At 39.9% G+C, this 124,530-nt stretch overlaps 3 protein-coding genes and 2 long non-coding RNA genes across 12 annotated transcripts; 2 read left to right on the forward strand and 3 right to left on the reverse strand.

The window, feature by feature from the left end:
* Positions 1–7,418: 7,418 nt before the first annotated feature.
* PANX2 (pannexin 2) lies at positions 7,419–30,774 on the reverse strand. Of its 2 annotated transcripts, XR_011737049.1 has the most exons (4): positions 30,549–30,774; positions 11,097–12,548; positions 10,065–10,226; positions 9,146–9,228 (listed from the first exon to the last, which is right to left on the reverse strand). XR_011737049.1 is itself a non-coding variant. In XM_065858689.2 (3 exons), the coding sequence occupies exons 1-3, from the start codon at positions 30,772–30,774 to the stop codon at positions 8,867–8,869; spliced, it is 2,040 nt and encodes a 679-aa protein (XP_065714761.1). In that variant the 3' UTR covers positions 7,419–8,866. The 2 variants fall into 2 exon arrangements, 1 of the variants encoding a protein (XP_065714761.1); XM_065858689.2 differs by lacking the exon at positions 10,065–10,226 and having other exon boundaries at positions 7,419–9,228.
* Positions 19,592–30,386, reverse strand: LOC136113541 (uncharacterized). 3 transcript variants are annotated; one of them, XR_010653008.2, is made up of 4 exons: positions 30,242–30,386; positions 23,571–23,653; positions 20,137–20,269; positions 19,592–19,694 (listed from the first exon to the last, which is right to left on the reverse strand). It is a non-coding gene; the product is annotated as an uncharacterized lncRNA (long non-coding RNA). The 3 variants fall into 3 exon arrangements; XR_010653007.2 differs by having other exon boundaries at positions 23,591–23,653; positions 30,242–30,385; XR_011737050.1 differs by lacking the exon at positions 23,571–23,653 and having other exon boundaries at positions 30,242–30,379.
* Positions 30,775–31,278: 504 nt separating the features above from the next.
* On the forward strand, positions 31,279–44,460 carry LOC139826929 (uncharacterized). Of its 2 annotated transcripts, XR_011737052.1 has the most exons (4): positions 31,279–31,373; positions 39,029–39,170; positions 40,768–40,916; positions 42,412–44,460. It is a non-coding gene; the product is annotated as an uncharacterized lncRNA (long non-coding RNA). The 2 variants fall into 2 exon arrangements; XR_011737051.1 differs by lacking the exon at positions 42,412–44,460 and having other exon boundaries at positions 40,768–42,103.
* A 6,163-nt stretch (positions 44,461–50,623) lies between these two features.
* On the reverse strand, positions 50,624–85,853 carry MOV10L1 (Mov10 like RNA helicase 1). 4 transcript variants are annotated; one of them, XM_065846826.2, is made up of 27 exons: positions 85,714–85,853; positions 83,838–84,022; positions 80,487–80,643; positions 79,971–80,083; positions 79,190–79,380; positions 76,645–76,782; positions 75,446–75,687; positions 75,117–75,312; positions 72,957–73,151; positions 72,205–72,319; positions 70,571–70,748; positions 69,814–69,884; positions 69,362–69,453; positions 68,592–68,650; positions 67,963–68,078; positions 66,648–66,744; positions 65,370–65,548; positions 64,717–64,863; positions 63,945–64,066; positions 63,040–63,139; positions 62,436–62,600; positions 60,849–61,022; positions 59,949–60,098; positions 58,315–58,422; positions 55,703–55,837; positions 54,849–54,940; positions 51,346–54,364 (listed from the first exon to the last, which is right to left on the reverse strand). In XM_065846826.2, exons 1-27 carry the CDS (start codon positions 85,799–85,801, stop codon positions 54,355–54,357), a joined length of 3,615 nt encoding a protein of 1,204 aa, XP_065702898.2. In that variant the 5' UTR covers positions 85,802–85,853; the 3' UTR covers positions 51,346–54,354. The 4 variants fall into 4 exon arrangements, with proteins under 4 accessions (XP_071659502.1, XP_071659501.1, XP_065702898.2 ...); XM_071803399.1 differs by lacking the exon at positions 85,714–85,853 and having other exon boundaries at positions 83,831–83,885; XM_071803400.1 differs by lacking the exons at positions 69,362–69,453; positions 69,814–69,884; positions 70,571–70,748; ... (8 more) ...; positions 83,838–84,022; positions 85,714–85,853 and having other exon boundaries at positions 50,625–54,364; positions 67,968–68,078.
* Positions 85,854–89,747: 3,894 nt separating this feature from the next.
* MLC1 (modulator of VRAC current 1) lies at positions 89,748–109,336 on the forward strand. Its single transcript, XM_065849039.2, has 12 exons — positions 89,748–89,883; positions 90,541–90,724; positions 92,834–92,923; positions 94,910–94,963; positions 95,112–95,213; positions 101,717–101,818; positions 102,756–102,827; positions 103,298–103,414; positions 104,306–104,362; positions 105,415–105,537; positions 106,960–107,127; positions 108,757–109,336. Exons 2-12 carry the CDS (start codon positions 90,545–90,547, stop codon positions 108,829–108,831), a joined length of 1,140 nt encoding a protein of 379 aa, XP_065705111.1. The 5' UTR covers positions 89,748–89,883; positions 90,541–90,544; the 3' UTR covers positions 108,832–109,336.
* Positions 109,337–124,530: the final 15,194 nt, after the last annotated feature.

Raw genomic sequence — 124,530 nt, forward strand, 5'->3', positions numbered from 1 at the left:
TTCGTTATAGTAATTTAATGCATGTATCTGCTGTCCTCTCTCTTTCAGTCTTGTACACCCCTTTTTTGTATACGTGTCAGGTGTTTTCATCCCAATGTTTTTGCAGGAGTCAGAGAAAGAGTGCAACTCGGGAAAATATTTCACAACTGTGTTTTTATTTACTTTCTTTTTATCCTGACACGTACTAAATGAGCTCTCAGATCTCTCAGGCTAACCTTAATTAAAATGTTGTGAAAATTATTTAGATTATGGAAAATGTCCCATGCTCATTGTGTCTGAATAAAGCGGTTTATACTAAATTCCATCTGAATGTATCTGGCCTGAAATCAGTGTTGCAGTTACGCTGCTGAAGTCCAGGCTTCAGCTGACCAAGTCTGCTGTGGTGAAGGGCACTCAACAGCTGGGTGGCCTTTCAGTCACAGCCTTTCTGAGGACAAAGACCAAGACATTTGCTGTCTCTTTCTTGCTGAAGATGAGCAAGCCCATCCTGACTGCCCAGCAAGACTCACACTTGGCAAGACAGCGGGAACAGCTCTTGGTCCAAACCAAGTGATCGCAAGTGGTCCAGGCTAATGTAGAGGAGGGTTAGTTCCATTTCATTTATAAAGCTTTTGTCTTTGAACTCTCTAATTAAAAGGATTGAATCTATCAACACAAGGGCAGACACACATTAACATTTCAGAAGGCAATTAAGGGAGCTATCAAGAGGAAGGTATTTAAACAGTAACATTTGGAGGTAAGGTATCATTGGAACAATGGTTCTGCTAAATATGAAGACTTATTTCTCCAGGAGTAAGAGATAATTAGACGTGCACATACACACTACCTAGTGCACAGAGAAAGTTGATTAGCTGATTGCCAGCCTGTTAACAGAATCAATGTTATCTTATTCATACATTTGCTGCTTGATTAACATTTGGGGGAAGAAAATGGAAATGATATCATAAAATCCTCAGTTTGCATTCAGGTATAGCAACTTTAAGCCATAAAATCTGTATGTATCAGCCATCCACGCTAAACAAGTCTTGTCAGTGCTCCTCAGGAGCCAAATGATTTGGGGTTTTCTCACTGCTATGAATCTGCAGAGAAAACATCATTACATCTAGCAATTTGTGTAGTCATTTATTACTCTGAATCTGATGGATTGTTCAGCACAATCATAGCTTGTTTGGATGCATTTGGTGTCACTTGTCACATGGTTTTTGGCTTCCTAAGCAAAACCAACAAATTAGCATTTAAAAATTCAACATTTCAATAGAGACATTAGTGTTCCTATCTCTAAGGACTTTCCTAATGGAGTCAGCTCCACAGACCACAAGAAGCTGGTGGGGAAGGCTAGGACATGGATTTAGGCAGTGTTAGGTAACAAGTCTCGCATATGCATCCATCCTACGGTAAAGCAAAGCTTGCTCTTCAGTGAGAACAGGGGTTTTATTTAACATTTAGCATGGGGCAAGAGTACGCGTGTGCGTAGTTGCCACAGAGAAGTAGTTAATATGCTATAAATCCACAGCCTAATTTCACTTCATGGTAGCTGACAGATACCACATTCAATGGGCAAAACTGAATGTCATGATGGCTCCTATGCATAAACTTACCCTCTGGGCAGAATTCACCTTGCACAGGAACTAGTAAATTCCACTGAGTTTGGCTCTTCACATCTGATGAGCAGTGTTAGCACCTGCTGGACCTCCTCATTTTCTTCATTGCTGATAGGGGAACCAATTCCGCAGGCTCTGCTGTGCCTGCTGGGGTGATGTGCTGCAGCCGGGTGGGTGCTCAGGGCAGCAGAGCTGGAGCAAGGTGCTGCAGAGCCCATACAGGAGCTGTAGCTCTATGAGCAACGTGTCGTGAGGATGACTGGGGCAAGGACAATATGGGAGAAGACAATGTAACAGCATCAGCTTTGGCATTTTGGCTGGGAGGAGTAGCAGCGTGGTTTTGGAGAATTTTCCCTGATGAACCTGCCAGCTGTGCACTGGTTCATTTTACAAAGTGGATCTGTTGTGAATGCAGCTCATCTAGGAGAAAACAGTCCTGGGGGCTCCACTTGAGATACAAACCAGCCCCTGATAGAGAAATAAGGGTCCAGACACATGACAGGTGTCACACGCAAGCCTGTCCGGCGCTCCTACAGCTCTGCAACACTGGCTAATGGAGACACAGTCAGTGAAAGCCAGGCACGGCATCTGTAACAATTGGCTTTAGAACAGTTTTTATGTGTGGAGAGTGAAGTGGCAGAGAAAGAGGGCAGAATTTCAGAGGAGAGCTCAGCCGGCAGGGACATTGCAGAGTGTGGACCTTGGGTGAAGGGGAGTGGAGCAGAAATAAATGACTGACCTGCCTGAGAAAGGACAAGCACTGGCTGCGTGGCCTTGGGCTGCGACTGCCTTCCCAGAGGATGACCATCGCCTTTGGCAGCTCTGGGCCCTGACTCACTTTCTGCTCATCGCCTGCGCTCTTGAAGAAGCCAAAGGGTCAAGTGATCTCTGTCGTGCATCGTATAAACAAGGCAGCAGATCCGTGGGCTTTCATTTCGCACCGGGTAATGTTTTGGACAGCAGAAACAAAGAAGCGGGCAACCCTGCTGAAGAGGTGTTGTGATGACTAAAGAGTCGAGGCTGCTCGGTGCTTGCCCAGGATCCCCCCAAGGAGGGGCAGCTCCCAGCCCAGGTTGGCAACGCTGCTGCGCAGGAGCAGCACAAAGGCTGTGGGCTGCCCGGCTTCTTGGCCAGAGCTGCCCTTGTGTTACTGAGCTCTGACAGCAGCTCCCAAGTGTTCCTGCTGCCCAAGCACTAGGCAGTGGCATATAATAAATTAGCAAGTCATCCCATCAGAAGTCTCCTGCCTTGATTTTGCACATGAAACCTGTCATCAAGTATCTTGCAATTTACTTTTAGCCCAAACAAGAAACATTTAAAAAAAACTCTAGTGATTTACAGATCTTAATTCACTACGCTAGTTACAAAACTTAATTATACAACTTAAAACTTGCAGAAATTGGATAATCTCTTATGGATTTTGGTTTCAATGCTTAGGGTAAAAATCAAAAAGCAAATTTCTACTTGCAGTGAAAATGACATTTCTATTTTAATATGTATTTGCTGAGGAAGTCAGTAGAATATAAAATCATAAAGTTTTAATTATAACTGTGTAATGCCCAGGGCCAGAACCTCCAGAGGAGATACTTGGTCTGCTGGGAAGAAGAAGAGGATGCCTGCAGAGAACATTTCATTTGCCAGCACACATCTCCTCCAGTGTTTCCCAGAGATTCAGTGTAACATAAGCCTGAATTTAGATGGTAAATGGGAAAACAAGGAAAATAAATAGCTTATGCTTTATAGCCAAATGTCTCTTTCCAAGACTTTGCTTTTGGATCTGCCCTTGGTTTCTGTCCTGTGGTTACTTTAATAAGTCCTTTTTGCTGAAACAAAAGAACTTATGGCAGAAGACCAGGCCTCCCCAGCCCTTGAGTAGAAACTGATGATTTAAAGCAAATTAGGTAGTTGCAGGCCAAGTCAGCAACTCCTATAAGTAAAGACAGGCGTGCAGAGAAATACTTTGCTGCTGTGGGACGTTCTGACAAATCTGTGGGAAAAGACTTAAGCAGACTTTTGCAAAGATCCTGGAATGTAGAGGGAAAAAATGCATATCTGCATATATATTTTATTGCTGGCTTTTCCCAGGTTGACACTCTCCTTCCACAAATCTTTTCCTTGTTTTCATGTGGTCTGAGGGGAGGTTCCAGGGGAGCAGCCAGGCTGCTGGGGCACCTGGAGTCAAGGGTCTGCACGACAGCAGAGACCTCAGGTGTGCTGAGAGCCGTCCCTTTTACAGCCACCACCTGCCACATACGCTGTCCCAGCTCTCTCAGCTTTCCCTCATAGGAGAGATGCTCCAGGCCCTCCATCATCTCTATGGCCCTTCACTCAATGCCCCTTTTCCAGATGTTAACAATATTCTCTGCTACTGCCTTGGAGTCATTCTCATTATATTTAAAGCCTCTCATAGAAGCTCCTTTGACTCTTCTGCCGCTCTTGTCATCTGAAGCATGTCTTTGCTGTGCTGGGATACCTGGTTCCTCAGGCTCTCAGCTCTGTTGTTTTGGACTATTTCTTCCTTATGTTTAATATTTACCTACTCTCTTTTAGTTTAAAGCCATTACCCCATGCCCTGTCACTACAGGGCCTATTAAAAATTCTGTTTCCATCTTCCTTATAAGCCTCCTTTAAGTGCTGAAAGGCCACAATAAGGTCTCCCTGGAGCCTTCTCTTCTCCAGGCTATTCATTTCTTCTATACTTCTAGTCACTCCTTTACATTGGTTAGGTCGTTCCAGTAACAGGATAAATCTGTCAATGTGAAGTCCGCAGGACTGTACACAGAGGACAAATAGTACAGAGTTTTCTTAGCCCCCATTGTGGCACATCCTTTTTCCAAGTCTGCCCGGACAAACACATCCATCACTTCACAACAGAAGTTCCTGAACTGCTCTCAGAAGCTGTTTTTCTCAGCAACAAAATGCACCCAACTGTCTCCTCTGCTGTGCGCCCCAGGGTCTGGGCACAGGCTTGTTGTCCCAGAGCAAGAACTGCAGTCAACTGCCATGGCTTGATTGACACAGGATAAAAGCTCTGAGAGCAAAACACAGTATAATCTTTTTAGCATGTAATTTTTTTTTTTGTAATTTTCTTTTACAGGCAGACACCTGAGATGGCATGGGGTGGTTTTCTGTCTCATTTCAAGCAAGACATCAGATTTTGCTTGTGAATCATGTATTCCTCTTCCAGGGATTTATTGTATTGCGTGCACTCCCTGGCTGTGCTTTTGGAAAGCTAGGTTGGTGAATGCTATGAGCCCTGAGATTATAAAGCAAAATTATTTCTAGTCAACCAAAAGAGTTAGTAAACTTCTTTGCTCTCAAGCCCAGCAGGAGGACAAACAAGTTCTTTCAGATGAAGCTGGCTCTGACTCCGGGCAAGTTCATTCTGTGGACAAATAGCAAGTCAATAAAGCATTAAGTCAGAAGCATCAATAACCACTGAGGACAACAGGACTGCTGAACAAGCATTTCCATGAATGTGACCTGCAGAGCCCTGAGGTTCTCATTGGTGTGGCAGAGTAATTCATAATTTTTAATGTTTGTACAATATTGCAAAACAGCTAAGAAATGCTTAAAAACTGTTCAGAGAATAGCAAAAGCTGAAAAATTGTTGCTTGTAAATAATGCACACAGAATGTTTTCCCGTTAGTTAGTCTGTTTACAGACGGAATGGAATATTCCTCATTGAAAGCCAGAAAATATTGGAAGGTGTCTGAAAAATAATTGTCCTGTTTAAAACCCCTGGTGTTCTCGGTGGCTTATATTTTAGCAGAATTATTTTAATGGAAAAAAACACCATTGTTTCTTTAAAGCAAAGCATTCCTTGATCAGTATTCCACAATGTTACTTGTAGAATAAAAAAGTGTTTTCAGCTAGGAGAAGAATTCAGAGAGCTTTCTTGCAGCACCCAAATCCATCCTCACTTGCTTACACTGGCAGGTAGGGCAGTATCCTGCCTGTGGCATATTATCAGCTCTAGATTAGATGGCTTAGACACAGCCTAAGTAGCTTTGAGACAAATTGTTTCACTCTCCTGTGTTTCAGTGTCTGCATCCATAAGCTGGGCACAACAATGATGAGCTCCTGAACCCTCTGACTGAAAGGTTAAAGCTGGGGTTTCACTACTTCTATTAATACTCTTCTATGACTGATATGAGAGGAAGAATTTTCCCCTAGGCAGCCCTAGGTCAAGTGTGTTTCAGGCTGCCCTCAGTTTCCCAGCGCAGAGATAAATTCTGTCCCATGTTTTGGTGCCAAAGAGTCATAGGAAGCACTATGCAGAAAAGGTATCCCAAGATCAGGGCCTCACCCACTGTCAATATAAAAATATAAACTACCCAACACACCTAACTCTGCAAGGGACAGAGCATCCCCACCAGCATCAGCAAATCCCAGTGGAGTCAGAGAGATGCATAACATGTTGCTGGGTTGGGTCTAATGCATGATAATAGGAAATGAAGAGAAAATAAATGACTTAGTATTACTTATTTACAAAGCAAAGTAGAGAAGATTAAGATTTCTATGCAACAGAGATATGTTTACATGTATATATAGAATTTGTAGGTATACAGTTGGTATCTATATAAATCTGTGTGTGCATGTGTAGTCAGTACAGCTAAATGTTAGTAACATCAATACTAAAAAGCATTATTGCACTAAAAACGTCCCAACAGAAGCACTTATCCAGCTGGCTGCAAGACAGAAATGGCTGATCTCCTGCTGGGTTTGGACAGCCTAAATACAGCTCGAAAGATGATTTTGACACACTTGTCTCTCCTGTTTTGTTGTCAAACGTACTTTGAATAAGAGCACCCTGAAGAAAGGGGTTTCTGTGCTCGCAATATGTGGTCCTTGTCCTGGTGAAGTAAATGGGAAAGCAGCCTTGGAGAATGTGAGTCATCTTATCTGCCAAGCTGAAACCATTAGGCAAAGACTAGACAGATGGAGATGCTAATGTGAGTCAGACTAAAGAGACATTTAAAAATGAGGCTGTGTCTCATCTTACTCATCTTTGGTTTTCCAGTTTAGGCAAGTTTCTCTCAGTGAGTAGGGCTCTAACATTCTTCTTTCAGTTCAGCAAGGCAGTGTTTGTAGTGGGGCACGTGGCTCACCTCTGAAGTCTCGATGCCTTCAGGTGACTCTGGATGGATGGCAGTTACCATCAGGCTGGGCAGGAACCTTGCTTGCAGTCCTGTCACAAGTGACGCTCCACTCCACGGCTGCAGAGGGGAGGGAATGAGGCCCTGACTACACAGGTGCAGATTTGTTATTTAGAAAGTCGCACCAGTTTATCAGTCACACAGCCAGTGGTACCGAACACCTTGCAGCTTGTCTTTGAGCGGGTTAAAAGAGGGGTGACCAACCTACGGCCCTGGAGCTGCAGGCAGGGTATGAACGGCTCCAACCCCTGCCCATGGCACAGCTGCCCCACGCCTGCTGTGCTGGTGTGGGCTGCGGGGAACGCTGACATCCCAGGGCTGGCAGGGGACGAGGCAGCAGGAGGCGTTGCAGCCAGCGTCTCACAGCTGTCCCAGGCCCCCGCTCTGTGTGCCACACCAGCTTCACAATGCCCCAAGACTCTGGGGTGCAAGCCAGGTCCTCCTCCCACCTGCGGCTCATGTCCCATGGCTTGCTGCCTTTTTGGTATTTGGCTGTTCAGTCCATAAAGTTTGGGCATAACTGAAGTAACGTAGGAGGGAATGGCGGTTTTACATGTCCCGCCTACTGCTTATAATAAAATCCCACTTGCATGTAGCTAAGCTAGGAAGTAGTACACATTAAACTATTCAGAATAATAGGTATTTATTTTCAGTGCTATTTTCATTAAATATTGGTATCATATATCCATGTCTGAGGTAATAAATTAAAAATAAATTCAAGATTTCAGTCCCATATTTGTGCTGCATATTTTTTCTACCATTACACATAATTTTGATGCAAACACACAGTCCATAATTCTGAATGCAGCTAGGAATATTATTTTAACACTTCACTATAATTTTGCTGAGAATGGTTATTGCATGATACACTTTTAATAGATGTTTTAGTTTAGTTATACTAGAGTTTTCTATTAAATCACACATACTGTAGTTATAGGAAGATGGGCATGAAGATGTGCTTTGAGCGAAGGAAGGCAAATATTGAATCGGAGTGACAGCACATACTGCAGGATTATTGTCTGCCCGCGCTAGAGCCCAGATCCAGCAAAGGCATTTCAGTGTGTGCTTAGCTTTAGACATACGAGTCGTTTCAGTGACAGCCATGGCCTTAAGTGTTTGCTGAATCAAGGACTAGCCAAGCCTGCAGACATAAATTCATATTCTTATTTAACTGTGTGTTATTTGAAAACAGTTTTGCTGGTCTCATATTTTGTAAGTTATTTTGTGATGACCTTCGTAAGATTTTTCGTATCAGTGAAGCACCCGTGAAAGTTTCTAACCTGGTTCATAAATACACTATGAAAAAATAAGCAGCTACAATGACTCTCTTCTACACATTTTGTTAAAAGCAACACCTGGTTTGAAAAGTTATTAAAGTAATTTTTTCCATGGTAAAATATATTTAAAAAAATAAACTCTTCATTTCATCATCTTCCATCAAACATATAAGCCTGTTGAAGGGCGGGACATACCTCAGGTATTTTCATTTATAAATGCAAGAGATTGAGCACATCAATCTTTTTGCACTTAAATGCTGGTGGTAGTAAGGCCCTTTCAGCTAAGTCTCCACCAAGCCCAACATTAGTGAGCTAAAGAAACAAACAAACAAAAATTTTGCTTGCATATAACTTTTTCATAATCCTGAATTGAAAAAAATCCTCTCTGCTTAGAAAAAAACTCTTATTTAACTGCTGCCATTAAAAAAGTATACCTCACCTCGATGTTGTTTTAACTTTGATCAGTGATTCTGAATGCAAAGGATTTAAACACTCATTAAAATTACTGTGGCATGCCATCGGACTCTTAAAGTTCATAAATTGTGCTAATCCTAATTTAAATCAGGAAGCTATAGTTTAGAGCTAGAGCTAATGGTTGTCTTCGCATGAAAGGTCTATTCCCACCAGATTTTCTTTACTCTATTTTGCACATGACTGACAGTGCCCATGATGTCACCCTGAAAGACTGTTTGGTGTTATTACCAGAAGCTATAGTTTGTGTGAAAACTCTCCATGCTCATGCGGTGAATTGCATCGTTGTGGGGACCACGGCCCGCACTGCAGTGGTCTGGGCCTGGCCACGGTGGCGCAGCTCTGCAGCCCGGGGTCTTCAGTACTCCACCGAGCTCACGATTGCCATTGGTTCATCAAATGTGGCCAACCTTATCTGCTTTGGGGTAGGGATGGAGAGAATTTCCCCCGTGTCAGGTGGTGAGTGGATACCATTGTCTATTGCATTTGAAACCTCCTCCTCGTGATCCTCGTACAGTGTGTTGATGTGCAGCAACGGGTGGGCTGGGTTGCAGTTCAGTGCAGGTGTCGGCTCGGGCTTGACCTGGTTCAAAGTCATACTGGTGGCAGCAGCAGTGGTGGCTATGTGGTTGTGGTTACATGTGACAAAAGCCCCGGCAGCAGGCACAGTTCTGCATGTCTCGGATGAGTACAGGATCTCGTTTGCAGGATGAGGGGTGTCTAGAAGAAAACCAAAGAGCCAGTTAAAACACAAGTCGTCTCTCACCCTTCCAGTCCATCACACAGCAGTGTCCTGAACCAATAAAAGTCACTGGCAGTTTTGCCACTGATTTCAGTGGGAGCAGGAGTGGACCCAAAAATGAATTCTCTTGGGACGCTTTGAGAAATCCAACAGGACCGTTTCAAAACAACAGGGTGGTAAGCTCAGGGAAACAGGACAAACAACAAATGGGTTTTGTAAATCTTGCTCTTTTTTAGGCATGCTCATGCTTCCTTATGTGAATGGCATTTTCATAAAATGAACAAAGAACAAAAGAAAAGAACCTTTTATTCTCCTCTACAGTCTGGCAGGTGTTTTATATATGTTATGACTTAATGTTTTGACAAACATTATGAATGTTGAAATTCACTGGATGGGATACAAAACGGACTGATATTTTCAATGGGAAAAAATAGTGGTTACACATTGTAAGCCACTTGTCTTTAGAAAGAACTCAGCAATTTGACATTAACTGATGTCTCTTTCCAGAAATTATAAGTGTACCTTACCTGATGGACTGCAATGTAGGTCTAACTCAAAAGCAAAGCTGAAAATTTTTAATGGGAATGGGGAATAACAAAGCCCCAAAACTACAGTAATTATTTTTTGCCCTTAAAATATTCAAGCACTAATTTAGATGAAAGTAATTTAGACCAGAAAACCCCAGTAGTTTTGAGGAGTTGAAATCAGAGCAGGTGACTGGATAAGGAATGCTGTAGAATAGCTCACATGCACAGTGGGGAGTTGGAGGGCTCTAAGGAGCATAAGGATTTGGAAGTGACAGAAACTTTTATACCTCAAATCACTTCTTTGCTGGGCAGTGGGGTGACGGTAGCTGTCAGTCTGTCGAAGCCCAGAGGGAGGTCTTAGCTTGTAATGAGATGAGAGCCGTTGCTTTAAGTATGTACAAATCTTTCTGTAACTTCAACTGCATTGTGCTTCTTTCTTATGTCAGTAGCTTACAAAAATAAACAAGAAGATACCTGTCTGTCTATCAGTTTATCTACTGATCTATCACTTTTCTCAGTGCTCACATGGCTTTCCCCATCTCTCCAGTACCTAACAATTATTGATACAATAAAACACTCCTTTGAGGTAAGAAAGGGACGGGATTTCCAAGACACACACTGGGAACTGAGGCACAGAAAAACCATCTCCTGCAAGGCCACACAGGAGGGGAATGGCAGAAATCCTGAACCCCTAGCCAGCACCTACACTTCAGACCATCCATCCTCTGGTCCACATGAGACAAAGGGCAATTTAAAATGTGTCTTGCATAGGGAACAGTATCAATGATCCCAGTTGTGATTTCCCAGGTCACAAACACACGGCAACCCCTAAGAATTGGTAGTTAATGAGAATTTTTTCTACAGGGAGCTTTAACTGCCATTAGAGCAGTTTTTCACACACTCCTAAGAAGTGGTTGTCACTGGTCCAAGTAATGGCTCGGGAATTTCCATCTGACTTGAAAATTAGGCAGGTTTAAGAAATGCCAGGTGCTGGTAGAGCACAAAGGGTATCATGAATGCCAAACCCTTCTCATTTTCTTGACATTCGTAATTGTGAAAATCTGCTTACATTTGAAAAACTACCTGCACCAACAGCCTGTGGGCTGTTTCATACCGCTCTACCTGTAATAATGCTTATCTTCAATATAACCGATAAAGAGAGACAACCCCTGTTTCTGAGGCCTGCAAGCCCTAAGATTATTAGCTATCCCAAAATCTAGTAAGGTAGGTGAAACAGTTCAGATAAGCTTTTAGTTTTTGAATATCGCTACGCAAATGATGGTCTGTGGACCTGGTATGGGCATTATGGCATACTGTACCTTTGAGAGAGGAGGTAACGTGTACTACGACATTCTCTTCCTGGTTTAAAAATCCACCCTCTTGGCTTTTTGACGTAGGCATCGAGGGGAGGGCTTGAATCTCTGGCTTCGGTTTTTTGCTACTAAGTATGTATGGATGAACATCCAAGGAAAAGTGCCTTGTGTGTTTTTTTTCACTGCTTGTGCTTGGGATGGCGTTTGGCTCAGGTTTATGAGTGGCCGATTGCTGTGACGTTTTTGCAGCAGACTCTAACAAAGGAGCGATAAGGCTGTCTGTTGCTGTTTTTCTCCGCACAGGCTTCGGTTTTTCAGGTTTATGGTTTTCAACCTTCATAATGGCTAACTGTTCCTTGAATGGCTGAGGAAGGGGATTGGTAGTCGGGATCCATTTCATCTTCTTCCTTGGCCTCTTAATGATGAGCTGCTCATTAGCATCGATGTCTGCTGGATCAACACTTGGGTCTATCGTTTGGATCCCTGAGTCACGCATGGTTGGAGTGGCATCGTGATTGGACTGGGCCAACGCCGCAAGCAGCTGGCGTACCACATTGTCGTACATTAGATCGCTTTCATTTGTGATAAAATCCAGGCGGTTCAAGGATTTTATGTGGTCCCGATTCTCATTACAAAACATGGCCAAAATATTGATGTCACAAAACTGGGACTTCTGCCACTGTTTCTTGGTCTTTATTCCAACTTTGTTCAGTTTATCAAATATGAAGTTGGACTTACGAAATATGAAGAGGTGAATTAAGTTGATGAGGATTATCAAGTTCATAAAGCAGAGAAGAACGATATCCACACCAGCAATAATTCGCTGGAGCTGGACGGAGGGCAGTTTGCAGTTCACTCGGATGTGCAATTTGGAGCTGCTCGTTTTGTCTGGAGGCTCTCCTAATGCACACGTGAATTCATTTTGCTTCTGTGTCGCATAGTAGGTAGATAAGTATGTAATTGGTATGATGCTTAAAAAGATGATGAACAAATGTCTCGCAAGATAAAGCTTAGCTAAAAAGTTACTTCGTCCTCTTCTTTCCAGGTATTTCTCAAACAAGTTCTGTTCGGGGCTTTTTTCCTTCTCTGCATTCTCAATTATTTCTCTCTTCTCTCGCTCGGTGATCCCCGGGCCCTTGGACTGAATCTGTTTCTCTATTTTTGGTGCCCGCCCTTCAGCTGCACGGTGGTAGCAGTTATCGATCTCCTGAAGCAAAAAATTAAGCTCTGAAGTCAGTCGGGTGGAGGCCAGAAATTCCCAGCCCAGAGCTGGAATGTACATTATCCCAGCAAAAGCCAGCAGTGCATAAGGTAGGAACTTATGCTCAAACAAGGAGGGCCAGTGGCTGGCATCAACTCCTGGCAAGGCATCTTTTAATTCTGTCCAACAATATCCTCTGGCATACAGGGCTTGATCGCGGGTGAAGTTGTGTGGTGTGTAACAGTATATTGGCTCCTCTGTATAACAGAGAGAAAAGTCACTGCTGTGCATTTAACCTACAAAAGGAGCTCTGGAAAATAAACATTTCAAATGATATCAATTTTATTTTACTGTATCTTTACATGACCATTAAGCTCTCCATGTCTCATAGACAGCCCAGCCTGAACACATCTTCACAAGCCTCCAGGCAAAACTATTTTCCTGGAAGTTTTAGAACGAACCTGAGCTAGAAATGTCAGCAAGAAATATGTATTTTGGTTTAATTATCTCTCTGAGAACAATATGCAAAGCAACTGTTACCTGAACTCTCTAAAGCTAGAAGACCAAATAACCACTATACAGTAGTTGAGGATATTATGCGCAAATGCCGAAAGGCTCATTTAGGTGAAATTTAAGGTTCAACCTAGCCAAATATTCTTCTAAGTATAAAAAAGTTACATGTAGCTGAAGGCAATGTTTTTAATCTTTATTAACAAAGTCTACTCATTGGGATATGGTAGAAAAAATTGAAACTTAAGACACAGAAGCATTCAGTCAGCTGTATCCCACCCAGCTAACACTCTTGAATTTAAGTGTGACTGCCCAGGACAGAATCTGGTGTGCTAACTGTATTTATCACTATGAAAATTTAATTCTACATTTGAAACTGTAACATTGTTTTGTATACAATGTGCAACTAAATGCCATACAGTATTGTGGAAGAAACAAATACTGTGAATCAAGCAAGCAAACAGACAAAGTAATGGAAGAAAAAGTGTAGCAAGGATTACTAAATACACAGACAGCGATGCAAATTTTCCTTTAGGACATGTTTAAGCCACAGGTTGCTGGAGGGTGGAAGGGTTTATCAAAAGAAGTAACACCATACACTTGTCTATTTTAACTGTCCTTCCTACGCATTTACTTTTTGCCACCATCAGAGACAGGATATTGGGCTAAAAGGACTTCTGTCTTCACCCAGTAGATAAGTTATGTTCTTATACAATTATATTTTTCTAGCAATACATGAAAGTAAGATAGAAAAACTTGTGAAAGTTGGAATAATATCAACTGTGCAAAGAACAAAAACCAGTATCAAAACACCCTCTTCAAAGAGGAAGCCCATATTTTCATGTTTTGGCATGTAGAACAAAGGGAATATATTTTACAGGGTTCTGGTATACCTTTAAAAAACTTCCTAAAATGAGACCCATAGGAAGAAGGCATGTTCTCTTGAACTCAGAATCGCTCAAGAACACCAAGCTTGCAGCCTACAATTCAGATCGAGAACAGCTCACTGGAAGAGAGTACTGGTACTGTTCTCTTAATAACGCAAATTATGAAGAGAAAAACCAAAATATTATGTCATTTGATAACAATAAATACAATATTAAAAATTAATAGGCAGGCAAAACTCCCTAACCCTTTTCGTTTAACAGACGACTCCTTACTTGACCACCTATTTCTCATGTGCAAGCAAGTCAAAAGCAGTTACTAGTTCTTTGGTAAAATGGTGAGGTGTAAACCTCTCCTGTGACCCACAGAGATCTACATGCTGAGGACTGCACAAAAATCGTTTGGACTCTTTTCTAAAAATACAACCAATTTAAACAGAGCTACTAAAATAAATGACGCTACCCTAGACAGCATGTAAAGTGAGTAAGTCCTGCAAATTCTTTAAAAATCACTTTTGAAGACAATTTTAAAAGATCTAACTTTAGCTTCAGAGGAGAGCTTAAAGCACTCAAATGTTACACAGCTTCCCATTTAGGCTATTTCTGTGTATTTACAGCCCTGTGTTACATGAAAAATGCTCAGACTCTCTTGTTTTCAGTAATCACATGCCCTCCCAACTCTACCCATGAAGGGATGCATATAAAAAATTGCAACTCTTACTAACAAAGTTTTACTGTATGATTTCCAAGGAGACAAAGTAGATTCCTATGTGAAAATGTTCCCATGGGAAAAAAAAAAGGCAAAGAAGCATAGTGTGTTTCTCATAAGCAGAAATATTTTGAATTAGGTGTCTCTAAGCTCAGTAGAACCTGCCAATATGAAACCTAGTTTCCTGTGACACACACGGGTTCCTTTCTCCTAGGTACCAACACCATGAATATTTGGGAAGACAGCAACAACTACTCATATGAACCATCTGTAAGGATTATTTTTTGATTCATGTATCAGTTACTATGACCAAATAAACTGTGAACAGATCTCTTCGGTTCTCTTCACTGAGACCTGAAAGCTAAGGTAACTTCTGCCAAAATTGTGCATATACAACAACAACCAAATGTATGTTTATTTTACAAAATTAAAAAAGGGAAACAAATCAAAATGTCTTAACATTTACATTTATGTTGGGCAGATCATTTAGAGACTAACTCTGCATGCTGTTCAGTGCCACTACTTCAGTCAAAAAAATCTGAAGAGCTTCACAACTCCAGTTTCAATAGAGGCTACTTCAAAAATGGGGCTGCCTAGGCTGGTAAAGAAAGCAAGTATCAGTTTACGTTTTTTAAACTGCTCCCATTGTCTGGTAAGTCATGAGACATTTCTAATTTATTGGGATAGCTGAGCATGGTGTCCCATTCTTATTTAACATTTTGTTAATTTATTCATGCTAGTCTAATATTTTCTTTGCATCTTTGTTAAGTTGGCAGGACTTTCATTATATGTCAGATAAAACCCAACTCTCAGTGAAGCCAGTGGAGTTTCTTATAACTGACTGAAGTGGGGGCAGTGAGGTTACAATGCAATTTTATTCAAACTGTATCTTCCAATATGATTGAGCCATGCTCATCATCAGTGAATGCTACTAATTTTGGTGAAGTTACTTCACAGGGGAATTCAGCTTAACCTTCTCAGCACAGGACAGTGATTCAAAGCAAAAGGCTATTCCAGCTGTCACCTGGAAGAACTTCTTTCTCTTTATTCACAAGAGGTTGCCAAGCAAGATGGCCATGGATTTGAGCTGGCTTTTGTCAATGCTCCTTCTAAGACGATGGCACCACTTCACCTTGCATTCAGCCTGGCATTTAACACCATGAAGGTGTTTGATCCCATCACAGCAGAGTAACCCCCTGTTTCTCCTCACTGCAATCCGTGTCAATCAGGAATAAATGAAAAAGAAAAGCACCATGTCAATAATTGATCTTGTTTGTTATGAAATATGGCATTAGCTGGGTCTTAACATGCAGATCTGATGAGGATGGGGGAGTAACAAGTTGTTCTCACACACACAGCTCACTGTAGCCATGAGCGCCCTACTTAATGCAGTTTCAAGAAGGCACAACAGATTTATGATTTATTTTATAGTATCCTCCTGATAGGTAAGTAGCACTAAAAACAAGGCTGTAATAGTGTTAAAATCACAGCTGTGACACTAGATCATGTAATATAAAAACATGTACTTGCTTTTAACTTTATATTCATACATACATAAAGTTTCTACTCTTATTCTTATTTCAACCTGAAAAACCTCAAGCAATTTAGCAAGCACTCCAGCCACCACGAAATGCAGCTTTTTCCCAAGACTCTGCAGTTTACTTGCATATGGTGTAACTGTTCAATTGTGTAGGAAAAGACAATAGAGTAAGATGCTGTAAGGAAATTTTTTTAAAAGCTTAGGGGCCATTATTATGGCTGAATGGATTGGTTGTGTTCTCAATATTGTGTAGGTGTAAGCCCAAAAATATAATCCATCCCTCCACTCTCCTTGACAGCTACATTCTTGTATGCCCAGAAGACAGAAACTCTTACCAAAAAGTCAAGAGCAAGGTCTTCATCTCCAAAAGAATTCTTTGCCAGCTCCAAACAATAATGAAAACATGGGTCAGGGTGGACATGCATGCAATATGCATTCGTATCAAAGGCAAGAAAAACAGTAAGATAACTAACCTGCCAATGTTATTGTTGGCTGGAATACTGAACTCAACTTTTTTGCATTAAATGTCATGTGCTTACTGCAAGATTTTTAGTTCTGATGCTCAGAGAAAAATCTCAGTAAGTTTGAAATCTGAATGTCTGACCCGAGTTCCACCTGCACAAATGTGTTAACTGCATACCAGACTACGAAGTTCAACACAATTTCAGATTAAAAAAACACTAGGAATGTTTAAGAAAAAGTCCTGCCTTCAGTAATACTTACCCACATTCCTGGGAAATGTGCCTTTTGAATAATTTTTAAGAGACTAAATAACCCTGTGCCAATGCTGTGCAGAAATAATTACTACATTGGGAAGAAGTCCTTGAAGTCATAAAGTATAATATACTTTATGTTACACCAACTTGAGTATAAAGATGCATACTGGGACGCTTAGCTTCCTTTTTTTCGATGCTATTAGATGACCATAGGAGCACTACATCAGATGTTTTCAACAGTCATACATAAACACATTTTATTCTGCTCACTGTACATGTAAGTAGCTTCTAGAAGTTCACAAATCCAGCCTTATGGATAAGGTATGAGACACATCTCACTATATTTTTTGGGCATGCAAAGAAGATCTAATAATCAATGCAGAATTGTAATATAATTGGTTATGTTACGCCATTTGAAAAATTTAAATACTTGACAGCTAAGTTTTTTCACATGCTTAATTCTGTACCATCTCACCCCATCAGTTTAAGTACTACTTAAATGGAGAAAAATGACTTGCAGGAAGTATTGTGACACTAAGGTCACACTTCAGGGGAACGAAAGAGTGAACATGGTTGTGAGAAGATAGCCAGGGTAGGGAGAGGGACGAAGGGCTCTGCCCAAAAAACTCTTTACAAAGAACCTAAACAGTATGGAAAGGAGTGAAGGCAAAGGAGCCACCAAGTCTGCTGCCTGTTGGTAAAGGCTCCAAGGAATGCCTGCAGGCTTCCTGCTGGCACAGGCTCCCATTCCTGCTGCTCCCAATCCAAGGTCAGACACCTCCTTTCAGTGGTTCCCCAACCTCCACAAACTTCAGCACACATTCAACCACCCTCTTCAAGAGGCCCTGAATTAAACGCTGTCTGTCAGGCTGTAAGTGGCAGGCATGAAAATACGTTAGATAAATAAATCCTGCTTAATTTCACACAGGAAACGTAATACTCTAAGTTCTGAAATTCCTCAAGCAAGAGGCTGGAGTGCTGAGGGAGGGCTAGAACCTCTGTGAAACTCCCCCCTGCAAAAATGAATCTCAGATCTGGAAATGGCGTTACCAGTGGAAAAACTGGAAGGAATCTCGAAAGTTAGCAAGTCCCATGCCCCGCTCAAAGTGGGGTCAAGGTTGATTAGGCCCTTGACATTCTGAAAATCTCCAAAGACAAGGACTACATAAGCTGCCTGTGCAAACTGCTCCCATGGTTGATTGTCCTCAAGGTAATTTGGTGTTTTTGTAGGTCATGTCCAGCAAGAACGGCCGGATTCATGCAGGAGTAATTTTTTTCACTTTTGAGAAATGGTCATTTCCAATAATGAATGCAATGGCCAGTTGCACTAGGAACGCATCAGGTAAAACATGGCTAGGTGGCTACCATTGCAATGCCAGTGGCTAGAGCTCAGGCCCCAGCCCTGCACCTCAACTGAAGGAAGAGATATCAACAGCACAGTTCACCAGGGAGGCTGTGTGTGTGTGTGCGTGCATGTGTGCGTGCAAGCATATGGGTGCATATTTGCCTATCTATAAAATACAAAGCTTGCAAAGAAAAAAGTGAGCTAGCATACGGTAGGCAGAAACGACACTGTCAGGAAGACGCGGTGAGGCTGGCAGATATGTCTCACTCTGCACTACCTTTGCAAAATTTTTACGTGTCTTCCTGGGAGATTGAATTGCATCTAACCCAAACACTCACGTGCCCCTTAAAAATAAAGATAACAATGCCAATCTCTCTGTCTTCAACACTGTAAAAAATTAAGAGCTACTCCTAAAAAGACTTAAGTGACTTCATGCATTGGGCTGTTCCTTTGAATTCAACAGGATTGCTCACAGTGCGTAACATTTGGCATGTGCATCGCTCTTTGAAGAACTGATACTGTAGAGGAGTCAATTTCAAGCTTCTAAAATATTATGAGCAAAAGTTATTTAAATAAATATGGATGACACATCTCTAATGCTTTTGGTTATTAAAAAGAAAATAAAATACTAGTAATGTACAATATATGCCTCTATATAAAGGGGCAAATGACTTCACACCTACTGTATTTCCACTGAAAAAATGTATATTCACTCAAAGCAAAATATAAATCATAATAATAAATTGTGTATGTCTCCTGTGACCTCTAGCTTTTAGAACTTACTCTGGAAAAAGAAAACACACCTCATTAATCTTCCAACTGAATTGCATGATTTTAGCATTCTAGTGCAATAATTCAGTAATGCCAAAGGAACAGCACAATTTTTTAACAGCAGACAGAAAAAAAAATGAAGTATCCCAGCTTTTAGAAGACAGAATTCAAAAAGTAAAGGAGATGAAAATTCTTGTGCTTGCTACACAAAAGTAAATATGCTTGTTGTGCAAAAAATTCTCTGAGGATCGAGAAGTAAACATTAGCCTGACCACCACAGCCCTACAGTGGGCACAGGCAGCAGAGGTGGTGCTCAGGTGCTGCTGGATCTCCCAGCTCCTGGACAAGCACCTAAACCCTGAGGCTGGAGACCTGAGTTAAGCATCAGGTAAGTATGCTGGCAAGTATACTTATTGACTTACATATACTACAGACTCACCCTGGGCCTAGTGCTTCCTGGCAAGTGGCTTTCTGCCCTCTGAAGAGGGCTGCTAAATCATCCTCATGCTCATGTCCAACCTGCTTATGAAGAAAATCTGGCATTCCAGTCAAGTTCTCTAAGCACTCCTTGTACAGTCCTCTCCACTTGACTCTAAGGAGGAATTCAGTGTTTAGGCAGAACCTCTGAATCTCCCTGCCCATCAGTTGCCAGAACACAAGTTTCTAACAGCCATGATAAATGAGAACTCCCTGAATTCAGCAATAAATGCCAGTATTTGAAAAGGGTAGTCCTTATCATACTGCTGTCCTTGCACTGTGTCACATACGTGCAAGCACACGCACATGCATCATTCATCTTGGGTACTAAAAGGATTGCACAAGAAAGCAGGTAGCAAACTGTTTATTTTGAGAAACAGAAATAATTTATTTAGTAGTTTTTCAGCATTTTTTAAATGGAAAAGAAGAAATGTCCTGGATCCTCTTCTCTCTGGAAAAAAAGAACAAAAAACATTCATGTTACTGAAGCTGGAAATGTAGTCTAATGAAGTATAACATTATCTAAACTGTATATGTGTTTTCCATCTCAGTCACACAGTCCACTAGGATTATGTAACTCTCTACTTAAATGTGATTTTAACAAATGGTGGCTAATACTCAATTCACAGCCAAAGAAACAATTCCCTTAATATAACAGCTTTATTTAAACTACCTTATTTAAAGGGTATTTAAAGATTAGAAATTCGTACAGCACGAGGATGGATTCCTGAAATTACTTTGGTGTATCAACTGTAGACATACAGTCCTATTTAACTCACTGAGTTTACTCATATTAATAAGAAAATAAAACATTCATCAAACTAAGCCTTAACTTAGCAAGCTGATTATTAAGAATTATTACTTTTATCAAAACAAAAGGACAATACCTTTACCTTTCTTAGGGAATATTCTTTCCAAATCTGAATATAGGTTCCATGCCCATGAAGTCTTCCTAAGGTACAAATTTCTCCATGCTCAACAAGGTAAGGTATAGCCTTTTTTGCCCACTCTCTGAAACCACTTGTCCTGTTTAAGAAAAAAATCTTGAAAAGAAAGTCCCTAAAGAAATGAGACAGGAAACCACTGCTGCTATTAAGTTTTATGGGCCTATACTCTACAACAATTAGTTGTAATGGGTGAGATGTTGATAAGCAGTTTCAAAGACTGACAGGTAAGGGTTCCCCACAGCAGTGACTGCAATGTAAGGGCAGCAGCAGGTGTCCCTGCATTTACAATCAAGGGTTTTTTTCCTTGCAAGACGCTGCTTGAACTGCATATATTTTGGATCTGCAGAATCAGTAAATTAGTAATGCATTTTTCTACTGTATAGATAAATTTAGAGAACTATATTCTCTGTATGTAATGAACACTGGGTCTTCTAAAATTAGCTGGTATGCTGAAGTTCACTTACCAGCAATCTGAGGCTTAAAGATTTGTAATGCCTGCCCAGGTTATTCAGGAGAGAAGGACAGAATATCTACTCCTGCTTGGCTGATACGTTGGAAGTCTGTTGGAGGTTATTCCAGAAATGTCAACAGTTATGCAGAAGGTGCAGAAACACCTAAATGAAATCCCCATAACTGCTCCTACAGAGGAATGTTTCCTCAACAGTGAGTTACCATCCACTGTGTGATGGCCATGCAGTGTGGTGGTAGTGCCATTGGAAAGAGCTTATTCATAGTGACTGCACTGTTTAACATCACCAGGAGCATTTCTTCCTGTGCTCAAGAGAGCTCTGTGAGCACACAGAAAACACCTGGAAGGAAATTACAATGCTTGTATTTGTACATAGAGATGTGTTTCCGTATTATAATTTTTTTTTTTTTTTGTATTATGTTAAGATTTGAGGGAAAGTTAGATCTGAATTTAAAACGATGTATTCATCAAAATACAGTTAATGAAATTTGGCCATGCAGACAGTCCTAAAAAAGAGATCTGAATAACATTTACTTCTAAATGTAGTGCTTACATGAGGAGGTAAGTTGGATTTTGGTGATGTACAGATCTTCTGCATAGAAGTAATGTGTGAAAAGAAGTGTTTTAATGTTTTCCAAAGATCAAAAAAAAATTTCGGGCAGTTAAAAAATTCCCCTCTAGAGATGGAACCCCAAAGCAACTGCACAAGCACCCAGACACTATGATAATGTGGACTAGAGTAACACTTAAAGTAAACTGCAAGAACATGCAAATGCCAAAGTGAAATGAATTATGAAAATTCAGTGAAACTGATGAAACATAGATAAGGGTGGCCCCTTAAGTCAAGAGTCAAGTGCAAAATACAAACACAAGAAGCAACAGGAACCAGCAAGTCTGTTCTACTGCATTATTGTTATTTAATGACTAGAAATTAAAAAGATGCCTTGTATTAAGTACTTCTTGGCATTAACATAGCATCCAGAAAACTTCATATTAAAAAGAGAAGAAAAATGCCAATAGTTAGCTCATTAGGTAATTATGTTATTTTTATAACATAGTATTTAGAAGGCAGAGATGGGTGGTCTACTGCTTTTTGGAAAACTGATTCCTCCATGAAGTTTGGTAAAGTGTCAGAACTGTTCTGATCTACCACAACAGAGACAGGAGAACCAGCCTCCCAAGGTTCCCAGGGGCTCTGCCAGTTCCACTGTGGAGGTCTGCCCTACTGAACAGGTCATGGATCCCACAGAAGATAAGGCACCTCACCCTCGAAATGCTGAAATAATTACTTCAGCATTATTATCAAAATGCTACAGAAACAGTCACTGAGCGAGCTCTAAGCTGCAAAAAACACATCACGTACCTTAGCACTGGCTGCATCGCCGCTCTGGTAACTGTATGACAGGTATGGTGCCAGCGAAGAAAAGCAAACAAATCCCCAAAGCTTGCTCTTGTAATGAACTGCTGTGTTTCCCAGTTCAAATGCAAGACTATAATACAGGCTTGGGACATAACCCCTGGTGATGGAAATATCTGAACTGATTTCAGTGTTTTTCTAAGAATAAATCCTGTATCATGGGAAACAAACGGAACCTCTACAAGAATCATGCCAGTCTACTGCAAAGTTATTCAGCTTTTGTAATTACACACGTACACCTACTGAAGGTGCCCACTGTCGTAATTTTTAATGCTGACATAACCCAAGGAGCTCAGTGATGATCTGGATTCTTTTTGAAGAGTTTTACAGATCTAAGAAACAGTACAAACTTAGATTTCTTCTAGATCATGGATGCATAATTTCTATCTCATTTATGGAGAAAAAAAGCTTCAAAATACTTCAGGGTAGCTTTGAAAAACAGTCTTGACCCTACTATTATTTATTCACAAGGTTTCCACTTGACTAAGATCAATGAGTTAAGTAGCTCAAACAAAGATATGTTTGACCATCTGTTCAAATTGTTATCTGAAAACATGTACTAAGCTAAATCTCATCCACATTTTAGACCTCTTCACATACATCACACTTGGGAAGATGAAGGATTTAATAGTGCAAACATGGTGATTAAATTTCATATGAAAAAAGGATGATGTGTATGTGTCAATGAAGTTTGAAAAATGGAATTCATGACAGAAAAATATCTGTAGGAACTGCAGTGGAATGATTACATGCAAGGCTCATGCACCACCTCAAGATTACCTTTCTATTTAACATTCAACTGTGTAACTGCAAATCTTTAAATGACCAAAACTCATGGAAAGCCAGTTCACATACCTTGTGTGCACCTTGTGTGTGTGAACTGCCCTTACCCACTGGGAAAAATTCCATCAAGAAGTGCAAACAGCCAGCGGCTGAATTGCACCCAGTCTGTGGTTGCTTGTACTAATTCAGTTCTTTTTAAAAAGACATGACTGGAAAGCACTTAAACACAAGTAGCACTGAGACACTCCTGAAATTCTTTTATCACAGCTAATACCACCTCAGAACCAATTTCCGCACTGGTGTTGTCATGTACATCAAGCAATCTGGCACTGGACTCTTAGCAGCAACAATAATCACTTGGAAAAACATCATCTTCACTTTCTTACTGTATGTAGCTTTAAGTGCAGTTAAAAAGAAAAAATGGAAAAGAAGCTCAAAAGCCATCTAATAGATAAATCATGTAAGTGAGCATGTGTAAGTATGCTGCCCACAACTTGAAAGAGAAATATAAAATAGAAAAGCTGACCAGAAATACAAAATAAACTCTATCTTATCATAAATAAATCTTCAACATATACTGTTTCAAACATACTGTAGGGTGAAATGCATAAAAAGACATTGAATTCACACATATAACTGTACTACACAGTGAAGTAAGCATTGCTTATGCAAAATGATTACAAATCAGAAAACATAAAAACTTGAACTGACCCTTCAGTCATTTCACTTACTGTCTCCTTCCATTACTTCCTCATGAGAATTTTCTATCTGAAGAGGTCTGAGCTATGTAACTGCTAAGAAACATAGAAATACAGTATTTATGAGCAACTCTGGTATTTTGTAGGTTCTGCTTTACAAACCTAGCAAAAAAAAAAAAAAAAAAAGAATGTCAAAGCTTGGCTTTTGACCAAAGTATAAAAATCAGCTGGATGACTGTTTTGCTTTATTTTAATAAAGTATTGGTATTTAACAACTTCGGAGGGAAAAGCAAACATGATTGCAATACATGAGGCACTATACAAGAGGGATATGACTTGGTAATCCTTGTAACCTGCCACATCAGTCCTAAAGCTTTTGGAAGTTTGGAAACCAAAATATTTCAATATCCTGAAGGTAACACATAACAGAAACAGCAACATATTCTCCTTGGGGCCCACCACCTTTTGGTCCAGTATACAGAGAACCTTCCAAAGACGCTACTGATAGCACTGCTACTGAACATAGCACAACACTGAACCAGTGTACTCAAACCACTTAGTAAAAGCATTAAGCAACACAAACAAACTAAGCAGCACATCATGAAAGCCAAGTATCTCCATCTGCTGGACTGTAGAACAGTGTCTTGAAAGTTCACCAAATGCCATGAGATATTTCACTACAAAAGGCTGCCACCCACTGCCAGCAGCATCATTGCCATTCACAGAGGTAAAATACAGCACTTGCCGGTGAGGACCAGTATGAAGTACTCAAGAGCACCCTACTTTTAGCTGTGGTCTGTGTGTACTAGTTCCATGGCAAAAACTGGGAGGGGAAAGGATGAAAAACACATGAAACACCAAACAGACTCAAACTGATAACAAATGTTGCAGTCTAATAACATTCTGCATTCAGTGCATTTTAGAAAGGAAATGAAAATGGAAAGGTGGTCTATTAAAGGACCAATTCCTTTTTATCTGGATGCATACCTCCCCAGATTGACCACGCCTTGATAGGAGATACTGAAACATCACCACTAAAAACAACTGCAGAACATTAACACAGACTGTAGCTGGACTACAACTACATATCTTAAAGCCTTGCCTACTAACTTTTAATTAAAGTTTGGTGGTTTACCATTTTTTCACTAAATATTAATCTAAGGGTAGTCTGCTTCAACATGAAATCACTTTAAATACTTTATTTAAAAATAAGTAGATAAAAAATACAAAGAACACCAAACCCTTTGTTATGGGAAAGGGAACAATCTAGCAGTCTCCAACACAGATAAAATGGAAGGACGAAAGTGACAACCTATACTTACAGGCTTACAATTTGCTTCTCTACCAGCTTTTACGTGGTATAGTCACCCACTCCTGCACCGGGACAGGGCAGTACTACCACATCTGAACTCTCCGTTTATATTGGCTGCTTTTTAGTTCTAGTTTGCCTAGGAATAACTAACTGTTCAAGTTGCTAGCAAATGGAAGTCAGGCTTCTGTATCTTCAGGTATGAGAAAGCAAACCTTTACCATGTCAAATATAAGCAGAGACCTTAGCAAATCACTGCATATACATTTGCATGAGTATTCCAGCAGATGCCCAATAATATTTAGGGTATAATGGGGGTCATGTCCCTGTTCTGACAGAAATTCAAATACATTATTTTTTTTTTTAATTTAAATATGACTACTGATTCTTATCTTTAAAGCAGTAATTTCCAAATGACAACAGAGCAAACCAAAGTAAGTTCCCTTGAGAGTACCAGCTGTGTGCACTGTTATTCTCAACAGGGTTTCCTTCAGCCTGTGCCAGCTTCTGTTGGCACCTTCACCAGGGCTGAGAGCTCCGTGACTCCAGAAAACCAATTACACTTAAATACAGATCCATCCACTGGGCAAAAGAAACACACCTTCAAAACTTTTCCTTTTATCTTCCAAGCAAATATATGCTGGTCCTTAAATAAGGGATGTCCTGGGTTTATATGAAGTCTGTTCTTGGGTGAATTTTAGAAAGAGAAACAATATTCCTTCTTCTCTTGTGGGTGCTTGTGTGGACTTTCTTTGTGTGGGGTAGCTATTGCTCCTAAATGACTTTATGATGAACTTATGCCCAGTAAAAATATGGCACATGGATTTATTTTAATTAACTTTCTAGGGCTGTCCTTTCTGGAATCCCACTGGTTTGCTTGAAAAACATTAAAGGAGAATTGGGAGACTCAGAAATGATAATGTAAGAGGTTATCTGAGTTACTTCTTTTACAAAAGAAAGTTTGGGAAATGCAAAGAAAGGCTGTATGCATTTCTCTGAAGAGGGGCCAGTGCAAGAATTGTATCTTACTTCAGAGTAAAGCCCCGTCCCCGCTGAAATCAATAGTCAAACTCTTACTGACTTCTTTGCAACCTGAATTTAACTCTCAGGGGCACATCCTACTGATGTGTATGTCCCATGCCTTCCCTCTGCAGAGAGCTCAATCTCATCCAAAATGCACTGGCATCTAATAGTGAAATTTAGAAAAAAACAAATTATCTCCAAATAAATTTTGGTTATGTGACAGATCCATTTCTAGGGCAAAGAGATGACAGCCCATTTTTCCACATTGAGTCAGACTGTGAGGACACTAAGTATCCAGGGCTGCACAACAAGGAACATGGCCAGCAGGTCGAGGGAAGTGATTCTACCTCTCTGTCCTCATGAGACCCCACCTGGAGTACTGCATCCAGCTCTGCGGTCCCCAGTATGAGAATTATCTGCTAGTGGGAGTCTAGAGGAGGCCACAAAAATGGTCAAAAGTCTGAAGTACCACTCCTGTGAAGACAGGCTGAGGGAGTCAGGGTTGTTCAGCCTGGAGAAGAGAAAGCTCTGGGGAAACCTTAGAGCTGCCTTCCAGTACATAAAGGGGACTTTTTTATAAAGAGATGGAGAAATACGTTTTACCAGGCCTCATAGTAAGAGGACATGGGGCAATGGCTTTAAACTGAAAGAGGGTAGCTTTAGATTGGACATAAGGAAGAAATTATTTACCATGAGGGTGGTGAGGCGCTGGGACAGGCTGCCCAGAGAAACTGTGGATGTCCCATTCCTCAAAGTGTTCAAGGCCAGGCTGGATGGGGCTGTGAGCAACCTGGTCTAGTGGGAGGTGTCCCTGCTCATGGCAGGGGGGATGGACTAGATGATTTTCAAAGGTCTCTTCCAACCCAAACCATTCTATGATACGCATAACAGAAGAAAAGCCTAGTACCTCATTTAAAGCCTTTTGTAACACACTAAGTTCAACTGGATTGTGATTTATTCAGAAAATCTGCATAACACCTGCTAAACAATTATGTCTTGCCTTTTATGGTACTGAAACTGTAATTTGTAATTTAATTTCTCAGAAGTGATGTAAAGATCAGAACACTCCCATATGAGGACCAACAAATCATTTACATGAATAGCAAATGCATTAACCTAAATAATGACTTTGTCCATGGCACTAAACCAACATAATTAACTAAATAACTTTATCTTCACCCACAGGCAAAATTCAGTATGCAATATATTATACTACAGACATAATGATTTTTAAAGTAGTTAATTATAATATTTTAAATAAATAACACACACTTTCTCAATCTTGTGTTGTGGAGCTGAACTCTGCTCTTGTGTGTGCTCCAGGCTTCCTGGGATGGCGAGGTGCCTTCTGCACAGCCCAGAGCAGGATGGCAACGCTGCTCAGCCCAGCAGCTCTTGCTGCACTTGCACTGGACTGAACAGTTGCTATTGACTAGCTTTAAGCTATGCTTGATCCCACGCACATCACCCAAAGGTAGATGAGAGAGTACACAGGTTTTTATCTTCTCTGTGCACTAATCATGCAGACTCATTCAATCCAGAGCAAAAAGTTTTGTGAGAAGCCACTGCTTTTTGATTGCTACACTTTTATGTCTCTAGTGCACACAGCACTGTTCCAACAGCTTTACCAACACTGATTAAATAAAATGGGATAGAGTCCAGAAAATGGGATTGTTCTCAGTTTATGGGCATGATGGTAGCTTTCCATGGGTCGCACTAGATATCATTAACAGAATTCAGAATGATAAGCATCAGTTTTTATTTCCTATTCTCATGCAGTAACTGATGCATACAAGGGCCCAAAGCAAGGCTGAGAAGCTACTATGATATTCACAGCCAAGGAGGTTGCAGGAGCCTTATTCCATTTTGTCAGCAAAGTTTGCACTTTCATACATATTATTTAAATTGCACACAAGGAGCAGTATCCAAAGGAAGCAAACAGATTTTTTTAAAGATCAATGGCAGTGTATGGGTGAAACATAATACAAACTGCAGAACCAGTAATAAGTGTGTACCCAGCTGGACTATTGTCATTACCATTGTCAGTGTCTCTGTGTATGGGAATATAGCGGAAGATTTGGCAAGGAGATTAGTTAAATGTAAATATGCTCAAGTGACTTGCACCTGTCTGTAGAAAAAGCACATACATCACACTAATTGTTTTACTGACCTTGTGTGCCTGATGAGTTGAACCTCTGTGTTAGATAACACAGGCCTGTGAGAAATTCTGGGCACCTTATCACTATGTCTGAGATTCCTCCTTTGTTGTGAGAAGGAGTGTGAGGCTGTGCCTGCCTGAAGCCTTGAAATACAGGCAAGCTCAGCAGGCCCAGTGATCTTCCAGCAGGGCTGAACTGACCAGCGCCTGCATTCCCGCTTGTGTCACCTCTGCCTGGGAGCTTAGGTGCGACTTTGGAGATCCCCCAGTAGAGAGGTAACTAAAATCTGCAATGCACTCGTGGCCTCTGGCTCTTCTTGTGACGTGCCTGTGTATGTGTACACACTCTGGACAAGCTTGACGTAGTAAAGGAGTCTGACTACACACTGTTTTGGTAACAGAGTAACACCTGATTCATGTCACATTAAAATTAATAGTAGTTTTGTTCTTGAACTTTAGAAGCAGAACTGAATCCACTAATCCTGAGCTCTTCAACTCCACTCCAAAGCCAAAACTATTTAGTTTCATCAGATCCTCACAATGTTTTATACAATCTCCTGTATCTTCACTTTTTTTTCCTTCTCATTTTTCTAACTGCAGACCATATGAACAAACACATGACAGGAAAGTGGTGTCCCACATTTTTCCAAAGACACAGGGGTGTTTTCTGAGTTGCCTTGTAAGCTTTGTCCTGGCAGGACACAATAGGTCCTATATCTCACTGGGTCAAAGGAGCATATATGATCTGTCAGCAGTCACAAAGGATACTACTTTGGGTCCTTCTGAAAAACCAAATTTGGAACACAACCATCAGCCTAGAGAATAGTCTTTCACAGCCATAAACTCAAATGCAGGAATTCAGTAGATCCCCTCTCTTCCACATACTTGTGTGGACCACAGCTCACACTTGCAGAGGGACATCCACTGTATTAATCTGAGTGTCTTAGACTTGAGGCTTCGTCCACAATCTGCAGTCTCAGAGGATTTGTTCATATAGAACAAATTACTGCTGTCTGCACAAGCAGTGAGTCAAAGGACTTTTGCTGGGAAGCTCGCACCATGTAAAGGAACACATGTGAAGGGGCACAACCTTTCCTGTAACCAAGGTTATCTTTAGGCCTGCTGAGGTTCAAACCTGTACATCTCAAACAGTATGAAGGTACACATATAAGTATGCACTCTTGTGAGCTTCTGTAGGATTGTCTTTTTATTAGTTTGCTTCTCTTCAAACCAAACTGAGGAATGGATGCCCAAATGTTTGCATTCTACAGAGGATCACCAAAGGTGACCTTGAATCCTGCCTTTCAGTCACAATGAAGAGATGCCCTGAAACATGGTCTCTCTGAGATACCTTCAGATGACCAGACAAAAAATGAGGCTCTTCTCATTAACTGGGACTGTCTTGCTCTACATAACGGTATTTTTCAAAAACTAAGTTAGTTTGAAAAAGTTTTAACTATACTTCAGAAATATCTCAAGACTCCATTTGCAAGCAGTTATTATTCTAGGTAATTTAACTTTACCTCATAAAAATCCCAAGTATTATGGGTACGCCAGTGCTGGAAGTCAATCCCAAAGCAGTGTGCAAAGCAAGAGCCTGATTCTGGTATGTTTAGACTGACTAAACACAGCCAGTTCCCACCAGCCTCACAAGCTACAGACCGCTAGGTCAGTCCTGTATATTAAAGTGCTAATAATTTCACGTGGATCTTCAGTGTGGAGCTTCAAGGGACCTTAAAAGCGGGCATGCACTGGCAGCTACACTCATCAAGCCTATACTTCAGAAAGTAAAACAATGGTTGCATATGCGCTAATGGCCTGAAAGGTGTCCTAACAGTTTACTGAGTCAGTAATTTTCAAGGCTCATTAACATTTGACCTTCTTAGACTGGAAGGACACTGCCCTGCTGGTGATGGGCAACCAACCCAGGCTTTTAAAACTGTTACTGGTTGTATACGTAGGCCCTTCACTGAAACTCATACCAGTGATTTCCACTATCACAATATGGCAAAGCACAGTGTGTGTGTCCCCATACATTGTCTCAGTCTCCATGAAGGCATCTGCCTCTCCCTAGCTGTAGACACCTGAATTAACATCAGGACAAACGCCTGGAAGTCAGTCAGGGTCCAGCTCAGGACCTGTCCAGGATGCACCTCAAGGAGCATAAAGCCGCACCCTGTGTCGCCCACGGTACCTCTCAGCTGCTGCGGGGCAGCGCGGCCTTCCCCGCGCCACCGCTGCCTGCCGGCCAGCGCCCCGGGGCTGCGCGTCGAGCGGGGGCAGCAGAGTCCCCGCCCCACCGCCGGGAAAGGCGCTTCCCCGCCCGCCAGGCGAGCGGCAGCGGCCGCCCCTCAGCGCTGGTGGCCGTTGGGGAGCGGCCGCTGCGCGACGCGGCTGCCCCCGCCCGCCCAGGCGGGAAGGTGAGGGGCGGTGGCCGCCCCGTCAGCGCCAGCGGCCCCGCCCGCCCGCCCCGCCCGCTGCGGGCATCCCGCCGCCCTTACCAGCGAAGTTCTTGGTGAAGACGAGGGTGACGAGGAGGATGGGGATGAGGACAGTGCCGATGGTGACCACGCGGTCGAAGGGCAGCTCCAGCTTCAGCTGGAGGAGCAGAGCCGCCAGCGCGCCCGCCTTGTCATCCTGCTGCCCCGGCAGGATGAGCTCCTTCAGCTTCTCGCCCGCCAGCAGCGCGGTGGCCATGTCGGGGTGGTTATCGATGATGTGTTGCATAAGCGGCGGCGGCGGGCGGCCTCACGCCGCCGGGCCTCCCCGGGGACGGGCGGCGCGCTGCGGCGGGCTGGCTGCGGGCGGCGCCCGCCGGGCCTGCGGGGACAACACCGACAGTGGTCACAGCGGGGCCGCGGCCGCGCTCCTCCGCCGCAGCGGCACCATGTTTGGACCGGCGGGACGCTGACCCTGCGGGCCCTGCCGCTACCCCCGGCCTCCCGCCGGGCCCTGCGCGCAGCTCCTCCGCCGACAGCCCCGCAGGGGCATCACCCGCCCGCCCCCCGCAGCCCTGGGGAAAGCGGGGCAAACGCGCCGGAATAACGATGCAGCCGGGCAACCGCAACCCCAGCGGCAGCTGTGCGGCGGCAGGCAGCCTCCCCCTCCCAGAGCCGTGCAGAGAAGTGTCACGAGAGACGGGCGACGAGAGCTGCCCGCTGACAGCTCTGCAATTAAACGCTGCCTCCGCTTTGCAGTTCATGCGGTACAATAGCGGTGAAGCAGCCATGCAACGAGACAGAGCGGAGCTGCCTCTCTGACAGTGCTGCAGACAAGGAAGAGGGCATTTACCTGGCAACTTCGGTTCCCTCCGTTCCCAGGGGATGGTGAGCAAAACCGATGAATTGTAAATAACAGCGGGAGCCGCAAATAAACTTACACTGGACCTTTCTGCCGGAAAAAGGTCCCTGCACCTCCACACGTAATAAAATCGCTCCGCAGTCGGAGCGGGAGGCGAATGATGTGCCGATGCTTGTTATTGCAGCGGGTAGTTGGCGCTTGCATGGAAACGCCCGCCTGCACCGAGTAGCAGTAACCTGCAAAGCAATTCAAGAAGGGGCTTGCAGCAGCCGTGCGGAGGAGGCGAGAGCAGCGCCGGGACGCGCGGCCAGCGCGCAGCTGCCCGTTCAGGCTTTGGGGCGCACCGCCGGAGCCGCCGAGCCGGCAGCAGCAGCCGCAGCAGGCGGCCGGGGCGGGCACGAGACATGCGGGGCTGCCGCGTGCAACACGTTGCGGCGCCGGCCCCGGGCGGCGGCGGCCGCGTCCCTGCAGGAGCCGCCGCGTGGCGGCAGCGCGCATGCGCCAAGCGGCTCTGGGGGCGCGCGGGGCCGCTCGCTGAGGGGCGGGCGGGGGCCAGAGGAGGCCCCGGGGGACCGGGGGCAGCGGGGTCGCGAGGGCGCGGCAGCAGGAGGCCCGAGCTCTCCTCCACTTCTCCCCGGGCGCTCCGCAGCGCGCACACGGGAGCTCGGGCCCAGGTGCGGTGGCGCTTCCCGCAGCCCAGTGGTTTGTGAGGGTGGGTAGCGGCGGGGGAAGGGGCGACTCACACCCTGCTCTGAGGTTCTTGAGCCTGCGGGCATGTCAGGCTTTAGGTGCTCCTGTTGGAAACCCTTCCAGCTGGTTTGTTTTTAAAGCTCGTGTGGGGTTAGTCACGCCTGATAAAACAGCCCAAGGGTAGAGAGCTTGCCAGAACACAGAGGGCAGCTTTCAGCTTGGCTCAGGCCTCTGTCTTCACAGAGGTGACCAGACCGTGCTGTCCATCTCTGGAATGGAAAACACCCTATCACTCTGTGGGCATAAGCTGGACCACACAGCATCAGAGGAGGACATATGTGCTGCATCACAGCCAGCATCTGTAGCATTCAGACAAAAACTCCAGGTCGTAGTTCCTCCTTCTCAAGTTGTTTATGGATTTTATATTTAGCAGTACTTAGATGAAAACCAGAGATAGGCTTAAACAAATGTCTCTGACATTTCTTTCTCTCAAACATTTTGCAGTTGTCATCTGCAACGCAGCGTGAGTAAAGCAGGGATTTTAATCTTTGCCTTGAAACTTCCCTTTCCCCAGTCACTGTGAACAATGTGATGGTCCTGCTTGTTATTTGAGTTCAATATTGAGTGCAAGCTTTAAATAATACTTCTTGGTAGGGGTCCTTCCATCCAGGGAGGGATGTAATGAGCAAGGCAAGAGGGATGTCCTGATGGCGACAGCCCTGATGGGGCTCCATTCAGCAGGCACAAAGCTGTCAGTGCTGCATGTTCCTGCAGAGCACTGAGGATGAGAAGGCAAGAGAGCCTATACGTGAAGCTGTCACCATCATTTGTGTAATTTTCCCTGCTCCTTGCCTTCAGTAGGCTCTGTGGCTCTGTTGGTGCTCTGGGAGGACTAACACGCAGTATCTACCTCACGGGCAGAGGACAGGGAGAAAAGGTACCAACTTCTCACCCCCTTCTCCTGTTACAGTGGGCAGTTGTGATGCAGCGCAGCAGAGAGTTTGTGGTCACCAGCTGATCCCAGGCAGGAGAGCCTGCAGGGCAAGGGAGGAGGCAGAGCAGTGTGGAGGCTGGTGTGGTGTACTGGGGAACAGAGCACAGCCTGTGTCATTCCCACATGCAAGGAGAGGGGGGATGGTTGCTTGTTTAGGCCTCAGGCCTCCTGACAAACTCCCCAAATCCCTGTGGAGGTCCTGCACAACAGCTTTTACTGCCTGCAGTGAGGGATGGATGCACTGGGTTCTCTTGCCATAGCTGTATTTGGGCTATACATGTATTTTATCAGCGCCTGACATACAGACTTTCCATTCTAACAACAAACAACTGGAACTCCTTATGCCAGAGGGATGATATTAAGCAAGGTGGACTGAGAGACTGAGGCAGTACAGCTAATCTGCAAAACTTTTGCTCAGACTCTCAACACCCTGATCGTTTCACCGTGCTTTTCTCTGCCGTTGAGAATCTTGACCTGCTCATTGAGAATCTTGCTGAAAGACCATTTTCCTAATCCTCACTGTCATGTCCTTTTTGAAGCTGATTTTGCTTGTTCAGTTAACTTAATTCAAAACAAACTACTTGCTTTTTGCTTTTAGAGTCTTCTATGGTTTTCTCCTCCTATCTTCCCCTGCCTAAGCCCTTACCACTTGTCTGCTATTTAGATGCTGACTCTAGGTGCTTCCTCATGTTTTCCCACGAGAAAATAATGCCAGCTTCTAGTAACCATTTCTGATGAAGCTCAGTGTAAACATCTGCAAACTTTAAGAGCATAGGAGCAGCCACAGCATCTTTTGTTAAGGAATTCCACAGGTTTACAACCTGTTGTATCAAATCCACCTTGTTCTGTTTGTTTCAAACATAGTTTAATTTGATAGGCCCTAGTTATGGGAAGGTATTTGGATCAATACCTATCTTTTCCATGATACATATGCTTTTGTAAATATGTATTCTGTCTTCTCCTTAAATTATATCTAGTTCCACATTTAATATGCAAGGAGTCCTGCTGGCACAGAAAAATAACCATAAATCAGACACTCAATTTTTAAAATAACTATGGCATCCATGAATAATTTAAATTTATCTTTTGAAGGTTACTTCATTATGATACCATTATTCAGTTTAATCATATTGATTTTGTAATCTTACTTGGCAAAATTATGTCTGTATAGCAAGCTGAAGAGACAGTAAAGACAGAACAGTGCTGTCAAACTAAAATGTGGGCAAACAGAAACCTGTAGTATGGCCTTGGCACATGGAAAATTACTGTCATAATTTATAGATGAACACCATAGCCAAGTTTCTCAACAATAACATACTGGGATGTTAATCTAGACAATAATCAGGCTGTGATAATAATCCTGTGCTCATAAATATTTCACAGCTTGCTGGTAGGGTCAGAAATTGATTTACAGATCAAAGTGGAAAGTCATGTGAATGAATTCTAATTAATACTAACAAAAGATCAAAATAGGAGTATTATTTTTAGACAGTGTGAATAAATAATTTTATATATAATATATTGATTCTTGAAGGTCAAGTGTGGCTTTTAAAAATATTGTTTTCTGAACATCTGAAATGTAAAAATAAATGAGTAAAAGTGAGAAAATTATTGCAAATTCTGGTAGGAAGACCCATAGCCTTATAATTTGCCTTATAAGCAGAGGGCACAGTACCTCTAGACGCAGGGTGAGATTTATCTATTCAAACATAAAGGCATCTGAGCTGGATATTGCAGAGCACTATTCCTGCATTGTGTAGGAGGAGAAATAATGAAATGTAATGGTGCAGTTCATGTGACCAAATGCAGATGTCTTCTTCAAAATGAGATGAATCATTGCCACATTATAGGTGTCCGGAGTTTACACATGAATCCCACTCGCTGTCTTTTCTATTACAGCTTGTCCCAGCTTAGCCATTTCCCCAAGGGCAACTCTCTGCTGTCCTTGTCCTTTGTCAGTTCCCAGTCACTTGGGAGTTGCTACCTTTTAATCTGGTGGTTTTAACATCAGTCATGCTACTGTGAATCCTCATGCAATCCCCCAGGATATCTTTATGGAAAGGATGCAGCTTCCCTGATAACATTGGTGAGGAGCAGAAGGACTGGGAAGCAGCTGGGGGGCATTTCTTGCCTTCAGCTGAGGCTGTGATGCCTGCAGCCTTTACCCCACCAGTCCACCCAGAGGACCCTACTGCCCGCTGAGCAGTGGCAGCAGGGCAGTGTGACCCTCAGTGCAGACCAGCTACTCCCGTGGCTGCACAGGTGCTCTCGCTGGGCTGGCTTTGCAGTCAGTGTGGCCACAGCTCTGCAGGCACTGCAGTCTGCCTGTGTGAGCAGCAGTCATTACTTTGGTGAGAACATCGTGCCTTTGCAGGTGCACTCAGCAAGACGAGGCTGCATAGGGTTGGCAATGGGAACTGGCAGATGGCAGCGGGCTGTGACAGTGGGTCTTAGCATTGAGGTGAGGGTTTTGGCAGTAAAGTGAAGTGAGATGCCAGATGATAGTGAAAAGTGGCAACTGGCAATGCAGCCTGGCTGTGGTTGCTGGTACCAAGATGTGGCTTTGGCAGTAAGAGGAGGCTCTGTGCTCCCTGTCAAGGAAAAGTGACTCTTAACAGAAAGATGTGATACTGTTGGTGACATTGGTGAAGTGTTGTTTGCAGCAATGCACATCTTCTTGCTAATGGAACTCTTCTGGGATGGTTTAGAATATAATAGACTATTTCGATTGGAAGGGACCTACAATGTTCATCCAGTCCAACTGCCTGATCAAACCAGGGCTGACCAAAAGTTAAAGCGTGTTATTAAGGGCATTGTCCAAATGCCTCTTCAACAGTGTGAGGCTTGGGGCATTGACCCCCTCTCTAGGAAGCCTGTTCCAGGGTTTGACCACCTTCTTGGTAAAGAAATGCTTCCTAATGTCCAGTTTAAACATCCCCTGGCACAGTTTTGAACCATTCCGCATTTCTTGTCACTGGATACTAGGGAGAAAAGATGAGCACCTCCTTCCCCACTTTCCCTCCTCAGGAAGCTGTAGAGAGCCATGAGGTGGTCCCTCAGCCTCCTTTTCTCCAAACTAGGCAAGCTCAAAGTCCTCAGCCTCAGAGAAGGGTGGGATATTTTGGTTGCAGAAGTGTGGACACCTCCAGTGTGAAGCTGACCAGAGGCCCCAAGCCCCCTGGGATGCCAGACAACACCCCTGGGACAAATCACTGGCCTCTCATCAGGTCTATGTTGAAAAGATGTGGTGTGCAAGGTGGGGGTGAGAAGGGACGGGCTTCTGCCCTAATACTAAGCGGAGGAGGGAAGGTAATAGAATTGTAACGTGATAGAGCTTTCATGCAACTTACACGATTTCTTCATAGTAATATAATTGTGAATTTCTGCTACTAGTAACAGGCAATGTAATAGAGAAATGTGTTGATTATTCAATAAACTTCATAACTGTTATCAGCTACATCTTAGGTCTCCAATCTAAAGAAGTGTCAGACACATGATATAGCAACTATAGAAACTATTTTTATGCAAAAAGCTAAAACCATTTAATTTCCCAAAGACTTCACAACTAGTCATCCACAACAACCAAGATAATGACATGGGGAGTACTTATTTGTCCTGTGATGTGGGACTTCTTGCAGCATTGACCTAGTGATTTTATTCTAATGTCAGTATAGCATTGATCATTGTGGAGTCAAGAGAACTTAGAGTGGTGCAGGCCAAAAGGCAAGGTGGAATCCAAACATGGATTTTTGTGGGAACTCAATACTGTGGCCGAAGACAATGAGACACGGTGTTGAAATGCTTCAGTAGCAGAGACTGCAGCTGCACAGAGATTGCTCAAGGCAGGAAATGCACACAGGGTTAGAAAGGCTGGGGTTCGAATACTGTGTTCAGTTTTGGGCCCCTCACTACAGAAAAGACATTGAGGTGCTGGAGAGAGTGCAGAGTAGGGCAATGAAGCTGGTGTGAGAGGTCTGGAGCACAAGTCTGATGAGGAGCAGCTGAGGGAAATGGGGCTGTTTAGTCTGGAGAAAAGGAGACTGGGGGGAGACCTTATCATTCTCTACAACTACCTGAAAAGAGGTTGTAGTGAGGTGGGGTTTAGTCTGTTCTCCCAAGTAACAAGTGACTTGATGAGAGGAAATGGCCTCAAGTTGTGGCAGGAGAGGTTTAGATTGGATATTAGGAAAAAATTCTTCACGGAGATGGTTGTCAGGTGTTGGAATAGGCTGCCCAGGGCAGTGGTGGAGTCACCATCCCTGGAGATGTAATAAAGATGCATAGATTAGGTTCTTAGGGACATGGTTTAGAGGTGGACTTGGCAGTGCTTGGTTAACAGTTGGACTCAATGATCCTAAGGGTCTCTTCCAACCAAAATGATTCTTTGATTCTATGTCAGTGTGTGGGACCTAGAGATGAAATTGTCAGTGTGAAACTGGAGACATTTAGACAGAGCCCACTGAAGTACAGAAACTATACTAAGAGAAAAAGTAAACATTTATTTGAATGTAATTTTGGCAGTTTATATTACTTCAGAAGAGACTTAAAACATAAATACAATGTGTATTGAATTGATGGTGTCTTTATACTTGTAATTTTCTATTGCCAGAGGACAGCCTGTTTCTTGTCTTAGGCTGTTGCTTCAAAATTTCAGATTCTGACTAAAGAAAGAAAACCACATGCTTAACTGCTTTGCTCAGTACAGATTGCAATCAGCAACATTATTTTGAATTCCACTCTGAAGTTTGCAAAGTAAAGGCTTCATCCTGCCAGGCGGTGGTATTAAGTATCACATGGAAGGCCGTCATAATTCCAGTTTAGTGTAGCAAGGAGCATTTAAAGTTGAAGTAAACTTGGAAACGGATGAGAAAGTACAGATGAGATGATTATGGCTCTTTTTTCGTTTTTTTTTTTTTTTTTTAAATTTAACCCTAAGTGAAGGGGTGAGAGCCCTGATTTCTGCTGCTAGTCCTGCTTGTTTGAGCATCACAAGCTAAAATACATAAATATCACTTGGAGTAAGGAACAAAACTCTCCAGGACTCATAAACTGCTGGGAGTCCTCATCTTGTTGTGCTCCAGACAGGTTCCCTATTGCTTGTCCCCTCTCCCTGGTCCCATTAATCTTGCACTCTGCTGCACATTGGCTGTGCTGCAGCAGGACGGACAGAGAACACAACTGCTGTAGCCTGTTTTGTAGCATGATTAGGCATTTTATTGAGAAGTACAGATTCAAATTCTTCAGGCTTGAAAGGGCCTAAAGCTCAGATTTTTTGCTTCTCAAGGACGTGCTCTAACCCCTAGGATATCATGTCTCCTCTGCTACAGGATGTCAGAATTTTCTTTAATGAAAAAGGAGAACGTTAATGTTGTAATTCTACAGTTGCTTAGAGCATTCAGTTATGTTCAATTATTGTCTTGCCATTTCTGTGAATCAGCCTGCAAATAAATGGTGTATGAAGAGGAAGGAAGGTTTTAACCCTACATCTTGATCTGTGGAAGTAGTACTGGAGGGATTCCTTCTCTTGCATGTTTGTTAAGGAATTCTAGCTGGGTGAGTTCTGCAGGGAGCTCTGAGATCTGCAAGATAAGCTGTGCTGCCAGGAGGCTGAGCATACTGCGGCTACCTTGGAAGGTGTTTAGGAAGAGAGTTGTGAAAGGTAGTGCTGCAGAGGTGAAAGAGAGAAGCTATGTTCCAGGAGGCAGAGAAATGGAAGAAGAACAGAGTAGAGAACTTCACACAAGTTTGTGGAATAAGAAGGAAAGAGTCAAGGTGAGGCACAGCAATGCTGGTTCACAACACCCTAAGCAACTTGCAGCATGTTTTCTTGTGGGTCTGTGATTCTATACAGGGTTACGAGTACCTAGCTCCCCTCTCCCTGCAGCATGGTCAGACATCTGTGTCTTCTGGAGAGATGCACATGCCTTTCACTTCAGAGGTTCCTTTGCAGGTGCTTTGCTGGGAGTTCATCTGGCCTTTGCATTTTTGTTCCCGCAGAGTGAAGATAATTCCAGGGAGACAGACAGCTCAGGCGAGTGATGGGGAGATACAGCTCCTACCCAGGTGGTCTCTAGCCAGCCCTGCATCTTGTGGCCAAGTAAAGATGTGAAAGGGAAAGGAAATCAGGAGAGGCAAGGAGGTAAGTGAAACTCCTGCATTTTTCGTCAGTTTTTGTTAGTGAAAGTTGTAGTCTTTTTGATAGGGACCGTTCACTGTTATTATCAATCAGCTGTTCTAACTACACAACTATTTTAAACCCCCTGCATACATCGGCAAAATTAATACAGGTTATCGGATTTTTTAACACTTGGTATTGTCCATCTAATTGTAAGGAAATGAGAAGGAGCAGCCATGCCAACAGATCATTATTAATGTATTTGAAAACAGCCAGTAATCTACATCATTCAGTTATGGGGATCCCCTTGTCCCCAAATCAGCAATCACAGAGAGATTTATATTTTAATTGAAATTTTATTCTGTAAAGGGAAATAAAAGCCCTCAGCTTCTTAAGACCTTACAATTAATTAGGCACAAAATAATCCATAAAGATTAACAGTGCCCTCATCCCAGAAGTGTTCAAAACAAACAAACAAACAAAACAAAAAAACAGAACCAGAAGGCAAAAGAAGCACTTTAAAATCTGTAAGTTATCAATACATGTCTAACAATAGTTCACAATCCTCAAAACAGCACAGGCATTTGCAGTGAGTAATCACTCATTAGAATTATCAGACATAGCATGAATTTGAGCACAGATGGCATCCCTAATTACCATTGCCTGCTTTAACCTTAAGTCTATAGTACTTATGAGGGCACATTGTTTGCTTAAGGGATCCATCAGCATGTAGGTTCTGCTCCACGAAAAAAAATTCACCTCTAGTTTTCCAGTTACAGACTGTGACAAAAGCAAGTCAAGGCTGTATGTACATGCTTTGGCAATCTTGACATCCAGGTGATTTTCACACCAGTGCCATTTTGCTTTTGTGTTCCATGTGCACAGTCTAACCCTACCCTGAATCTTCTAAATGTACTGTACTGCAAAGTAAAATTGCTGAGAGCCCATTTCAGTACTTGAATGGATTTCTTCAGTCTTGTACCAGTGCTCCAAAAGACTGGTGTACCTCCCTTCCAGCCATGGCATTTTCCAGACATTGTGGAGCCCTTACTGGTCATCCCATGTCAGCAAGGCAGTATAATCCCACCTACCATGCTGTGTCTTGTTCTGCTGCTCCTTAAGTGTTGATGGATGAGAACACAGTGTTCATCTTGTTTGCCAGATTTATCATATGCTCTGTGTTCACTCTCCATACTCAATGCCTTCACATAATGATGAGCTATCACTCTGATCAAATGTCCCAAACCACAGCTGCCAGCAAACACAGAACTAAACAGTGTGCAGGCCCTGCAGAGCCTTGGCAGACTAACACAACTTCTGCCCTTGAGCTTGCAGAGGAAAAACAAGTCTCAGGGAAGCTTTCTCCTGGGAACAGCTCTGCATTCCCATGGAGAGGGTGGGTTTGCTGCTAAGACCATTAGGCACAGCATGAGCACTGATCACCCTTGGTTGGAGCCTGTTAGGTAAGACATTATGCGTGGGAATGAAGGGAGTTTACCTGCCTCAGGCTTGGCATCCACATGTGCAGATCTGTGGACACTTCTGTTAAGGAAGTAATATGTACCTGCCTCATAAGTTCAATTATTTTTTGTATATTGAGTTATGTCATGTCTTCTGGCAGATGCTGCTGTGAATGAGTTTGGGCATCGGCATACCCTCAAGAGATGATCCATTGTATAATAAACTGAACCAGATACTGGAAGGACGTGGTGTCCAGGAGACTTCAGCTGGTGACATTCTTCATTGTTAGAAGAAAATATCACAGGAAAGGTAATACAGAGCCAGAATACAATCTTCACTGCTTTTTGCTGTCTAATGTTTGCAAATGGGCACGTGCCAATGGAGATTTCCTGGCAAACTTTCTCATGGATGCCAAAACATATATTTCTGGAACAAGAAGATTGGACAAAAACGCCTAATAAAAACAGGCCTAGTTAGTAATAAAGCTGTTTTAAATAATAATATAGCAACAAAGACAGTGAGATAAAATAGAAAATAATCTGTTTTCACTATTCAAGAACTCACTGTCATATTTGAATGAGCTTTGACTATAGCCTGTACGTTAATATTTTGGCTTAGTTTCAGCTCAGAGTTATAGAGGTGACTGAAGTAAAGAGCTGAGAAGAGAAAAACTCTTGCAGCATTTATTAAAAAAAATAGAATCCAAATATATGTGAGAAATGGAATCAGTTCTCAACAGCAATGATCAGTATCAGTGTCAGAGATACTAGCTTATGTAGCACAGCGAAAACATGGTTTTGCCCCTGTCAGAACCAGCTAGACGCCAGCAGCAGTTGGCACCAGTGCACCCTGCCGCATTCCAGCAATTGCCCTGAGAGAGGTGCGTGAAATCTGGCACAGGTGAGACTTCACAACTTCTACCTGCCCATCATGCCTATGACCTGCCCAGTCCTGCGTGTCCCAAACAGGTCAGGTTTGGTCTGTGCGAGCAGGCTGGCTGTGCACTGCAGCACAGTGTTTGCACCTGCAAACTCCTTGTGTCCCCTGTGGCAAATCTGATCTGTACATGTCCAGTGGTCTTCAGGATGTCCAGCAGCTGACATTGCTCTCAGCAATTTTACTTTGCAGCCAACTACATTTAGAAGATTAGGGTTAGACTGTCCATTACTTCAACCAAACTGCCAAACGCTTGGAAGTGACAAACAGTGAAGTCCTCCTAGTTCATCCAGTAGCCTTGTCCCAGCTTTCCACAGTGTTTAGTAGCTCAGGTGCAGTGCAGGACAAAGGCAAGAAACGTGCCTGGCCTGGGGAGGGACAGAAACCAGTTCCCCCGGGATCTGGAGCGCTGGGCAGTGTCATGCAGGGTCACTAGTGGGACACTGTTGCTTGCACTCTCTGCATGTGTGTTATCTAGATTTTATGGCTATCTGGAGTATCCTACTCTCTTGTGCCCTGGAACGAAGTTCAAAACCTGAATAATAAATATACTTCCTGTATTTACATGTTCTGAGTAGTTCAGTTGACTTAATGGTGTGCAAGGAAAATGTCTAAAATTATCACAAGGCAAACTAAGCTGATAAATTTTGAAGTAATATTAATTCTTTCTTGTTCCAGAGATAGTTAGTAATTATCAGTCCTCTGGTACAGGACAAAATTGCAAACAGATCCTCCCAGCTATATTGTAAGAAATTTCTGCTTGCTTCAGGCAGCTTACTATTTTTTTTTTTTATAAGTAAGTTGGCTTTTATTTCTCATATTTCAAAAAATCATTAAATAAACATTTTTCTCTTCATCTTCCTAATAGAAGGGTACAGAGAAGTGGTGACAAGAGAAGCAAAAGACACAAGTTTGAACAATGGAAATTCTAGTTAAGTGTAAGAAAAAAATTACCATAACAATAGTTAAACACGGGAAGAGGTTGCCCAGAGAAGCTGAGGACTCTCCATTCTTGGAGCTATTCAAAACTCACAGCCCTGACCAACCGGGCCTTGTTGGACCTGCTCTGAGCAAGGGGCTGGGCTGGATGATCTGCAGAGATGCCTTCCAAGCTGAACCTATTTTATAACTTTATGTTACCTAGGTAGCATTTCAAGTTTCTGTTACATCTGGAAAGATGCCCAAACCCAGGAAGAAAATATGCCTTTGAGAACTACTGTGGTGTAAGTGTTGTAATAGCTGCTGCAAATCATGTCCCTCCATTCCTGGCTGCAAACATTTTGCTTTACAAGTGATGTCACCGCTAAGAGCATTTAGGGTAAGATTACATGCAACACATCTCCTGAAGAGCTGGATTCTCATCTATCAACATAACAGGTTCTTCTTGTGATCCTGAGAACATAACTGATGTAGCCTTGGGCAAAACATTTTTAATTCATGTGCTGTTCTGTTACTTCTGGCAAACCTGCATGTGCTGCTGGTTGGTGTCCTTGGTTCTGTAAACTCTACACTTGCTTAATTTTATTGTCCTATACACAGTCAGCCATACTAATAAAAGTGAAAATATTTGCAATAGTAAGGCTAAGCCACTGCACACACTTTTGCAAATGATCTGGGTTTGTAAATTTCCTATTACAGCACAAGCTGAGCTCTCCCTGGGCGCCGCTGTGCTCCAGGTGTGACAGTGTGGAGGTCTCCAGTAGTGACTTGACTGAACTGAGCTACTTACCTCTGAACTGAAAATATCAATGGCTGAATAATTTCCTATTATGCTGAATTTACATTAGAAGATACTGATTTGGGCATAAGCCCCTACTGTGAAAGTTAGAGTATGCCCAAAGCTATAAGCTAAAGATCAAACCCCTTTTGTTTGTGGGGATAAAGACAACTGGTGAAGGTCCTTATATGAACGTGGAAGAGATTAAATCCTCACAGCCGAACAGATCAGATAGTGGGCAGGGAGCATAAAGCTGTCAGTCTTAATGCAGAAAATGAAGTTACCACAAATGAACTTTTTCTTTGGAAACTAGCAGGAAGATAAAATTAATATATTGCAGTAAAGGGGAGATACTTCATATTCCATCATTATGTACTAGAACTTGTTAAAAAATAACTAGTCATGTGAAAAAAACCCATGAATTAAGGGAACCAGTTAATCTGCAGAGAGTTTTTTAAGGAGTTAATTACAAAACAATCTGAATAATTTTGAACTTAAACAACTGCTTGAACTCTGAAGAAATTCTATTTAGTCTGGAAAAACCTATCATTTTACCCATAGTTAAAATGGGTGAGTGCCATGACATGGGGAACTTCAGGCCATGTAGTCTGCCCTGGGGAGAAATTGTAGAGCACGTGCTGTATCCTGCATCATAGTGATTAAGGAAGTTTCTTTTCCCTGGGTTTCCCTAACGATGACTAATGCCAGTCAACAAGAGAAGGGCAGGCACTGCTGTGGAATGGATGTGGTTTCCTCTTAACCCTGCTACGGTCAGACCGTGGTGTATTTCCAGCTGGCAGGAGCTGAACGCTTTCCAGCTCTGCACAGTGCCCTGATGTTTCTGTTGCTTCTTATAACTGATGTGTTTTGCTGAGAAGCCAAAGAGAACACCAGGTGTTACACCAGGAACCCAGAAATCTACATCCGAAGCAAACTGTATCAAATACATTTGGACAAAATTACAAATTTGGTTGATAAACTCTGAAATGATTACTTCATGTAATAGACTTTTTGAAGGCATTTATAATATATTAACTATGTACATGTTAATGTTTTCATAAAGAAAATCACAGCATTTGAATAACTTTCATGCTGATTCATAAGGTGCTAGACACAACAATAAAACCAGCATAGATATTTGATGAAAAAAGCTTGTAGACTTAGGCTATTCAATAAAGCTTCTGCTGGAGCAGAATTAAATTAGTATATAATGACATTTTCACACTAGAAGGAAAAGTCAAGTAAAAAAAAAAAAAGTTAAACAAGACAGGTAATATCTGCAAAAAATCTGATGCTGCCCTTTGGGCATTCAGCTTCGTATCTGCGGGCTGTAGTTGTTCATTGGGATCCTAAAGTCACAAAAGGAAAATTAGTCTTTGCAATATTAGATCATAATGTATTTTCTTATCTAAGATAAATACACACTTTTGATCAGTAAAAGAAATGAAACTGGAAAAAAATATTAAAGCAATGCCATAATGGCAATAATCTTTAACAATTATCCTAATTAAACCTGCAAAAACTTGACTATTATCTGAAGAAAGAACCAAGGCACCTATGTAAACCTTGCTCTGCATCACCCCACGGAAAGCAGGAGCAACTCTACCAAAGTCTAAAATACAGGGAGCTGTTGGCAGTGGGGGTTATGTCAGGCTGCAGAGTTTCTCTAAAAGCCGCGGGTTTGATCAGTGTGGGCCCCGCAGCGCAGCGGGGCGTGAGCTCACACTTGGCCAGGGAGAGGGAGGAACGAGCCTCCCCAGGCACTGCTGATGCAGATGGTGCCGGTGAGGTGGAAGAATTGCTGAGGTACCTGCCTCGTTCTGTCTGGGCTAACGGAGCTGCTCCAGGGTTAGAGCATCATTACACCGCATACAGCTACCACAGCTCTTAAAAAAATCACATTAAGTATGTAATATTCTGTTTAGCTGACAGAAGGTCATCATTTAAAAGTTTTCAGCTCCAATGTATGCAAATACCCACTGATGTAAAGACAAACTACTCTGATTTTTTTTTTTTTTTAATTTTAATTATATTACCTCCCAAGCCTTTAATGGGATTACTTCCTTCACAGTCGGTGGAGAGTGGATGATGTGCTTATACAGAGCCTGTATCTGCACTACAGAAAGTAGTTGTTTTTCAAAGCATCAAAAATTCTCAGTCAGAACTTGGCTTTCCAGATGCAAACAGTACACAGATACTTTTCAGAAGTTAATGTTTGGAATAACCTTTAACTGGAAACTGGGATGATTTAGTTTCTCATGTTCTTAACCAGTGCTGCAGTTCCCAGTCTTTAAAATAAGTCAACCAGCAGCCCCACAAGTCTGACTGCATGGAAGTTGCGGCTTTGTTCACGCTTTTAACATGCCATTAGTTGCCTGTGTTTCTTCCCCAGACATCGTGAGGCTTTCTGAATACATCCCTAACTCACTGGACAAAAAGGAGATGTGGAAATCAATCGATCTACATTTCTGCTTTGCCTTTCAAAGCACATTCAAAATGTCTGTGAAGTCCATGAGGTTACTCACAAGCTTAAATTATGTTGTTCTTTGGGCACAGACTACTCAGCACTGTCTAGGAAAATGCCTGAATTTCAATGGCGTTGCTCATGAGTCAATTTACTTTGTGTCCAGGCCCCATCTTCAGATTACATCAGACAGTCCCTGGAGGAGTTGTTCTGTCGTTGAGCCAAAGGCTTGCTGATGCAAATTTTATCCAGAATTTTGTCTGAATACAGCCACCTGCTACCTCAGGCTGGTGGATTTCAAGGTATGGCTTAGTGCGGGTTTCCAGCCACAAGTCCGATGCAAAAAAATCCAGTATAAAAACCTGGAATGGCAAATTCTTTTTATAGAAGGAACACAAGGAATTACTAAAATAGGCATTTTTGGAACACAGCTGTTCCAGGATTTCAAACATGATTTTACTTTGTAGGAAAGAATGAGCTGGATAGAGAGGAGAATGTACTTTTAAAGCACTGCTTCATCTTCAAGAGATTTTTTTAAATGTACCTGCCGTGTGAGGTAAGAGTTGATTCCCAGCTTGTTCTTCGAATAATTTACTCTTAAAATGTTTGAAGCAACATTTATAAAAGGAATGTGTTTGAGAGCACATTAACATGCGGTTCAAACCACTGTCACCAGCCCATTCAGTACCGCAGCTCCCGGTACGACGTGTGCAGGGCTGATTCTTGTTCATGCCACGTTAGTGCTTCCTCCGGATGTTCCCACTCAAGGCAGCACTTGCTCCTGCCTGTGTGCACTTACACTAGGATGTAAAAATGAAAAACAGAAAAGAAGGCCATCTTGAACTGTTAACACTTCTCATGAGGAGCAAACAATGTTAATTTATTTTAGTTCAGGATTTCTTTATGAGCAGGCAGCAGGACAATAAAGATGGGCTTTTGAGTCCAGACCAAGTGTTGTTGATTTCAATCCCAGTAGTTTAATCTGATAAAGATTACATAGCAATTTACAAACGACAGCATTAATCTGTCTGTAATTATTTTTATTTCTACTATTAACAAATTCTGTAAAAAATATCCTTTTCTGTAATCTATTTCTTTCCATGTGCACTTCTGCAATGAGTCACTTTTCTTAAAAAAAATCTGTTCTTTGAATTTTCTCTTGCTAGGTTTTTCTGTGGTGGTAGCAATGATTCCACAAACAAATGAGGTTCACGTACAGGGCACTGCCACAACAGCCACATACGTTTATAGCACACCATCATTTTTAGGACTTAATTTCAGGATGTTCTGTAGTACCAAGGGGTAATATTACAGTTACCATTTTAAGCACAAATGAGACCATTACCATTCACCTGGAATGTTTGTGGTACTACTTATTACCTAGTTAGTGGTACCTACTACACCGTGCTTAAAAACTTGGTAGTATTATACTGGATGAAGAAATCTGACTAAAGACTCTGGCAAACAAGTTGTTTTTCAAAATGAGTGGGGGCTTAAGTAAAAGTAATGACCAAATTTAAAGTTAAAAAAACACATCTGACAAACATCCAAGTCTTAAAACAGGCAACTCCAGCTCAACCTTGAGACTCTGGAAATCCAGTCAGGTCGAATGAGCTGCATCACCCGCCGGTGTGACATCAGTGACGAGCTGCATCACCCGCCGGTGTGACATCAGTAATGAGCTGCATCACCTGCTGGTGTGACATCAGTAACGAGCTGCATCACTCTCCTGCATCACTCTCTGGTGTGACATCAGTAACGAGCTGCATCACCCACCGGTGTGGCAGCAGCCCAGCCTGCTCCGACCTTGCCCGGCCCTGCCCACGCCAGCACCTGCCCCTTCCAGCACGGGCTGTGGGCTGGCGGCACCCATGGAAACCAGCGGCCTGTTTCAAGGGTGGAAATGCACATCCGGAAGTCACAGGGCTGACACTTACTGTCACTACCCTTTCCTATGGCAAGGCCTGAGCAGTCTTCAGAGAGCTATCCCCAAAACAGAAATCATAGAGATGAAAATGCCTTTTTGTCGGTGTTCTGTTCCACACAAAGGATATCTTCATTTTAGGCACTCTACAGGGAATATTTATGCTGGATTTCTACTTCTGCTTCAGTTATCCCATCTGTGCTGTTTGCTCATTAATTTAAGAGAAGCCAGAAGGGTAATTTTCAGTACCTTCTGCCCTTGCTATCCTGGGCTCTCCATTGCCCCAGGGCATGGCTGTTGGCAACAGAACAGAAACCACTGCAAGGCCCTCGTCTTCCCCAGAAATATTTCAGCAAATTGGCAAGAGCTGACAAGATGCATATTTTTGTGCTCCCCCCACTTCACACCCCCACCCTCACTACTGTGTATTTGCAGGGGTGCTGCTCCGCTCTGCCCGGTGCACTCGCCCTGCGCTGAGGGCAGCACCTGCTCCCGCATCGGCTGCTCCACGGGGCTGCAAAGCTGCCCCAGCTGGGCCGCCCCACCACCCTCCCTCACCCCAGGGGCAGCCAGCCAAAGAGAAGCAACTGAAATAACATGGGGTGCAGCATCAGGGCTTTTTGTTTGGAGCACGTTTTTGTCTTTTGGTCAACACAGTACATGTGGCTGCTTAAAAAGTCTCACTGTTAGGGATGAGCCTGTTTGACCCTTATGTGAGCAGGACTGCTCTTCTGGCTGCTGTGACCCCTCCAGACATGCTCTAATAGTGACAGCCATCACCAGACAGGCTGACAGTGACTGAGATCATCTTCCTGGTATTCACACAGCCATACATACAGTTTGTTGCTTTTCAGACATATTAGGGATACACAGATCTGATGAAAACACACACTTCTGCTAAGCATCATTGTACTAAAAAGTGAATTAAGAGAGAGCTTTCCCTTCACAAAAAAAGCAGCCAAATACCCCAGCTTTTATCAAAGCCAAGTTTTTTGGTACCCCAGCTTTACTGTAATCCATGAAGGATGTGTGCAAGAGTATCAAGCCCTGCATTACCACCCATATGGTTTTCTGAAAAAAACAAGAAGCCGTGAAGCACCACATGCCCAGCTCTGCTACCAGCTGATAGAGCATCTGCTGCAAGAACAGCACCTGCACAGCCCCTTTAGCAGAGTCAGTGCTACTGCTGGGTACCCACTGCACCTGCTTTTCTTCCTCTCTTTAAGGACAGTGCACATAAAAGATTTTTCTATTATTAGTCTGAATGATTCATCTCTGCCATCTCTGAATTTCTATCTTGCTCTTCCTTAATTTTGATGCCATTTGGATGCACTTTTTCCCAGTTGAAAGAACTACAAAGAGTGAAACGTGAACCAGAGTATTTACATACTTTTCTTACTTTCATTGTGCATATCCCAAGGTGTAAAAAAAAAAGCAGAAGTATTTTCCTTGAAGATGATAACTGAATTCTATCATATTGAAGTGTATTAAAAGCAAAGAAATTACCCAAGTTCTGCCCAGGACTTGTCTACAGGAGAATGTTATTTCCCATTAGGAAGGGTATGCATTTGAACAACTGCTGAACTCCCACGTTTATTTTGTAACAAACAGTTTAAGCTGTTCATTCATTTTGAAGTGATCCAAGATAATTCATGCAAGTCTCTTGGACTTGCTGTGTGGGTGTTTTTATTTGACAAGCGCTGTCATAACAAATACCTCTGCATTTATCAATAAACCAAAGTCTTTGGCACCAGGTTTTTGTAAATTTAAGTTTAGACATGAACTTAGTAAGACTGTACTCAAATAGCCTTATTTTATTCACCATGAGATCACTGTTGTTATTGAGACTAGTCTGGTGTCAATTGCACTTAACAACTCATGTTCACACACTTCCTCATGTCAAGATGCTCGGAGCTTTGACATCATGACTCAGAATTCTTTTTCTAAAGCAGCTTTTCAGCAGTTGGCAGTCACTGAGGTATTTCATTTTGCACTACTGTATTCCACAGCTGTAAACCAGTTACTTCTACATCAGGAACCTCTACTTCCTCAGCAGAAGAAAAATTAAAATTCCAGTTGTGTCATTTTCCCAAACACTGTCATATCCCCTCTCAGCCACACTGCTTTTCCTTAACTTACAGGAACAGAGCTGCTCCCTCTGCTCCTGTGAAAAGCCGATGCAGGCACTCGCCCGCCTTCCATCACTCATAGCTCAGCTTGGCTCAGTTCCCAGGACCCCTCTCCAGTCTCCTCCTGACTCCCAATTTTTTCTTCCTTGACATTAGTATTACTTAAAAGAACAATTAGTTCTAGACTAGAACTACTCATTCGTGCCTTCCGGACCCTTTCCAAATGTAACGTTTCCACAGTCCTTTGTCTTCCATTTACATCCAGTTCTCCATTTCAGGTGCGCAGTCTGACATCTGTCCTTCTACAGCCTATCACCTCCTTCCCTGCACTTCTGTGAGACACTGCAGTGGAAGCGATTCCTTTTGCTCTGGTAGAGCAAATCTCGAGAAGCCACTACTGAAATATCTTTAATTATATACTGAGATATAATAACACTTAACAGCTGTAAGGAAATTGAAGCAGTTTAAAAGGATTATTTTACACTCCCATTCTTCACCATGTGCTAGAAGAACACCCTTCCCCATAGCTTAGAGGCATATTGCATTTTCCTTACCATTATTATTAAAAAAAAAAAAAGCACCAATTGTTTAAACAATCACACTATATACATTTTAATGAGCCTGGTAAAACTGAGACAAATGAATTGTTTTCGAATTTGTGAATGAATAGTGATGTCCCCTTCTGTCAGTTGCAAAAAACCCTCAATATTTTTTTTTTTTTTTAAAAGCATTTGTTTCTTATTAAGATTTACAATACTCATTATTCTGGTAACTGAGCTCCAAAACATGCAGCACAATACTCCTTTACACCTTGAAGCTATTTATTTAAGCTATTTTATTTAAACTTTTATAACATTGTCAAATCAAGGTTGCAGAAGACAGCAAATAGCAGGTGCAGTTGTCTGCACACTCCAAACTCTACTTCTTGTCCTATTGATCCCTTAATGGGATAATGGGCCCCATGGAAAACAAAACCCAAACCACTATCACACAAGATGTTAAACACAGGTTGTAACTACAGCCTTTTTTTTTAAATTTATTTTATATTTTTCTGGGTAGCATCCAGCCATGTGTCTGAGCTGGTCTGGCCTGCACAGTGACGCTCGTGTCAGAGATCCACAGTTTGACCTTCAAAATGTTATGTCATTGGTAAGGATGGAACTTTTCATAGATAAAGCTCAGTTAAACAGCTGTTAGAAGAAAATACATAAGTAGCAGAAATAACACATGAAATACCTAAAAATACTTGCCCAGCAGCTCCTGCATCCATCAGTGATTTAGCATCTGACCTAGACTGTGCCAGCATGGACAGAGGAACAGCAGCAATTTCAGGGGAATCCAAACCCACAAAAAATAGTGGAAGACTATAATAAGCAACATGAGGGACAGACACTCTAATAAAGCCCTCATATTCTAAAAGACTATTAGAAGTGCATACTTATGATCTAAATGCAGCCACCTACAAGTTATGGTGATTCTTTCAAAAAGCAAAGACCAGTCTTGAGGGAACTCCTGCTGCCACAGCACAGGCTCCAGCTGCTGGGATGCTGCAAGATCAGGATCACTACAGAGCAGAACGTGGGTCTCAAGCCTTCACTGCTGTTGGAAATGCACTGAGAACACAACCAGAACCTGTTGAGTACTAAAGGTTTTGATTCTGGCATGGAAACCTCTGGGCTTTTCCAATGTCTTATCTGGTGTTTCAACAGCATTTTAAAAATGTCAGCTCTTAACAGTTTATGTTAAATGGCTCAGGAATTGCTTTACAGATTACCTCTTTCTCCATCTCTTGCTTTTCTAAAGCCCACAATGTCTAATACAATATTTGGAGGGGAACAGGGAGAGAAACTTGTAGTAGTGGTCCTGTGTTCTCCAACTTGAAGTACCTCGGAAGTGCTCCTCAAGCCATGGAAGGCCTCTGTACAGATTTTGTAATTTCTCAGTAAGGCAAGGAGTTAATAAGTGAGAACAGCCATTGTCAAACAGGTGTGGTTTTTTTCTTCCCCACTTCTTCAGGAAAAGGTGGTTTCTGTAAACAGAAGTGAATAACTAGAATGGTTTGCATGCAAAGTATGACTTAGTTTGACTGTCTCTAAAAGAAAGAGAATGACTCCAAAGTGTCATTGCTACTTCTGCACGCACTGGCTGATCCTCCTTTTTCACACACCACAGCCAGCTCTGCCTCAAGCTGCCAGAGGAAACTGTTTGGAAGCTGCAAACCCTGCTTAAACCAGTACAATTCCAAGGGGTAGGTCTCTCTTTAAACAAGGTTTTCAGTAGCAGCTGAGTGGGCAGAAAGAGATGAAAAATATCACAAGAGAAGGACGAAGACAAATATTTTTTTTATATCACACAATACAGCTTCTCAACCACCGATAAGCAGCAGCACACAAGGTGAGGTGAAAGCATTAGGAAAAAGAAAACCCAGACATGGTTTTAAATGCATAAAAAGTCACAGGAACAGAAATCCCCCTTCTCCCCAAGAGTGCAAGCTTGCTTTGTGCAGCCATCCCAATGAGGCATAAGCACTTCTCTGAAAGCACTTTATAAGACTGTGGGAGGCTATTCTTGGTAACTCATGGAATACGTTTTCAAATTTTAGTCATAGATGACATGAATTACAGTAAGAATAGGTATTAGTGGAAAGAGTACAAGGGTTTCTCCACTGGAAAAAGGTAATTGTTGGATGAAAGTCTTCTTTTTCCCCCCAAAAATGTGTACTTGCCATTTAAACTAAGAACTCTTACAGAAAAATAAACACCACATATGGTAATAGGCATTTATCATTTGACTTCTGATAAGTAATAAAAGCACAATGTTCAAAAATAAATCAAGTAGTTTTTTTATCTTTGTAGAAACTGATGTCAACATGCAAACTATTACCAGTAAAATGTTATTAACTTGTAACTTAGGTATGACAACATGGCCAATCCTCTGCTGCTTTGCTATGCAGGGGTCATGGAAATACTCCTCAGTAGTTCTGGATTACACCTTGCAATAAAGTGAGCACTACCCCTCTCCATTACCATCTCTTCCCTGTTCTCTGAAGAGGGCACGAGCACACAGGCACTGAGGAAGGTGGGCAGGTCAGAGCAGTGGTTTGTGAGATACAGTAGGTCCTGACACAATCCTGAAGCAACAGGTCTTTCAATAGGCAACAACTAGGACAGATTCTTAGTTAAACAGCTTCCCAAGGTCAATATAGGATACTGGTACAGCATCACCAGTGCTGGCAGATTCAGCATCTTACTGAAGTAACACAAGCTGTTCTGTCCTGTTGTGAGTGCAAGCAACTTAAGCAGCATAACACCATGTCAAGGGGCTGGGCTGAGCCACTCCAAGCACTGCTCAAGTTCAGCTGCAGGTCAGACTGGAAATACAGTCTGGGATCTCAAGAACAGGGATCACAGCACAGTGCACTCTTACAGAGTGTCTGCCTTTGGTGTTTTACCATATTTGCAATCTTATAAGTTGCAGCATCTATGTATTGTGCCTTGCAGAGGTGGGAAGTACAGTGCATAGCAGGAGTGGAAGCAATATCTGTGGCCTGTAAACATGCAAACAAAAGCTTGGTCTCTTTTTCCCCTCCATTTGCTTCTCTGTAGATTATAGCCCTCCTTATCCAAAATACTTGTTACAGAAAGCCATCTTATTTTGGGGGCCATTCCTAAACACAGTGGCTATTTGTCCAATTATTCCTAAAGTGTTACATGTCAAGACTATCACCAAGGAGAAGACAACAAGAGAAAGAAAAATTCTGTTTAAGAGGACAGAACAGTGCCCAATGAAGCCACAGCAGAAATATTGCTAACCCATCAGTTTTTTATTTTGTCAAAATAAAACACTATACTTTATTGTACAGTGTATTTGTAGACACACAAAACAGGTTTAATTTTCTTTCCTTTTAACCCACCATTTGAGGCACTGGTCTGACATACACCACAGCCAACAGCTGGACTGCAGTACAAAACAACTAAAATCCTGTGTGATCTCAGCTGTATATACAAAGGCCTTAAAAACTGGAAGTAGGGTTTTTAAACATGCTTGGCTTAAGATACATAAATATCTGCACTCCACTGATGTTGGGTATCATTCCAGTTCACATCATGGATATATTATTGTAACACTCCCATAACAAGATTACAAGACAACAGAAGTGTTCTTGGGATGGTCCAGTTTTAAGAGGCCTTTTGTCCTACAAAAGTCTGAGAAAACTGAGAAGCTAAAAAAAAGTTACAGAATAAAGGAAAGCTAACATAAGAGTTTATCAATATTTTTCCTCTGAAGCTTGGAGAATTCAGGCACACTTACAGACTCAGGCATACTGTTCTATGCAAAGGCATAAAGTCACATACATTTTAAACAGAAAAGTTCACACTTCTATGTTACAGAGTTAAATTTCAACTTTAACTTTAAGAAAAATATTAAAAATCTTGTTTGGGGAAACATCCAGCCATCGCAGAACATGTGCCTTTCCCTGAGGACAAAAGGTGCTGGTTTGCTCAGGGCTCAATTTCAGTTAAGTATTCTTAAGTTTCAAAACAGATGAGGACTGAATGCATCTTAACACTGAAAAACTAGTCACACCTGTCAATTAAAGGAAACAAGATAAAAAGTTTACTTATCTTTCCATGAACAACAACTTTGATCAAAAGTTCCATCTAGTAGATAATACCCATTTAACAATGTTACACATTACTAGAATAGATGTTTAAATCAATCAAGCAAATTTCTTTAACTACAGTGAAGTCATCTTAAACATTTCCTCTGTGCTCCCTCACCCTTCACCCCCAAATCACTGTGGTCATCAAATACATAATGCATCATTTGGGGATACATAAAATACCCAAGTCAACAACAGTTCTTATTCAATATTTCATGTTCAGACTCTTCTTATGGGGTTTGGAGAAAATATGGTTACATTACATGTTATGTTTACAGTACTTAAGAATGCGAAAATCACATCCTAACATCATAGCACACGTTGTATTTATCCATCCTTCAAGTGATACTAGCTTTAAAATATTGTAAACTGATCTGTATCTAGCAAGGTTAAAGACCAGACACTCACTCCTGCAGGTGTTCCAGCTCCAAAGGCAGGTCACAACCTACATAAACTCCATTTGTTAAACTGTATTCTAACAGTGCACAAAAGCAGGGATCCTACAACAGAAGATCAATGTTAAATGTAAATCATGCTGCTCTGTGAAGTGAGTTTTCAAGCAAATTAACATGGCACATGGATACAGGAGATTTAACAGGACCTTTTCCAGAAACAGGACTCTGCAAATGATACAACATGGGAGGAAGATACCTATAGCTGCTCTAAGTTAATTTGTTGCGCAGATGTGTCAAGAGACTAAACTCTATATTCAGACAGTTTCTGGAATACTGCTTGCTTTCTTATCCAGAGCCAGATATCATATCTTAGATATTAAGCAAAGCTCACCTTACTTCTATGGAAGGCCCATGCATGGGTTCAAAAGGAGACAGACTCCCTGGTAGGCTGTTATATTAATTGAAACAATCACTTTATCACCCTCCATTTAAGAAGTGAAGCAACTACATTTTGTGAATAATTGATTGCACAAGGTTATTCAGAACATGCTTTATGGACTTGCAGGCTGCTGGAGAACTTCAGCATTGTGATCCTGACCACTTCTAGACAGAAAAAGGAGGTAGTATCCCATACACACAGAGCAGTTTTACAATTTCCATTGTGCGTGGAAATCTACAGTGTCGGTGCCTAAAATGTCCATACTTACAGGGTCCTATGGAGTTGAGATATTCCCAAATGCAGACTGCAGACAGCATATCAATTCTTAACATAATCTGATGTTCCCTCACATGAGATTAAACCCCCAGATCATTAATTTACTGTGGCAAATACCACATGCAATTCAAAGACATAAAATCAAAACTTACTTTCACAAGGACATGAGGATTTCCCACAACAATCAGCAAAGCCTTTGCTCTAGTAATTGCTACATTAAATCTCTTGGGGTTACAGAGAAAGCCCAAGCAATATTTGTCATCAAAGAAGCTTCCATGAGATCGCACCTAAAATTAATTTTGGATAGTTTTAGAAACAGAATGAGAAAGCAACTTAGCAACTTATAACATAACACTTGCTTACTGCAGTAATCCACAGCTCAGTGTCAGCAATGCACAAGTTGGCTTCATAATCTGAATTTCAGCCAGCTAGCTATTTCCCACTATTGGCTTTCCCACAGAAGGTCTGTTCTCCAAGAGGCTGCCAATGCAACTTCAGCAACATCAGGAAAATGGTCTACTAGTTCTGTTTTAGCATCAGGACTATCAACCATGATTTGAAACACACGACACCAAAACTGCTACCTAAACCCCAGTGATTTTATCTTTTCAGTAGAAAAAGTGCTAGAGCTGCTGCTATTCTAACCCCTACAGCTGAATGATAATGCAGAGTCTTTCTGCAAACCTTCTTCAGGAGTCTCAGTGTGCTTTGATTTGGCTTAGAAAAACAGAGCAACTAGTGTGCTGTAACTGATGATCATTAAATTTTACCTCCATTTCATCTATATTTGAAGCCATCTTTGATAAAATAAATAGGAACATAGTACATACCTAGAACTACTATAAGAGTGATAACAATGCTGGCTCAAAAAACTATGGTGAGATGGAGAACAAAGAACGTAAGCATAGTACCACTGCCCTCAGAAAAAAAAAACACAACAAACAAGAAAAATGCTACAAACTCTTCTTCCAAGTCACAAAATGCCCCAAAATCAGCTGTTCCTCTATCCTACATTCACCCTGATTTCCATTGCTTTGATTGTTTGCAAAGCTGTTTTATACTCCTCTCTCCTGGAAATCCTATGTACTCTGGCTAAAAGTAGTCCAGTACTGGTCGTATCATCAGCTACACATTCCTCCTTTAATCAGTTTTCCTTATAAACCATTACTCAGGCTTACACAGGCTCTGTATATACAGTACATTCTTGAACAGCCCTGAGAGCTCTTGGGTCACAAAAACCTCAGGAACCTCATGTTCCAAACACTGCAATCTTTTACTTAAACACCACACCAAAACTGCATTACCATTTGGACAAAGAGCAAGCATATGCAGACCTTTTTCTGGATTCTGAACCAAATTCCACACTGTAGAAATACAGCTATATAGGGCCTGTAGTGCTCACCAAAAGAAAATCTAAACCCTCAATTAGTCATGTACACTTCACTGGCATCACTTGCTGATATTCAAAGTATTAAGTTAGCCTTTACTAAAGTTTCCCAACCATCTCTTCCACTGATCCAGCAGATTTTTACCCCAACCAGGAGTTCAGTGTGCCTACAACACTGCATATGTGGCAGACATTATCTCAAAATACAGGATTGGTATCACTCTGGTAGCAAGAAGCCATCTGTGAAAAGCCTCAGTAGCCATCAGCTGACTTCTCAGCTGCTGCTTACACTTCAACTCCATATTGATTTCTCCTTAAAAGCACAAAGTCTTCTGTCAAGAGCCCCAGCCAACAACCTTACATGCCTGAGAACACAAAAGGACAGAAAAGTAGGACAAAATCTGCTGTAGTTTTTCCCTTTATGGTGCTTTCATGTGAATTCAAGTACCAGGGATATGTGCATACACTGGAGTAAGATCTAGCATTTAGAGAGAAGGAACTGGTATACACTTGCACAGAACTTCAGTTCAGCCTCAGACTTGTGAAGCCTGATGTCTCAACTACTACAGATTGGACTAAGATCTTTCAGAAAAACAGACATCAGCTGAAGCAGATTGGTCATCAAGTTTACAAAAGCAGGTAAGATACAAGGGCAGCCAGCTGGCAAATAACAGCAACTCCCTCCCAGTACTCTGTGACACCATCCTCTTTCTCCATTCCTCAAGGGATGAGCTCAACACAAATCCACACAAACCTCAGGTTCAAAAATCTAGCACCTAGAGAAGAGCTTTACCTACATCCCTATGATACAACCAGCACAACACTTGAAGTGCACCATCGAGATGACCATGAAAGACTGTCTAATGCTCTCCTACCAATGCAAAATAAATAAATTGTAATAAAAGGTATTCAGCTTCTAGGCACATCACCATTGGTGTCTGGAAAGCTGTCAGCTGTATATTATTAAGTGACAATTCTCAAACTGAATGTGAAAAAATATGAAAATCTACATGAGCTTTTAAAAGTCAAATAGGAATTACTTTTTAATACTGTGATTTACACAGCTGTCTCTCTAATATTTATAATGCATCCAGTTTCTATCCTCTCTATGCACACTCAAGTGAAAGCTACATGATCTGCATGAAACTAAAATTTAGCACTAGAATCTACAAAGGTTTGAGGTTTACCTCAAAAATCAGATCCCATACTGTTTCCACACACTTAAAAATAACCTCTGCTTTCAAATACTGTGAGAAACTGACAAAAAATATAGCTTCTAAATTTTTGTTTCTTATTTTTAAAAGCCCTATATCAAAAAGGAAACAGAATTAGACACATACCAAAAACTCTCCACAGGACCACAACAAATATACATACTGTTGATAAGATGATAACCAGGTACTCCTGCCCTTGAAACTCTTCTACTGTGCCAACTTTAATGTCTGCCAAATCAATGCTTCTCAGAAGAAATCTAATTTTTTCCACCTACCAAAAAAAAAAAAAAGGTGTTTGAAGGAATTTATTTTTACATTTGAGAACAAATTACTTCAGAGATGTCACACCAAATGCCTAGATCAAGCTTAGCCATCATCCACAACTACGGTTTTAAAATAAAACCGCAATTTATCCTAAAAAGTATCATATTTATTATATAACTTAGAAGGTGAAGTACTCACTCCCATCATTTAAACAGAAATCATCAGATTTTTGATAATCCAGATTTTAATGAGAAGAACAACTTATATCTATAAAACGCTCTCCTTCCAAAGTGCATCATCCCCAGCCCCATGCTTACCACAGATGTGGTTGGGCAACCAGCTCCCCCCAGCCCCTCAAGAAGACTGTGCAGAGACTCCACCTTTGCCTGCCAGCTGCATCATGCAGAGTGAAAGACAAAAGGTGAGATGTGACCTAAATTACCCTCCCTGAAAGGGAAAGAACAAGGAGTCTCGCACACTGGAATGTGTGGGACCAGTACGTTATCATCTGCCAAGAGCTGCCTGGAGACAGCACCTGCAGTGCTCCAAGAAGTTTACCAAGAAATCATTCCTGCCAAAGCTGATGATTACAATGACTACTTTTTAATCAGCCTTTCTGCAATGCAAGGTGACTTTCTTGAAGCAGGGATTACTATTAAATGATGTGAAGTGTTTTAGGGTGTATAAGAGGTTCATTCACATCCATACTACATGTAAATAACTGAAACATACATAGTAACTGTAAGCATAGGCAGGTGCGTGCACCTGAGCAGTAGGATCTCTACAGACAGAGCTCTAACTTGCAAGTGAGATTTCTTCAAAAGGGGTCGGTCTTTTCCACACACCTCACAGTATTTCCCCCAACCCAGGCACACAAGGCTGCAAGTACAGCAATGGAAACATCCAGAAGAACAATATCCACACTGTCCAGAGCATCCTCTGGAAGTGAAAGGAGATTTGAACTTTTTAAAATGAAAGACTTAACAGGCTTAAATATAAATAGCTTTAAAAATAAACCACAGCATTTGAAGTTGACATTCTCTACAGGTTTAAATACCAGCATAAGCTTCAAGTCTGACTACGGGACAGGCAGGAAGTCCCAATTCCTTTAGTATCCTCAAAGCCTTAACAAGGTGACACACAACCTACTTCACATTTCCCTTTTGTTCCACTCCCCAGTGCAAAGAAAAAAGTGACAGAATCAGATTGCTGTTCCAGCTCTTGGATAATAAACTCTTGACTTGTACTCTTCACTCATAACTACTGAAAAACCTGCTTCTGCCTTCAAAACTGCAAGCAGATCTCTCCTTAATAATTTCTTAATTTTTAAAACTTAAAAAGTAGAGTGCCATTACTTTTGTCTTTCTCTAGGTTTAGGTATCAGTGGAAACATCATCAATAATTGATAATACGCTGCATAATACCACAGTGAAGTTTTGAGATATGCCTCCCTGGTTTAAAAAACCACAGCCACAGTGTAAAAATCACAAGATGAAATACAGCAACTTTGAAGTTCTTGGACATTAGTTATACCTGTTTACGATATGGCGTAATCACTCCAATATCAGTCACTGACACTGCAGTGTTTTCATTTTTAGCAAGGTGGCAACAGTACTGCATTACTTGAACTGCTTCAGTTGGATTAAACCATGAAGGATTATGACCTTCACGTGTTTCATTGCCCTGTATTAGGGGAAAGGAAAAGAGAAGATGAAGAGGTGTAGAAGTGACTATGTATTTATTAGCAGATTATTCTTATACATCCTAAATGCAAAAAAAAAGTGATGTAATTCTATGTACAATTTTCTTTACTATATACCCTTTCAGTGAACAAATATCACCTAACATTTTGTATATTTTTAATTACTTTAAGATGAAGAATTCACACAGCAACGGTGCTTTTAGTGTGCAAAGAAGATAAATTTCAACTCACAATAACATGTTAGTGAACTAGTATCTTGCTTTTGTGCAAGATAGAAGAGTTCAAGCATCTCCAAGCAGTGTATTATGTTTTATTAACTTACTGGAAGAAAAAAGAAAAACTTTTCCGAAGTACTATTTCTTCCCCTGCCTACCTAAGCCTTAAAAATTCTCTAGTTTTAGAAGCCTGTACTCATTCTAATGTAGCAAACTCTCAAAGGCAATCGAAAGGCAGCTGGGTGTAGCTCCACCTTGGTCAGTTCGCTATGAATTCACATTTGTATCAAGAAGTCTCCAAAACACACTTAATAGGCAGCTGCTCAAGTTCTTAGCAAACATTTCACTTTAGTAGTTTTTGCTAAAACCAGGTAGTCAGGAAGTCATATTACTTGCAAAAGAAAGTTTATTCTTTTTCATATCCTTTCTAGATTTCAGTCTAAAGATAACTCATCTACAACAAACACCTATTAGGCCTCCTTATTCATACTTTCACTACATGAACATTTTACATACCCTTATTCCATGAAAAATTAATGGAAAACCCTTCCTGGGCAATTTCCCCCAATGCAACAAAGAAGTTACTACTGAAGTATCTGCACAAACTTCTAGCTCCTTATGATAAAACAATTTAGATGGCAAGGCAAGCAATGCTGAATGGGACCTGTAGTTCTTTACAAGTTTTGTGATCTGCAAAGACAAAAACCAAAATCCACAACTGAAACAGATAATTATGTAGACTTCACAGTATACAACTCCCAAGCAGATACTACTTCACCATTCTCTAGCATTTAGTTTTGATAGAGCTGCCGAAAAACTGTATTAAAGGCAAAAAACTGCAGGTGTGATCTTCTATAAGAAAATACTAAACAAAAAGAGTTTAAATAACATATCTTTCCTCCAAAGATGAAAAAAATGAACTGAATGTACATGAGAGATTAATTGGTCATTTGCCAGTTCCATTCTCCAGGCACATTCATTGTTCTTGAGAATCAGACTTTTTATGATGTTTCCATGGACATAATCTGTTTTTCTGAGGAATTCTTGACAGGCAGAAAGGGAACATGAGAACAGATGATAGAAACTGGCTTTACAAACAAGAAATGCATGTCTTTAAATGAAAGAATGGCCTTAAGGAAGCATTCCAGTCAGTAATACACAGGTCAAAAACACACCATACGTCCTGTAAAAAAAACTAACACGAGTTATTCAAGCCCAATGGTATCCTTAAAGCCCTCACATGTCCTATTCTCTCATGATGCCAATTCTCTTTAAGCATTGCATAAGGAACACAACAATGTAAGTTTGCCACAACGGATTTTACAAGGAAGCATGATGGGTTTTTCAGTAGGCTGAACCCAGCCTAAAGCCTAGGGCCAAACATCCCCGCTCTCCCCCTTCAGTCCACTACCAGATTTCCATGTACGCAGAGGAGAGGGGGTCAACTAGTCATCTCTTGCTCTCGCTTTAATTCTTTAAAATATATTACCACAAGAGTGGGAAGGCATCTTAAGTTTAACTTTAGCTCTGTATTTCAGATTCAACCATTAATTTAAAGCAGCTGAAACATCTGCCACCAAACACAGACTTTAGGTGTTTCACCATACAAGAACTCTGGGAAGCTGTCCTTCCGCAGAAGAGGTGGTAAAGTTTTTTTTCCATTCCTGAAACAAAGTCTACAAATTTAATCTTTATGTTTAAAGAGAAAGCTGTTTTTTCACGTTAAAAGTACTAGTTGTACTTGTTAATTTGTGGAAAATTGAGTTATGAAGTTATGAAGCAAACATGGACAAAGGAGAAGGAAGGTAATTTTAAGCCATTATTTAGAAGGCCGCTTTGTGCGCCATATTTAACTTATGCTTCCTTAAGAACAGAGAACCTCTTCAAAGAAGTGTTTTTAAAAATGCTGGAAGGCTCAGCATTCTTGCTATTTGGAGTATATACTCAGAATAATCAAACTTTCCTAAAGAACTAATGCTCAAACTGGATTTATCACTAAGCATCAGGGAGCAAAATGGTGCTAAGGAAACAGCAGGAACAAGAGTTTCTCCTTTTTTTTTTGATTTAGATGAAAAAAATAGTTGCAATTTTAGTTTTACTCACCAATAAAGGATTATATGCTCCACAGGCACTAAAAGCATCCTCATCTCTCAGATATAACTCTCTTGATGTCAGTCTTTCCAGCAAGGAGATATTTAATCCAAAACTCCACGCAATTTTAGATTTTATTACTGGCCCTAACTGCTTTGGATCTCCAACAAGAACTATCTGTATACGCAATTAAAAAATCCATATTGTATTAAAACAGTTATTAAAAAGTGTAGTTTCAATAACATCATACACACACCTCAGAATTCAAAGGTCAGTTTATATCAAATATTCAAATTTTCTTTACAAACAGAAGAGATGTTTGGAGAAGGGTTAAGCCCAGAACAGGAGTATATTTGTTGTCTTAAACTAAGAAAGCATATTTTTATTTTAACATCTTCCACATACTGAATCCTGTCCTACCAACATAAACTTGATTTAGATGCAAACCCAGTGTTTAACTGTGGGAAATGGATATTGTGCATGAGTAAGGTTCACTACAAGTACTCAGAATTCCATACTTGTTACCAGGAAATGGCTGCTTGCATTCTACATCATTCACAAAACTAAAAACAGTAAAAACTTTTCTCCTTTCAGTAAATGATGCTACAAGAATTACCTGTCCATTAGCTTCTGAAATCAACCCAATAGGAATCAGGCTCTCTGGTTCACTTGCTTGTCCTGCCTCATCCAGAATCACATGAGTGAAGTGTCCAAGCCTTGAATTAAATGACATGAACCCAAAACAGGGCTATTGTCAGATTAGTTCATTCTGCCACCCTGTGGTTGACCTCAGCAGTTCTGTTAACTTCCTTGTCAAGTGTGCCAAGCAACTCCACACACAGAGACAAATGGCTATTTTCAACACAGAATATAGAAAAAACAATCCAGTAACTTTGTCATCTTCGATTTTGCTTACATACTCCATTATACACAGCCACTGGTTATCTTAATGAAAGCATTATTTATACCAAGGTTAAGACTCTTTGAAAAGCTATCCCATTTCTTAATTTTCTTCAGGTATTTAATTAGAACAACACACTTGGTATAGCAAAGAAAGTCCCCAGGCCTTGTTTCTACCAAACAACTCAATGTTCTTTTATAAAGTTAAAATCAAAATCAGATGAATCTTTAGTTAACAGCACTTGACAAGGTGCTTGCTTACAGTAAGTAAAGGTGACTTGATAAAAACCAAATACAATATAGTTTTTAGTGTGACTGTCATTTTGAGCCAAAATGATTGTCAACAGCGACATAACTTCCAAGGCTCCTGCTAATAGTGGAGGAGAAGTTATGTCCAAAGTTTTTAGCTTTACTCAAGATAACTCTGAAATTTACTATGGAGAAAGTCTCTGCTGAAAGATTACTAAAACCAAGTAGTTTGCTAGGAAGACGACTTCAAACTAGAGGTAGCACATGCAATGGACTGTATTAAAACAGCTCAAGTTATAGTACAGAGGGTATCTAAAAGCTCTGGGTTTTGTAGCATCCAGCTCAGTGATATTCCTCTCTATAGTACTTTACCGTATTTCTGCTTGATAAAACATTCCTGCACTGCTGCATGTGGTAACTATTATTCTGAACCACGATGCTTTTGAAATATCTTCACCATCTTTGCAGTAAGGTTTCACCACATCATCAATTTGCTGCAGGAACAAAAAGGTATTTTGTCAAACAAAATGCTCCTCTAGAACTAAACGTTTTAATTTGAATAAAAAAGCCTACAGAAAACTATTTTAGAAGGTGAGTAAAACACTTTGATTTAGACCCATTCACACACCAAAATGAATTCATCATTAACTTTCCCAAACAAAGCAGCACATATAATAAAGAAAGCACAGATGTCTTGCATAAGGATCAAAACTGAATATATGGATGTTCCATGTACATGCATATGTAAATATACACATGTGTGTGTACTGTATAAAGATGACACACCTATTTGCTTACTTTTCTGTGTAAGTAGTCTTTATTTGGAGACAAAGGCTTGACTTCAGTAACAGATTTTAGGATTGCTTTGTAATCCAAAACATCTTACCACATTAAAAACCCCACTAACAGGTACAGGCCGCTTGTGGAGTTAAGCACTGCAGGAAGAAGGTTAAGATTCTACAGTCATACAATTCAACTAAGGACCATGACCAACATTTTCCAGTTAATCTTCTGGAAGAGCTAATGCGTTTGTACTTCGGATCCTGAACAAGCCTAACCACCACTGACGGTTACATTAAATCAGTATTTTAATATCAAATTATTAACATAGAAATATGAACTGACAGATGTCTATAATATTTACCTCTTCTGACCTGCAGCTAGCATTAACTCTGACCATAGCTCCCGGTTTTAACAGATTGCTTTGATGCAGCCGCATGCATATCAGATCTGTTGCAGCATTTGATGGCGCACAAACTAAAATTCGACTATCTGGTAGAGTATAATGTATCTACATTAAAGAAGATGGACATTAAAAAAAAGGTTTAGAGAAGAAGCAGTAGCACAAATGTGCCCATTTCACTAAATACAGAATCCAAATGAGTTTTGCATACATTATATTCATCTATCCTTTTGCAGTTCAAGAACATCAAGTCTTGACAGCCATGACTAAGTGTTCCCAAACAGAGTGTACCAACAGCAGAACTAATTAATGGTTACCATATTAATGTATATTGGGGCTTTGTGAATGTATTACGCACTACTGGAATCAGAAGTTAGATATTGTTCACTAAAGCTTTAAAGACAAAGACAGACAAGGAGACTTGAAAATAAGCCATTCAAGAGTTCTCTTTAATTCATATCAAGATTTATCCTCTTTCACAAAGCCACAGAAAATGATGTTAAAAAGACTGTTTTGAGATCTCCTTGTGAAAAAAAAAATGGTACTTGCAGAATTACTGTAAGTGTTCCAACAGTGAAAAGATTAGAGATGACTGATTTGTCATCCACCATTACCTGTAAAATAGCTTCAATTACTGTTACTGTTTTTCCAGTTCCTGGTGGTCCAAAGAGAACATAAGGTGTTGGACGACATTCACCACTCAGTATCCTCCTCACTGCCAGTTTCTGCTGCTCATTCAGCATAGGATTGAAAAATTCACCAGCTTTCTGTTTAAGTGTCACAGATTCACCAACTATAATGAAGATAAGCATGTATTAAAACTCCATATAAATATTATTAACATATGTAGATTAAAGCAATTCCAATTCACAATATGCTTCAAAAAGTGTTCATTTTCCTTATGTGGTAACAACTAATGAATTTCTCAAAAATTCTGATTTCACAGAATAGCATGTAGAAAATAAGTCATATTTCAGAAGTGTATCAGATCTTTAATCAAATTGAAGGCCAGAAAAGGACTATGATTACATAACCCAACAATTTTTAAAACCTCTTGTTCAGTAATTTTAGCATCAAGTTAACTTTTGTCCTAGAATAGCAAAATTTCAGTAACTTTCAGTAAATGGTACTTCAGGGATAATACCAGTACTACATGAATAGTAGTAAATCATGATTACTGACATTTTTTTCTTAGTCCTGTCTGAACTAGTGTAGCTTTAGCTTTCCACAGCAGAATCTTATCAACCCTTAGACAGAAGTGCATTCTAGGTATTCCATTCTGTATTTCTTTAGGCATCCTATTGCTACAAAGTGATAAAATCAGCCTCTTTGGCAATTAAGTACACTGATATTTAAAGCTGCACTTTCTAGAAAAGCATAGGAATGATCTGGGCTTTCTGAAAACTTTTCTAAAGTTTTAGCATCTTTGTCAAAGTACCTATCCCAAGGATGAGACATAGTATCCCAGTAACAAGTCAAACTTTGAACATGAGCAAAAATTTTCCAGTAGACGACTGGGAAATGACAATATAGTGAGCACAAAATATAACACTAATTGTTTGCTGTCCCCTCCCTGAAAGTGTTCAAGACAAGGTTGGATGGGGCTTTGGGCAACCTGATCTAGTGGAAGGTATCCTTACCCAAGGCAAGGGGGCTGGAACTAGATGATCTCTAAGGTCCCTTCCAACACAAACCATTCTATGATCCCATAATATGAATGAGAGATGTTGAAGTAATCCACAGAAAGACTCCAAAAAAACTTCCTGCTAGTACTGTTCTATAATTTGTCTTTAAAAGACAGAGCACAAGGACACCTAAAAGGTACCTTAGCCCTGATGTACTGAAGGGATCGCAATGCTGAACTGTCTCTAATGCAAAGTATTAAAGTATACCAAGTTGGCTTGCTTGCGCAGGTACTGTCATCGCATTGGTTTTGTTCATCTCCCTTGATGCCACACATTTTGCCTGTTTGTTCTGCATTTTTTTGACCTGAAAACAGCAAGATAAATGCATTTATAACCTTAATATGACAGACAGCTATCTTCACTAACACTTTTCAAGTTTCCAGGCTTTAATTTTCCTATTAAATAGCATTATCCCATTTAATACCTACTGTGAAGACAAAGTAGTAGAAGGTGCTAGGAATTCCCACCTTAAATTTAAGATTTGTACAAGTTTGGCTTAACATTAAACATCTATTTCACAAATGCTTTGCAGGTTTAGACGAGGATTTTGAAGCCATAGCTAAGTAACTTGCTTCCTTCCACAAAAGCTAATGTTCACATTCCATACTAGTAAGCAAGACAATATTTTTCAGATTGCAGCATGAGAGAAAACTGCTGGTAGGGAATGTGGTGCTTGCAAGGTTCTGGACCAGATTCCTTGGTCATCTCAACAATTTTGATCCTAACTGAGCAAAGTGATGAGCATTAGAGGTTGATTACTCCTCCTTGTACAGGACAGAGGTATCATCCAGAGATGTCTGCTGCTTCCCCAATGCCATGATGTCATGGAAAGACTACAAGGCTCATTTAGTCCTTCTGAATACTCCCCCTTTGCTGCCCACCCAAGTGGGCACTACTGACACCTTGAACAGATCAGGGTGGGATCATACATCTATGCAGTAAGCATGAGAGGTCCAGGCCATGATCTCCACCATCCTTTTAGTCAAAAAAGGCCCAAGTAGACATAGGCACCTTGCAGAACAGTAACTAGCTGTGCAGCTGCTCTCCTCAGCATGGCTCTGGGTCTACGTGCAGGAGGAAGACTAGGTAACCTTCTGAACTCCTTTCTAAGACAGATATCTACATTTTCTACATATAATTTAACTAGCAGTTAAGAAACATGGGTAAATCAACTCAGAACAGGATGATTATTCCCTGCCACAGTAACAGGACTTAAGTATTTACTCAACAGTAGCTACAAAAACTAGTCTAAGGCAAATCTGACAATTCCAATTATAATTATACAGTTTTTTATAAGCACTTTCAATTTCAGATGATAATGTTAGCTTAATAATATCAGTTACCATAAAATGCCCTGTCCCCAGGCAGTAAACAAAAGCGTCTGTCATCAGAAAGCAGCAGAATACACCTTGGATTCTTTGATACTTCACTATGCAAATCCTTCCTATCAATAGCTGCAGAGTAGGTATCTGTTACCAATCTGAACAGCATTCAGCATTTTAAGGAACATACACAGAAATACCTTACTTTCCTGCTGGGAACACTGTTCAAGTCCATCATCAACAACACAATACTCAGTAGTATTCTGGGTCTTGATAGCTTGTGGTGATTTTAAGACAAGTCTTTCTGGAAATAACACTTCAAATTTAGAAGAGAAAGAGAAATTTGAAAGTTACACAAACACTTCGCATGTTTCACTGACTACCCTGCTGCTGATACATCAGTTTGCTCTTAGTTGCCTAAACTTGTTTATTAGAACTAATGTAACAGTGGTCAAGATCTGTATGAAGTTCATATGGATCATTCTACTAAATCATAAAAAAAATCCCAGTACATCTTAATAAATGCTGAGGTAACACAAAACATTGCCATTTCAGTTGCCATTATTTTAACAGTATGATTTCTACAGTTTTTATTGGCTTAAGCAGTTCACAGAAGTTTGTTTACACTCCTCTCCCCTATGATCACCAACAGATTAAATGATTCTAATGATACCTACACTAGATTCAGAGGTTTTTTTTAATACAGAAAACTCCAAGAACAAACTACAATACATTCCCCTCTCAGTATGCCCTGATGTGAAAGAACCATAAAACACAAGACTGCCCACAAACAAACTCCTCTAGATAGTTTCAGTTAATTGAAGTGTACCTTTTTCACCCAGGTAGACAGCTTGCTCAATTGCCAAGTGGCATCGCCTGCTAGTAGTCCTGTTACCAGAATACAAATTTGTACATTAAAGCTTATATATCCTTAAGCTTCAACAGCACACACCTGCAAGGTACCCAGTATTTATTATGCACCAAGGCATATAAAGTTAAGAGTTTTTATATAAAACCTCTTTTTTTTTTTTCAAGAAGCATCTATTGAGAAATATGCTGCAGAAGTGCCCATCAACAGCTTTGCTATCTCTTCAGTGAGATAAAGATGGCCCTGTGTTCCAGACTTAAGTAGTCTTTCAAGGAAGCTCCCTGCAAAGCTGATTTTACAGAGATTAAGCAACTATATACAGATAATAACATCCCATGAAGAAAAGTAAAAAAGGATGGGTGGTTAACATTTTTTTAGATAGTCTTACAGCCATATTGGTATTTTTCTTAAAGAAAAAACAAAACAGAACAACAATCCCAAAACAAACACCCTACCTCATTCTCTACCATTTCATTGTCTGGTATTGGTGTAATTAATTATAGAGTCTTCAGATAAGAATTCTTTGTACACAGTGATTACAATAGCAGTCTTTTACCAATGAGTGTAGTGGCAAAGGTGTGTTGAGGGAAAGAGGTGAAAGAATTGGCAAGATCTTATCTTATGTCTTTCTTCTATCTGTATCCACCAAAACAACCAGCTGACAATCATGTATATTTTAAAAGTCACTTTTAGAGGAATCATTAAATGCAGCCTTTTGGAAACTTAAATACCTGCAGTGAACAAATTCAACATCCATGGGTTCCAAATTGTAAGCCTGTTCAAAGTCTGCATTAAGTTTAAGAGTAACATCTTCATTACATATCTGTTGCAAAGATAAAAGTCAGTTTACTGGTGGAAGTTTAGTAATTTAAACACAAAGGAGCATCTGTGAAAGCACTGAACACCCCATCAACTCCAAATAGAACATCTAGGTTTACCCACTATCAACATATTGCATATCTAGATCGAAATGCTTTCAGAGCAGATAAAGATTATAATCTAGAAAGAACAGGGAAAGCAGTGTCTTAAAAACAGAATAAAAATACAATATCACCACTCAGCATTTAGATAAGTTTAGCTTCCCAAAAGTCAGGGTAAATCGGCCTTTAACTCCATAAATTGCCAGCTTCCCCTTTGAAACCTGTGAACCCCATATTTTCAACAGAATATACACCTTACTTACCTCAGTAATATAGGCAACATACTCTATTATATGATCAGAGTAGACCTGACTTTTCAGTATCACCTTATCACCTAATCGTAAACAAAGTTAAAAGGCAACAGTGTTACAAGGAATAGTAAAATTCTCCCCACAGCAATTAATTTCTTCCTCTTCTGTATGGTTAAACTAAGAATTTGCAGGATGCTAGATGTTAATGAACTTTAGAAGATGTTCCTGCTCATCGCAGGGGAGTTGGACTAGATGACATTGAAAGGGCCCTTCCAATCAAAACTATTCTACAATTCAAAGTTTCTGTATTCATGAGTACCCATTTTGAAATGCCACAAGCAGTTACATATTGAAAAGGTACCTAATATTGATGCCTTCAGACAACAGCTCCTGAAAACATGCATTATATTATTTGAATTTCTGAATTAAATTTTAACTACTTTCCCAGCTTTCTATACATCTGCTGTCGTTGAAGTTATTACTACATTGCACAGTTTATTTCTACTGAAATCCTCACCAATTTTTGTACATGAAAAATCCTGATGTATTGGAACATGTGTAAGGACACATACAACACTGCTGCAGACAGCAGCCAGTGTAAGACACAGAGACTACCAGTGCAATCTGCCTGTCTAATAGCCTAAACTAATAACATTGTGTTCAAATATATGAAAGACTTCTTTAAACAAATAAATAAGCACTAGAGTTTGTATTGCACTGAAAATATTGATCAACATGTTATTTGGCTTTATCTCACATTAATCATTACCTGTAACCAGGTGAGGTCTGCCCTCTTCCACTCCTGGCACTTCCAACACTAACAAGTTCCCATTCCTTTTCAAAATAACTCCACTCATATTGAAGTCTTTTATTTCCATTTCTGCATAGATCTCTTCAAGCCACAAGAGAGTAGAAAAGTTGGCTTTATAATTATTTAGATTAAGTTGCTGAAAAACAAAACAGTATACACTGTCATTGTAACTTCTACATTAAGATACGGAACCCACTCTTAACTTTATACAAAACATCTCAAGACAGACTGAACAGCAACTGGGTTGCCAATTAAGGCATCTAAATATACATGTCTATACATTAGCTAATATTTTAAACTCCCCCACTAGTCAAAGAAGAATTAGTACAGTCCTTGGAGCTTAGATACAAAAGCCAATAAGTTGAAAGGTTAACCAAGTCTCTCCCTACTACAATGGCAGTTTCAACATGTGAATTCCAAGGCAGTCTACAAACTGAATGCTATGCTCAGCAATCCCAGAGAGCATAAAATCTAAGTACACTGGGCAGAGATGGGTAAACAGATAGTCATGTCAGTCTTGGCCATGGCTGGTGATTACACAATTTATAGCAAGCTGAAAGAAGCTAAACTTTCTACCTCTTCAGTGAGATGCACTAAGCTCTGAGGGATTCTCCAACAGCACAAAGCTCTATTTAAAGCTCTATCTAAACAAGTGATAGCACAGAATGCTTTCTATTGATATCTTCTCACTAAAATACAAGGCAAGTGAGTATTGCTTTCTGGAGCAGACTTAAAACAGTCACCAATATAAGACAGAACTTAAGGTGTGGCTAAAAAGGTTACCTTTAATGGCAGAGTTTCCATACAGAAGTATTTCAAGTACTACAGTTTTATTTACTTTTTGAGAGAGGATCACTAACCTGCTGTCTCTCAATGCTGTGACCTCAGGTTTTGTGTGAGTTGTTTAGAAAACAGGCAACATAGCCTTTTAAGATTTTTGAAAAATTAAGTATCAGACCCAGTGTGTAAGTCCTTAAAAAGTTAGGAGGGAAAAATCAAACAAGCAAACAAAGTTTCAGCAAAGCTCTACCAGAAATCAGAACAAAGTTTTGGAGAAGACATCACTCTAGTATTCCTCTTAGACTTCAATGCATTTCAAAATAGATATACTTGTGGGAAGAATTTGAGCAAGCCGTAGTGAACTAAAATTAGAGAATTTTTTAAAACAAAGTTTAGAACAAGCAGAAAAGAATCCTCTGTTATTGAAATAACTGCAGAATTTCTGCTTTCATTTGCTATGAAACAACTGCTGGACTACTGCTCTGACATTCTAAAACCACTTTCCAATGATGCCTAAAAAGAGTGAAGAAGAAACTTTGTTCAGATCCTGTAATACCTCCTCCTTCCCCCGCAACTTCTACTCCCTTTTCAGTTTTTCACATTTACACTTCTGTGCTCTTATAAGCTTAGATTCTGGGATGTACTGAAATCCAAGGAAGTTATGGTATACAGACTAAAGTGGTAAAGTCTACTCAGCAGCAGCATTACATAATCACTTACACTAAGGGCTACACATATTTGCTAAATTAAGGCCAACTTGAACACACATATACATAAAATACATTTTCTTATATAAACCTACAGTGGCATACCTCTGCTAGGAGTGGCTGAAAGGTCAGTATGTCTACGTTCTGCTCCACACATTTTCTTAACTCATCTGGTATGGTATAAGATGGGAGAAAGCTTGGCAACCGCCTTCTGCCATTTCTGAAAACACAAGTGTATGACATATTCAGTTTTCTCCAATTATACATGTGAAAACCAGTTAAAGAATATGCCACATCATCGAGTCTATAAAACCAAAACACACACCACATGACAGACACATTGAATCAAGAAGTTTCGTACAGTGGGAAGAAAGAAATTGTTCCAGTTACAGATTATTTGAAAGCATTGTGCATCTGCTTTTCCAGATTAGGGATATTTTTATAACTAACTGTAAGTATAATGGAAGCTTAATTGCAAAAGGAAAAGTTCTGAACAAAAAGAGATTTATCAGATACATATAGATGGCAAAGTTGCTTGAGGAGTGACAATGCTCTCAGAACTTTTTTTCCATCTTTTTTCTTAACAACACAATTGTTACTTGTAGATTACTATGCAACAGTGTTTATCCCCTCATTCTACAGTAGAAAGAGCTCATTTGACAAATCTACAAAGAAATCAAGCAGTTCATTTCTAAAACAACCCCTTCTTATCAGTAATGTTCACATTTTCCTTGTTTACAACATACATATATAAAGATGCACAGACTCTCACAGTTCATCAGCATTACAGAACAGATATACCAATACTTAACAGAGCAGTATTAGGTAATGTTATTTTTTGCTCTAATTCACAGTACCTTCTGGATTTAGGGGCATCCACTGTTGTCTTCCTTGGCTGAGGTTCTGTGATAATTTTAGGTTCTCTTGGAGAAAATGGTTCCAGAGGTGCTATTAGTAATTCTTCTTCAGTTGTTACAACGGCTTCAATATAGCGTCCAATAGTAAAATCAGAAAAACCAAGCAACAGGAGTTCTTTACTGTATCCAGGATTTCTTCAAATAAGCAGAAGTTATGTTCTTAAAACCATCATGTTCACACTTTGTTTCTAAAAATATGGCTGGTGAAAATACAGCTGTAGATTCTCATTTCTATAATATATGAGAACTGCTAGTTTAGGGCAATTCCTCACACTTACTCCCCACCCTTAGTTCAATCCAGGTATCATAAATAATTAAAACAGTGTAAAAGTCTTGAAGTCCCAGTTTCACCAGAAGCTTGGATAAAAAGCAAGATCCCTTCCCTCAACCTACTAGGTACATAATTAATACTTCTGTCACAAGGAACACCTTAGAATTGGTTACTAAAAAAGGTATGCCAAACATTTCCAGAGGAACCTGAAACACATCCCTTCACTGTTTGTAGCAACAGCTTTGCTCCACCTTGCTTAAGGCTACTCAGAACTGAAGCCTAACTGTAAACACACTAAGCAGATAAAGTAGGAAAGATCTTTTATTTCTGATAAATGCACTCTATGTGTAAGCAGAACTTGAGGAGTGACAGAGGGGGAGGGAAAAGTAACTGCTTCTTCAGACTGCTTTCTAAAGAACTTAAGATAAAAAATGTAACACACACTACATGCTCTGAAATCCTTTGATGAACTCACCCCAGCACTACCCAGAGCCCAACTCTCTCCTTGGCACTGACCGCACTGTCCAACATGGTTACTACATGCCTGAAGCAAAAGCATCCCAGAAGGATTGCAGCTTACTTTCTCTTTGGCAGGAATACCATTTTTTTCATGCCAACTAACACTACCTGCTGAGGTGGAACCTATAGCCTGGTTTTTCCCTGACTCAAACTCAGTACAGACACTGAACCATCCAGATTTATGGTCTAAATTTTAAGTGTCTGGCAAGCACTTGTTGCCTTCATGCTGCAGCGTTCCATGGAACAGTGTGTGGATTATTATTCTGTGCTGTTAGAAGATCCTCAGACTTTGTGGAAAAAAGATGTGTGGAAAGAACAATTTCTATTTCACTGTAGATCTGTAAATGCCACAATGGCAGGTAACGCCTGCAGCTTATCTTTCAAACTGCATCTAAAACATCCTAAGAAAATTCCTATCCCTTGCCTCATTATTTAAAATGGTAACAGAAGTAGTGTGAAAGTTAATGCAGTGTTACTTTGATGAATGAAGCCATTTAACCTTGTTTTCCCTACCCAACTTTTAAATTATGATCATAACAATCAACAGTTGTGGTACACAGTTCATAAAGCTATAGCTGGAAGTAACTTAAAAGTACATGAAAGTAAGCTTTCCAGCATTAGGTTCTTTCTTGAATTCTGAAATCTCAAAGTCACTTTTTATTCTTAACTAAATCCATGAAGTATTTTTGTTTTTCAAGGGTTTTCTAATATCTGCAAACTACTTCCTCTATAAACTACACCTTCAAGGAAGTAGGGTTTTTGTGTGTGCGTGTGGTTTTGTGCTTTTTTGTTTTGTTGTTTTTGTTCTGTTCTTGTGGGTTTTTTTTTAATTTCAGGATAGATAATTTGCATTTAGCATTACAGGGCAGGGAAGTTTGCGATCAAGGCATATAGTAACGTGAATATGACATAAGGGTACCCATACTGGAAGAACCGTATCAGACATAACTCCCAGGAAATCTACATTAGCTCTACTGACCACAGAATAATGGGTTTCCTCAAGAGAATATTAACTAGCTGTATACATTATCTTCACCTTGCTGTGTTTTTTTTTTTAAGTGAAGTTATTTACTCCCACTGTATTTCTTCATTTAGCACTAAATTTTTCTTTCGACAAAAATCATAACCAAGCATTTAAATACTAATTGTTTTCAAGGTCTAATACAGATTTCCACACCATTTGCTAAAATGTACTTGCTTACTTTATTGAACATCAAAAAGAACTGTGTCCAAAATAAGGGGCCTATTAAGTCAATTTTTGTTACTTGCTTCCATTGAATCAGTCAGAATCAATGGAAAGAAATACTTACACAGCTGTGCATGTGATCACTATGAACATTTTTCCACCTGCTGGTATGACAATTTCTCCAGTAATATTGACATGCTTTACCAATTGTTCCACATCTTCTCTTGGCTCATTTTTGCCATTTTCTAGATTTTCATCTTTCACCAAGGAAAAGCTTTCCTTTGTCCTGGATAAATTTGCATCCTGAGAATTAATTTCTTCTGTAGTAAACAGATAATAATAAATTCTGTTACCACAATTGCTACAGCTAGTATAGGCAAGTCTTCTCAAACAAACTGTACAGTCTCCTGAGGATTTAACACTCAGTATTCAAATGTTAACAATTCACTGTACCTGGAATGAATCCATTCTTCACAACAGATGCATTATTCAATGACTCATATGTTGTTCCTCCACTGTCATTATATGAATTAATTGCAGCTTTTGAGAGGTTTTCTTGATTTATTGGAAAAGATGACACATACGCTTCTGGGCTGTTCTCACATTTGTGAGGAATCTGAATACTGAATTGCTTGTCTTTCACCCATCCAGCTAATCTGCAGCTGATTAAGGACTGTGGTACACTCCCTTTATTCCTAGAAATAGTTATGTAATTAATTATTAATTAAATGCATAGTTAATGTTCTTGGGAAGTTTAATTCTGCCTGAAGTCAAATACAACTGTTTGCAGCAGATTAGTTCACCATTATATCATAACTGCTATCAGAACGAAATTACACTGCAGCTTCTAACTCATGAGGACTAGAAGCTCTGTTAAAATATTTCTAGGTCATATTGACTATCATATGAACTATACATAAATACTGTATATAAAAAAAGCTATGGTAACTTAAAATTTATCCTTGGGTAACTAACTCTTAGGAAAGAGCAAATAGCAACAAATGGAAGGTATTCAGGTGTGACTCAATTTGAGCCTCTATGCTGAGTTGTGGAAAAAAAAAAAAAAAAAACAGACAAACCAAAAACCCAGATAAAAAAAACCTCTACAAACTACAAGAGAAAGCCACCAAAACAAAAATCACTGGAGGATACACCAACATAGCTCTTCAGTATTCAAGGTAAACAACTGCCCCCCACCAAACCAAAACCCAAACAAAATTAAAAAAACCCCACATAAAACCAACCCCAAAACAATTAGGAAAAAATCTGGTCTGCTTTTAATACATTAGTATGGAACGGTCCTCTTGTTCTAAGACTTTGAAGATGACAGCATATCTGCTGTTTAATTTAAACAGACTTACAAGTAAAAGCATTAACTTTAATCCTCATTCCATAAAGGATTTTATTGGCATTGAAAAGAGACATAAGACTGGGGAGTCACAAAGCACTATCTGTAAGAGATATGCTCAATAAGAAGACTCTCAAAGACATTAAGTTTAATATTAATTCTCTTTAATTCTATAGTGTTTCAGGGTTACTTCAAGACCATGAACCATAAGACTCAACTATGAGAGGTTTCAGTATGAAAGACAGGTTTATGGATGATGGAGTGATGGAAAGGAAGAAAGCTTAGAACAATCAGAAAGGCTTACTCTATCCAAACAATAATTCTTTTAGATTCTCCTTGTTTCAGAGTTCCAAAATCAATCATTGATACTTCCAACCCTTCTTTGTCTCTCATTAAGTCTTCATAAGGCTCATCTGGACTGATTCCATTAGAGTGAGATTGCCTGTAAAAATAATTACAGCTAGTGATTTTGAAACACAAATAGACTCAGCAAATATCTTTGATTCAGCACAAGTTTAAGAATCACTATACCAAAGCACAGTTACAATGTCTAGGAAGAAGCAGGTGAGAGGGTTCACTTCTTCTCAGCTGCCTCCAAAACAAAGAGATTACCTTCGCTAATTTAAGCAGCAAGTTAAAAACCAACAAATCTTTTGTCAGCAGCACAATATACCAGCATAAAACTTCGGATACAAGGTTAAAGTGACCAAATAGCTAGCTAATCTTTGCTCAAGAGCTGAATCAAATGGTGACTGAAGCTGCCATGGATCTCCTTGGGAGCTGAACCAAGACACAAAGAGTAGCTCCTTCACAAGAGTCCCAATTAGCACTGGAGCTTAAGAGATAAAATGGCTAGACTGGAAACATTTCAACATGTACCCTCCCAAGCACTTAAATCTTCTGTTTCCTGCTACAAGCTGAAAGCACCAAACTGAAGAAGAAATTGAAAAAAGCTGAAAAACAAAAAGCATTCTTAACTACTATCACACATACCACTGATGAAAAATGCCTATGAAGCCAATATCACACGTTCTTCCCTGTCTTGAGACAGTCAACATAACTCTAACCTCTCTGTCTCAGCTACCTGTAGAAACCATCAAAAATTGTTTCTGTTCTACAATGAAAAAACTATTCAGTTCAATAAAATGGCACTATAATCACTTGGAAATATGTTAATCTCAGTAATATTTACAGATCCTAAGTATACCTCAGTTATCTAATACAATAAAGTAGAAGACGACTGCAGCTGTTATTTATTAGCTACATCAATTTCCTAGCAAAGCCCACTAGATGTTCCTCATTGCAGCTTAAGCTGTCTCCATTTTTTATATGGTAGGAGGTAAACTAAAACTGAGAAATCAACCTTAAAGTCTACTTTTGTAACTTGGCTTTAATAATAATTTTCCATATAAAATCCATCATTAAAACCAGGTCCAACTTAAAGTGAATAAATTGTACTGTTGTGCAAAGCAATGTAAACACTTCAAGCTCCATCTAGGTACAATTTAAATTTACTATATCCGTTATCTCCAGTGAAAACAAACAGCTTAATCCATTCTTCATAGTTTCTCTTTGAAGACATGTGTATCATAGAATCCCTTTAGTTGGAAGAGACCAGAAAAAAAAAAAAATCACTGAGTCCAACCATAACCTAACTCTGGCACTAAACCATGTCCCTAAGAACCTCATCAAAACACCTTTTAAACACCTCCAGGGACAGTGACTCCACCACTTCCCTGAGCAGCCTGTTCCACTCCCTGATAACCCTTTCTGGGAAGAATTTTTCCCTAATATTCAATCTAAACCTCCCCTGCTACAACTTGAGGCCATTTCCTCTCATCCCATCACTTGCTACTCAGGAGAAGAGACGAGCACCCTCCACATCGCCCTTAGCTATATTTCCTAGAGATCAAACAAGATACCTCTCAAAAGTAGTCTTGAGGAGAGCTTATCAGAATGTCCTTCTTGCTCTCCTTCAGACTTCCCAGTTGGTTGACAGCTTATTTTTGGCCTACAGAACCAGACTCAGTAATCCTACCACAGCCTAAGTTAGCACTTAGAGTGTCAGACTTTACAGGTAACACCCCAATTTATATACATTTTGGCCATATTTGTGTTTTTCACAGGAGAGACACTTGAACTCACAAGTCAAACTCTGGATCTTTGCTGCAGAACTCCTACTGACTGGCTGTTGCCCATTCTACATTTGTGTAGTTGATTATCTCGCAAGATTTTGTTTCTCTATACTGATCATCTACTTTTCCCAACCTTTTTCTGCAATCTGTCCAGATCCTCCTCACATCACATACACCATCTAAAGTGCCTGCAGAACCTCTTAGATTGATAGTTGCAAGCCTAACAGATACCTGTTGAGATCATTAAACTACCCATCTAGGACAGACATCTGAACAATTACTACAAATCAAGCAAAATAGATTAAAGAAACATCCATTTTACATCAATTTTGCTGAGAATGGTTTTCAAACAGTAAATCCTCACCAGAACACAGATTAGAGGAAACAAAAGGTAAGAGCATGAGCTTGGCATTTTTCTAACAAAACCATGCAAAATTCCTTCCTTGTCCAGCATTATCCCTGAGCTCAGCTGCTACTAGTTTTGCTTCTCTAGTAAGCAGAGATGTCCCAATCTTCTGGAAAGGAAGAAGAAAAAAGCAAGGACCAAAACTTATCACACTCTGATCTTTGCAATGATCTATCATGCCTTCTAGTCAACTAGTAAAGAATTCACAGTATTTCTCACTTAGTAGATACAACAAAATTTAAGCTACATAATTACATTTCATCTCTAGTTGTTATGAGGTGGAAAGAGAATTAAAGAATGAATATTACCCATCCTGGCTGACTGGCACCAAGCAGAGTGCTCTCCAAATATAACATGACTGATTGCTCTCCACCACAATTGCGTTCACTAGATCATGTCTACGAGGTGAATAGCCATCGGGAAGTCTCAATGAATTCAAAGTGAAAAATATACTCTCATCTACTGTACCACTTCTTCCACAGATGCTGGAAATGCGAACCTGTAACAGTTTGTTATTCAGTATTACTTAACATTATCTGCTTAAGCCAACAGGCATACTACCACTGCTAGTAAATACATTTGACTTAATCTTGATACCTGTCTTGCAACTTACCAACTTATCTAATTAATACTTACATATTAGCAGCCACAAGAGAATTTTTTTCCTATGCTTGACATGCAAATATGATTCTGTATATACAGTTAGGTCAAATACCATAAACCTAATACATATATTCCTAGAGGGAACAAATGTTTTAAATAAAATAAAAAGGACAACAACTGTTTTAAAGACAAAATACTTGGATAAATTAAACACAATTTCCACAGTGATTAAAGTTTGAAAATCCACACATCCTCATTACAACCAGTGTAACTAAAACAATAAGCATCTAAATCAACAACTGACAGTCAGTAAGCTACTCTCCCCGTTTTAACCAAAATGCGTGTGCTTTTTTGAAAAGCTTTGTTATTTTAGAAATAATCCTATAAATGGCTGAGCCTATAGGTTTTATCTTTTAATTACAGATGTGTGCAAAACCTCCCTGCACACAAGATTCCTCTTGCCAAAAACAATGTGTAGAACAGTACCTTGTCTACTCGCTTGTATCTCAAAGGCTTTACAGTAACTGCTTCACTGCTCCACGTTTTTGAGTTAATAAAATATTTTGCTTGCACCCAGTCACCTTCACAAGGTTTGTAACCTAGGTAAAACAACATTTCTCAAGTTTAATTGCTAATGATGACATTTGCAGTACTCCCATACAGGACTTGTTTACATTAAATAAAATGACCAGCCAGAACAATGCATTATTCAGATCCACTGAGTTCAAACTTCTCTTCTCAGTTCTTCCACCAGCAGGTTATAACAAACTACAGAGACGCTAGTGGGAAAATACAGTTGCTTACATGTAACTTAGGTATACACGACTGCATGCAAGTTATGCTTGGCGAGACTGAACAGACAGCTTTCTTCACCCAAATCCCTATGTTGGTTTCACTACATACACTCTATTAGAACTTATTTAGGATGTGGACTCTAAGTTTATCAGAAGATATTTCTGTTGTACATATAAAATAAAGGAAAACAAGAAAGCCTCTACACACCTTCACAGACATCTTCCATTGCAAAAAAAGTATTCTGATTAATATAGCCACCATCCTTAGAGAGAGAGGTTATATTGCCAATTAACACTTTCATATTTATTTCAGAGGCTTCACAAGTAGGGTTGGAGTCTTCCCATGTATTCTGGACTGCATCTACCTATTAATACAAAAAAAACCCAACATTCAAATAGCCAGTACTTAGAATTATATGTTAAACATTTCTACAATAAATATCAGAATTTCAACTGCTTATGTAAGTCAAGCTCCTTATTAGACACTTCTATATTCAATGTAGCTGTTCAATTTCATACACAATAAACTTGAGTAGTGAACAGTAAGAACTTCTTAAGAAGCCTGCTGTGTGCTGCAACACTGACAGCTACTACAATTACATATTGATCTGTCAAATTTTTCTCATGCTTCCCTTGCTTCAGGTCTACTTAAGACTTTTCATATCAACAAGAAGACTCTGCCCTGACAGCAATCTGATTGTACACAAATGGAACTAGAAAAATCACTATTTCAAAAAGCAAAAAAAGTTCAAGACACTATTTATAAACACTACATGCATTTCAGACTGCCCCATAGTCATTCTTTAATAATTAGAATTAAAAAAACTAAACAGCTGCTTCTTACAGACCCTCCATATCACAAACTCAAATATAAGTTTACTTATTCAAAAAACCCTCTGCAGAACACAAGCTACAAACTGTCAATGTATACAAACAATTTTTTCCCTCAGCTATGTTGGGGCAAGGATGTAGCATCTCTGCTCTTAATTACTAGAATTCCTAGAACTGCAAGTTCTCTTCTTCACTGCCAAAGGGCCAGCATCATCACAGGTTCAGAAGCCTCCACTCTACAGTTCAGACACTTGTTCCTCGGATCTTCCCTGTTCTCCGTAAGGACTGTCAGGGCCACTAAACACCAGTGCCACGGGATGGAAGTACACATCATTAAACAAGAATTGATAACTCCAGATAGTATGTAGAGAAACTACACTGTGCAAATAAAGCAGAAAAGATATAGATTCTTCTTTTTCTAAGGCTTATGAGGATAAGGATGTAGGAAAGCTTGAAGAAATCATACAAGGTATCTCTGCAGTGATTAAATAATGAACATTCGTGAACAAATTTTTCTATGAACTGTAGACTAAATTTACAAGTCAGATCATTAAGTAAACCACTTATTTCAGAAAGCCAAGAGTTTACAAATTCACAACCAGAATAAAGACTGGAAAACTATGATAATGCAGAGAAGATAGTAACTAAAAAAGCCACAACTGGACAGAGAAGAAATAAAAATAGTTAGCTGTAGTGTTTTCAATTTTACATGAAGACTAGAAACTTTGAGTAAAAGGTATTTTGTTAATGTGTGTGAAAAAAGTTATACACTGGCAAAAGACTCTATATAGTGCCATCTTTCTTACAGATCAGTATTTGTGCACAGATGAAAAACCACCCTATAGTCACACTTTTCATAAATATTAAGATGAATTTTACACTTGTTAAATGCTATCACCTTTGTGTGGTACACTTTAAGGTACAATTTTTGCTAAGAACATGTGCATTACAGAGCAAGAATAAACAGTTTGAATGTTAACTGCCTTGTCTTGATCCCATGGATCCTATTCCACATGTCCATGAATACATGGGTTCAATCCTCAAATTAAGGGGGATAGAGAGAAAGGAACAGAGTACACCATATAGCCTTGCTTTCAATAGACACGTCAGTGCTTCCTCTGATAGTCAGGGCCTTGCTGAAAAGCCATGAAGCTCTTTCCCAAAGAGCGCAAAGAAAAATCCACTGGAGCTTCAACTGCTGAAGTTTATCAACAAGAGAACAGCCATGTCTAATAGAAGAGAAATGTAAATAAGAAGTAACCCTATGGTGACAGATGAAAGTATTTTAAAGGTATGTCTCTACTTACCATTAGTATGACTGGTCAACAGACTAATTCTGAAAAGCATACAGTATGTTACCAGAGATACTAGCAATTTCAGTTACAACCTGTAATTTGCTCTATGAATATATGGCATTGGTACCAACAAAATTGCTGAATGTATAGTACAAAATAGTACAAATTCACTTTTACATGACAGCTGGTTATATCTGGACATTGCTGGCAACTGACCAAAATACCTCTGAAACACCAAAAATCAGGATGGTGCATAAAAGAAAGGCATGAGGAATCAGAAACACTATATGCTAATCAGCACAGGACTTTGACCTCCTTTTCCCAATGTATGTATTGTTTGATAACATAGTAATGACAAATTCTTCAATTTGGTAATTTACACTGTTACTAAACATGCATATCAGAACTTTACTAATAAGATTAATAGATACATTAGAATACTTCAGCTAATCATTACCTTCCCATTATCTGAAGCCACTATGTTTCCTGATTACATTCTTTGTAAACAGCACAAGTTGATAAGATGCCTAATTATGAAACATCCATTTACTAGAAAACTCAAGTTAGCTTTCAAACTAGTTACACTGTTATTTGCTCTGTAGCTGCTCTGCAGCTTAAGCTTTGGCTCAGACTTTCGGTCAGGGTAAGTTTTAGAGGAAGAACACTAGTCTAGTCCTGTACTTCAAAGTGTAATGTAGCTAAGCCAAGCAGATACAAGCCAAGAACAAGGGTTCTGTACCATCCAGTTATCCATTGCTTCTGCACTGCTGTCAGTCTTCTTTACATAATATGTAAATGCAGAAGGGCCACTTGACTCAGCTTCTGAGCTAGATTATCACAGGCACCTGAGAGCTGAGCCTATATAATTAAAACAGTTACAGTAGTTTGAAGTTGTGACAATGTAAAATCAAGCTTGAAGTAGGTATATAAATAAAGTATTAAGCAAGTAAGGTACTGAAATATAAATTTATAACTCTCCACAACATTAAGTTGCCAACTTTTTTACAACAGAAGTTTTGAAATCAGTGTTCTTATTCACTTCTGCACAAAAAGAGTGAACTTGCAGATTCCATTGTTATTCTCTTATCTATTCATAATAACATAAAATTGACTTTGAAGCTCAAAAGAAGTTAAAAACAGATTTGAACTAGATATAATTAAACACACTCTGACACAATTATCTCAATCAATAGTTTAATATTCACTATATCTAGATTTATATTCAGAGAATCAGTATTAAAGGCACAACACTTTAAAGGAGATGGGATAAAATAATAATTAAAAAACCAAAATGACTTAACTCCACTAGGTGAAGGGCTGTCAATTTCTCCCATTTCATAGAATTTGGGAGACTAAAACTACAGTAATCTCCAAAAGAAAGTCTCAAGAGATTTACAGAGAAAGTAAGATGGCAATTTATCTTCACCTCTTACCCTGATGGCCTTCAAGCCACCTGATGTTTTATCCTCTTCAACAATGGCAGTAACTTCCTGTCCAACAGTCAGCATCATATTTCTTGTAACAGCATCCTTTGTGAAGACTATCATGTCATCTATCATCCCATAATCATAACAAAATCTTGTCACTACTCCTTGCACAGTTTTCAATTCTTTATCACCTGCATTCAGAGGAAAAGTGTTGTCATAAGAACAAGTCACTTATTTACAGCACTATGCAATAAGCAATGAATGCTACTAAAAGTACCATCCCGTCTATCAAAAAGTCATTCTCTTGTTCAACTAAAAATACCAACAGTTGTCAACTCATTAGTGACACATTTAAGTCTTGAAGTCTTATGGCAGGTTATGTTTTCCACCAATTAAGAAAGCTAGTTAAACACAAACTACATGGTAAAATCAACATTCTTTAAGCTGCATGAAAACACCGTAGAATATTCTGAGTTGCAATGGACCCATAAGGATCGCGGACCTCAACTCCCTGCTCCTTGCAAGACCCACCTAAACCTAACCATATGACTAAGAGCATTATCTAGATGCCCCTTGAACTCCAATAGGCTTGGTGCCATGACTGCTCCTCCTGCGGAACCTGTTCCAGTGACCGACTACCCTCCTGGGAAAGAATCTTTTCCTAATGTCCCCTTTTCCTCAGACTTTGTCACTATGTTTCCCTCCACACTGTGAAAAAAGACAGATTCTCCTTAGCCCTCCTTCTGTTGTTAATGTAATTATAGAAACATTTTTTATTGTCTTTTACAGAAGTAGCCAAATTAAGATGCAGTTGGGCTTTGGCCCTTCCAATTTTCTTCCTGCATAACCACACAACTTCCTTTAAGTCCTCTTGAGTTGCCCACATTTTCTTTTAAAGGACAGACTTTTTTTTGTTCCTGAGTTCCAGCCAAAGCTCTCCATTCAGATAGGCCCGGATTACATTATTTCAGGTGCAGAATCTGTCACTTGAATACACACACACACATAAATACATTGAAATTTTTGAGATAAACTTCTGGAAGCTAAATAAGTTCTCCAAAAAGCTCTGGGCCAACAACTATTTTCAAGACTAACCACAGCAAAAGAAAGCTCTCATCGTTGTTTCCATGGGGAACACAACACATTTAAGATTTCTAAACTAAAAAAACAGGGAAAGTAAACAAACTATACAGAATAATTTTTTAAATTCGTTTATGTAACATTATAGTTAGTACATTTTTGATATGAGATGAAGTGCTGTGTCTCTGGATACCCAGAAGTTTTTAGCCTTTCGGACTATAAATAGTATTTACTTACATACCAGACAAACTTTCACTTAAGAGCATTGCACTGCAACTCCAGGCTAAAAACCGGACTAAATATACTTTAGATGTCTAACATGTTATTGGTTACACTCACAATCAAGTCTATTAAAAAGTTAATCTTTCTTGCTTTCTGTAGTCATTGTGCTACATTAAGTAATACCACTAAAAGCATCTTAAATGTACACCATTTTGGAGCCTCAAAACACCAGAACTACATTATCATCTCTATTCTACAGTCCAAGAAAGATGGAGAAAGTTTATTTATTAAAGGAGAACAAAAGAAAGCCCAAAGTCCTCACCACCACATTTGTCTTACACCTCCATATTCTAAGCAGAAACAGTAACCTGTCCTACAGCAAAAAAAGCACTGCTAGGAACACTCCCACATGCTCTACAGCCAACAAGCTGTCTTCTTTTCCTGATCTCCCTAAGGAAACAGGTCTGCACTCAGCACCACTCACGTGGGGCATGAGGCCCCCGGGCCCTCCAGGCTCCGAGGCTGCGCGCAGCCCCTGCACGAACCACAAGAAACTCACAACCGGCCTGGGAACGCCTACCTGAGACCGCCCACGGCTCACATCCACCTTCATTGTCACCCGCACGTCTCCAAAAGTAGCCGAGCGCCTTAGAAAACAGGCCGAGCATCCCGAGCGCCTGTAAAAAACCCGACGAAGACAAGCCCCCGCCCAGCCCAACCCACACCGCCAGGCTAAGGCTGCGCGCCGCGCCTCCTCTTATAGCCGCGCTTCGAGCCCCCACGACCCCGCCGGCCAATCATGCTGCTCGCTCCTGGTCACGTGAAAGAGCCCGTGACGTAGGGCGGGGCAGGTGTTACGGGCTGGTGCGGCTCTTCCCGCCGGAGGCGTGCGGGTTGCTGGGCGGGGCCCGTGCGCCTGCAGGGTGCGGTAACGTGCCGTCACGTGACAGCCGGTGAGCGTGCCGCGGGCTGCTTCGCGCCTTCCCTCAGGTGAAGAAAGAAACTTTTTCTGGAGGAGGGGAGTACTTACAAATACATAAATTCCTGCCTGAAGATCCTGTAATTTATAACAGCTTCCCCAGGCTATGCTGCTCAGGAATCTTCATTGCAAGAAAATGACCCAAGCAGAAAAGACCAGGATTCAATCTGGATGGCCTTTGAAATGCTGACGTGATGCGTATGACATCCGTGAAACCAGAAGTATTTTGCATTTCAATAACAGGGAACTGCTTGAGAGAGTCTGGCACAGAGCCACAAAGATGATGAAGGGAGTGGAGCATCTCCCTTAGGAGGAAAGGCTGAGGGAGCTGGGTCTCTTTAGCTTGGAGAAGAGGAGACTGAGGGGTGATCTTATTAATGTTTACAGATATATAAAGGGTGAGTGTCACAAGGATGGAACCAGGCTCTTCTCGGTGACAACCAATGATAGGACAAGGGGTAATGGGTACAAACTGGAACACAAAAGGTTCCACTTAAATTTGAGAAGAAACTTCTCAGTGAGGGTAACAGGACACTGGAACAGGCTGACCAGGGGGGTTGTGGAGTCTCCTACTCTGGAGACATTCAAAACCTGCCTGGACATATTCCTGTGTAACCTCATCTAAGTGTTCCTGCTCCGTCAGGGGATTTGGACTAGATGATCTTTTGAGGTCCCTTCCAATCCCTAACATTCTGTGATTCTGTGAATGGATAGTATATATACTGATAGGACCTGTTTAAACTCTTCACATGATGATTCATGTGAAGGACTAAATCCAAAGTTTATATGACGTTAGGGGAGGAAGATCCCTTTGAAGCTGTTGGGCCTGCATTTTGCTCTTGGTTTAGTACATGCCCCAAGACATGAGCATGGAAACAAAGACTGAGGAATCAGCTCCAGAGAAACAAAATACTTCCAAGAGCTGATTTTAAAAGAGCTGAGAATTTTGCACAAGGAATACACATAGTGAGCTAAAGCAGTGTAGTAAAATATCGTGTGAAAGAATGCATAGGTAGTGTAACCAATAAAAACTCATCAGAAAAAGGAGGAGTTGGTCAGCCTGGTGTGTTTTTGCATTTAGATTGGAGAACCTGGGTGTAAGGCTGGGTTCAGTGCTGGGGAAACTGGTCTAGGACTGAATGCTTATTTATTAATTGCTGATACAGAAGTAGGACTATGATAAGTTTATGTACCTTTTAATCATACTGTCGCTCGGCAGATCAGTTATAATTGTCAGTCTGTGTTTTGTCTTCCATGGGGGATGCTCGCACAGCCCTGACAAATACCCAGTATCAGATACAGCTGCTTCAGGCAGCCTGAACATGCTCAGTGGTTATTTCAGTGGTGGAAATAGTTCCTCATAACCTCTCGTGATTGAATTCAATTTGATTTCATTGTCATCCCTTGGCATCTTTTGGCCTAATTTTGTGGGAGATTTGAGGGATTTTCTTGAGGCTGAGTTGTGGAGGGGTTGCTGTTAGATGGAGATTTGTTACTGAACCAGCCAGGAATTTCAAGGCTGGGAACAGGACCTGCCGTGGGAGAGAAGCAACTCCGAAATAACAAGGCCCCAGCGTGGTGTAAATTAACAAGACCTATTAGCAATGAGACTCGGGCGCGTGGACAGACCGTGAACATGGACAATATCCAATCAGCTAATGCATGCTTGGAGCGTGGACGCGTGATCAGGAAATAACTACATGTATAAGGAGGCTTGTCTCTGTAATAAATGGCTTCACTTGAATTCATATTGGATTGTGTGGAGTCCATGATTTTTCGCCCTCGCATAACTTGGCATAAAACCACTTAATTTGTAAACCCTTTTGAGAAGCCTGTAGTGTCCTGTTGGCATTGTTATATTTCCTGCAGGCTTTGTGTAGGTTTCCTGTACACTTTAGAACTGGGAGGAATCTCTTTGTACTTTACTTGGCATTACAAGGTCTTGGCCTGTGACCTGGGCTCTGGCTGCAGATCTTGCCTTGGGGTGGTGTATACACCAAAATGACCCAAGACTTTTTAAGAAACCAGGAACACGAAGGGAACTTAAAGGCCCCAGAAAATTCTTGGAGTAGAAACCGAACTGTGAATTGTGGTGTTTTTTGTTTGTTTGTTTGTTTGTGTGGTGGTGTTGTTTTTGTTTTGTTGGTGACAACTGATGCCAAATGCGGAGGATACAGTAATTGTGTGATCTGTGCAAAAAGGAAAATGGGAAATACTGAGAAGTGCATGGGAGAGGGGGCAGAAGGAATTTCAGCATAACCAGAGAAAAGCCTGTAGTGCCATGCTTGAGAGAGGGAGCTTTCACATACGATATTGGCTGAAACAGTAGGAACTGTGAACGGAAATTTCTGGGGTTTGAGCCTTGTTCTGTTCAGCGGTGCAGGACTTCATAAATTCTTGTATTCAAAGAGAATAGATCAAGTAAATACCTAAATATCTTGCCAGTTTTGTGTAAATAATAAGTTGATCTCCTGAAATTGGTCAAAACGGATAAAATATGATCCTGTGTTATACATATGGCAAACCTGTATCTAGCATTCATTGAAAACCTGTAAATGTTATCCACTTTCCATTAAATCATAATCTTTGAAAAGTTACAGATAATGGAAATACTTGCATAGTGTTTCTTCTATGAACATAGGAAAAGAAGGGCTTAATTACTTAAGACAGCTTTGCTTGGCTACACTCTTTTCCCCCCTTTTCTAACACAGTTTACAGATGTGTCTAGTGCTCTATATGGTGGGTTAATTTCTATGTTTCAGTCTATTAAAACAACTTTAACATTTTAATATTCTTTCAGTATTGGCTGATGTTATGAGAAGAGTAAGATCTGCAGTCTGTACAAATTGAGAAGTGCCCCTGTTCTGAGTTTTTTCAGCATATTTTAAAGGTGATGCCCTCCAGAGTACTGAAGATTTAATTGTGTCTTGGTTACAAGCGTGTTTAAGGCTTAGACAAAAGAGCCTGTCATTGCTGTAGCTGTCAAGGTGCCAACATCTTCAAGATAAAAGCATTCCTTTTTTTTTTTTTTTTTCTTGTTGCCTAATAAGCAGGACTGGATCCAATGCATGCTGGCCACTGCATGTCACTGCTGCGTGCTAGATTTAAAATGTTGTTTAGTCATCATGGTACTCTGTAAGTATGAATGTCAGCAAAACTGAAGTGTGCAGGGTTTATCTGAACACTTAGGAACCTATGGTTAATAGAAAAAGATAATGAAGAATTGTACAGTGAAGATAATTTTCTTGATAGATTTCTAACATTTACCTTTCTAACATCCCCACTTGTTGGGGTGCTTGAATTCTTAACTGGTGTTTATTCTAGGAGAATAATGCATTGTATGTAGCTTTGCTCTTTTGAAACAAGAACTAGATTGTTGAATATCATTGTCACTGGCTATTATAATAGCTAAAACTGGTAAACTATGAGGAATGTTTTAAGATGCCAAGTAAGGAGTAGTACTCAAATTAAAACTTAAAACTTTTTAAATTTGTTGGTCTGATCTGGAAGCAGCCCTATGAGAATGCAGTACAATCATTTTCTAGTGTGTTCTGTTCATTAAAATTCAGGAGGCATTTTCCTGTTCCCTGGCTTAACTGAAGTTTTTGCTGTGCTTTTGTTCCGTATCTGAATAGATGTTGTTGGGAGCCAAAGTGTAAGGGAGAACTTTTCAAAGACGGCATGACTCACTGAGCGGTGAATATCCCAAAGTGCACAGGCAGCTGTGTGCACAGGGCTGTTCTAAACTGACAGTTAACTTTCCTGTTGAAGGTAAGCATGAAGGTTTTTAACTGTTGAAAAATCTGCAATAACTTAGTTCTAATATAAGGTCCTCCTTGAGGTATTTGAACAGATTGGCAAGCAGTGAGGTGAACAAAAAAGGACTAAGTGAACAAGAGAAATGGTTGTTTCTGGGTAAATCAGTTCGCTGTAGTTGAGTTATTGTGAGTATCTGAAGCCTGTCATTTTGGATACCTGATAAGAAATATTAAAATCTAATGAAACTTAATTTCTAAACATGTTTAAAAATCTTTTCTATTCCAGAGTTTAAAAAAAAAGGAAAAAAGAAAGCTTTGGTTATAGAGTTACTCCCAAACTAAACACTCCAAAAATGGTTTTTAGCTCTTGAAATAAAAGTCTATTGAGGTATCATACACAATCTTTCATTTTCTTGGTATTTATACTGTATTACTGTGAACTGTGGCTATAGGATGTATTTTACGTATTGTATGCAAGTTGTTAGAATGCTTACATATTTTTAAATATAAATACAGCTCATTACTGAATATTGCTTTCATGTATTTTACCTTAAATAGACAAGAACCTAGTTGGGCACTGATCTGAATATGTGAAGGAGCTAAGTGATACTTTTGGTGTTTCTTCATTATATTGCATTTCCGTTATTATTCTTTCATTGCTTTTGTGAAGTGTTATGACCAGGGAAGAAGGTTACAGAGAAGAATTTAGCTATGACAGGATGCCAACTTTGGAGCGGGGAAAACAAGAGAATGGAAATTATATACCAGATATCAAATCCAGTGACCTCCAGCTATCAAAGAGGCTGCATCCTTGCTTTAGTTACAGAAGATGGATCTTTTCTTTACTGATGGGAGTAAGTACTTTAAATGATACGCAATTTAAAAGTGTAGGTGAGGTCTCAGTGCCCAGTAATCTGTTCAGTTTCACATCATTTTGAGACTCAGAATTTCATCACTGATCATACTGAGTATAAATATTTGTACAGAAAGGGATGTATTTAGCAAATTTAGAATGTAATACTTAATTGACTGATGGTATTCTTTGCATAATTCTACACTAATCAAAGATGCCATATGAAGGCTGATTTTTATCTTTAATACTAATCATATAGCATAAACAGACAGTAAGAGTGGTAGTGGTAAATATCAACCCATATGTATGTATAAGCAGTGCCTTTTGGTAAAGGATGTAAAGTATTCTGATCACATGCATGCTTTTAACATATTTTTAACTGTAAAAAGTACTTGCCATTATAGCATTTTGGCATTAAAAACATATGTGGTACTTAATTGCCACATTCATCTTTCATGGTTCAATAGTCATGTAGTTACTTGGTAGAATCTTTCTTCATGTAGTGAGGTGTATACTTGTGTTTCTTAGATGAACATCACAATGATTTGAATTTTTGTGTAACTACTAGAACCACAGGACTCTGATCTGGCATGTACGTCATATGCTGCTATTATGTTCTGAACCATGTTAATTAAAGGTCATTATAGCAATTAGAATTTGACCTTTTTCTATCAGCTTGTGTGTTTTGAAGAGCTAAAAATGTTTCACTGTTTATACAGTAAATACGTGGTTTTGAACAGTGAAGTATTGCCTTATTTTCATGGAAACAGATGAACACTTTTTCCTTTCTGACTGTCTGCAGAACTTGGATTTCATTTTAGATGTACTGTTACATAAAAAGAGAACAAAGGAAGAGATGGCTTTCTTTGCATTAAATTTTCTCAAACGTAATTGTCTAAAAGGACAACTATCTATAATTAGATTTTGCTTTTTACAAAGTTGTTGTGAATGCTCCCAGGTAGTTATGTTTAATGATCATTTGCTGAAGTCATATCATGAAGAAGCATGAATTTTATGGATAAATGAAAATGCCTTTTTATTAATAAAGTAATCAAATAAATTCCAATTAGATTTTTCTCCCAAGTATTACAGTGATTAATCTCAACTCTTCTGAAAGACAGTGTCCCCTGAGGAAAGTCCATATGCTGAGCAACATAAGTTGTAGTGAACAGAACTGTCTAGTTCAGTGAGCAGTTGCAAACTGCGGGGTAACTTCACAGTGGCTGCTGGTATGGGCTGTTCTTGTGCAGGATCAATTCAATGTTTCAAGCACAATTTCAGGTTGTGTTCTATAAATACTGTTCTTCTGTCTGCTGGAATTCTCTGTGTGTGTGCTTATACACACACTATCCTTATTTTCTGTCATTATTGACAAGGACTTTTGAAAGACACCCATAATTTTGTAACATGAAAAAAAACAGCTGAATAAAACCAAAGAGCTATTCTGTGTTTCATCTTCTCCAGCCCTTTCAAAGAAATGCTTGCTCAGAGTAACAACAAGCAAAAAGAAAAAATGTTAGTAATAGAACGCACTAATCATTTATTGCTGAGAGTGTAACTGTGATAACTATGAAACAAACTGAATAGTTGGCAAGGGAACACAAGGAATTGAACACAAGGCTGGACCACTGGACCAAAGCAGGAGGAGAATTTGGAGGGAGGCAGGGACGCAGATGGAAGAATCTTCATCAAGGTATCGGAACATTGTTTTTGTCCCCGTGTTCTTGTTGGTAACTGCCCAGCTGCCCATGTGCATAATGCACGTTGGTGGAGCCAAGCAGAGGATGCGAAGTGGAGGCTTAGCTGAGGTTTCTGAAACTTATTTACCACTGAACACTGCAGTTACCTTTTGAGCATTTTATTAGGTATTTGCCAAGTCAGGGCACAGTGCTTGATTCAAACATGCCTTAAGTCTTGATAACCAGCAGAATATAATCTTCACAACTTGGCATGTTTTGATATTTTTCTTCAAAATTTTTCACACAAAGACTACATTATTAAATGTTCATCAGTAGCTTAATTTGAAAGGAGTTACTGATTTCCATCTGAATAGTTGCTTTTTAAAGAATGACATTATTTGTATTAATTTATCTTATTTGTTGCTTTGCAGAGTTGCCTCCTTATTACCTCGGGATTTTCATTATATCTGGGAAATATTTTTCCATCTGAAATGGATTATTTACGTTGTGCAGCAGGTTCAGTAAGCATTCTTAATTATTTGCTGTGGCTGTTTGACAGCAAAATCAATAGTAAATAACTTTTGCCTTTTATTCTGTCTTTACTACTAACTTTCTTAATGGAAGATTTAATCCTTTTTAACAGTTCATTAAATGGGTTTTCATTCCATGGTTAAGGGCGTAATGGTTGTCATAAAGACAACTGGTTTGTGCCGCCATTTTTGTTAGCCAGCTCACCACTGGCATGCAGTAGTTACCTGCACGAACAATTTTTTCTCTGCTTGACTTTAAGAAAATTTGCCTTGTTACTTATTTGGGGAATTTCCTGGCTAAATGCTATCAAAATGCATTTGAGGCTGTATTTCAAAGTATTACTTTTTAGATTTATTTTGCCATAATATCTGAGTACTGAAGCAGGTTAAAGTTCTCTTGAGTATTATTCTAGTAGTAGAAAATGTGTTAAAGATGTCTGACAGTTTCCAAAGTCCACTATTTTTTACTGCATTTTTAGAGACTTATATTTTTTTTACTATATTACAAATGCTTAATCTACACTTTAGATCTGTGTGCATAAGATGGGTCTGATTTACTTGCTTCCTTCATGGCAGAATTCTGTCATTGTTACTTTCGCAGCTTGGCTTACAGATTTGTTTTAAGATAGATGCAAGACTAATGCTTTACTTTAAACAAAAAAGTCCCACGTGTTGCTCAGTGAATGAGTTGTTGCTTATGTTTCTGCTAGAGGTGTTAGAATTAAGTTGAAGCAGTTTTTGAAGTTAGTATCTTCACTAATGTGATATTCTCTGCAACATTAGTGTTGGTTACTGAGCTGTCTCCTTTTCTGCCCCAAATCTTGTCTCTTTGAACTTTGCATTTCTTGAGACTTTCCAGAGATCTGGTAGATGCAGAAGGTGATCATATTGTGTTTGAAAGGCTTGCTGTGGGTAAAGGTGTGTGTATTTGGGTGTCTGTATGTGAGCAAGCTGTTACAGCTCCTATTACAGATCAAGGAGTCAGTATAGTTGGAAGAGCCTGGGAAACTCTATGGCCAACTGATCACTAAGTGTCTGGTTTGGCATGAGCTGAATTGCTCTCTAGACTTTTTTGACCATTTTTAGTTGTAGGATTCAGTTGCCTGAACACAGTCATGTAGTGTTCCAGAGACTCCAGGGAACCTGTTAAATACAGGTCATTTAGGTGTTAAGGATGTAGTGCCAAGGATTTTACATGTTGATATCAATCTAGTTACAGTGGTCCCATTGTTAAGCCATCAGTGCTTAGATGTGTGAAAAGATAATTAGTGAGGAATTGAAGCATTTGTTACATGATTCATTATTTAGCATGGAAACATTTAATAATTTTTGTTGAATATATTTTTATTTTTCTCATTAGTGTGCTGTGAAACAGAGTTGGATCTGTAATGGTACCATATCTATTGTGGTGGGGAACAGCTAAGGGATAGAGAAATAGCTTTGTGGAACTTTTCACTTATGCATGATTTTTTCCATTTAGCTCTGCCTGTAAGTATAGAAGCACAGCTCCTAGTGAACATAGTGAGGGTCCCAGACACAATTCTTAAAGTCTGATTTGACTCAACAGATTAGTTTTCACAAAGTTCTTCAGAACTGTGTTGTGACTGGACAAATTTTAGCTTACACAACCATGACTTGTCTGTGTTTTTCTGCTCAAGGATCACAGGCCTTCTAGAGTTAATTTAAACTAATAAGAGCCATGAAGTGCCTCATAAATGACTTTGTTTCTTTACTTAGCACATTGTGCTGGGTAGCTAGTCAAAACTGAGGGATATGGAAGGCACATTTAAACCTCTTCTAATCTTGTAATTAATCAGCTGAGACAAGAGTGACAGACTTTCCTCAGGGTTTCTAGTCTTCTGTTTGTCCAAGTTAACTGGAATATGAATTCAAGACCAAATAAAATCCATGTACAGAAATATATTTAAAATTCTATGTGCAGAATATCCCACTAGTCTTCTCTTTTAATTTTCCCAGTGTATTCCTTCAGCAGTTGTGAGCTTTGCTATAGCAAGGAATAAGATTAACGTGGTAAGTATAAGATTTTTACTGGTAATTATATATATATATATGAATGATATACATATATATATACACATATATATATATATATGAATTTCCCTTCCCCCCACACTGTGGTTAAGCTAAGAGAAAAACCCCTTCTGAAACTGTTTTTCAGATACCAGATTTTCAAATTCTGTTTGTCTCTACATTTGCTGTTACAACAACGTGTTTAATTTGGTTTGGATGCAAACTTGTCCTCAATCCATCAGCTATAAATGTAAGTTACTAAAATAGTTACTAATTAATGCTACGTTTATCTTTGTTAAAAGAAAAGAAAGGGGGATGAGGTGGGTGGAGGTCATGTGTAATGACATGGTTGTCAATACTCTCGTATTTTTACTTAGTTTGTGAGGAGAGATCAGTAACTTTATTTTTCTGAGTAAGAAAAGACTGAAAAATTTACATTGGAGACGGAAACTCATGTGGCTAAAAGATACATACATGGTACAGCTAACTTTGAGGAGATTAATATGGAAATTACTTTCTTCTTGTATTCAAAGTTCAAAATTATGAATTAGATTTTAAATGTGATTCAGTTTGATCAACTGACTGTTTATTTTTCCATTGACTGTAGCAACTTCTTTTTTTTTTTTTTTTTGAAAAAGCAGGGTCAGAAGAGAAAACTGAAAATGAATTAGCAGGTCATCTGTAGATTAGCAATTTTTTAGGGTTGAATTGTACTGAAATGAGAAGGTGTCCCAAACAGTGCTACTTCTAGGACATTTAATCATCAGGTTAAGTATAATCCTTTCCTGAGTCTTCTTTAATGGATAGTTGTCGAGGTTTTGATTGCGGGTTGACAATAAAACTGTGGCAGATGTATTGTTAGCCCCCTCTCCCTCCCCTTCCCTCTTTAGCCCCTTCCTCTCCTCCCTTCCCACTAAGGACAGCCAATCGGGAGGGAAAGAAGGACAGAGAGAAGAGAGTCGGAAAAATGAAAAATGTTTTACTAATGCTACTGATAAAATAGAGGAAAATAATACAAAATATACAAAACCAATCTTGAGAGTCCCGGCAGCTGCGCTGGCAGATTGTAGGGCTGACACCCGAAGTCATGGACTGGACTCTGCAGCCAACCGGAACTGGATTCGGTCTGTCACTAGGCCTAAGTTTGCAGGGACGACTAGCAAGGTCCTCTCCTAATGTCGGCCGTAAGGAAAAGGGAACGAGATCCTTGTGATCTCCCACTTTTATATGAAGTATTCAAGTGAATGGGATGTTATACTCCGTTGGTCAGTTTCTGGTCACCTGTTTCTCATTGCCCCTCTCACGAGATGTACATCCATCCTTATCAGTCCAGCGACCTTGCATACTATTGCACATAGCAATGTCTACCAAAACATTTATCTGTTTTTTTCAGGAAAATGCCGCTAATATGAAGGGTTTAGCTGACAGGCAAAAAAAAATGAGAAACTTGTTTTTAACAAGAACAGAACAATAGTTTTGCTTGTGAGACCACCAGGAAGGAAACTTTCAATGAACATTTTTCTTATACATCATCACCAAAGAGAATGCAGCAGTTATGTAATTTGAAGCACACGTATTTCATGCTGGGAAAAATTCACTGGGTTTGAGTCACAACCTTTTAACATCTGTCTTTGGTAGTCTGAGCCAAACAGTAGAACTGTAGGGTGGTTTTATGTTTTTTTGCTACAGTAAAATGTTTTGAAACCTCGATACTACAGAATATTACATGAATGAGTAAATAACATAGTGATAGGTATTATTGTTGCCATTGATGAATAATTGTAATAGACTATCACTCAATACAACTACATCATACATTTCCTATAAAGGTTAATGACTACTCTCGTGCTGTTGTTGAGTTCTTCTCCCGCTATCACATCAGCTGCTGTCATACTAAGAGCTCAGCAGCAATAATGACTCCTTATAGAGCAGATCTGAATTAGTAACAAAAGACTTCTCTAATAGAAAAACAGTGCAGAAGCTTGAGTTTGTTTTGGAGTTATCTGTACTATTTTTGTAATATCTGGAGCTCCAGATTTCACAGATGTTGAACTTTTAAATTAATTGTGTTTACTTCCCCTTAGGAAGTGCCAACACTTGCAAATCTGCTTTCTAAATTCAGTAACTAAGTCTAACTTCACATTTCTGTGCAGCTGGCCCAATTTTCAGAGAGATGCAGTACCGCAGTAAGTCAGAACAGTGGAGATTTAGCACTCTGGACAGTCAAATTCAAGCAATAGTGGCTTTAGATGTGGGCAGTTTTGTGTTTGGTGGGACTTCATGCCTCCCTCGGTTCTGTGTGTATCTCAGAGCAGTTTACACCAGTCAATTCTTCTCACAGCCTTTGCAAGGTATTTGCTAGTGTAGCAGTTTCCTCATGTGTTTGCCCCTTCAATGTCTTGGGCTATTGGGGCTGAATGAATTATATACCATATATGCCTTTTCCCTTCCTTTCTTGGTAGTGAGTTTGAATATTAGAAACCAGTCCAAGCATTCTGAGAGAAAACAGCAGAGAAGTCTTACTGGAGACTGCCTGTCACTTTACATTCCCCTCCCCTGGTAGACAGGATCACAGTGCTGTCGGGACACTGGAAGGCTATGTCTGTTATTAAATATTAACAGCGTTTGTATTTTTAAGCCAGATAAAACCATTTGGAAAAAAATGTTATATTAGACTAGAAAAGGATGTGATAAACATTAGCTTTGTAACAAAGCAAATTTGCTCTTTGGCAAATGTTAGTTATCCACAATAATATCCACAAGACATCCTTGGTTGTGTGGTTTTAATTATTTTCACTTGTCTATTGCATGTCCATATGGTGTTGTTGATGACTGAATAAAGATAAGTCAGGATAACTGTGCGCAGAGTTGGCTCTGAAGCTGTTTTGAGTTTCTGTCTCAGGAGTTATTCATGATGCTGACTTGCTCTCCTCTTTGAAGGGCACTGTTTCAGTGAGACAGTCTCGCTGTTTGGCAACTTGCTGCCAGCTGTTTTCCATTATCCATGTGGTACAAAGAAAATGTAGAATACCATCTCTTTAACTGTTCTTTCATCATCATATTTATTTTCCTGCCCCATGGGAAACTGCACAAGAAAAAAATACTTGGTCTGATGCAAAATCACTGCTAGAAGTTTAAAAGCAATAAGACTCGTGAGAAGGATAAGTTTATCCAGTTAAGACAGTTCATATTTAACCACCCTCCCACTCCCACCTTATAAAGGACTCGGGTAATTCTTCATTACTCTTACTCATGTTGCTGGATAACTCTGCAAAATGACATTAGATAGATAAATGGAATGCAAGATACAAGCAGTGTCCTAGACTGTGATTATGTGACGCCACTGCAGTAGCGTGCAGGTCTGTAGTTGGTGTATTATCAGCATGAAGGATGCGATGTATAAGCGATGCATACTGCCACTGCTGCCACTTTGTTCCTTCCTAGCTCTCGGAGTAAGAAGCCTGAAAAACAAAAATGGAACCTTGTGCTTGTGGGCCACTGAAACTGAAAGGGTGCAGATCTTGAACAGGGTTCAAGTTATCTCCAAATTGAGTACATACATTTATTGTCTCCTTGTGAGTTTAGTGTCTGTACCTCTGTTATAGTTGAGATGATCCAGTGACTGGGACCCTGCGCTACAATCTTGTTTGCCTCAGGCAGGATTCCACGGCCTGAACTTAGACATCTCCTATTTTAAATGTTCTGTGAGATATTCTACCTGACTGCTGCGTCTACTCTGATGGGTGAAAGTCTCCTGTCGGTCCTGTGTCATACACCCCATTTGTGCAGGCACACTCAGCATGCTTGGATAGTTCAAATGGCACTGGCAGCCAGTATGATTGAACCCTACCTCTAGCAAGTGGCTGGCCCTGTAGCTTTTGGGGTTCTCTCTCTTTTCTGTATAGATGAGGTCTCCGCTGACAGTAGTGGAAGCCTCGACAACAAAGGTGTACACACATACTGGAGTGTAGATGCTTGAATTCATTGCCTAACTATAAGCGTGCATCTCCATGAGGTGTGTGCTGGCTTGTCTTGTCCTGCTCCAGCTGCTCATCCAAGAAGGCATCAGCCTCCTTTAGGTTCTCTGTCATTATTTGTCAGACCTGTGCAGATGTCTGGAAATATCTGTAGGATATCTTAAATCATGTTAAAAGTATGCATTGAAGCAACTATATTGATCTTTAAATTATTTAATCTTGAAATAAATTCAATCCTTTCATACAGCTTCAGTGAACCATGTTTTTAATACCCGGTGCAGGTTCAGGGCAAATTGGATTGAGGTTGTGCTAATCTACTAATTTCTGCCCAGTTGCACTTGTGTGTTCCTTAGTTATGGAAGAAAATTAGGGACACAGTTTACTTGGTTCTCTGCATTGGGTGATAGATTTTATGTACAGTGGTAGTTGTAGAGAGAATTTTCTTCAGTACCTAGAAATCTAATATGGAATTTCCCATAGTTACAGGTGGTATAAAAAGGTACTTACTTGTAACTTTAGCTGTATTTCTGTTTAAAAAATAATGAAACTACTCAAACTCTAAAACTGGAAATGAGATATTTTTATTTTGGTCTAGCAGTGTTGAACTAATTTTGGGGGTGGAAGGCTCTATCTGGTGTTCCAGATGTGTCATATAAAAAAATACTGAAAATATTAATATTAAATTAAAATCTAATTTATTTACTGTTACTTTTTCAATTTATTTTATTTACTTCTTGTAAGTGACGCTAAATCAGCTAGTCCATCAGTGTAGTTACAGTGCTTCTGGACACAAACTTGTCTGTCTACTTGGCACTGCACTGTGTAGTGTGGCCTTGGCAGCCCACATCAGTACCAGCGCTGTGTGTCAAAACACATCACCTGGACAAGCTCGAAAATTGGGCCCATGTGAACCTCATGAGGTTCAGCAAGACCAAATGCAAGGTCCTGCACGTGGGTCGGGGCAGCCCCCAGTATCAACACAGGCTGTGGCATGAAGGAGTTGAGAACAGCCCTGTGGAGGAGGATTTAGGGGTACTGCTGTACAGAAGATTGGACATGAGGCAGCAACGCATGCTCACAGCCCAGAAGGCCAATCGTATCTTGGGCTGCATCAAAAGGAGCGTGGCTAGGGAGGTGATTCTGCCCCTGTACTCTACTCTGGTGAGACCCCACCTGCAGTCCTGTGTCCTGCTCTGGGGCCCTCAGTACGGGAAAGACATGGACCTGTTGGAGAGGGTACAGAGGAGGCCACCAAAGTGATCAGAGGGTTGGAACAGCTCTCCTATGAGGACAGGCTGAGAGAGTTGGGGTTGTTCAGCTTGGAGAAGGCTCCAGGGAGACCTTATTGCAGCCTATAAGAAAAATGGGGACAGACTTTTTAGCAGGGCCTGTTACGACAGGACAAGGGTTAATGGTTTTAAACTAGAAGAGGGGAGATTCAGGCTAGATATGAGGCAGAAGTAAGGCTGGAATAAATTGTTCTGCAGGCCACATGTTTGACACCTCTTCTTTTGGCAAATAATGTCTTTATTCTTCATGCTAGCACTTTCCCTGGAAGCTTACTACTATGTTTATTGCTGTCTGTGGCTCTAGTACAACTGTTGTGTACTGCAAGGCACATAGTTCTGATTGTGATTTCCTGGGGAGGATGAGTTTCTCTACCCAAAAATGCCTCTCAAATCTGCCACTTATGATCTTTTTCAAAATACGTGTCCTGTAAGATACGTGGAAGAGAAAAACTGAGACTTTATTATCTACAAAGCAAGTCTGACATGAAGGAACAGTATATTTCTGTTCTAAGTCATTGAACAATGGTTTGCTATAATTGTATAGGTTCTGAATGGAGTCAGTTCTCCCTAAACTTCTGGAACTTGGCCCAATGACCTGACCTAACCACCAGATATTTTCTTGGGCTGCCAGTGGAAGAACATGGTACTTCTGAAGACAAGAGAGGGAGATCCACTCTGCCTAACTTGTGTGCCTCTAAAAAATGATGTGGCCCATGTAGACTAGTTGTCTATGACTTTTTGTGAGCTAATAAAGAACCAAAGAGAAATGTTAAGTATTACACTCACTTATTTGTGTCTTGAAGATGAGCAATGGCAGGACGAATGGCAGAATCCATGGTCTTGGGCTTTAATGTAGTCTGTTATACCTGCAAGATCTGTGAAACCACAAAAAATGTTCATCAATGCTCTGCTGGCACTTGGTAGAGCAGAGAACTTGCATTCTTGGCCCAGTTCTTTGGAGTGTGTTTTCATTCAGCATTAGATATTGCATCACACTGTTTGGATTGCAGCACAGGGGTTGCGAGCCTGTGACCCTCCTTCCCCCCACAGCAGATTGCCTTAGCCCCTGGGCTGGCCACGCTTGCTCTTGTTTGTCCTTGTTCTGTTTCTGTGAATCTTCCATGATTTGCTGCAGTATTCTGGTTTCACATGGGAGGTCCTGCAAAATGCAGATGTACACAGCAATCACCCTTTGTCATTAACTGCTCTTCTGGAGGACAGAGAGAAAATCTTCACACAGAATATTCCCATAAGTGAAAAAAAAGTTTTGTTCTTAGGTTAGGCACTCTGGGTATTATATAGGCAGCTAAGTGTTGTCCTAGAGATTCATCAAGAAACAAGAAAATGGTTAACAAACTATCTGATTCCTTTGTGACATCTAAATGTCACAGAAAATAGACAGACTGGTGGATCCTGCTAGATCCCTCCCCTCCTTTATTTTTAGTATGGAAGATGTAACTCATTTATGTCTGGGATTTTACTGACAGATAAATTTCAACTTGATTCTCCTTATTCTGCTGGAAATCTTCATGGCAACCACTGTGATCATTTCAGCCAGGTCTACTGAAGACTGCTGTACAGGAAAGAAAGTAGGTACCTTTAAGGATTTAAAATGTCTCTTTTTTTGTGTTAAAAATATTAGATTTTTTCCCAGTATCATGTACATTGAAAAGTTACTGGCATCTCCAGTATATAATTTCATATTACATGGTAAAACTGGATTTGAACAATAAATAAAAGTATCATAGTAAGCAGTAGTAACCTCTTCTGTCTTTGAGAGTGCAGTGGGCGCTCTGCAAAATGACCTGTTGCAATTGTACAGGGCAGGGTTACTTCAATATCTTATGAACAGGCATGGAAAATGTTTTATTTCTGTTTTGTAGAACAAAACTTCATGATGTATGAAACATTAGAATACTATGACTTTGTGTGTATGCGAGCAATGCCTTTTGAAGCCTGAGGGGCAGAAAATGTTTGTCATGTATGCCAGTTTGGTAGTACCTGGGCAATGAATGCTGGCCTCAGGATTTGGAGCTATAGATAAAATTTTATTTAATTACAAATGCGCACCCAAACCCCACCCTCATTTTCCTACAACAGTACGTCTTTCAGTTAATAATGAAGCAGATGTGCTGTGTCATTCTGTGTTACAGTGGGAGTATTGCTTGCCAGGTAAAGTCATGTAGTGTACTGTCCTCCTTCAGTTACTCTTTAGCCACATCAGTAAAATCTGAAGGCTCAGGAAGAAAGTATGGGTTTTGAAGGTGGAAAGGGGAGACAAGATGACACTATTTCGTTGTTCAGCTGTGATTGCATAACAGCTTATCTGGGACTGCCCCATTTGTTATTAATGTGATTGATGTGGTCTGACACTGGCAAACACCATGATGTTTCACTGTCAGCGCTGATGGGCTAACCAGACATTGCGTGCCACTGTTAAGATCTGTAGCAGGCTGTATGGGATATTAGAAATAAATGTGTTGCTTTGTGTATGTTTTTGATCATGATTTTTTTGTTCCTCTCTAGAATACTGCATATGACAATACCATCATTTTGAGCAATGTCAGCTTTCCTACTCGAATTCTGAAGTCATATTCAGTAAGAAAAGCGTTGTTTTCTTTCATTAAATCAATTTGTTCTTTCATCTTTCTAAGAGCTAAGCTTCTTTAAAGCCAGAAAGAGATCAGTATAGCTGAAAAAATAAAGACAGAAGTAAGACATATCTTAAAATGTTTCCTTTTAGAATATTGCAAAATAAATGAGAACTGCCATGTATAAGAGGAGGGAGACTACTTAATGACGTAAGGATAAATAGTATAAACTGAACTGTTGTTCAGTGGAGCTAATAAATGAGAGCAGAAATATGTATAATGAAGCTGATCTTGTTTTTGCTTAAACCAGCTGGAGTTTTGCCAGATTTTAGATCTGAAAAACACTGACTTCATGTATAGCTAATAGTCTAAATTCCTTTTTTTTTTTTTCCCCATTGAATTCCTTTATATATGCAAATAGGAAATTTGGTGTTCAGATGCACTGCTAATAATTTGTGTGCTCTTCTTTTTTTTTAGGTAGTTGAGGTGATTATTGGAATTTCATCAGTATTTGGTGGAATAATTGCTTTGAATATGGATGTTCTAGTCTCAGGTCCATATCTTTCAGTAACATTCTTTTGGATCTTAGTTGCTGTAAGTAGTGCAAAGTTAAAGTATTCTTTTAAAACAATGTCTTTGATTTTTTTTTACATTTTTTTTCATTCTCCCCACCCCCTGCCCTGCAACTGGGATGTTTGTTTGGCCCTAATAGTAATTGGCAATTGCTTCAATATACTTAATGTGTTTATGCAATGTGCTTATTCTATTTTGATTTACAATACTTTAGTTATGATAAATTTTCAGTCCTCAGTTCAGTAAAATGGAAATGAGTAACTAAACAAGGGTATTAGACATGAAGTGTTCTGTCAAAGAAGTCCTAGGTTTTAGAATATTTCAGGCTGCAAAATAAAAAGTTGAGTTCAGTTTCAGTGTGGTAGAATCCTTAGAACATCACCTTTAGCCTGTCAGCCTTAACTGTGGTTGGTAACCCTTGTCACTAATAACAGCCTGTACCTTGGAGCGGTGGATTCATAAACCATGCTGTGCTAAGCTGCTTGCCATGGATTGAACCAGTTGAGAAAGAAGACAATGAACATTAGATTTACATATAGCTCCTATGTCTGGAAAATCTCTCAACATGAAGTGGAAAAAGATCCTAAACAAGTTTTTCAGTACTGAGAATTCACAAAGTTCAGTAGGGTTCATTAGGTTTTTATGTAGAAGTGTCAAGTTTTAAGGATAATCATATTTCAGTATATGTAGGCTTAATACATTATACTTATTAAATGCGAGTTAAATGGAGATTAGTTTTATCTCCATTTGACTAATTGATTCCTAATACTGTCATAATTAGTCTATGCAGTTTTACCTTTTCAGGAAATTTAGGATGTGCTCTGTGACTAATGAGAATCCCTGTAACTCAGTTATAATTTGGTTAGTTTTCAAGTAGGTAAATACTTATTTTGTTATGCTTCTTTTGTTTAGTGCTTTCCAAGTGCCATTGCAAGTCATGTAGCTGCTGAATATCCAAGTAAATGTTTGGTAAGTGTGTAAAGTTCTTGGATTTTGTCATTAGAGAGGAATAATGCTAGGGAAGCCTGCCCATGATAGTGGGCACTACTATATTTGCTCACCTGTTTTTAGTTACTTCTACAGAATGTGACAGAAGCATGTAGCACGAGTGTCAGCTGATGTTCCTGAAATGATATCCAGTAGGTCCTTTGGAGACTTAATTCGACCAATTCTAGAAAAGAATTCAAAGGATTGTTGTTTCTTTTTGTACTGGTTCCTTGGGAATGGATTGCTATAGGAAAATGACATACTTTCTACGGTGTGGCCAGAACTGCTTTCATGCTCCTGAGCTGAGGTCCTTCCTGTTCCTTTCATTATGAACTGTGGTTTCTGACAGAAACAAATTAGGTGTGCGGGCTGCACTGGACTTAGAGCTTATTTTAAATGAACTCCTCATCTGCATGACCAGAAATAAAGGACTAATATTCAGTAGAGTGCATTTACTCCTTGACTGTCCTAGGTGTGTAGTTAAGCCTCCTTAAAACATCTGTTCTAAGTTACAGTTGTGCAACCATATGTAAGTCAGTAATGACACATGATCACAACTGAAGTCAGAATTTGATCCTGTAGGATGATATTTGAACGAAAACTTAACTGTTATTTGATTGAAATAAATTTACCTCAAAGCACTCCAATTTATTTGCATAGTTATTTTAAGTCTGCAATATCTGCTATTGATTCTCATTGTTTCATACAAACTGAAGAATAAATGATACTTCTATACTGGTTCTCTAAATTGAGTATTGTTTTCTGTATCTGCATAAGAAAAGCGCTTTTAAAACCAAACAAAACCCCCATATTAAGTGGAAAAATAATTACAACACAACAATGTTTTGGCTAGGAAACTTGATTTATTCCAAGTTTGCCTCTGTATCTCCATGCAATGTGGGTGGCTCTCTATTTGTCTCATGTAATCTTACACAATTTTACACACTTTTGTTATGCTTACCTCAAGCAAGCTTACAAACCAAAGTGTTAACTTGCTTGTCTTCTTATTTAACATGTATTATCTGATTTTTTAGGTTGAGGTCCTGATTGCCATTAGCAGTGTTACCTCTCCTTTGTTGTTCACAGCTTCTGCCTACTTATCCTTCAGTATCATGCAAGTTGTTGACATCTTTAAAACGTATCCACCTGCTGTTAAAGTATGTATTTTTGTGCAACTGAAAAATTAACATCTACCTATTACAGTAGCAACGCAAGAATGAATTAGGAAGTATAAGAAGACAAATTGCTGTATTATAAAGATGGAATAAAATGTTATTGAAATGATCCAAAACCTCATATTTGACTAATGATATAATTTTTAGTATGTTAGAACAGTTGCCACACTGGAATTATAGTTTAAAAATCATGGGATATTATTCTAAAGAATCAGTAAAAATAGAATGTAATATGCCAGGCTCCTTGAGGTTTTGATGAATTTGGCATATATAAATTAAAGATTCTAGGTGTACTTGAAGAATACCTTTTCCTGTTTCTTAGAATGTCTACCAACAAATGGCATATTTGGATTGTAAACTTACTCTTGAATTCATTTGATTGGGTCAGAGAAGAAAAATGTTTGCAAATCTTAAAGCATTTCAATATGAAGTGTTGCCAGTGCATTGCTGAAGAGTTTTCTAGGGCTTTACTTTCAAAGTGTGTAGCAATCCATGATAATGTTCAAAGAACCGTTTATGGGTATTAAAACAGTTTGAATAAGAGTATTGACTCTTAGTATGCCCTAATCCTTAAGTAGTCTTGTAATTTTAGAAGAGAAGGAAAATATTTATCAAAATGGGATCTTAGGGACTGGAAAACCAGCTTTTAAGTATGTGATGCTGTTCTGATAGTGGAGGAGCATAGTGTGTTGTTAGACAAGTGGCCAAGGCTTACATGCTGTCTTTAAGCAGCTTCTCCTGTTGCACATGATGGAGAAAGAAGACTGGACTGTCTAGACGGTTGGTGTGACCCTGTAAAGCATTTCTTACATTCTTATCCTATTTTGTGTCTGGATGCAGCATGAGAGGGCTACTCCGCAAAGGGTGAACAATGGAACAGAAGGTGGCAGACAAGGGCAGAGACCTTGGCAAGGGGTGTAGTCCTGCAGTACCCACAAAAAGAAAAACAAGGCAGGTCCAACTGTGGTAACCAGGTTCAGCCAATAGTTCAGTGATGGCTGGACAAGTCCATAGTGGTGAGAGAGATCCAGGATGAGCCAGGAATTCAAGTCAGCAGGACAAGGTCAGAGCCAGCAAGGCATGGGGGCAGGCCCAGGCATGGCTGCGACATCGCTCAGGTCAGGACCAGCAGTGAGGTTCTATATTTTAGAGAATGGTTTCCTCAATTCTGTTCTATTTCTAGAGGAAAACATTTGGCAAATGAGCATTTTGTAAAAAATTCTTGATCTGTTCTACTTTGAACAAACTCAGACACTCATATTTTGATTGAAACTTCATGCTGAAATAAACTATAAATTGTAATTTGAGTTAAAAAATAAGATCTAGATAAAAATCTCAAGGGGTGAGTATGTCAGAAAATATTTTATTGGTAGTTAACAACATGTTTAATGTCTCTATTTTCAGCAATCTTATGATGTACTCCTGTTGCTTCTGATGTTGATGCTGCTAATTCAGGCATGCCTTACTCTTGGAACTGTAATACAGTGTGTAAATTACAAGACAAAAATGAAACTACAAGATTTGTCATGGACAGCATCACAGGTTAAAAAACAGGAATACAGAACACCAGAGGTATGTATTTATGCCCATTATAAAAGTTAAAAATCTCTATTTAAAAATATAATTTTATAATGTTTCACATTGCTTAATCTAGATCAGAATTAAAAACTGCTCTATAAAACTGTGAAGATGTTAGTACACTGGTGAATTTTGTAATAAATAGAAAATATTTTGCTGGTTAAATGATAATTGCGTTATGACAAACTCATTATCTGTAAATCTGTGATGAGTCCTGCTAAGAGAAAAACATTTGAAAGGTTAAAGCCCTGTTTTGTTCTTATTTCTAATGGATTTATCCCTTTCAATGTGAGCAGAAGTTTTAGGCTGTACAATGAGAGTACTTGTTACAGTTGTACCTTTTCCAAGGCCTGCTATGGGGCAGAGAATTTACTAAGTGGATTTAGTTCTCTTAAGTTCCCTAAACTGCAAAGTGGAAGAATGAAGAACCTGGAGTGCAGGAGCAGCAAAGGGCAGGTTGAGCGAGTGGCTGCCTGTGCTGGACAGTATGAAGTCGTGCGCAGAGGAGAGTGCCTGGAATCCCTGATCTCTCCGTGTCCTAACTAGTGGTACTTCAGGGACTGGGGAAACCCAGCTTTCTTCAGCCTGTGAAGGTTAAAATGACAACCACCTCCTAGCAGAGCAGTGTAGCCCTTTGGCCTTCCTCCCCTCTGCTGCAGAGAGCCAAACGCTGTGTCCTTAAAGATGGGGAGAGAGGAACTCACATTAGCTGTGTGGTTACTGCGTGGCCCAGCACAGAGTCCAGGGTTCAGTCTCTGCCGTGGAAGGAGCATCTGCATTGAAATAACACAGGATAGAAAGCATTGGGAGCAGGGTCTGACATTCAGTCAAGTCATTATACAGCTGGTGATAGAAAGTGGAAGCTGTGGGTTTGTGTCCCCTCAGGATGCTGAGGACATTTAGTGTACGTGGCTTATTTTCTGGATCTGTGTCCTGACAGTTATGTTCTATGTAAAAGATGAAGCACAGCAGCACTTCTGCTGCTGCAAGTCACATTTTGGAGCATATGTCATGGCATGCCTAAACAGATCTCTTCTGGGGTTTATTAGATTTATGTAAGTATACCTAGTTTGTGAGTCACTGGGAAATTAGGTGTGAGTTAAATGCTAAAAGGAACAGTTTGTCCAGAAAAACAATACCTTTTTGCTTACTTTTTAGTATTTAAACACAGGAATAACGTTACAGGTAAAGTTGTAGGTCCCCTTGGCTTCTCAGAAGTCTGTGTTTCTATGTAAGACCTTAGTTTGCTTGCATGTATGTAGATAAATCTTGCTTCACTGGCTTTGGGTTTAGAGATTTAGATGCTAGGGCCTTCAGTCACATTTTGTCAAAAATCTTTAAAAAATGTCCTAAGTAACATGTTTAAAACAGGAATTTGGGCATGTTTCTTTGACCCAATGTCTCAAGTATTTTACAATTTACACTATTATATTTTATATCATAGATGTATACAATATGCAAACTATACAATTTACAATGTATAGAATATTTTAATAGCTCAGACTGTATCTAGTCATCTTTACATTCTCCTAGCTTCTCTCAGATATTTATTTGCTTGAACTTCAGTTTTTAACCAAAGCATTGTTTGATGTTTCCATTTGTCTGAAATTTGTTTACTTTTAGGTTTCCAATAATACCTTAAAGGATTTTGACAAAGAGAAAGCCTGGAAAGCAGTTGTGGTGCAGATGGCTCAGTAATTTGGATTCTGCAAATACAGCCAGTACAGTACAATCCAACACAGTAAATCAACTGTTTGAATTAAGGCTTCAAAACTTTTCAGTTTATAAACAGCAAAATAGCCACAGCAGTAGGAGCCAAGGAATAACACAGTAAATAATGTGTCTTTCTAATAATTTTGAAATATATTGATAATATTTTTAACACATCTGTCTTTTCTGTTGGTATCTGTATTCTAGTGTTGCTTTAGAAGATACCTTTAGGAGAAAGGTATTGAGTCACATGGATTTATGCTGATAGCGAAGTAAAATATGACAATATGTAGTGGGCTTCGTATATTTGCAAGAGATTGTTATAACTGCAGTTATGCAGTCAATGTAACTGATAAATGCTTTTGTAAAGTTATGAGTACAAGTCATAATTGATATTTTTGCTTATACTTCACTTTTGTAGGAGTTGTAAAGTTGTTTTGCATCTCATTGCTTTTATGTAAATAAAAGTCTTTATTATGTGGAAACTCAATAATGTGGATTGACATTCTGATTGCAGACGTGAAAGCAGAGTATTCTTTCCCATTAAGCTTTCGTCTCTGGATTGTTAGAGGGGGAAGGGGCTTTATCTGAGTAGCCAGGCACAAAATCTACTAGTTGAAACAAAAAAAATAACAAACTGAAACAATCAGCCGAATAACAGGAGACACTACTGATATTAAAAGTTTTTTTACACATGTTAAAATGTATTTTTAGGTATTTTACTTTTCATTTATTTTCCTGACTGTCTTTAAAGCTGACAGAACCTAGTGCCCTTAAACAAGGGATATCCCCCGTACAGATTGCCTTTTCCTCCTAGCTGAATTATGTGTATGATCATGTAGATTTCAAACAGTATAAGAATTTTCATGTTAACAGGCTTTTTGGTGTAACCAGGAAGATTGCTGCTGACAAGCTGGTGGGTTTTTTATTGTTTTTCTGGTTTTGTTGTTTTACTGTTGGTTTTTGAAAGGTTCCAGACTATGAAGTTCATTCTTTTTTAATCTGAAGTAACCCAAAAAACATTTGTTTAGAGCATGGTGCAAAGCTTACCTCTTTGCTTTTGGGGAGGGGAAATAAAGAATTATAATGTTATGTACAGTATGGAAGCCTTCAGGTGTGCTATAAATAGCATGTTTTCTTTTGATTTTGGGACAGATGACAATTCTTATGGCATTTTAATACATAGAGAATACTCTTTCAGGTTTCGATCAGTGCTTCTTGAGGCCATGTATACAGCAGCCTCTCTGTTCACCTTAAAGAGTGTATTTTTTGGTCCAATCTGCTACAGCAGCATCCAGAGAGTTCAGCTGGTCTTTCCTTAAATATTGCCAAATCTCATACCTCTGCTGGTGGTACTTGTGTGGACATTCAACAAGGCAAATAAATAGTACCATATCTGCTACAATCTTACCGTTTTTATAAATAGAAAACGTTTTTGATTGTACACTGTTTATGAAAGTCACAAAGAAATAGTGGCAGTTCTACCTAAAATAAACAAATAAGCATCCAAACAACTTTCTACATCTCACATGTGGATTGAAACTGGTCACTGTAAAGTGAAAAGAGGGAGTCCTGTGTAGAGTAGTGAGATGTATCTTAAGGATTTGCTTTTTTTTTAATGTGATAACACACTTGCCTTTGTTTAACTTCATCTGTATCTTCAGGAGATCATCTGTATCTTTTCTGCCAAACGATGACTCGCTTTGGTTATCCAGAAGGTTGGATATAAGTACATATTACTTCTATTACTGACCTTGGTTGGAAAAGAAATGAATGGGAAGTTGTACGTTCTGAAGGAATTTCCTTTCCACAAAGTGCTCATACTAACAAGGTGCTGAGGGATTTTTACCTCATTTTGAGTCAAATGGTTTGAGGTTCTCTCCTCTAAACAGTAAGAAACTTTTAAACAGCTACTGATTTTTGTTTTGCTGCCAGGAGTGGCTAGGAAGAATCTAATGACAGGTTATAATAGGGGATATTTACCTTTCTTTTGGGCAGCCAAACTATTTTAAAAAGAAGTGAAGAAAATAGCAATCATCAAAAAGAGGAAAACGGAATAGACTGAATGGGATGATTAAGTTAGAATTTGGATTGACACTGAAGTAATGGTAGAGCTACATGATTGTATCTGAGGTTTTTTAGTCTTCTTAGATTAACAAGAGGAAGGAATAGATGGGAATTTAAAAAGTCACCACAGAGCCACCAGCCATAGATTTTGCTTTCCAGTGCGGATGAGCATGCTGGGCTCCCTGCCCGGCCACGGCTCCCCCCTAACCTGCTCAGTACAGCAGGGGCTGCACCATCTGCCAGGTGCCAGGACTTTTCCCAGCACACCCAGTAAACTGGGAGCCCCACCATGGATACCGCCCTGGAGGCTGAATTTTCTCATCCCTTGCAGGAAAGAAAATCATGGAGGAAAGCGGCAGGCTTTTAAAACCATAATTAATGTAGGGCTGACTTGAAAAGCCTTTCTCAGGCAGAGAAAGTTTCACTGTAAATCTCACTCTGTGATTAAATGCCTTTGTAATTCAAAGCAACACCCCCTGTGGCCCCTGCTACTGTCAGCCCTTCTTTGCCAAGTGTTTTTGTGTGTTGGTGTTTGACATGGAGTACATCCTGATTGCTTATAGCTTTACTTAGGGTGTGCTGATGGTCTTTTTCCACACCACAGCTGGGAGGCTTGTTCAAGGGACAAAAATCATGTCCCTCTCTGAGGTCAGCTTGATGAGATAAAGTATATTTGCCATGTTGTTAGAGTTTCTGCTTGGAACCAGTTAGAGAGTGCCCTTTCCTACCTTGCTGGGTTTCAGTGGAATTAATGCCATGGGCTACTGCTTGGTTTATACCATGAGTCGTAGCTCAAAAGAAAAAAACCCAAACAAACAAGCATAAAAATAGCCCTAGGTAAAATAAACAAATAAATCTGGCTGAAGCATCTTCTGAAAAAGTAAAACTGTATGCACCTGGTGCATGGATACTTCCTCAGCTACCAGTTTAGCTAGGTAAAGCTGGGAAAGCAGGGGGGAAAATTGCAGCTTTAAGGGCATTTTTTAATCCTCTCTCCTTCTGCAGGCAAATTTCTTGTAGCATCTCACCAGGCACAAGAACACACAGTTGATTACTGGTGTATTTTTGTACTGTTGTTGTTAGTAGTAATGTGCCTTCTAAGAACAGATGAGGAAAGCTGCAGTTAGGATCCAGTTCATGAAGTTTCACCATTGGTGCTTTTATGTACCGGTTTTCTGTTAAGATATGTGCCTAGTTATGATTAGAAAAGCAGCCTGTCTGTAGTTTTGTTGGACCTAAGCTCCTGTTGTGAACCTGGGCTTAAAAGGCCCTGCATGCTCAGCTGGAATGAGCCATCTGGAAGAAGGGGTACACTGCCTCCCCCAGCCGGAATACAGACCTCTCTTTGTGTCCAGAAACATCTCTGTGTTAAATGGACATGTATGTTATGTGTGGACAGTTTTGAGTTGATATGAGGTTTTTAGATCTTTCCTACCATTCGTCTCCAGCAGCTGAAATGGGAGATTTTTACAAGGTGAATGAGCTGATATAACTCAGTGCTGAAAGATGTTGTGTCCTCTGGCCTCTTCCCTTGTGCTGGCCATGGCTGGTATCTGATTAAACTGGCAGAAAATTACTTAATTTAAAAAATGAATAGTTCCCTGCTGATTTAGTTAGCCAGCCTAGTGCTCTGCAAACTCATCATGGCCCTCTTTAAGATCTTGGATATGACTTCATTTCTACCTCATTAGAGGCAGATCAACAGAGTATTGTTTTTTCTTGTTAGTGGTTCCTTTGTCCCTTCCCATCACATTCCTTGCCTATGTTTTGCCTTGGTCATGGGCCCCTTCTTTTTTCCATTCCTCATTTGAAAAACTAGTATAATACATGATCTGTATCAGGAATTACAAACTTAGACTGATCATGTAATCAGTTATTTTGTGTGTAGATCACTGTGAATTATAGTTAGAATTAAAAGAGTTTCTCAAATGAAAAATTGCATGATTGTGATCTGCGTTTTGTGTTTCCATGAGATCAAAATAATAAAATCTAAATTAGTTTCAGATACTGGAGTAGTCAGACTTCCCTGGCAACTGATTAGATTTTATAATAATTTCCTGTTTTTTCAAATGTTAGAAGTACTTTTGTTACTGAGTGAGAAGTCCCTCAGGAAGAAACTGACAGTCCCAAGAAAATGGTAATATCACCCATTTTATGAATAGTAGTGTCTTGGGTAAAGTATCTTCAAAAGATGAGTTTTGGATTATTTTTTTCCCTTTATCTAGTATTACCTGTCCAATGCTAATATGAGATATTTCACAGTAAACTGTTTTTCTGACTCTACATTTATAGGGAAAACAGCCAAGGAGTCAAATAACAATGACAGAGCTGAATGTGTTACAATGAATCAGATTCATGCATAAGGAAAACCGTGCCTGCTGGCTTTAAGGGATGAAGAAAGAAATGCCTGTGAAAACAGTTTATAGTTTAATTTCTAATCAGTGGGTTTTTTAATATCAAGTTATGACCATCAAATATAAGCAAAAATTGCTTTTCATACTTTCTTTGTCAGGACAGAAGAGGTCTACAGTATAAAATATCCTTACGTAATGCTTACTGGAGTTTTCCTCAGAGTATTTTTTTAACATTTATTTCCTACTTTGTTTCACTCATTCAAAAGTTATAACCCCTTTAGTGAACAGGTTATAAATACTCTTTTCTGTCCTGTAAAGATAAACTGTTTCTGGAGAAAAAATATTAAAACTGAAACTGATTTATTTTTTCTGAGTGAGTTTTTCCTTGACATCATTTTAAAAATCTGATGTACCTCCTAATTCCAAGAAACACCTTTATATGGATGCTTGGTAGTGTCCATTTCCCCAAACAAAGGGCAGATTGTTTAGGTTTAAACAGGCCCTGTTCTTTTCTCCTCTGCTTACTGTGAACCATGGAGTCCGAAATCCAGATATCTAGAGTTCTAAGGTGTTCTTACCACCTGTATGTTCTGGAAAGGGAAAATAGGTGTTAGAACACTGTATGCATAGGATGATTTGCTGTTTCATATTGCGTGGTTATCAGCTTTATACCATTAGACTTTTGGCATCCAGAAGGAACTTGGAAATGTGTTTCTGTATTGCCAGCTCTGTTTTCCAGCAGCTACAAGAGGCTTCTGCAGGGGCTGAGTGGCGAGGTGGCCCCGTCATGGCTTGTTTTCTGAGGTGCCACCAGAGGGGCGATGCTACTGGAAGCGTCTCCTGCTGCCTCTGCTCACTCTGTGCGGGGTGTACCCTGTCTTTGCCACTGGACCCCATTGACAGTGCAGGGATTGTGACTGGTTCTTGGTTGTGTCCGGGCTCACCATTTAACAAATAACCAGGATTAATATCAGCTAGCTTTAAGCTTGTTTTTCTAGACAGAGGCCTTGACTCACTCAGGCTCAATTCTGAGGGTACGTACTCTTTGCCAGCAATCCTGGTTTAGATTATTCCTTTTCTTCTGCTGCTCGTTTACCCATCTCCACTGAAGTAAATGGAAAGAGTCTAATTTATTTCAATATGGTTTATCTTGGAATTTTGTATTTATTTTTATGTTCTTTCCAACATCTGATTTATATAAAAAGTTACATAAAATTAGAATGATTTTATCTGCATCTTGTAAATACCGAAGTTCAAGACTGAAATGGGAAGAAAAAATGGTAGCATCAAAACTTCAGCCTACTGCATACTGTCTGCTACTACACTGAGTTCTACCAGGACACCTGTGATGCTTCAAACTAATCTTCCTAAAAAATCACAAATCACTCAAATCGCACAAAACCGCTGTTCTTAAGTTTTAGAGCTGCATTGGTTTCCTTATTCAGTTTGCAATGTGATCCCACACCCTCAGCTCAACTGGAGGATTGAGATGCTACAGTGCAGGACAGCAGATATGGTGTGAAGTCATCATTGTTGCTGCTTACAACATTTTCGGACTATATCCTAGATTTCCTATTTTTTGAGGGCTACATAGCATCACTGTTGATAGTTGCCACTCTGCCAGTCTTTCCATACTTCCCCCTGCCAGTGTCCTTTGGTGGTCCCTGCTTTTCAAGGAGAGACTTTTCCTTCCTAGATTTGGTGAGGAAGGAGGACATGGTGAGAAGGAGCTTTCCTTTTTTCGGTGACTCTACTTTTTTTTTTTGGTCCTGGTGTTAAAAATTTGTTAACTTCAGCTGAAATTTTGTTATCTGGAAGGGAGTTTTTATTCCATTCCTTCCAGATGGTAAAGGGTTCTAGAAACTGCTGGTGTCCTCATGTGCAGCATCTCTTGTGTGTTAACCTCCATTTTATGTTTGTATCAGACCAAATACTTCAATATATATTCTATTCATAATCTGATGCATAGATCTAGTATCTAATAACAGAGTATCAATTCCTCTCTAAAATCCAGTCTGTCCTAGTAATGATGCACTATGGACTTCAAAGGTGCGCTATAATCTTACTCATGGAGATGTTGTGGAGTATAAGAGAATCCCTTACCCCCAAAGGTATCCTCAACAAACAAACAAAAATATGACAGTTACCAGACTGAAGTAGGCCTTATGTAATCCAAGATTTTAGCAATGCATATTCATTTGGTAGCATGGTTGAGTTGTTTTTAATATACAGTGGGGTGGAGAACTGAGAGCTTTTCATACAACTGCACGTAACATTGTTGTCCACAGAGGCAATTTAGTCTACTTATTGTCACTTGTGTTTTTTTGGACTGAGGAAGGTTCAGTATTTAAATGTTACTTTAAGCCACCAAGGCTCATTGGCAGGTGGGGTCCTCACACATTTGAGGACAAGTGGGCAGGACAAGGCGCTTCAGCCTGTGTTCTTTCTAATGGTGTAAATCCTAAATGCACTGCAGCTCTTTAAGTAAGAATGACTTCTAATTCAGTCATTAGCATTATTCCTTTAAGCAGCCGTGATTGAAACATATTGTGGGCATAGCAGAAAACCAAATCAGGTAAAATTAATATTTTTTACTGCTAAAATTGAAGGAACAAAGTATTTCAAGTACTTAGTTACCCTTGTAGCTGTGGTCTGGTGAAAAAAAGGCAAACAATATGCATTGCAGTTCATGTTAGGGAAATTTGTTCCTAAGAACGTGCCTTTAAATGCTTTTCTTTTTCCAGGTCATCTAAATTTCAGCTGCATTTAGGAAGCAAAGTTGGTTTATGTAAGCCTAGAGTAAACTCAGGACATTGTGTTGTATTTTTATATGAAAATGTTTTTGCACAAAGCAAAATATGTTAATATGTATGGTGAGACTTCAAGTAACTTATTCATATTCGGTGTCAGAATTCCAAGTTAGCTGTATTGTTGGCTTCAGATAGAAGACAATAATTTAAGGGCTTGAGTAGTAATTTGCAATTTTAGTATCCAAATAACTGTTTAAGTAACAATGGCAAAGGGGTGAGGACAAGAGGAAGAGATCAGCTATAAGTAATGGAATTCTAGGGGTTAGATTTTGTTTTGCTTTAAATCTTTTCTTGACTTAGGACCTGTTTCTTTGAGAAAGCATGCCAACATTTAGCCAAATTGCTGTATGTACAAAGTGTCTGAATTGATTGTCCTGCACTGTGTAAGTGGCATTTGGGTGGCAGGACGCTGTGGCCCCCCAGCTCTGGGACTTGCCTCAGCACTGTGTTGTGGTTTCTGGTCATGTTGACAGACTTGTTGGGTTACTTCCATTTTAGTACCCAGGTTTGGAAATCAGGCTGTGTCTCTAGGCAGTGTAATGGGAGAAAAGGACCTTTGGAGGGCTTCAGATATTATCTTCCTCTGTTCGCTAGGGAGGGAGTCAAAGGAGATCAGTTACATACTGAGGCTGTAGTTTCATGACATTGTTTGAACCAAGTTAACTGCTGAACTAAAATTTAAAGTTATATTCTACCTGATGTCCTCCACTTCCCCAGCATCCATTCCCTGCCTGCACCACCGCCTTTATTTTACCTTGAGTCTACTTATACGCTCATTTCATTTCAGAGTAGGCTTGTTTAACTCACTAATGCAGTAAATATATTTCTATTTCTTCTTGAATTAATTGAATTAATTCATTTTTGATGAAATGAGTGTCAGAGTCTGTGCAATGGCAGAGGGAAGAGTGAAATTATGTGACTAAATATGAAGGGCAAAGAGCTGGGAAGGAAGGAGAGAGGACATTTTGGTTCAGAGATAATGTGAATCCTCACATCTTAGATAATATTAAAGTTAGGTGGGAGGAGTCCAAACTACAAGCGATGTACTACTTAATAATAAAAGCATTCATGTTAACAATTAGAAGGCAGCAAGTCTTAAATACTTAGCTAAATTAACTAGATCTGTTTCTGAATGAAAACAGGTTGATTGTGCATAAGGAAAATGATTGTTTGAATTAGGAAGGTATTAAGTAGTAGAATAAGATAAGGACTATCTTTTGATAAACTGCTCTGTCTTTTAGGAATGCCAGTTATGCTGGAGAATCTTGTGGTTGCCAGTTTTCATTATTGTTTGGGAATCAGGCAGTCTTATGGAAGGAGCAGTTTCACACCCTTTCTTACCTCTCCCACACTTGGTTCCAGCCGTGCATCCGTCCTGTCCTGTAGGCTCTTGTGTATCTGAGCCGACTCGCCAGCTGACCCAAAGGAACCTGTTCAGTTCACTGGAATGGATGAGTTTTCTGATAGGCCAACAAGCCGAATCACGTTGGCAGGTAATCTGATGAGCAGTGCTGGGACTGAGGGAAGTAGGGGTAGCAGGACTAAGCCTTTCTTTTGCAGGAACAAGCAGCTAGAATTGGCTAATCTATCTGATCATCAGAGCATCCTTTTAGTGGATATCCTGGTTTTGGCTGAGATAGAGTTGATTTTCTTCCTAGTGGCTGGTATCGTGCTGCGTTTGGGATTTGGAATGGTGTGGAATGAGGTGATGTTGCTAATACACTGGTGTTTTGGTTATTCCTAAGTAGTCAAGGACTTTTCAGCTTCTCATGCTGTGCCAGGTGCACAAGAAACTGGGAGGGGGTGCAGGACAGCTGACCCAAACTGGCCAAATGGATATTGTAGTATTGTTTTGGCTGGAAAAGATCTTTAAGATCATAGAGTCTAACCGTTAACCAAGCACTGCCAAGTCCGCCTCTAAACCATGTCCCTAAGAACCTAATCTACGCATCTTTTAAACAACTCCAGGGATGGTGACTCCATCGCTTCCCCGGGCAGCCTGTTCCAATGCCTGACAACCCCCTCCATGAAGAATTTTTTCCTAATATCCAATCTAAACCTTCCCTGGCACAACTTGAGGCCATTTCTTCTTGTCCTGTCACTTGCTACTTGGGAGAAGAGACCAACATCCTCCATGCTGCAACCTCTTTTCAGTAGTTGTAGACAGCGATAAGGTCTCCCCTCAGCCTCCTCCAGACTAAACAGCCCCAGTTCCCTCAGCTGCTCCTCATCAGACTTGTGCTTCGGGCCCCTCACCAGCTTCATTGCCCTCCTCTACACTCTCTCCAGCACCTCAATGTCTTTCCTGTAGTGAGGGGCCCAAAACTGAACACAGTGTTTGAGGTGCAGCCTCACCAGTGCCCAGTACAGGGGGGCGATCACTTCTCTCTTAGAGGCAACATATTGCTGCTAAATTCTCACTGTTGTTGAAGTGGAAAATGGCCACAGTGCATAGAATCATTCTAGGAAGTGTATACAGTCCCTAAAAAAAAAAAAAATTCCTCAGAATAATGAGTTGTTTCACTGGACTTCCCCAGAGTCTAATTTCCTCCTTTTCATTAGGAGGCTCGTTGTTCAGTATAAAACCAAAGACATTATGCAACGCTTCAAAAAGTATGGGCACAGATTTACTGTTTTCCAAATGTATAAGCCCACAAATATAGTACTTTCAAAGTAGAAGTTAAAGTAGTTTAAGTGGCGTGTGAATAGCATTTCATCTCTTAAAACGTATTTCAAATAAATGCATGTTTGGTGACATAAGGAAAAAGAACTTGGCAGGGTTTTAATTTTAGATCTTAATATAGTTCAGAGAAACGCCTCAGAGTAAGAAGGCTGGTGCCAGTCCACTGGCCAAACTGAGTATCTTTTTCAGTACTAGGTTGAGGGCTACTCAAAGATTAATTTACCAGTGTTTCATTTCCAGAGGGCAGTGAGACAATGGAATTCCTTTACAATTATTGATGGATTGATTAGATTTAGTGAAGCAGAACTTACAATAATGTGATTTATTTTAGAGGACTTCTGAAATACAGCATCTTCTGTATTCCCTTCAAATGACTTCTTAAATGTCAACAGTAGAACACAAGAGAGATGTAGACACAGATAAAGGCACTTCTTAAGTAATGTTATATTTTGTTTTGTTTTTAGAAGTAGCCAAGGATTAGCTAGTGGTGAATATGTTTTTTAAGGCACAAGTACTGTTGGAATTTGTTGTGGTTTGTTTGTTTGTTTTTCCACTGATGTAACCAAAATGGTTGCAATTTGAATTTGTTGTTGTGGCAGCATCTTACACATTATACACTTCTAATTATAACCTAATTGTTGCAGTGTAACTGCAGTCATGAGGGAAGAAGTATTAGGAAGGCATGGTAAAGGTCCCAAATTCCTATTGTAGATCAAATCTCATTTTTAAAACAGAAAGGTTTGCTATACCTTTAAGATGGCTCAAGACATTTTTGAACTCAGGAAGACCAGTTCTGAGTCAAATGTATCGGATTTTATTCTTGGGCAGGACTTTAAACCATGGGTGACTGACAACAACACCAGCCCAACCAAATTTCCCTCAGCCCCAGTCACAGGAAAATTATGTGTGCAGGTACAGGAAAATACAAAAAAGGTTGTTCTCAAAAGTCAACAAAAAAAAAGGAAAGAAAAAAAAGAAAAAAGCAATGACGCAGAAAAATTTTTTGTTTCTCTGGGAACAGGTATGGAGGATATAACATTTCATTCTTGTCAAGGAAAGCTCATTCTGGAAATTACTTTAAAGCCTAAGAAATGTTTTATTGTTGTAACAGCTTCAGTTTAAAATGGAGCACTGAAATCACTCGTGCATGTAAGAGAATATTTCTTTCTGTCTATTCCTACTTTGTTCCTCCCTGATCCCCTTTCCCTGCACATTCTTTATTGAGTTTGGTGTAGTCCCACAGGCTTCTCTCAAATTTCCCAAATCCTCCCATTCCTCTTGTTTTCCCCTTCTTACCAGCCACTAAGTCCAGGTTTGCCATCGCCAAAACTATGTCTGCTTATCAAGCAGATGCTCTCACCTTCAGCATACCCTTACATTATCCTTTCCTCAAAAATGGAAGATTCAGAACAAACATAAAGGAAAAGCATAAACTGAATGCAGTTTTAGTAGTAAAACAACTGTCTTGAAGGAAGCACAGCAACTAGGACAACAGAAGAAACTAAACCCAGACTAATTAGACAAAGAAGCCCCATGCTGATTAGAGGTCATCATCTTTGAGAATGATCCTGACTGTACTAGGTTAAAAACTGTGTTTCCACAGAGTGTATTAATGAACATAGAACAGCTGATACCAGGCAATCTACCATGCTGATACCAAATCAATGCATCTGCTCAGGTCAGTGCACTCCACTGAGGGAACTCATGCTGGATTCAGGAACACACGGGCAGCTCCTGTGTCACCAACTTGTACTGTGGCTCTGTGGGACTCAGTGCTCTGCTGGTGCCCATGCGGGCTCACTCTGGACAGGAGATGTACTCCTGGAAAAGTGCAGCTCCCGAGTAGCTGTGAATCACTGTGAGTATGTCGTTGTGATGACAGGAGCACCACACACGGCGCTGCTCCAGAGCTTGCCCAACATGACAAGAAGCTGCTAAGTTATAAACACTCAGCTGTCCTGTGGTTGGTGTGAGTGGCCCTGAGGCAAGATGTCTGCTGCCTGGTGCAGGCAGTACGACTGCACGCTAAGTTAAAAGAGGAGCCACGGGACTGTGCTGGCCATAGCCCTTCATCTCAAGACAGCTGGAATAATAATAATAATAATGATAAATGTGTGCCTGTGTTGGTGAGACTTGAAAGTATGTTGTGCTGTACCACAGGATACTCTTGCAAAATGCAGTGTGAATGTGGCTGTTGTGCTCCAAAACCATCTGGGACTTCTCCAGGATGGATGTGACAGGAACATGCCTTCCCACCTAGGCACTGACATGTTCATCTCAACAAAGGAAATATGTAGCCAAGGTAGAAATCTGTGTGGTGTTCTGTGCCTAAACTACACAACAAGCCACAAAATCCATGTCTGGCTGCTCAGGTATGTCTGGTGATACACCTGTCCTAACCTTTATTTCAACGGTGGAAGTATATTAGTGGTTCCTTTTGAAATGGGCCAAGTGTGTAGCCAAGCATGCAAAACTTGTGAAGCCAGAGAGCAATGGAAAAGGGACCTGGGCTGATGGTCCAGAGATTAGGCTTGGCCCAAGAGAAAATGGAGAATGGGAAATACTGGGTTTTGCTCTGTTCTCTAGGATCTACCTCTGCATTTTATTAAAAAAACCCCTGAGCAGCCAGGCTACCATCCTGAAAGATTTGTGCAAGATTTGGACTCAGACCTTCCTGGACTGAAAAATATTTAGAATTTGGCTTTTCCATATCCTTGACTAGTGCTCTCGTAAAGCTTTAGGGCTCAAAGTGTCTATATTACTAAAGTGTATAAGGAGGCACTTCCTATCGAAGGTATTTTTGAAGAGTGTTTATTCTTAAGATGGAGGGAACATCAGTAGAAGCAGGATAGTATATAACTTGCTGTCATTTGTTCTTCAGGGATGAAGTAGTAAAAACTTCAAACACAAGACAAATGTTGATTAAAATGTAGGTAAGATGTAGTGAGGAACAAGGAATATAAGTAATCTGTTATCAGGAAATTATTTTCAAGAATAATTGTCAAGAATCAGAGACCCATTTGAACAGAGAGCCTTGAAGAGCTAATGCCCATATAAATTTCACATTCATAGATGCTCCTGTGTAACAGACACTTTTCAAAAAAACATGGTATGGATCTATTATACTGCCCAACTCTTAGTGGGAATGTTTGCCTAATGGGGGATCCGTAACCTGATGTAATAAGAACAGTGGATGAACACTGTAATTCCAGGATACAAATTATGTGGGAATGGTAAAGTAATTTGTGCTAGTTTAGACATAATTTTAAAAAAGCTTACTGTCAAATAAAGTAAATAACAATAAGGTTGTTGCCTGCTGAACTTAATAAAAGTTATTACAGAGACTGTCTGGACTCTGTTCCCACATAGCAATGCTACACTGCTAGAGCAGTGCTGATAACCACTTTATTTAGAAGGGGACAGATGTGTGCTAAGAAATACCAGAAACAGTAAGAGAGAATAAGTGAGTGACATCAGTCATTTCTGTGGAAACTGGAGGAGTGTTACCTCAGGGCTTGGTGCGGGAACTAAATTTGTGAACACTAAAAATGACTGTTGCTTGGAGCAAGTGGTCACAGACCCCATAGGAAGAGCAAGAACGCTCGGTGCCTTTCCAAGCAGCCACTCAAAAAGCTGCTCTTCAATAGTGGCACGAGTTCAATGTCCAAAAAAATGTGTTATGCTGGTGTATAAGTAAAAAAGGAAATATATAGAATGAATAGGTCTCCAAAAGGAAATTAAAAGCAACAACTGAAAGGGTAGAGCCTTTCCAGAGACAAGGAGCTTCTTTAAAAGTAACATAGGGGCAACTCGGGACAGTATGTATGTGAGATCTCTATCTGTAAGAAAACATCTTTTTGCACCTCCCAATGCAATATTTTTAAGAAAGCTCAATACCATCCTTTTTAAACCAAATATGAGAAGGAAGCCTCTGAAAACATCTGTGGAGCTGACCAGTGGAGATACGAAACATCTTTTTCTCAAGGAATTTTAATGGTACAGTAAAAAAATTAAGTGCTTGCTTGCAGTAGAGTTCATTATGAGGGAACCTACTGAAGGGTGAGTTGGAAGAACTGTCTCAGATCTAAGTTTAAAGCAAATAATTCAAAAGAATAAGACTAATATCTGAAACAGTAATCAAACAGGATTTTATAGGGTCCCATAAAATGCAATGGAAATGAAGCTGCAAAACCACGGACTGTGGTGTGTGGTGATTTGCCTTGCCAGCAGTAGACGTCCTGGTAGAAGATACACTAAGGCAAGTCAAAATTGCTTTTTGGTAGAGGGTTTTCATGCTTCTGATGATTCTGTCAACATCACTATGCTGTTACTTAAACGATCTTTGATCTGCTCACTGCTGAATATTGTGTGTGGGACCACCTATTTTACAAAAGGGTATGGCAAAAATGTAGAGATGTGTTCTTAATCTTAGAAAGAATAGGTGAGATATGCTAGAAATCAGTAAAATCATGACTGTTTTGGCAAAGGTGAGATGAGAATGAATATTCTCTATTTTTTCTAAAGTAAGAACAAGGGGGGAACCCAGCTGAAATGTTTGGAAGCAGTTTGAAAATCAAAACAACGCAAATACACATAGTTTCATTGCCACAAGAAGTTTTGAAAATCGAAAGGATAAACAGATGCAAAGAGTTGTAGTACAAATTCATGTAAGAAAGATACAGAAGCCGCTATTAAAAACAGTGATATACATGTGGTTTGCAGTTCAGGAAATCCTTAAAATCCACATAATTAGAATTTGGCAACATATAGGTTAAAATAATCCATGGAAGTAGTGTATTTAAACTTCTTTCTTATTTTTCTTAAGCATCCATTGCTGAACCTGTTTGGCATAGGGGAGTGGCATAGGGGACCGGCAGATCTTTGTTCTGGTGTATTATTATGTATAGATGACAAAATTTGTTATTTTTTAAACCAAAATAATTAAATAACAATTTGTTTGGTACTGTGATTGATGCTGCTCTCTGTCTTCCAAAAAGAAAGTCTTATTGGAAAATTGACAAACTGGACCCACATGAAAGTATCTAAAATACAATTATAGTGGGTACATTGGCAGACATTACCTGTTTATAGAAAAAAAGATTGGTAAAGCCAGGTCTTGGCAGATGATGTTAATTGTGTATTTCTTACTTTAACTCATGTCAAAGGTTTTGCAAGTGGGGTCTGGCACTGTGCTATTGAAAGATGCTTCTCTTAGTTGTGAGCAAGCCCTCTACATGGAGGAATAACTCCCTATTCCACCGAGGGCAAAACACCACATGTAACCTCCCTATGAACCACAGAGTGTGTTTTGGGAATACTTGTTCCTTGTGAGGGGTAGTGGGACTATAGCAGGTGGCACACAGAAAGGCTCTCCTGAGCATTTTGTTCTGCCAACAGGTATCGGGGAGTTGTGCCTCACTTGTGCTCTGCTTTCACAGCAGCTGGTGTTCAGTTTCTATGGCAAAGCACCCATACTTCCCGAGGGAGCTGGAGACAGGTTATGGAACAAGAGGCTCCTGATGATACAATAAAATAATAGGCGAATAAATTTCAAGGCATAGATTTCTAGGGTAAAATAATCTGTTTTTCCTGCTGATGAAAACCAAGAAAGCAGTCTTTCAATACTATCACCCGAGCAAAGCTGTTTTTATTAAGTGCATTAGAAAAACAGAAAAGTAAGTAGACACACGAACGCATTTGGATTCCAGTGAACCTGCCTGGTACATTGAACCATAAAAAAAAAAAATCCCACTTATACATAAAATTTATGGAA

Source organism: Patagioenas fasciata, chromosome 1 (genome assembly GCF_037038585.1).
Source record: "Patagioenas fasciata isolate bPatFas1 chromosome 1, bPatFas1.hap1, whole genome shotgun sequence".
NCBI lineage: Eukaryota > Metazoa > Chordata > Aves > Columbiformes > Columbidae > Patagioenas > Patagioenas fasciata.

Coding starts and splice junctions, on each gene's coding strand:
- MLC1 (XM_065849039.2), top strand. CDS start 90,545: ATGACCAGGGAAGAAGGTTACAGAGAAGAATTTAGCTATGACAGGATG. Junction 90,725..92,833: donor TCTTTTCTTTACTGATGGGA/GTAAGTACTTTA, acceptor GTTGCTTTGCAG/AGTTGCCTCCTTATTACCTC. Junction 94,964..95,111: donor CAAGGAATAAGATTAACGTG/GTAAGTATAAGA, acceptor ACTGTTTTTCAG/ATACCAGATTTTCAAATTCT.
- PANX2 (XM_065858689.2), bottom strand. CDS start 30,774: ATGCAACACATCATCGATAACCACCCCGACATGGCCACCGCGCTGCTG. Junction 12,549..30,548: donor CTTCACCAAGAACTTCGCTG/GTAAGGGCGGCG, acceptor TCTGTTATACAG/AGGAGCCAATATACTGTTAC. Junction 9,229..11,096: donor CGTTACCTCCTCTCTCAAAG/GTACAGTATGCC, acceptor GTTTTCTTCTAG/ACACCCCTCATCCTGCAAAC.
- MOV10L1 (XM_065846826.2), bottom strand. CDS start 85,801: ATGCTCGGCCTGTTTTCTAAGGCGCTCGGCTACTTTTGGAGACGTGCG. Junction 72,320..72,956: donor GATGCCCCTAAATCCAGAAG/GTACTGTGAATT, acceptor TTGTGTTTTCAG/AAATGGCAGAAGGCGGTTGC. Junction 55,838..58,314: donor TGGTTATCATCTTATCAACA/GTATGTATATTT, acceptor AATTAATTTTAG/GTGCGATCTCATGGAAGCTT.